The 124,348-nt window shown below is 37.2% G+C and overlaps 6 protein-coding genes across 6 annotated transcripts in view; 1 reads left to right on the top strand and 5 right to left on the bottom strand.

Moving 5' to 3' along the window:
* The window catches only part of ubtd1b (ubiquitin domain containing 1b), an 11,160-nt gene extending 7,987 nt beyond the window's left edge, over window positions 1-3,173 (top strand). Inside the window, exons 2-3 of the mRNA XM_079851500.1 lie at window positions 41-268; window positions 2,472-3,173. Of these exons, the coding sequence (XP_079707626.1) occupies window positions 41-268; window positions 2,472-2,854 (611 nt within the window). The 3' untranslated portion in view covers window positions 2,855-3,173. The remainder of the gene's footprint in view (window positions 1-40; window positions 269-2,471) is intronic.
* A 26,856-nt stretch (window positions 3,174-30,029) lies between these two features.
* antxr1c (ANTXR cell adhesion molecule 1c) lies at window positions 30,030-66,035 on the bottom strand. The gene is made up of 18 exons (XM_079851999.1): window positions 65,376-66,035; window positions 54,292-54,363; window positions 54,061-54,132; window positions 53,897-53,978; window positions 53,771-53,801; window positions 53,595-53,668; window positions 53,446-53,514; window positions 52,276-52,356; window positions 50,887-50,947; window positions 49,253-49,351; window positions 49,069-49,138; window positions 45,471-45,549; window positions 42,316-42,411; window positions 42,010-42,048; window positions 40,085-40,183; window positions 36,565-36,732; window positions 36,391-36,471; window positions 30,030-31,841 (listed from the first exon to the last, which is right to left on the bottom strand). The coding sequence occupies exons 1-18, from the start codon at window positions 65,519-65,521 to the stop codon at window positions 31,566-31,568; spliced, it is 1,695 nt and encodes a 564-aa protein (XP_079708125.1). The 5' UTR covers window positions 65,522-66,035; the 3' UTR covers window positions 30,030-31,565.
* A 3,901-nt stretch (window positions 66,036-69,936) lies between these two features.
* rbp3 (retinol binding protein 3) lies at window positions 69,937-74,469 on the bottom strand. Its single transcript, XM_079851994.1, has 4 exons — window positions 72,082-74,469; window positions 71,799-71,989; window positions 71,495-71,637; window positions 69,937-71,245 (listed from the first exon to the last, which is right to left on the bottom strand). Exons 1-4 carry the CDS (start codon window positions 73,267-73,269, stop codon window positions 70,920-70,922), a joined length of 1,848 nt encoding a protein of 615 aa, XP_079708120.1. The 5' UTR covers window positions 73,270-74,469; the 3' UTR covers window positions 69,937-70,919.
* irbpl (interphotoreceptor retinoid-binding protein like) lies at window positions 73,504-77,196 on the bottom strand. The gene has a single exon (XM_079851982.1). The coding sequence runs from the start codon at window positions 77,126-77,128 to the stop codon at window positions 74,372-74,374; it is 2,757 nt and encodes a 918-aa protein (XP_079708108.1). The 5' UTR covers window positions 77,129-77,196; the 3' UTR covers window positions 73,504-74,371.
* A 3,053-nt stretch (window positions 77,197-80,249) lies between these two features.
* gdf2 (growth differentiation factor 2) lies at window positions 80,250-82,449 on the bottom strand. Its single transcript, XM_079851648.1, has 2 exons — window positions 82,037-82,449; window positions 80,250-81,951 (listed from the first exon to the last, which is right to left on the bottom strand). The coding sequence occupies exons 1-2, from the start codon at window positions 82,359-82,361 to the stop codon at window positions 81,104-81,106; spliced, it is 1,173 nt and encodes a 390-aa protein (XP_079707774.1). The 5' UTR covers window positions 82,362-82,449; the 3' UTR covers window positions 80,250-81,103.
* An 888-nt stretch (window positions 82,450-83,337) lies between these two features.
* On the bottom strand, window positions 83,338-88,544 carry gdf10b (growth differentiation factor 10b). The gene is made up of 3 exons (XM_079851647.1): window positions 88,128-88,544; window positions 86,208-87,079; window positions 83,338-84,368 (listed from the first exon to the last, which is right to left on the bottom strand). Exons 1-3 carry the CDS (start codon window positions 88,498-88,500, stop codon window positions 84,177-84,179), a joined length of 1,437 nt encoding a protein of 478 aa, XP_079707773.1. The 5' UTR covers window positions 88,501-88,544; the 3' UTR covers window positions 83,338-84,176.
* Between the last annotated feature and the right edge of the window lie 35,804 nt (window positions 88,545-124,348).

Below are 124,348 nucleotides of genomic sequence, written 5' to 3'. Positions count from 1 at the left end.
CTCACATTAGTGTTAATTCACACATCATCTGTGTCTCCAGGTCGTAACGAGCCGCTGAAGAAAGACAAGCTGAAGTGGAAGAGCGATTACCCAATGACGGAGGGGCAGCTGCGCAGCAAGAGAGATGAGTTCTGGGACACGGCTCCGGCGTTTGAGGGCCGCAAGGAGATCTGGGACGCCCTGAAAGCTGCCGCTGTGGCTCTGGAGTGTAGCGATCACGAGCTGGCTCAGGCTATAGTGGACGGAGCCAACATCACGTTACCACACGGTGAGAGTCCTCACACTGATTGGCTGTGATGAAACCAGCCTTGTGTGTGACTTGCTGTCTTTTTTGGAACAGAAATGGGAGAAATTTGGATGAATGTTCATGCTGCTCTTTTCCATAAATCAAAAAGCAGTGATGTGGTTCTGCCAAGCTTGAAGTACAAAAAAAGCATCATAAATGTAGTACATACTGTGTGATAACCAAAATTTAAGTTGCCAAAAAAGTAGCACAGAAGTCACACCAGATCAAAATTTTGAGAGAGAGAGAGAGAGAGAGAGAGAAAGAAAGAAACACGGTGTTTGTTGCATTTTATGACATTCAGAAATAATGGCAAAATACAGGTAAATAAAAAAAACATTACATAACATGTATTTTAGTTCCCCTCACACCACAAAAAGTGCTTCAAATTTAAAGTTATATAGAACAAGAATGAAAATATAATTACAAATTTAAAGTTATATAGAACAAGAATGATTATATAATATAATTATAAAATAAATGATAGTTGCATTCATTAGAACCATCATTTATTATAACTAATTGGGTTTGAGTATGAATATGTTTGCCTTATTGTTATCTATAAGCGAGTGTGCTCCAAAACAATGACAAAATTCACATTTAGAAGATGTAAGCAATCAAATCTTACAGTCTGCCGATATGGATCAGTGATTTTGATGACATTAGATTTTCTGTCCAATCAAATGCTCTCTTGAGAGCTCCGCCTCATGGCTTAATCCACGTACCTCTCGTTTGGCACAAATCCAAATGTTTAATGTAACGTTTGGTTGCTATACTATTATTTATGTTAACAAAGCTTTGTACTTAACTCGTGTCCCGATATGGAAAACACCAACTTGCACGTGCACAAGTTGCCTTGGAATGTAAATTGCACGTTTCGGATGATTAAAAAAGTGGAAAAAACTTGCTATGTTGCGACTGGTCAAATGACACAAGATCCAATTCTGTTTGGCATAAGGGTTTTCACAAGTTTGATTATTTTCTAAAAAAAAAAATCATTTATTAATATTCATATTTTTAATCAAATAATTTAATTGTTTCTATCAAATAACTATATTTATCTGTTTAAATAGCTTATTATCTTCACACCCTGACCCTTATTTTCTTTACTGGCCCAGAAGGGAAGTTTTCACCATAATGAAGAAGCATTTAATAACATAATGTGTGGTTACACTTTATTTTAAGGTGTCATTGTTACAGTGTAATTATATATTTAAAGGAACAAGCCGACTTTTTGGGACTTTATCTTATTCACCGTAGAGTTAGATTAGTCCATACATACCCTTCTCATCTCCGTGCGTGCCGTAACTCTGTCTGACGCACCCACCGCTAGCCTAGCTTAGCACAAAGACTGGAGGTAAATGGCTCCAGCTAGCATAATGCTCCCAATAAGTGACAAAATAAGTTATCGTGTGCGAATAACAAGGTCACATGAGACACAGCCATCTTCTAACCGTATACATACTGGGAACTATATTCTCAGAAGGCGAAGCACTGCTACTTGGGCGGAGTGATTTGCTCGCAGCGCCTGAGAAGCCCCGTGGTGAGGAGCAGATAGTTCACTCAGAGATGGAGTAAATCACTCCGCAGAAGTAGCAGTGCTTCGCCCTCTGAGAATATAGTTCCCAGTATGTGTACGGTTAGAAGACGGCTGTGTCTCATGTGACCTTGTTATTTGTACACGCTGTGACTATACAAATCACACCATATAAATAGGAAAATGTAGGCGTTATTTTGTCACTTATTGGGAGCAGTATGCTAGCTGGAGCCATTTACCTCCAGTCTTTGTGCTAAGCTAGGCTAGCGGTGGGTGCGTCAGACAGAGTTACACGGATATGAAAAGGGTATGTATGGACTTAACTAACTCTGGGGGATACGGTGAATAAGCTTAATTCCCAAAAAGTCGTGTTCCTTTAAGCACTGAGTAATATTAAGCAACTACATGTACTTACTATAGGGTTAGGATAGGATTAGGGTTTGGTTGAGGGTTAGTTGCATGTAATTATGCATAACTTGTTGTTATTACTATGGTAAGTACATGTAACATATGTAACAATGACACTGTAAAATAAAGTGTTACCTAAAGTGTTTGTGCAAATGATGACACGCATCAACCCTCATTGTTAGATCTGTAGCACGCTTCACCCCTCATCACTGACGGTTGTTTATATTCTTTCAATCCCTCTAGGATCCCTGACCGAGTGTTACGATGAACTCGGAAACCGTTACCAGCTCCCGGTTTATTGCCTGGCCCCGCCTGTCAATCTGATATCAGAAAGAGGTGAGGAAGACGTGTCGGATAACCCTGAGCCCCAGACGGCACAGAAGAAAGAGTTCCAGCTGAAGGTTCGGCTCTCCACCGGCAAAGACCTGCGCCTGAACGCCAGCATGACCGACTCCATCGGCCTGCTAAAGAAGCAACTGCAGGCTCAGGAGGACATTGACCTGGCCCACCAGCGCTGGTTCTTCTCTGGGAAACTCCTGACAGACAAGACCCGCCTGCAGGACACCAAGATCCAGAAGGACTTTGTTATCCAGGTCATCGTGAACCAACTGACACCAAACCAGTGAAGCGCAACTGCAAAGAGATTAAGGACCAAAAACCCCGGCAGCTAAAAGAACGTCAAATGTTGAATCGAGCAACTTGATCTTGCCGGAGTTTCGTCTTCAAATCGAGCATCTGGAGAAACAAATAAACTATTATAAACGGATTATGAGTTATGATTTGGAAATAAACCAACCTAACGGATTGCATCTCTGCTAACTTCAGCAGAAGTGCCAAAATGAATTTAACAGCGAGTCCCTTGACTATGCAGTACCAACATGATCCTCTGAAAGTGATCTCCCTTTGTAAGATAATCGAACTTGAGCTTCATTTTGCACACTTTGAGTATCTTAGAATAGTTGTGCCTTGAAAGAAGAGTAGATGAAGAGTTATTTTGCTTACGAGGCATGTTTCAGTGCGGCCACACACACACACACACACATGCTTTGTATTTTCTGACTTGACGTCTTTGAGCACAACCCAGAACTTTCTATGCAATCTTAAAACAGTTCCAGACTGATATCATTATATAGCTAATCCACATTTCGGACACGTTCGCTAGAGGCCAGTGACGCTCCGCTGCGCTCAAAAGGCTCACTGTGTAAATCTAGTGCACAGAGACACATTAAACTGACAGTGATGCTCTACATCTTCATCTCCTGGCACTGCACAGTCTCCGTGCCCTGTAGATTACAGATCGTCTTGTAGAGGAATACGATACGGGAAGATTGGACACACTATCACTTTAATGGCTGACTGACTTCTTCTTTTATAGAGATGTTATGCTGTAAGCGCTCAGGCTTCAATCAGAGAATATTGCTACTATTTTGAGAGATTATATTATATACTATTTCAATCTTTAACCTGCTTTTTTTTTTTATTTGCTTATCGTAAGACTTTTTACTGATTCTTAACCCTTTATCAGTGGCATTACAAGCATTGCTTTAAGATTTCAAGTAACAAAGGTTATCTGCATTAGGCCTGCACGAACATTCATCCATTTTAGGTTTCAAAACGTTTCTTTTAGTAAAGGTCTTCTGCTCCTGGTTATAACACCATGTGACACTGCGTGCCGCACACCGGTTAGAAACAGCTCATTACCTCAGCGGCAACTGTTCCTCATTAGCACTGGCGTGTTCGTTATACGTCTCTCTTCTAGCACGCCATTCCTTCTGCTCTGGGTTACTTTGTCTTCTGTTGTTGTTGTTGTTGTTTTAAAGATACACACTGGTGTACTTTAGCCTTCAATCATGAGTTAAATCTCATTAAGTTATCATTGGAAATAGCAGTTTCTTTCCCCCTCCAAATTGCCTCATTTTGCATTTGAGGAATATTCCAGGTTAACAAGTTAAGCTTTTCCAGCTTTTACTGTACAGTAAACTATCACTTGCAATGCAAGTCTATGTGGCGTTTTCTTTGGTAATTGACAATATGCAGTAGCTTAAAGGGTATGTATGTGTGTGTATTCCGTCATTTACTCACTCTTATGTTCTACACCTGTATGACTGACTGACTTCTGTGACACAAAAGAAGATCTTTTGCTGAATGTTGGTCACATAAGCCATAATTTTATTTTTTATTTTTTTGAGAATTCAGGCAAAAAGTTTGGTTTATGTCATCTCAATTTTGACTTAATATGCTATCATTTTTATTATCTCATATTTGTCAAAATTGAGTCATAAGTTGACATTTTTGTTAGAATTTAAAATTTTGACTGATAATCTAGCTTTTTATCTCAATTGTGACATGTGAAACATAACTCAATTATTTGAATTATGACATCTAAATTTTGACTTAGTATGCGATGATTTTTACTATCTCATAATTGTCAAAATCGAATCGTAAGTTGACATTTGTCAGAATTCTCAATTTGGATTAATAATTTAGCTTTTTATCTCAGTTATGACATGTGAATCAAAACTCAATTATTTGACTTATGACATCTAAATTTCGACTTAGTATGCCATAATTTTTACTATCTCATATTTGTCCAAATAGAGTCTTAAGTTGACATTTTTTGTCAGATCTCTTAATTTTGACTGATAACTTAGCTTTTTATCTCAAGTATGACGTGAAAGACATAACATCTAAATTATTTGACTTGACATCTCCAATTTGACTTAATATGCTATATTTTGTACTATCTTGTCCAAATCGAATCGTAAGTTGACATTTTTTCAGAATTCTCAATTTGGATTGATAATTTAGATTATATCAATTATCACATGTGGAACAACTCAATTATTTGACTTATGACATCTAAATTGTGACTTAGTATGCCATCATTATTACTATCTCATAATTGTCCAAATTAAGTCATAAGTTGACATTTTTGTCAGATCTCTTAATTTTGACTGATAACTTAGCTTTTTATCTCAACTATGACGTGAAAAACATAACATCTAAATTATTTGACTTGACATCTCCAATTTGACTTAATATGATATCATTCTTACTATCTCATAATTGTCCAAATTGAGTCATAAGTTGACATTTTTGTCAGAATTCTCAATTTTGACTGATAATTTAGATTAGATCAATTATCACACGTGAAACAACTCAATTAATTGACTTGTGACATCGTAATTTTGACTTTTTTGTCATAATTGACTTCATGTCATCATAAATTATATTTAGAATTTTTTTTTTTTTTTTTTGTTCCATAAAATGAAAGTCAGTGGATTCCCATGTTGTTTTGGACCCTATTGACTGTCATTATATGAATAAAACACATGATGTATATATCTTTTGTGTTTTGCCGGACACAGTAAGTCGCAGGTTTGGAACACGAGGGTGAGTAAAAGATGAAACTTTTCATTATTTTGGGTAAACCAAGCTGGAATATACCCAGAAGTCCTTCGCAGCGTAAAGCACATACTCCTTTGGGAACAACGGGGCATCGTTCAGGACGAAGAGTCACTCAGTACCTCAGTCATAATTTATGTGCGTCATTGATTTACATGCTCTGATAAGAAAGAAACTGTACTCAGTGATGTTGTGTACAACTCCAATCCCGCATACTTTGCTAGTTTTCCCCAGGTTGGGAGCTGTGTGACCTCTGGCAGTCAGAAGGAAAGTTCATTCCTCCTGGCCTTCGTCAGCACAATCTGAAACCCTTATGCTGTGACAACATGTGCTGATGCTGCTAATGATAGAGACCTTGATATTTATTCTCTCATTGGCATTCGTTTCGGAATAAAAACAGTGCTCTATTTTTGCTAGTAATATTCAAAACATTTAATGGAAATAGGCAAAGTAAGAATATAATTAAAATGTTTATGGTGTAGCCTAAGTCTGTATGTTGTGTTCATCAATATGTTTTACATATGTGTGCTGATTATGATCATAATGGTTCATTTATGATCATTTTTATTGAAGAGGGACATTGCTATTATTTTTTTTCTAGGCGACACAATTCTCCTGCGTTCATACGGGCAATATTTCAGTAGGTGTTTTCTTCATGTATTGTTTCTTATCTTTGTTTGAATGGATGTGTAATGTGTCTCATGACGTGAAGTTTCCAGATTTGACTGAGGAAGCCATACTGTACATGTGGATCTTTTTCGCCCCACTGCGTTGGGACGGTTTCAGGAGACTCACTTTGGACGTTTGTCTTTCAAATCGCAGATTGCAAGAAGCCATTTCACTTTATTCAAGCCTGCTGTGAGTATGGAAGACCATTTCTGCCACATAAAAAATGCTTTGGTTAATAATAATTATATGAAAACATAAGTCAACTTTGTGAATATGAAATCATAATTCTGAGATGAGTCAAAATTGAGATTAGAACATAATTCGGAGATTTGTCATTTAAGAAAAGTGGTAATTGTTATGAGGAGCTCATAATTTAAACTTTTTCATAATTTTGCTTTTTATCTCATAATTACGACTTTTGTCAGATTTGACCATTTTGATTTCATAATTATGTCTTTTTATTATTTTGATTCTCATAATTTGTACGGTTTTCAAAGGTTTTGACAATTTACTTTTTATCTCATAATTATGATGAAGTATCTCATAATTGGGAGATTTTAATGTCATTATTATGACTATCTCATATGATCTTTGTCAATTTGGACTTTTCCTCATAATTATGAAGAAGTATCTCACAATTGTGACGAATGATCTCATAATTGGGAGATTTTAATGTTATTCTTATGACTATCTAATATTTATGATCTTTGTCAATTTTGACTTTCTCATAATTGTGACGAATTATCTCATAATTAGGAGATTTTAATGTCATTACTATGACTTTATCTCATAATTATTTTTATTCTTATGTGGCAGAAACATGCTTACATGTGTGCGTGTCCCAATTGCAAAATACAAGAACTTTCATAAACCTTTAAAAGGAATTCATGTGAATTTCTTCATAGATTAATATCTGTATAATAAAATGTGTGAAATTCTTATACTTAAATGTGCTTATGGCCTGTTTCACAAAAGTTATGTATAATTTACATGGTAATCTGTTTTTCAGATGTTTTAATTGTCAATTAAAATGACAGCTGTGAAAGCAAACAGATGTTTGTCCATAAACTGCTAATCATTTTATCGTGTTTTCAGATCAGTTTCAAGTGTTTTTATGAGCTTGGGACTAATTAGTCTGACCTTAACTGTAATAAAGCAAGTGTTGTTATCATTTTTAAGTCAGCAGAAAAGCTGAACTGTGTGCGGGCGGGAATGTTGATGTGTTTAAAGCGCCATGTTTTATACCTCTCACTGGTTTAAATTTCAAGAATGTATAGGTTATGATTTTTAATACCATCTCATGTGCCGATACATGTTCAGCATCTGTTTTAAAGTAGATTCTGATTGGCTGTCAATGTTGTTCATCAGCTGGAAAAAAAAAAATGTCTGATTGTGATTCCACTGATATTGCCATTATCGTTATTGCTGTTGTGTGATCTTTGCTACTCATAGAATTAGAACGATTATTAAAACTTTATCATTATAGTTGCTTATCTCTGGACCTCCTCGAATTTATTAACAACTATAATATACTGTAGTAAGAAAAAAGTTTTGAAAAACTTATACTACTTTCAAAAACACTTTATTTTGAAAAACTTTTCAAGAAAACTTTAATACTTTTTAAACATTTTACAAATATCAAGTTATTCAATCCAATTTTAAGTTAAATATGAAATAATAATGATCAAATATTATATTATAGCTGTGGTGTGGATTTCTGTGTTCTCATCAACAATTCGTCGCCTCAAAGTAGCTTGAATGTAACTACACCCTTGCTTCATACGCGGTTCTATGAATATGCAAATGAGCCCCGCCTCCACTCACTCACTCAGCTCAGAGATCCACTGTTGATCTGATTGGTTACAAGGTAGTTTGTGTAGAGTATTAAATCTTTGTTATAGTTATCTCTGGACCTCCCAGCATTTATTAATAAATGTATTATACTAAATAATATAATTTACTATAATATATATAGTTCTTATAAATATCCTTTTTAATTCATGTTTCATACAATTTTGACAAATGTTTATACTATTTTCAAAAAATATCAAGATATTACAATATATTAAAGCCCCCCTGTGGTGAAAATCCAGCTTTTAATGTTGTTTATATGTCTATGTGGTGTTTTTAATATGCTTTGAAACAAACCATGTGTAAATTCATAAGTCGACACCATTGCTGAGTATTTTCTCCTTAAAACTGCAGTGAACCAAAGACAGTCTCAAAAACACGCTTTGAAATCGCTGGTGTTTCTGACCTCACAAACTACCTTGTAACCAATCAGATCAACGAGTGGATCTCTGAGCTGAGTGAGTGAGTGAGTGGAGGCGGGGCTCATTTGCATATTCATAGAACCGCGTATGAAGCAAGGGTGTAGAGTTACATTCAAGCTATTTTGAGGCATGACGAATTGTTTTTCAAGGAAAAAACGTTTACATGTCATTTTGGTGATCAAAGGTGATTTCTAAGGGATAAAATGATTGTCTACAGGGAAATTTTAAGTTAAATATTAAATAAGTATCATTAAATTAAATATTATATACATATAAGGACTAATACAAGTAAATTAATGTCCAACATATCCATAACTAGCCAGACTGAAACTAGAATAAACAATTATAGTTGCCGCTCGGTGAGTTTAGTTGTACACAGAATGTTGTGGTGTAAATGACTCCTGTAATGCTGGAAGTCACTCACCCGCCAGTAAAAAAAACTGCTGATTCGCCTTTTATTCTTGTTTTGTTTCTGCATCTTGCTTGAGAAACGGTCACGCGCTCTGACCTTTGACCTGCTGCGCTTTGGCTTTGAACCGCCAATGTTTCATCCACACGGTGGCAGTATTCAACAAGAAATACTCATACACGTGTGTTTTGATTTTGTTCTGGCTTTAATAAAGTGGAATGATATATTGTGATAAAAAAAGAAAAAGAAAAAAAGAAGCAGGCTAGAAGTAATGTTACATTTGATCCTTGTTTTGGTACCACACACCCGGAGAAAAATCAGAGAAAACATGCAGGCCAGTTTCTTCTGTCCCACTGGACATCGAAAGCACTTCCTCTCTCCTGTTGATCTTACCAGAACTTTTTGTAACAGGTAGATTATTGATATTTCCAGATGTTTTTATTATGATAATGTGAGGATATGACCTTAGCTGACTGTTAGTGTTAGGAAATCTGGTTAGGAAAAGATGTGGAGGCTTTAATGTGTAGATCATTAAATCAACAGAAAAGGCTCAGGGATCATTCTTGATATGGTCAATTTGAGTCTGAACTTATTATTTGTTTATGTCAAATATGAGTGTCTATGATGTAAAAAAAAAAAAAAAAATTTTAAACATGCCAAGTTTTCATGTTAGTTTCTAAAACCCTAACTTAAAAAAAAAACCTAATTTTCAACAAAAAGTTTAATTTGAATGACTCTAACAATGTTGTGTGGTGTAACTATTAGTTAAAAAAGGAATATGTTTTCCTTGCATCTTGAATTTATGTGAGCTAAATATGATTTAATTAGTTGAAAAGTTAATATTTTTTGGTAAAACTTCACAATAAGGACCCGATCTAATGTTAGTTAATCATATTCACAGATACAACTTTTGATTACATTTTTTCTTTGTTAGTTCACTACATGTTAACATCTGAAACCTTACTGTAAAGTGCTACTTTTTTATTATTTTATTAAATTTTATTATTATTAATTCACAAATATTACTGTGTTTAGGGAGTTGCACCGTATGGCAGTCTGAACTAACCTAATATCAAATGATCTGATATTTAAAAAAAAAAAAAATAATTATTGACCATGACACTTTTATTTGGCAGACATTTTTCAAATAATAATTTACAAATGAGTAAAACTTCCTCACTGCTTTTTTTCTCCTTGAGAAATAAAGATTATGCCAACGTAGGCCTACTTTTGAATGCATTTTCTTTGAGCATCATTGACCCATGCACATATTTGGGTGTTCCTTTATGCGATTAAAAAATTTAATAAAAATTAAATTAAAGTCTCTGGCTCAGGCTCACTGAAAATAAGCCTTTCACCATGGTGTGGTTCCTTACATAACATCAGGCCTTGTTCGCTGTGAGGTGGTAATGATTCAGGCCAGGTGAGGATTATAATCTGCAGTTAAACACAACAGGAGCAGCTGCGGCACAAAAAAGCCCCTAAAATGGTGGGAATGATGACTAATGAGATAAATGTCTCAGTCAGAAGCAAAAAGCCTCTAGCTAGAGGAGATGAGGAAGTGTAGTGTGTGTAACAGTGACACATTCATAGACTCCACAAGAGCAAATACGCATTCATCGCACTGCAAGCCTGGGAAAAAGCCTCCATTGATGTGAACTCACAAGGAGCCGTGTGTTCTTCGGATTCCCGCTCAATAGAGAGTCTAAATCACCAGATTTGTGTTTTATATAAAGTCGTATATATGTGTCAGGATGGTGAGTTCTGTCAGCTGAAGGTTTGGAAATCCAGCTTTTTGATTCAGACTGCATGCCCAAATGTGTCCCAAATCAGGGGGATTTTTGTTTTGTTTTTGGCTCACATGTGACTCAGATCTGTTTTTGTCAGGACAGTGTGAACAGCTCAAACCACTTGGATATGTGCCTCGAAAAATAGATCAGATGTTTGCAATCTGACCTCAGTCTGAACAGTCAAGTCAGAATTAATGCGACTTTTACGTCACTAGATCGACATTCGTCATAATTCTGGGCTCATGGGAGTAACTTCAAAGTTTTACCAGAGAATGTCTAATAGGAAGAGAATTGGCACTCTCTGGTTACTTCCGGTTTCTGGACTGGCTGCAGTAACACGTCTCTGTCCATGCGGGGGCGCTCGCAGGCGAGTGTGAATGAATGAAGGTCTATGGCGCTATACGCCTCAAAATCCACTTTTCTCAGGATATAATTTTTTGTCTAGTAATTTGAATGTTGAATTCGAAAGGAGATGCAAAGAAATGACACATTGCTGGGTGTTAGATTTTTTAGAGTCACTTATTTGCTGTAAAAAGTCTTTTAAAATGTCAATGACGTCATACACATCGTACGACCAGAGATACTGCTTTACGGCAATCCTTCAGTCACTCTGGTGCTTTCAGCTCTGCACTTTCTTTTCTCTCGAGGCATTGACAACACAGCTGACACAGGGAAATACACGTGCTAGAAGAGTTTTTGTTTTGTTTGTTTCTGGTCCCGCTTCGGATGCCACGATGCCATCAAGCGGTATCTCTGGTCGTAATCAGTCCTTCACTGACCAATCAGCGCTCATTAGCAGAATGCTAGCGTGTTATGGGCAACAACAACTCAACCTGTAAGAAATGGAAAGGACATAAGTACTCGTTCATTCAACTTTCGACCTATAACCCATGTTGAACTTGCAAAACCTACAATCAAATCTGAGATTTCTCAACGGCACTCGGGTGAAAGAGACAAATTTAGCCGTCTAGCTCCATAGACTCCCATTCAGTCTGCGCTCGCCCGCGATCACCTCCAGTGGAATTCTAATGGAACTGCAACCAAGATCGATACAATGGGGCTAATAGGAAGTGCCAAGGCTCTCCGTAGACGGGCTCTGGTTTTACATACCCGAGGTTATCAAGACGGTTGTGAGAGGTCAGTGAAGTAGGTGGACAGGTTTTCATGACATGCACTTGGAAACTAAGAACGAAATATTTCAAGGTAACAGAAACTACAACACTGGCTGCATTAAAGTCACTTCACTTGCAATGAAAACAACAACGAACAGGATCTGTGCTGATCACAGTGTGTTTTGTGTAGTGATTTACTGGCTGCTAAGAGTACTAAATGAAATGAGTTATTTTTTTCTAGGTAGTCTATTGTGCTGTAAACTATGGAAGCTTTTTTCTGCCACAGAATAAAAAATAAAAACGGTAATTGCGACTTTTTATCTCACAATTCTGACTTTTTTTCTCATAATTGCGAGTTTACATCTTTTTATCTCACAATTGCGTAATATAAAGTCGCAATTGCGAGTTATAAAGTCAGAATTGCGTGACATAAAGTCACAATTGTGTGCTATAAAGATATATACTTGCAATTGCGAGAAATAATTCTGACTTTTTTTCTCTATCAATTCTGACTTTATAACACGCAATTGGGAGATATAAAGTCAGAATTGTGTGATGTAAAGTCGCAATTCTGAGGGAATAAGTCAGTCTTTTTTTCTTTATAATTGGACTTTATAGATCGCAATTGCGAGTTAATATCTCACAGTTCTGGGAAAATATGTTAGAATTGCGAGATATAAACTCGAAATTGTGAGAAAAAGTCAGAATTGCGAGTTTATTTCTCGTAATTCTGGCTTTATATCATGAAATTGCGACTTTATATCACGCAATTCTAACTTTATATCTCGCAATTCTAACTTTATGTCTCGCAATTCTAACTTTATATCTCGCAATTCTAACTTTATATCGCACAATTCTAACTTTATATCTCACAATTCTAACTTTATATCTCGCAATTCTAACTTTATGTCTCGCAATTCTAACTTTATATCGCACAATTCTAACTTTATATCACGCAATTCTAACTTTATATCTCGCAATTCTAACTTTATATCGCACAATTATAACTTTATATCACGCAATTATAACTATATCTCGCAATTCTAACTTTATATCTCGCAATTCTAACTTTGTCTCGCAATTCTAACTTTATATCTCGCAATTCTAACTTTATATCTCGCAATTCTAACTTTGTCTCGCAATTCTAACTTTATATCGCACAATTCTAACTTTATATCACGCAATTCTAACTTTATATCGCACAATTATAACTTTATATCACGCAATTATAACTTTATATCTCGCAATTCTAACTTTATATCGCACAATTCTAACTTTATATCTCGCAATTCTAACTTTATATCTCGCAATTCTAACTTTGTCTCGCAATTCTAACTTTATGTCTCACAATTCTAACTTTATGTCTCGCAATTCTAACTTTATATCGCACAATTCTAACTTTATATCTCGCAATTCTAACTTTATATCACGCAATTCTAACTTTATATCTCGCAATTCTAACTTTATATCTCGCAATTCTAACTTTATATCACGCAATTATAACTTTATATCACGCAATTATAACTTTATATCGCACAATTATAACTTTATATCACGCAATTATAACTTTATATCGCTCAATTCTAACTTTATATCACGCAATTCTAACTTTATATCGCACAATTCTAACTTTATATCTCGCAATTCTAACTTTATATCACGCAATTCTAACTTTATATCTCGCAATTCTAACTTTATGTCTCGCAATTCTAACTTTATATCGCACAATTCTAACTTTATATCACGCAATTCTAACTTTATGTCTCGCAATTCTAACTTTATATCGCACAATTCTAACTTTATATCTCGCAATTCTAACTTTATATCACGCAATTCTAACTTTATATCTCGCAATTCTAACTTTATATCTCGCAATTCTAACTTTATATCGCACAATTCTAACTTTATATCACGCAATTCTAACTTTATATCTCGCAATTCTAACTTTATATCGCACAATTCTAACTTTATATCACGCAATTCTAACTTTATATCTCGCAATTCTAACTTTATGTCTCGCAATTCTAACTTTATATCGCACAATTCTAACTTTATATCACGCAATTCTAACTTTATATCGCACAATTCTAACTTTATATCACGCAATTCTAACTTTATATCTCGCAATTCTAACTTTATATCGCACAATTCTAACTTTATATCTTGCAATTCTAACTTTATATCTCGCAATTCTAACTTTATATCTTGCAATTCTAACTTTATGTCTCGCAATTCTAACTTTATGTCTCGCAATTCTAACTTTATAATTTTAGAATTAACTTTAGAATTGCATAATATAAAGTCGCCATTGTGAGTTACAAAGTCAGAATTGCGTGATATAAAGTCACAATTGTGAGATTAAAACTCGCATTTGCGAGAAACTCAGAATATAGTTGCAATTATCTTTTAAAATGTTTTATTCTGTGGCAGAAACAAGCTTCCATAGTAGCCTAAACAGTTCTGCTAATGCTTACATAAATTCTCGGGTCCTGAAGAAAACAAGTTGAGATCCACTAACATAAAGCACTTAGAGAAATCGCGTAAAATGCAGCCAGAAGCAAGCTGAGATTTAAGTTGCCATAAAATGAAAATGTTTCTCAGTTGTCAGTACTTCTTTTTCATCCCATAAATACAGTAAGTACAGGAATTTATCTTTGGCAAGTGCAGAAAGTGTGTATGGTGTGAAGAGAATGGACGACAGCCGCACTGAAACTCCCTGGGTTTGCTGTAACTGAGCTATTCTGTTTCCTCTTTGGAAATTATGACCATCTTCCCACCCACACTCTCTAAACGCTCTACATGTGCCTGAAACACAAGCCAAACACAGGCCGAATACAGCTGGAAGGGCACATCTGTGTGGCTGGCAGAGAAAGTTTGCAGCCTCGATTTCATGGTTTTCATGCCATTTCCAGAGAGCGACCAAAAACACTCTTTCTTTCAGAGTCTTCTAGAAGAATGGCAAACGCATGAACATTTCTTTACAGCCTGGGATCAGACATGACCAGGGTTTCATGCACTTCCCCTGAAATCGATCATATTTTATTTCAACTCCAGTATCAGATTGTTTTTTTCCCTGTTTTCCCATCTGGACAGAGTAATGAGGTCATCGCACAGGCGATGAGTGTCGTGTTATTCTCGTCTGTATCTGGGGAGACTGGTAGATGCCTCCTGAATTTAGCACAGAAAAAGGGAAGGTTTGAGATGAAACCACCGGCACGTCTCACAGGTGAACTTAACGCTCCTCTCTAGAAAGATCCAACCAGAATAGCCGGAGAAAAGCGGCTCAGAGCTCAGAAATTTGCTGAAAGCACTTGGCGTGTGTGTGTGTCAGTGGAGGAGAGAATGGGGCAATCGCTTGTTTTCTTGGTTTGCATGTCACTAACAATGACACCTGACTCACCCGCAACTCATTCAGATCTGAAAACTCAGACTAGCAGCTTTTAACTCTTGTTTTTGTTATATAACGGTCACATTAAAACTTTTTAGCATGCATTTACTATTTCTTTTTGCTGTGTTTCAAAATGCGTTTATGTAGATTTTGTTTTACCAAACCCGCAGACACTGAAAATACAGTGAAATAACACACAATACATTTTGAAATGTTATTTATATATCTATATAAATTAGTGCTGTCAAAACGATTAATTGCGCATCTAACATGCATTAAAGTTTGTTAATATATATATATATATATATATATATATATATACACACACACCACACACATAAATTATATATTTACAAACTTTTATGTTAGATGCAATTAAACATGATTCAACAATTTGACACCACTAAAATACACGCACACACACACACACACACACACACACATATATATAGTGCTGTCAAATCGATTAATCATGATTAATGGCATCTAGCATAAAAGTTTGTAAATATATAGTATACAGTATGTGTGGAGTATATATATATATATATATATATATATATATATAAATATACAAAGTTTTATGTATGTAAGATGCGATTCATTTCATTTAATCGATTTGACAGCACTAATATATGTGTGTGTGTGTGTGTGTGTGTCTAATATTTTCCATTGCAATTGCATTTCTCCATAATAATGTGACTGAGAACAAGAAGAAAAATGAAGATAAATATCACTTGTGAACCATATTTTTATTGTGCATCATTTCCAGTCAAGGTATAATTGAGTGTATTACATTAAATACTATGTTTTTTTTGTTTTGTTTTTTAAATATCAGTTCCATCATTGCCAAAAATAATGACTGCTTTCAAACAGGTTTCCTCAACACACCCCTGTCTTCCATTGGTCAGACAAACAGAATCACACTATTGGTTCAGCAAGTGTTGTTGCGTTTGGCTGGTTGGGTGTCGTAAACAAACAAACAGAGAGAGAGAGAGAGAGAGAGACTCACGCTTTTCATGGGAAATGAACCAACAAATGGTTTACGTGTTTTTGTCTGTGCATTTTAAGATGGGGTAGGGGAAATCATTTTAGCATTTTAAAAATGACACACTTCAACTTTAAATTAGAAAAAAGCTTATAAATGTGGCTTATGTGACTGTGACACATTTTGTCCCAGTCAGATCAGGCTAGGGACACAAGCCAGTACATTAGATGCATTTAATCTGGCTTAGTGAGGTTTGTAAACCAGACAGAAATCTCAGTCAGGCACAGAGGCAGAACAGCCCAATATCAACACACACACACACACACACACACAATAATCTCTCTGTCTTTCAGCTGTAAACATCAACTTACTTAAGGAAGTAAACAATTAGGTAGAACACCCTAGCAACCAAAAATGTAACACCAACCAAAAGTGCGAAGAGCTCATGCGCCAGAGAAACTAGTGCACAGAATGATCTTCTGTTTTTGCGGTAGCTCTGTATATTTCTAAGGCATCGCTGTCGAAGAGTAATTAGCTGGTAAAGTGGATTTATTTTTTGCAGAGTTAACGAAAGTTATCATGAGCATTGAAGCGGATGACATAACTAATGTCAGTAGACCGGGAAGATTTTAAAACGAGCGGTTCATTCATAAATCCGTAAGATCTTAACTTCATGCTGCGGAAATACAAACCGAACAGAACACAACGGGCGCGGCGCTGGAAAGGGGCGGGGCTACAGAAGATACAGCCACCAATCAGGGGCTAGTCTTACAAGTTAGTCATGAATTTTTTTTTTTTTTTTTTCATAACTAGTTCTTAAAGGAATAGTTCACCCAAAAATAAAAATTGTGTCATCGTTACAGGTTTACTGTTCTAAACCTGTATGAATTTCTTTCTTCTGTTGAACAGAAAAGGAGATATTTTGAAGAGTGTCGGTAACCAAACAGTTGACGGTAGCCACTGACTTCCATAGTATTTGCTACTATGGAAGTCAATGGCTACCATCAATTATTTGATTACCAACGTTATTCAAAACATCTTTATTTGTGATCTTTATATTTTTGTGTGAACTATCCCTTTAAGACACAGTCTAAACATAATGGCGATGTTATGCAACTGACCTTAACAACATCTCATTTTCTTCAGAACTAGTTTACACATAAAGCGGACCAGTGAGCACCTCTGAAACACACGAAGTGCAGTGTAGACACAATGAGAATGTTTACCGTAATGCTTCCTGGCTTTAATTATTTTAAGTGAGCACCCCATGCTGCTTCAGGAGGCCAAATCTGCCAGTAATTGTATGTTTTAAAGCACCGTAATCCCAGAATCCTCTCTGTCCTGTCTGTGCATGTCACCCCACTGGAATAATATGATTAGAGATAAACTCTAAACTGACAACCACACAATCTTTCAGAAATGCGGCAACACTGCATCTGAATGTGATTGACTCTTCCGGGATAGTTTTATTAAAGGCCATCATGTTCTTCATTAAGGGCTATTTTCATGCTCTCAAATCAGCTGACATTAAAACGCACATGCTTGCGTAACATGAACATTTACTCATCCTCGTGTTGTTTGTTATAAAATCGTGTGATTTGTGTGGAATACAAAAGAAGACGTTTAGCAGAATGTCCAGGCTGCCCTGTTGCATGATGAACGCGAATGGTTTTACGATAGTTCTGATGTCAAACATGATTCGTTCTTGTGACTGATTGTGACACAACTTTATTATGGAAGTAAAATAATGACAAATGTTTTTGAAAAGCTTGTTGAATTGCACTACTTGAAAAAAATATGCATTGCATTAACCCTGCTTGCATTTTTATGGGCTGAATTTCAACATGGTTGTATATTTAGGCTGTGAATATTTCAATTCAAAACATTTCACACACATTTTCATTAATAAAAATTCAATATTCTTACAGATCATTAACTAAAAAAAAGTTGGTTCAGGGTTTAGTTACCCTTTGATAAAAATTCAATAATTCGCTTCCACAAATTCAGTGGTTCAAATTCGACAGAAAATTCAACATTTGACATCCGGGAACGGCATGTTACTAACAGCTATGGAGATCATCAATCTGCAATCTACTGCTATTCCTGCCGTTCCCGGATGTCAAACGTTGAATTTTCTGTCGAATTTGAACCACTGAATTTGTGGAAGCGAATTTGTAAAGCGAAATAAAATGGACTGAAAATTGCCTGTCGAATATTATAGGTTGTATTTTTAAACAGAATTAATATTTTGGAAGTGAAATCTGAAAGGTGTAATGGATTATTGAATTTTTATTAATTAAAAGAAATATTGGCCCCAAAATTTAAAAATGCTATACCCCCCCCCCCCCTGAATTCAATTGTAAAAGTAGATACTTTTTTTTGCAAAGCCTAACAATTTTATAGAAACCTAATAAAACCTTTAAAAAAAGTAAATAATAAATTATCATAATATTATTTTTTACAAATATGAATATAAAAGCAATCAAGCCACAAAAACTTCTAATCCCAGACATAAATAAACAAACAAAGAAATAAATATTAAATGATAAAAATCAATATAAAAACTTCTAATTTAGTATTAATAAAGAAAGAGACATCCAGTTCTGATGACTGTGATTAACTCATCGCCCAGTTCTTTTGCTTCTTAACTCAGTTTTCACATGCACATTCACACAGCAGATCTGGGATCAGATTTCTCTGCTGCCTGTTTCGAGCATTCTTCCTCAGCGAGCTCAGACTGGTGTTGAGGTCGACATCTGGAGCGTCCTCTGACCAGCAGGAGTCAGCGTAATCTCTCCAAGCCCAGTGACACGAGAGCGGGGCCGCCACAGATCTCGCCCCCGGGCCCCGGCGGTCTGGCGCTGCCAGGAAAGAGGAGGAGGAGGAGGAGGAGGAGGAGGAGGAGGAGGAGGAGAGGAGAGGAGAGGAGAGGGGAGGAGGGGGCAGAGGACGGTGCCACGTTTGCATGACGGCCCGGCACATGCAGTTCACACCGGCCCGTGAAAACCCTTTACTCAGCATGGCTTAGCAGTTTCAGTATTACACTCACCGTATTATTCATCAAGCATCTGAGGGAGTTTATTTGTCTTAGTATCAGACATACAATGACTTGAATATGGCTCTTCTGTGATGTGATGCGATCATTTCTAAATTAAAATTCATTTCGATATTTTTATTATATAAAAATTTATATTTTAAATTTTTTTAATTTAGGCTCATAAAATAAAAATAAATTTCACAGTGATACAACTGTTCTGACATCATAATGAAGAAAAATGGCACATTAAAATAATTAAATTCTTGAAAAGCAAACATTATTGAGTAGTATAGTATAGCATATTTCATTATTAATTCTTATAAAAAATTAAAATGATTACTATTTCTCAGCTTTGTTCAAATATGTATACTGAAACGTAATGTTATATATAAAAATATATAATATTTATTTATATCAAAGTCATGTGGTCCAACCAACATGGAGATACATGCGAAACAAATAATTCCATATATATATTTGTTTACATATTTGTGATTATTAGGAACACCTGTTCAATTTCTCATTAATGCAATTATCTAATCAACCAATCACATGGCAGTTGCTTCAATGCATTTAGGGGTGTGGTCCTGGTCAAGACAATCTCCTGAACTCCAAACTGAATGTCAGAATGGGAAAGAAAGGTGATTTAAGCAATTTTGAGCGTGGCATGGTTGTTGGTGCCAGACGGGCCAGTCTGAGTATTTCACAATCTGCTCAGTTACTGGGATTTTCACGTACAACCATTTCTAGGGTTTACAAAGAATGGTGTGAAAAGGGAAAAACATCCAGTATGCGGCAGTCCTGTGGGCGAAAATGCCTTGTTGATGCTAGAGGTCAGAGGAGAATGGGCCGACTGATTCAAGCTGATAGAAGAGCAACTTTGACTGAAATAACCACTCGTTACAACCGAGGTATGCAGCAAAGCATTTGTGAAGCCACAACACGCACAACCTTGAGGCGGATGGGCTACAACAGCAGAAGACCCCACCGGGTACCACTCATCTCCACTACAAATAGGAAAAAGAGGCTACAATTTGCATGAGCTCACCAAAATTGGACAGTTGAAGACTGGAAAAATGTTGCCTGGTCTGATGAGTCTCGATTTCTGTTGAGACATTCAGATGGTAGAGTCAGAATTTGGCGTAAACAGAATGAGAACATGGATCCATCATGCCTTGTTACCACTGTGCAGGCTGGTGGTGGTGGTGTAATGGTGTGGGGGATATTTTCTTGGCACACTTTAGGCCCCTTAGTGCCAATTGGGCATCGTTTAAATGCCACGGCCTACCTGAGCATTGTTTCTGACCATGTCCATCTCTTTATGACCACCATGTACCCATCCTCTGATGGCTACTTCCAGCAGGATAATGCACCATGTCACAAAGCTCGAATCATTTCAAATTGGTTTCTTGAACATGACAATGAGTTCACTGTACTAAAATGGCCCCCACAGTCACCAGATCTCAACCCAATAGAGCATCTTTGGGATGTGGTGGAACGGGAGCTTCATGCCCTGGATGTGCATCCCACAAATCTCCATCAACTGCAATATGCTATCCTATCAATATGGGCCAACATTTCTAAAGAATGCTTTCAGCACCTTGTTGAATCAATGCCACGTAGAATTAAGGCAGTTCTGAAGGCAAAAGGGGGTCAAACACAGTATTAGTATGGAGTTCCTAATAATCCTTTAGGTGTGTATATATATATATATATATACACACAAAACTTTAAAACCTGGAAATATGAATATGTTTACATATTTGTGTTTCATTTTTTAAACTTTCATAAAAAATTGCTTCAAAAGTAAAAAAAAAAAAAAAAAATCAATTAATCAGGAAATTAAATAATTAAGGCAAGGAAAGGCAAAAGGCAAGGCAAGATTAGTTGAAAAAAAATGCCATGTGATGCCATTTTTATTATTATTAACTTTTAAACATATAAACATATAATTTTCAAAAACATAGATTTACTAAGTATTTGGCACACTTCTTAACCCAGTTTATCCATTTATTTATCTCAGACACTTTTTGTGTTATCTACATTAAAAAAAATCATGAGTTTTAATGCCATTAAATAACTCATTAAATAAATGAAATGAGTCTTTTTGAATTATTAAAGAAGATATACCTTTTGGGCCAAGATCACAGACATTTCCAGTGTTGCTTTTATTGAGCAATTTACAGGAAAATGTATCTAGCTTATCTAAATATTTTCACATAGATCAGAAAACAGCGCAGACATTATGCAAATGTGTTGATGTCTTGGTTTCCTGCAGGGTTCATGTCACGTCTTGATTACAGTGTGTGTTCAGTGCAGAACGTCTGGTCAGACTACACTCATGTCGAAGGCCTATACTTGTCTTCTGCGCTCAGTCTGTCCTCACAAATTGCTTTGGCTAACCAAGAAACATCTGTGTGTGTGTGTGTTACCTTGGAGACAAGGGCATCCAAATAGTAGGAATAAGGAGCGCAGGAGAAGCTTCGGCGAGGGAAGTTCAGATGGGGTTGCAATGTGAGAACGGCTCCAAAAAGCCTGACAATCAGCACATTCCACTGGCCCGGGGTTTTTGAGCAGAAAATATCACTGAGTGTCGGTGGACGCGGTCAGGCTGTGCATAAACAAAGACAGGGGGGATTTACAGTTCGGGCTGTTGTGTGTGACCACAGATGCAGGAGGAGAGAGGGAGAGACAAAGAGAGAGACCCTTATATATGGCGTCTAAGGGTACACGACAACGATATGCTTAAAACTGAGACGTTTTTACTTTGAGTTTTCCGCGTACACTCGACACCATTGTCAAGACGATCACCATTCACATGGATCCGCGAAAACGACTAAAGTAAAAACGCTGTATTCTGCTGCCAGACCATTTGTGAGATGAAACACTGTAGATTTAAGTCGTAATAGAGCTGGTAAGTCCCGCCCCCTCCGCTAACCCCACTGGACCTCTAGGTTGAAAAATCGTCAATGCAAGTGAATGGGAGAAAATAATTATTTTCTGGTCCCGTTTAAATTTTGCCATGAATGTGAACATATGTTGTCTGTGAATTTTTAATATAATGTTTTGTGTAAAGAATGCTACAATTTAGCTGGTAGAAGTTTGATACGGTTAGACTTTGTGTGAGAGCACTTTGTGGACTACAACTCTTCGCTGCTTTCGACGCGTTTGATACGGGAATCTGAAGAAAGAACAGCCCATTTGGTTTGAATGGTGACATTTGGGTACAAAACACACAGGCATCTCGATCTGTCTCCATAGATTATCGCAGCATTAGCACCGTGATTTGACAAGTGGAGGGAAATGTGTTATGGGGTGACGTCACATAGGCGACATGTAGTCTTTCTCGTTATGTCTTTTCCACAACTGCTAGCCAAAGAATCGTACAATATACGGTCAAACTCGTAACATGAAACATTATATAAAAAATTCACATACAACATATGTTCACATTCATGGCACAATTTAAACGGGATCAGAAAATAATTATTTTCTCCCATTCACTTGCATTGACGATTTTTCAACCTAGAGGTCCAGTTGGGGTTTTACGGATGGGCGGGACTTACCAGCTCTATACGCATGTGTGTGACGTCATCGTCTTCAGAGAGTCGCGTTTTTGCTGTTTACATGGAGACCCTGTTTTTAAAGCTACACTGTGTAGGATTTTCTCCCATCTAGCGTGTAATAGGTGGGTTTCAGTCACGTGATGCGCGAAGGCGGGGCGATTTCAGATGGAGGGCAGGAAGTAAACACGGAGAATACGTCTATGTAGGAAACCGTTGCGGAGTGTATGGAAGTAAAATAATGTCAAATGTTTTTGAAATAAAAAAGCCTGTTGAATTGCACTACTTGAAAAAACTACTTGTTCTAACTGTTGCTGGTCTTCGTCAACAACACACGCTTTTGCACCCCCTGCTGGTGAGGTCCACTAACAGCAGATGGAGAGTATGCTCGGCAATCTACTGCTTTTCCTGCAGTTCCTGGATGTCAATGTTGAATTTACTGTCGAATTTGAACCACTGAATTTGTGGAAGCGAATTTGCAAAGCGAAATAAAATGGACCGCAGATTGCCTGTTGAATATTATAGGTTGTATTTTTAAACAGTTTGAATATTTTGGAAGTGAAATATGAAAGGTTAATATGGATTATTGAATTTTTAATAATGAAAATGTGTTTGAAATGTTGAACCATGTTGAATTTCAGCCCATAAAAATGCAAGCCCTAAAAATACAATGCATTAAAATGCAAGCATGGTTAACGTTTAGAAGATGTCAGTTTAACATACATTCTAAATCATTACATCTTAAAGACATCTTCTAAACGTCTATTTGACATCTGACAGGAAACGTCCTATAGACGTATTGCAGATGAGCAAACACTCTTAAAAATACGTCTTCCAGATGTAAAATGCACATCAAATAGTCGGTGCTATCTGGGATATGAATGAGGCCTGAAACTGATCTCAAAATATCCGAATGCATGCGTTTTTTTCCTGTTTACACTGTCATAGAACACATCGGATCTGGAATTGGGTCACATTTCACTGACAGTGTAAACGAGACCTAAGTAAATGAGCATTTAACGACAACCTAATGCTATATAAACACAGACACAAAAAACACGTTGGCTAGCTAACATACCTCCGACGAAGTGGTCGCTGCAGACACGGGCAATAACAGACTCTGCTCCTCCCGACCGCAGACGTAACTTACGTTAAAAATCCACTTTTTACGGCGTTGTTCTGTGAGCTTTTTACATTTCTCACCTTTATGAGTGACAATCTTCGGTACTCTATAAAAACCCTTTCCCCTTTCTCGATTAGAACGATTGGAGCAGCCGTAAACTACACAAAACATTGGCATTTTTTCAGACGGCAGATCCTCAGCTATTTCACTTCCTGCCCTCCATCTGAATTTCGCGCTCTCGCGATGCAGCAGCGTGACGTCGCGTGAAACCAACCTATTGTTTATGACTACCAACTGAATATTACTTTCTAGCCCCTCCCATTCCGAGGGCGTTTTAACTCCTACGCTGGCCGTATTATTTCAAATCTACCGGCAGTCGCGAGTAATCTCCCCCTCGCATTCGTCACGGCGCCACTGAGTGTAAAAATGCGAAAGGCGAAGCTTGAATTTCCAGGTATGTCCCTCTTTGACTAATGTATTTTCAAGATGGAGGCGCAACATGGCTGCCGCCATTCGAGCGACTCGCTCGTATGTATTCTAAATGGCAGATTCTACGCTTACGAGAATACTTGATTAGTTGGTAGAAGTAATTACACATTAATGAGTACATATCATTTTGAAAGAACAAAGTGTTTTTTTGCAAAGAATCAACTTAAAAAATTACACAGTGTAGCTTTAAAAACTTGCACTTTGAAACCCGTTTTCAAAAGTTTGCGTTTTCAGGCACCCAAAAAACGCCGTTGTTGTGTAAATAAACGGACAAAACGCATAAAAAGTTTTTACGTTTTTAGTTGAAAACGGTGTTGTGTAAACAGCCAACTGGCCTCAGATTCGGCAACCGGAAAAAATAATGGCTTCCCATTGTGTGTGTGTTATTTAAAGCTCCGATTATCTGTGGTCCTGTTTGAAATGGCTGTGCTATCCTTCAGTTTTCCTTTTCTAATAACGAGTATTTAATTGTTTCCAGTTTTGCATCAAGGGCAAAGCTTCAGTGTAACACACAGAGCTCATAAATCACTGGACTTTAGAATGAATGACGCACCATTATAGGATTTCAAGAAATGTGTGGGAATGGCTTGATGTTTGTTGCAATGCCAAAACCTCAAAGCCTTTATCAGACACGCTAAAGACATGCAGAAATAACAAACTTTCACACATATTATCTTATTCAGCAAATGAGAAGTGAAAAAGGATTGGCACAGCTGTTCCTGTAATGGGGCTTTTTATCAACATCAAGGTTATGGTCACAAAATTTACTTAGTCTGTCAAATCAAAGTCATGTCGTCCAGCCAATATATATATATATATATATATATATATATATATATATATATATATATATATATATAATAGCAGTCCTCTGTTTTCCTCTTTCACAGTCAGTAAGTGCCTGTTTTCTGTAGTCATTCCTTGTTCTCTCATTCTTCATCCTTAAATCCGGCTGTTCTCCCACCTGTGCCGTCTGAGATCCCGTCTGCCTACACAGCACATGTGATCTGCTCCACCTCATTCCTTGTGTTCCCATAATTCCACAGCAGAAAATACCTCCCATTGTTCACCCTCTTCCTACAGTGGGTTGACTTCCCTCAGTCCTTCATGTGTCGCAGATTGATTCCTCCACCATTTGCCCTTATGATATATCTGTTTTATTTAGTTTAAGTTGAAGTACTAAAATAATTAAAACAAAATAAACCTAATTTAAAACTAGTGGCCAAAAGTTATGTCTGGTCAAGGAGAATTGTCATTTTCACCCTTTATTCAAATAGGCCATTATTAAAACTTTTTGTTAAAGATTTTGTAAGTATTGCGTAGTTGTGTAACGCAATGAAACATGACAAATTGTGTGGACAATTTTTGGCTGTCAAACAAAGAAATTATGAACACATGCAAAAACGAGAGAACCAACTAAATATTAATAAGTGATTATGGTGTCGTCAGTGTATGCTTTTTCCTGTCAGCTTTTTGTTTTTTTCTATGCGTTATTGTTTTGCATTGTAAAATAAAACCTGTAATTGTCTGCCTTTTTTGCCAAATAATTGTTTCCAGATAAATACCTTAACCACGTTTAGTCTTTTGTTCCTCATATTTAAAATATATAAAAATATATCAAATAAATGAAAATATTTAAAACTACCAAAAAATAAAAAACACACAACAAAATTACTTTAAAATGTAAAATGAAAATATAAAAATAAAATCTAATTCAAAATATTAACAAAAACTATAATAGTAATAATGAAATAACACTGGTCAAATGTTTTATTTTTCCACATTTCTTTTGTTTTAAAGTTTTTAAAAAGTTACAATACTGTTTATAATATTCACATTTTATTATTTATTTTGTTTTTAAAAAACAAAAATTCATTAAAATTCACATTTTGGAATGTATTAATGAGAATCAAGTTTATACTTAATCTCAATTACATGAGATTTGCTGTTGTTTTTACCGACTTTTTTTGTATGAATTGAATGATTGAACATTTTATAAATAAATGTTCAGGCAGATAAAACAGGCAGATTTTAAACATGATAAAAGACAGACACCTTCAATATATCCAAAAAAATGTGTTCAGGTTACTTCATGTTACTCCTGATTCTCCCATTATATTAGGTTTCCATCAGGGAAAAACCTGATTTGATTAACATTCACCCTTAGCTCACTTTTCATTTCCCATGGATTATTATCTAAAAGCCACAAGAACAAGATTTGTACAGACCTTGCTGGGAGACCCAAAGTAAATCCTCTGTACCTACAGGGGTCATGTATTTTATATTATACTGTAGGTACACTTGCTAGTACCAGGATGAAGCTGTTTTACATTCAGAACTGCCTTAATTCTTCATGGCACAGATTCAACAAAGATGCTGGAATCAGAGATTTTGCTCCATATTGTCATGAAAGCTTCACGTAGTCGCTACAGATTTGTCGGTATGTTTTTTTTTTTTTTTGGCACACTTTGGGCCTCTTAGTGCCAATTGAGCATAATTTAAATACCACAGCCATCCTTAGTATTGTTGCTGACCATGTCCATCCCTTTATGATCACAATCTTCTGATGGATACGTCCAGCAGGATAACACACCAGGTCACAAAGCTCGGATCATCTCAAACTGATTCCTTGATCATGACGGCCTCCACAGGCTCCAGATTTTTGAATCTCTCCTCATTCTTTGTTCTGGTTCCCTCACAGTCCCACCTGATAGGGCCATTATGGGAGGGTCTTTGTCTTTCTCAGGTGTGAAACGCAAATATATTTATGATGATTCACTCTTTCTTACACTTTTCATGATACAATTTTCAAAAGTCTTGTTAACAAATAGTCAGTATGGGTTTTATGGCCTTATTTCAGTGATTAAAATTTTTTTTTTTTTCACAAACCATGCATAAACGCAATTTTCTTTAAAAACTTTTACATACATGCTGCTCACATATTATTGTAGCAGAGTTTGTGCTGGATACAGTGTAATCAGACTTTAGCCATGAAAATGTCACAAGTAACAGGCTTCTCCATTTTGGCTTTATTTTTGACACAGTGTGATATGGCATGTGTGGTTGCTCATCTGAGGTTGTATTTACATCATTTTAAGACCTGCTAACGACCAGATGATTTTTTTATAATGTTCTGATCCGTAAAACCTTACAATTCTAAAGGATGTCTTTTCTTTTTCACATGACTATATAAACACACACTTGATCTTCGTACAACTTCATCAAAGTCACCGAACTGAGCAGCTTGCATTACAAAAGCAAACTATTTCCAAAGGCCACAAAAGCAGCTTTAGGTGCTTAATTCAATCCTAAGGAGGGTCTTGTGAGCCGTCACACGTCACTTTTTACACGTAGACCAACCAATAACCAGACAAATGCAGTAAAAGCTTGAAAGTCGACCTTTATTAATACTGTGAGAAAAGTAAACTTTATGAGCCTTTCAATAGATGCATCAGTATTGTTGTTAATACACTTATTACATCATAACACAATATAATTGTGATTTATAATTCTGGTATCAACTTTTTTTTGTGTGGAATAGTACAGATCACAATGTTTCAAATGATTGCCACAAGCAAATAAAACAAAACAAATCCAAACAAAAGCACAAACCTATAGCATCAAACTGCAGTTGTCGGCATCAATAGCTTCGGTTTGGACCGCATTATACCTAATATGAAGAACCAATGAGGGTGAGGTGAAAGATTTAGCTTGTTCACAGCTGAACAATGTTTCACTTTTAATCACAAAAGGGGGAAAACAAAATTCATGCACCAATCTTTTCATTAAAACAAAAGTAGAAACAGTGCTACTGTATCATACTTGAATGACGTAAAAAAAGAAAGGTAATTAAAAAACAATGAAACACACAGAAGGCACTGGCTGTTATCTGAGGCAAAGTGATTTTTTTTCCGTTTTAATATTTTTTGGTTTCATGCACAGTGTCCTGCTTGTAACAGAGGACACCTTGTCATATTCAAGTACCTTCCTTCAGGCATGGGGATAATAAATTAAATGCTGTGAACTGCCCTGCAGTTGCAATATGTTTGACGATGAAATGCAAAGAAAACATGATGAATATCAACATACGTACAGTACAGCTGCGGAATACAGAAAACATGACAAGAACTGACCTGACTTTGCATTCGCTTAGAGCTTCGACCTTTACAATGAACAAACTTGAAACCTGCCAAGAACACGCCTGATCATTAGAAAACACAGGAAAATAAGAAAATGTATTAGTTTGCTTAGAGAAAATGAAGCCTGTCTTTAGGACCATTTAGGATGCCGCCCTTTTCTCATTACTGTAATGAAAACAAATAATAATAAAATAAATAAAACTACTCTACTGTATGTTATAATGATAAATTATTTTAAGTCTATTTAGTATTTATACATAATGGTAATATTTGTTGTGCTTCCTTTAATTTATGCTGATATAAATAAAAAGCAAATATTACTTATTTCTTAAATTTATTACATAGAAAATATAGTGCCTCGCACACCTGAATCATTAGGTGTGTCTAATATAAACTTAATATAAACTGAAACTTGCATCGTTGCTAATAAAATTTACTAATGATGCAAGTTTTTTGTGGGATTCATACTTTTTTTACTACGCAACATTACATAACCGTATTCTATATTGTAGCCTACTATGATGCTGATAATCTAATGAAGATCACCACTGGAAATAATGTAAAAAATATATTTTTTTTATTATTAATTTACAAAAAACTAATCTTGATGCATTATGCTAATGAGAATTGAGGGGTGATTTGTGCTTAATTGTGATGAAAATAATGTTACAATGCAAAACAAATGTTAATGGTAGAGCTGCACGATTCTGGATAAAGAGATCACGATTCTGAACAGACAATTAAACAAAATACATACTTTACTAGAGGTTCTGACTAATGCTATTTGCTGCAGTCTATTTAAAATGTTTGATAAAAAAAATGGTTGAAAGAATGATTCAATGACTCGCTCATAAATACTTCACTTGTTTCATTACTGGATGAATCAGCGTGTTTTTTGTTTTTGTTTTTTTGTTTTTACAAATCTCTTGAATGAACTATTCAATGACAAATGCATTTTTTAATGTCATTTGTCGCCACCTACTGGTGTAAAAATGTAATCTATACAATCGTTATTTGAAGCGTCAAGTTACTTTTAAAAGGTGATTTGCTTTATTTTAATCGCAGTCATAAACTTTTATCCCAGTTCTTCTGTGATAATTTGAATTACTATAACACAGAAATAATGATACAGTGTGTTTGAAAAGACTGTTAATAAAGCTGTTTCATCCCTATACATGACAGCTGCTCTCTCAGCGGACACAGATTTGAATCTTCCAGTGTGATTTTGTCAAAGGTTTAATATTTGTTACGTTGTGATTTAGGAATGAGATCGTGTGGGTGTTTGAATCAAGATCACAATCTTGTACATTAATCATGCAGCTCTGCTTAATGGTCCTTAAAATAGGTTTCATTTTCTTTATGCAAAAAATGAAAAAACATTTTTTTTTCATTTTGTGTTGAAATGTGACCTGTGGCCAGTTGCATAAACGTAGCCACTATAAGACTGTGTCTTAAGAACTAGTCTGACCAACTAGCAGTTTTCCAAGGAGTAATCTTCAAATTAGTCTTAAAGAAAAAAATGAGATGACTAACATGCAAGAAGACGTCTAACAAGTAGCATTTGATGCAACCGGCCACAGGACATGTTTTCATGAGATTCACCCAGACTAAGATCTGGAATAGAGTTGAAAACATACTTTTGCACCTTCAAGAATCAGTCAAAATTCCAGCAACCGAGTGATTTGAGACAAATCCTGCACACCAGTTTTACCTAAACCAAAGATCTCGTGACATACTAATGCCGGGTTCAGACTACACAATATTTTTTGTCTGTTATGATAGTCACTGATAGGCAATGACTTTGCAGGCAGTGACGGGAAGCACACGTTCAATTATGGTTTGCCGTCTTTAACGATTGAGTGAAGTCATCAAGAAGACTAGTGATTTACGTAAACAAACAAGGACTTTGGTGGAGGACCAAACAAATTTAAACGTTAAGTCTTTCTGTCGGGACGTTGCGGACTCGGCATCAGTTCTCGTCCACTATTACTCACTATTGGAGATGAAACGATTCACTGAAAAAAATTATTTGTTGAATTTAATCAATTTTTTTATCGTAAGTGGTTGCACACAATTGATTTTAGCTACATTTAAACAAATGCATTAAGTTGAACTAAAATTAAGTTCAACTTAATGCATTTGTTTAAATGTAGCTAAAATCAATTATGTGCAACCACTTACGATCATTTTTTTTATTAAATTCAACGAATCCTTTTTTTCAGTGTTGATTCTCACGTTCCGGCACCCATTTCTGTTTACGAATCACCACGACACCCGTTCATCAAATGGACTGTGCCAAAATCGGGCTGATATTGTGTAGTCTGAACCCGGAATAAGACATTAATTGCGACACTACAGTAAAAGAAATGCCTTTCCACATTCATCACTTGCATTCATCTTACATTTTGACAGGCTATGATATTTCCCTTTGGCCACATTGACTCAGACCTTCGCACAGGGTCAGAGACTCACCTGAGAGAACCTGCAACTCAACAACTGTAAAATCCGTGACTCAACATAAAAAAATAAAATAAAAACTAATTAAATGGAGAGGCACAGGATGCTGTACAATATAACATAGCATCTAATACTGGTTATTCTGGACATTTTTTGGCATGATATGGAAAGCTCATAGGATTCATATGTGCTTTAAACCACTTTTGGTTTAATGGGAATAATTACGACGGTTCGTCCAGCCTCAATAAAAAGGTGCACTTCAGTCATTCGAAAGCTAAAAACGGTCCCTCTTAATCTGCGTATGGAAAACTCAGTAGTTGAATTTTTTGTCACGACTTTTTGCTTTTCTTACTTTTTTTTTTTTTTTTGCTGTCCAGCAACAAACTACACACCACATCCTAATCGAACCTGACTGATAAATACCACGTGCGTTTTTTGGCGAGAGGAGCATTTAGTTTGGCTGTAGGGATGAATTGCACTGGAGGCTGGATCTTTCTCTCATGGTCTGCCGTCGAGGTTGGGCGGGGCCCGTGACGGCGGGGGACAGGGGGGTCCGGGTGGGACTCGGGCGGGTGGGGGACCCGGTGGACCCGGTGGAGGTTGGGTCAGGGGTGGTCCTCTCGGAGGAGGGCTGTTCGGAGGAGAGGACACTGGACTGGGAACCGGCTGATAGTCCGGTGGAGGTGGAGGTGGGCTTTGAGCTCGTGGACGAGCTTTAGCTGCCGCTGCCGCTGCCGCCTCCTCCTTCACTCGTGTAAAGTTGATACATCGACCCTGAGGAGAGAACAACAAGAGAAACAACGTGAGGTAATCCGCTCTGTTGAAGGTGGCCACTTTCCAATACGCAAGCATTGCTTCGTCCTATTTTCCAGAATGACACCCAGATCTGAGGCGTTCTTGCTTTGGCTCTAAACTGCACACATACAAGATCTCGCAAGCTGGCTGAAGCGCTGTGAAAACCACAGATGAAATCACCCCACAGTTGTAAATTATGCATCATGGAAAGTCCTCCATAACCCCCAAAAAAGGCCTCTTTAGCCTCTCTAAAAAAAAAAAAATCTGGACTTCACAACAAAAAACATATGAAAACCTTTTTTTTTAAAAACAGAAAAGTCATCTAAATATATATTTAATATGCTTTACATAGATTATATAATTAAATTCAACATGAAATCAGGATTATTATCATTTACAAAAAACAGAAAAACAAAACTTAAATTAATTTCCGGTTTAATCCAAAATTACTAACCGTAAATAAATAAAAACTAATATGGACTAAAACAGAAAAATAATTCAACTTAAATAGCTATATATATATATATAATGAAAGAAAAAAACATAACAAAATTGCTATAAATTCAACTAAAATTAACATTTGAAAACTAAAAGTATAAAACTAAATATACATTTTTCTTATATACCTTTTCACCATGCAATCAATTCCTGATGGACAAACTAAACTGTTCTGTTTCATTATACGTCACATTATGAAAGTAAAATGAGTTGACCTTAACGTCAAATCTTCTTTAGGGCTGCATAATGACAGGTGAAGTAGGTGTTTTGAAGGACGTTTGTTGTAATAGTCCTTCCCTCATGGCAAAGCAACAAATATGCCAGAGGAAAATGACCTCCTGACACAACTGCAATTATAGCTGGGTCATAAATCAGTCTGAAGTCAGTCTCAAGACCGTCGTAGATGTTTGATGTGGCCGTTTTATACATGACCTCATCCTCAAACCTCCACCAGAGCGAGGGTGTAAAGTGAGTGCTGTGCAAAACCGAAAGGCAAACTTCAAGGTTTCACGTCAGAGCTTCTGGGACAGCCAGTGGAAAGCTGATCCCTGTGCATTATGGGATTGAAGACAGAGGCATGAGGAAGAGAGCTTAACCAGGGCACAAATGAGAAAAACAGACCGAGGAGAGATAATGATACACTATAGACGTCAGACAAACATATGCACACACACACACACACACACTCCGAAACGAACCAGAAGAATTCAATCGAAACAACATTAAACCTTGTTTCCACACTAGGTAAAGCCAAAACCTGTGAGGGAAGCACAGAAAGATGAAAAGTGACAGGAATCTGTTTGTTTAAGAAAGAGAAAGATTGCATTAGGCGAGGGGGCGAAACTTGTAAAAGCATTGCCGTGACCTTGTTTTCAACTTATGGCGATGGTGTGAGTTCTTCATGCACAGTAGAGGCACTGCTGGATTCATTTTATGTCCTCTTAATGCAATTGTAGACAGGAAATGATGCCCGTTTCATTTGTTTTCCATACTCCCAAAGAACGAGAGAGAGAAAAGAGTCAGTCTGGGCATTTTTCAGCCCTCTCGTCACAAACCGCAGAGACCCATGCCATTACAGGACGAGGAGGTGAAAACCATTCCTCTGCATCATGCAACCGTTCGCTCGAGGCTATTAAGACCAGTTGGGTCAAAAACTTGACGAGAACCAGTGTATGCACAGAATATTAATCGGTCAACTGGTCTCAGTTACTGTACAGCTTGTAAACGACGTCATGTAACTTTACATTTACCTCAGAAAAGCCAGTCACGCTGGAAACATTTACCGACCCATAATGTAAAACAAAAAAACTCATGTGACTTAGCCTGAGGATGTGATTGGATAACTGGACTATCCAGCGGACCAACTGCATCGTACAGCATCTCAAATGTCGGCTGAGCCAAAGTCTGTCATCAGAATTATTTGGTTTAACATGATTGTGTTCCCAAACACCAGCATCCGAACACAATTTTTATTGCGTTTTACATCTACTTCCATTTGTATTAAAGATATTTTGTGCCAATTTCCTACCCTGGTAATCCAGAGTTCTCGCGAGAGCACAAGTTGCTCAGCGAGTTACTCTGGCGTCGAGTAATGATGCTCATTAAATATGCCCCTCTATCTGAGCTGCACCAATCACATCGGGTTATCTGATATAGGCGGGCCAGAGGCGAGATGAGGACAGCGCTGTGACGTCGAAGTCATTAGTAAACATTGCACGATGGCTATGGATGAACACCAGCTGTCTGAAATGGATTTGGCCGCTACAATGAACGAGTTAGACTTGGCTTTTTATCTAAAAGAGGAATTTAAGACGGCGCTCGAATCCTTCCTTTGCAAGAAGGACGTTTTTGCTGTTTTGCCGACCGGATAGGGCAAGAGTCTAATCTACCAGTTAGCTCCGCTGGTAGCTAAGCGTATGGGGCTTGTTGTGATTGGTCGTAGTGTTATCCAATTGCGTGCAGTGAGATTTTCAAACGCATGCTTGGTGCCGCCCCTCGAGCTGGCCGATTTTCATTAGTCGACGCCAGACCGTTAATCTTTCAGATTTAGGTCTGGATTTCCAGGCTACCAATTTCCCAGGAAGTGACGATTTTGTTCTCTTGAACACTCGGGATGGAAACGGTGCTTTATTAGCAAATGTTTTATTCGATATTCCAATTTTACACACAAGTTAAACTCGCAACTTTGGATGGAAACACGGCCCGTGTATCTTCGGATAATTTGTTTTCTCGTTTTTGTCTTCAAACATGGGAAAACAATGAAACTATTCTTTTAACTCTTTTTCCCCGTTAACACATAAAGAAAGAAAGTTGCCAGTCATCGCCAGGGTTTTTGATCATTTTCACAAAGATTTCATGGCCCCCAGAATATTTAGTTATATGAATATCTGAACATGCATGAACATCAAAAGAAAGAACAGAGCCTCTGCTTTTAAACAAAGACCCGTTTTATTCTAGCTTCATGCATTACCTTTTTTATCAATACTTGAATGTAAAGTAAGTTTCATTAAAAAAAAAACACATTTTGAGCAAAAAGCTGATAAAATTGTGTTTTTCTCCAAGACAACGTCTGGATGGGATTCAGGACGATGATCAGAACACAGATGGAGTAGATCGAGTCCATCAACACACTCAAAGCTTCACAGTCCTGTCGCTCGTCCTGGGTCGACAGTTCATTCAGTAACATGCAGTTTTGATTTATATGCTGTTAAATGTTGATGAGCGGGTTATTTTACATATGCATATGATTACATATGATATCGCTTGTTTCTGCTTTTCTTCTACTGTGTTTTGATCAGGAGATTACGTACTCTTTCAGAAGATGTGTAATAGCGCCCCCTACCTTAAAACAGTGAAAACACAGAAAGCCAGAAATTTCAATCAATAATGGGGAAGCGTCTCTTAAATGATGGAAATTTCCGTCAATGGCGGGGAAAGAGTTAATAATAAACAGTCCATTTAAGTTTTTCCGTTTTGAAGACAAAAATGAGAAAACAAACTATACAAAAGTACACAGACAAAATGCAACCAATGACCATCTTGATAGCTAGCTTGAAAAAATAATTCTAGAGAGGTGTATTTTGATAAATATATGCACAATATTACATATTCATTATATTTTTACTTAACCTGTTCTTGTATGTTTGAATAAATCCATCATGAAAACAAGATATGACAGCCACCACAAACGAATTGGCGTAGAAACACATTTATATAATTAAAAAAGTTATAATTACATTTTTATTTAATTAAATTATTAAATAAAATTTGATATATTTTAACATTATTTTCTCATGTGTAATTTTTTTGTAATTTGCAATTTTTGTTAAATTTAACCTTTAATATTATAGTAATGTACCAACTTACAGGGTTAAGTTGTATAAATGAAAACATTTTTTTTACTGTATACATCCAAATGAATCGATATCGAAGTGAATTGAATCAAGATTGGAATTGAATCGAATCACAAGCTTGTGAATCATGAAATGTGTGTCAATACCCAGCTCAAGTTTTTTCCACATGGTTTCACTAGCACCTGAAGATAGTTAATCTCAGCGGGATGAAAACGTCTGTGTGAAAGATGCATTAAGTCTAAATCACGGCGATCCAACAGAGCCGATAACCTGCAATTTGACATTAAAAAGTCAAACCATGTGGCCGCTCTGCATATGTGAGCGTCGGGCCTTTAAAAGTGCAGACTATCTGTCTGGAAAGTGCCAACATTTGTGTTTCATTTCATTTTTATGGCTACTGATTGGATGCAGGAGGCAAGCTGGGCCTATGATGTGTCTTGGCACCCATCAGGCCTCTGTGTTGGGGTGTTGCTAGTCTAGGTCGACAAATGAAAGGTAAGGAAACGTCTGGCCGAGGCGAAGAGGAATGAGTCAAAAAACCCACAGGACAAGGATTTATGAGGTCCAAACGCCTTGAAAGCTTTTGCTTGAGACTGTTTGTTGTTGAAGGAGTGTGTGTTGACATCATCGTTAATGCTAAGCCAAGAATCTTTGATCATCTAGACCTGGTTACTCACATGATCTCCTGGTTGTGGCCTCATAAGTGACACTTGATCATATCCACGGCGGAAAAGAGCCAGGATCGCATCAAGTTTACCCTGGACAGGAGAAACGTGCTGTTAAAACACTGGACCTAATTAAGCTTACAGACACAAAAATAAACAATGAAGAGGATGACAAAGCATCGTTACCCTAATGGGAGAATACCACTTCCTGTCTTGAGCTTGCTTCCTGCTGTCTGATTTCCTGGGCTTGGGTTCAAAGGGTTCAAACTCCTGCTCAGGCATCTTTATAACAGCGTTTTTGGGTTTTTCCAGCTTCGCTCCCTCCTCAGTGGAGCCCTTCCCTCCCCAGCGAACCTGGACCAGCACACACACATTACATCATTCCTTCTGAAACTTGTTACAGATCTTCAGCAAATGCAAAAATCGTGTCTTTCAGTTTCCGTTTTATTTTTGCAACTTTCTTTTGAGATGCTTTGATGTTTCATTTCTAGGTCATTTTTAGCAACTTGTATTATTATATAATTATATATTATTTTATTTATAATTAGTATTATGAATTAATGAATGAGGCACTTATAAAGCGCTTTCGTATGTACTACTGTTAGGGTTGCCTTTGATTTGTGAAAAACCGGGACAGTCAGATGATTTTTTTGGGGGGGGGGGGTTCAAGTTCAATTCTTGTGATTTGATTTAATTGACTAATTTGGATAAATATTAGGTACACAAGATAGGCATTAATTTTTCTCACCTAATCTCAGCTAATGCTGTAAACATACAGAGAGCCCTATCAGCTGGCAGTATTATTTAAGGTTAAAAATAACTCAAATTAAATATAATGCGTTTTTTATTATAATAACAACTTTATTTAAAATAAAATAAATATGTAATATAGTAGCCTACACATGTTTAGCAAAATACTCTCTATAGCTCTTTTTTTCTTGCCAACAAACATGCCATAGCCTATATTAAATGGCTTTCCTGAGATAAATGTTATGTGATAATAGTTCTCCAGCTGTTTTATTGACCCTTTCCGCGGTTTAAAAACACTGATTGATCGATATTTATGATGAATACACATTTCGGTAAGTTGTAGGCTACTGTTTCTTTTAACATTGTTCATTCGTGTTTATTTACTATTAGCTAGTAGAGATGATCGGTTCACGTGCCGCTAGGGATCTTTCACGTCACATTTACAAACGCCAACACGTATTTATTGTTTGAATTTCGTAATAAAATTGACAGAATCTGAGAGCTGAGATTTTTTTATATATCATAAGTAACCTGCTCTATAGTCTGTCGGTCTCCGTGTCCTCTTTGCTTCGCGATTTTTCTGTGCGTGAGAAAATGGATGTGTGGCGTGAGAGCGTGTGGAAAGTGTCAATTGCGTGTGGCAGCTCTGCAGTAACAGTAGAAGGAAACGGTTTAATTTGAAACCAGGAAATTCTACTTTAGAAGTACATTTTCACAAAAAAACTATATATATTTATAGAATATAAATTTTCCGGGACTGTCGCTCAAAAAAGAGAACAATCCCTGGAAAACCGGGACGGGTGGCAACGCTAGCTACTGTACACCCAAAGCGCTTTACAATAATATCAGGGAATCTCTCCTCAACCACCACCAGTGGTTATTAGTATAATTAGTATTATCTTCTTAATTATATAGACTGGTCAAAGCTTGTAATAATTCAAATTTTCTAATGTTTTTGAAAGAACTCACCAAGGCTGCATTTATTTGATCAAAAATACAATAAAAACTGTAATATTGTCAAATATTATTATTATTTAAAAGGACTGTTTTCTACGTGAATATATTGTAAAATGTAATTTATTCCTGTGATCAAAGCTGAATTTTCAGCATCATTACTCCAGTCTTCAGTGTCACATGATCCTTCAGAAATCATTCTTGTGAAAGAATTCTCATTCTCAGAAATGCAATGTTATGAGAACATGAGCGTGAACAAACATGAACGCTGCTCGGGACAGTTGACGGACCACAGCTGCATCGGCACGAAAGTTTAAGTCTTGCCAATTTTACTTTTCAAACTCAAGAAGGCACGAAAGGGAGCTCGTTACTCGCACTACTAAGCACACGTCCAGAAATCCATGCGAATACTGGACTGAGCTCTCTTTCACGTCTTCTTGCGATAGAGCAGACATGGTCAAACAAAACTGTCAAAAGGCCGGTCTTGGCAAGTACCCTTGTAAACATGGTCAGTTATGTCTTAACTGAACGAAACCAGTTGAGAAATAAAATGCATGCGTAACATTATATTCAATGGATCCATGCATTATCTCTTAAAGTGACAGCAGCCTAATATTCCTGCTGCTGTCTGTGTTTTTAATGCTAATCAAACAACAAAAGATAAAGACTCACTCACTTCTGTAGACTGAACAACTTTTGTAACTTTATTAAGGATTAAAGGGATTGTTCGGCCATAAATGATATTAAACCCATGATTTACTCGCCCTCAAGCCGTTCGAGATGCATATGTCAATCATTTTTCAGACGAACACATTTTCAGTTATTTTAGAAAATGTCTTCGATCTTTCAGTGGTTATAATGTGAAGCTATGGGGTCCACCTCCTTCAAGTCCCAAAATGTGCATGCATCCTTCACAAAAGTAATCCATCCGGCTCCAGGGGGATAAACGAAGGCCTTCTGAGGGTAATCCGTGCGGTTTTGTCGTAAAAATATACATATTTAAAACTTTATAAATGAAAAGAACTTGCTTCCGGCAACGGTCGACGCGCGTTCACGGGAGATGGATGGAACACTACATCCTATGTCATACGCCGGCATCCATCTCCGTGAACGCGCGTCGACCGTTGCCGGAAGCAAGATATTTTCATTTATAAAGTTTTAAATATGTATATTTTTACTACAAAACTGCACGGATTACCCTCAAGAGGCCTTCGTTTATCCCCCTGGAGCCGGATGGATTACTTTTGTGAAGGATGCATGCACATTTTTGGGACTTGAAGGAGGTGGACCCCATAACTTCACATTATAACCACTGAAAGATCTAAGACATTTTCTAAAATAACTGAAAATGTGTTCGTCTGAAAAATAATTGACATATGCATCTCGAATGGCTTGAGGTTGAGTAAATCATGGGTTTAATATAATTTTTGGCCGAACTATCCCTTTAAGGCCCGTTCACACCAAGAATGATAACTATAAAGATAACTATAAAGTTATCTAAACTATATATTAGCGTCCACACCAGCGGACGATATTGTTCTGTTTACTATAAAGCGCGTGCTCGTCTGTCACTTTAAACGCTCGAGCTCATTACAGCAGGATTGATTCTGATTGGCTGTCATTGTTTTTATCTCTGGATAAAATCGTTCTACAAATGATTCCAACAATATTGTTCCTCTGTGCCATTATCATTATATCTGTGGTGTGAACTCTGTTATTCTTTAATATTGAGAACGATTTTAAGAACTATATATTTATTGTTATCTTTATAGTTTTTGTCCTTGGTTGTGAATGGGCCTTTAATCTTTAAACATTCATCTTTATGTAAAAAATGTATGGCCGGTAAATGTGGCAAAAAATTAGCTTTATGCCCATCTGATATAATCTGACTGATTAAAAACAATTCCAAAAACTACACTTTCTTTAGTAAAGTTTACAGCTTCCTATGAATGTTGTTCACACATTTTTCTCAGATTACATATCCTCTTTTGAGGAAGCCCACCTCCATTCGTTTAATTCCTCCAACCCCTCGTCCGCCATAATATGAAGCGTCTACCGTGGGCCATTTCTTCTTTGGCATGCCGTCCTCATCATCTGACTCCTGAAGAGGAAAAACACGTTACGTACTCGAGCACGAGAGGTACGAAACATCTGCTCGCAGGAATAAACTGCCAGTGCTTTTTTCACATGTTGATGTTGTTATACTCACAGTCATCTGATGTTTTTCATTAAAGCCTCTTCATGAATCTCACACTAAGAAAATTCAGTTCCTTGTTCTAACCCTGCTGTGGCTTAGATGTTGACATGGGATTTGCTACCGAATACAGATTATGAGACAAGGCCAATTTACATCCATTTGAAACTGTAGCTTTCCAGGAGACAAGCTACTCATTATTTATAACAGTTAAACCACAGTGACGTATTTGAAAACATAGTTATACTATGTTGCTAGCTATATGAAGATACTAACAAGAAGCTTTTTATAAGTGTTTTATATAAAGACTCATTACTTTTAAAAATAAATATATTAGAAATCAAATTTGTGTAAAGTAGTTACAAAGTACTTTCTATGAAGTACTAACTATGGCTGTCAACAGAATAAATCAGTTTTGATTAATGTCATGTATTAGAGCAGAATAATGCCGCTGGCAGGCTGTTGACCGGTAGTCGAAACTTCGATCACATTACTCCTATCTTAACTTCGCTACACTGGATACCGGTCAAACTGAGAATTGAGTTCAAAATTGTAGTTTTAGTTTTTAAATCGTTACACAGCCTAGCACCAGGGTACTTATCTGATTGAATACATTCTCAACCCTTCCAGGTCACTAAGGTCTAGCAACCTTGGATTGCTTTATGTGCGTAGATCTAGTTAAAACATCGAGGAGACCGAGCTTTTGCGATTGCCAAACTCGGGAATAGCCTACCAGAATAGATCCGAATGGTGTCATCACTTGCCACTTTTAAATCGAAGCTTAAAGGACATTTTCTTAATGTGGATCTTTAATGTATTATTCAATTTTGAATCGTAATGTATTTAATGTGTTATTTAACTTTGTGTCTGTAATCGTATATATACTGTAACTTCTGTCTTTGACTATATTGTTTTGTTCAGCACTTTGGTCAACCATGGGTTGTTTTTAAATGTGCTCTATAAATATGAAATGAAATGAAATGAAATAAAACACTAGGGGCTTTTGGGAACTTAGTTATAGGAACTATCCACAAGGGTGGTTCCCCGAGGAACGTTTTCCTGGTTGCATTCGCACTGCCAGTAGGAACTCTGAAGTGGCGTAAGCACTGGTGTTTCGCGTGCGTATTGAACTTCCTCCAATAGTTCTAGGAACTATGAAAAGGTTCCTCCGGTGCGAAAGCCCCTTATAAAAAGTCAAATTGGGATTTTTGTTATTTTTTTGTAATTATTCATTTTAATTTGACATACCGCTACTACTACTACTAATAATAATAATAATAGTAATAACAATTGATAATTAATAATAATAATGAAATTAATTACAAATGTTATTATTTGATACACTGTATATTTTCTATATAGTATATATGGTAACACTTTATTTTACAGTGTCGTTGTTACATGTTACATGTACTTACCATAGTAATAACAGTAAATTATGCATAATTACATGCAACTAACCCTCAACCAAACCCTAACCCATGTAGTTGCTTAATATTACTTAGTACTTAAATATATAATAATTACACTGTAACAATGACACCTTAAAACAAAGTGTGACCGTATATATTTATAATATTTATAAGATTGTAAATATAATATTTATACTGTTTTTCTCTGAACTGTTACACCCTTGAGATCTCTGGTATGGCCTACTAGAGGACCCATAGATATTCAGCAAAGTGACATTTAATCCTGTGTATCAGATAAACTGAGGTGTAAGTATAACTCACTGGCTCTGGCGGTGGAGGAGGTGGAGGCTCTTTGATCACCTGTGGAAAGACACACAGATGTTGTGTGAAATACTCAAGTCACATATGCATAATATAGAATATCATGTTAAATCATGACCTCTGGTTATACAGTGTGTGCTCACTTGGGATGAATTGACCAATTTTCCACCTTAAATCACTCAACTTCAGTATTTACCGCAAATCCATAGGCCTTGGCTCCCAGATTTAAAAATATTGGAAGATGTGTCGTGAGAACGTAGTGTATGAAGGCTGATATTTAAGATGGTAAATGAGGCGATGACTTACTACGGTGCAGCAAAGCGGCCAGAACCACCACATGAACAACAGAGCCAATAATAGAAACAACACCAGCAGGGTGATCAGCAGGATCGTCCCATCAAACTGCAAAGGAAAACACAGAGAACGTGGGAGAGGTTGAGAAAGAGAAGGATAAGCAGCCATTTTTATACTTCACTAACAAAAAAATATTGCCATATTGTTATTTGGGATTTATACTTTGTTACTTCAAGAAGAACCAATGTTTTAATTTTGTCAATGAATTTCACTAATGATACGTTGTTGACAAAATAAAATAATTTGCTTATGTTGATAAGCCTGTTATTTGTTTGCATTACATTAATACATTAATAAATATCACATTACATTAATAAATTAATAATATGAAATAAATAAATACATTTACAAAAAGGTTTAAATTAGGGCTGTCAAACGATTAATCGCGATTAATCGCATCCAAAATAAAAGTTTGTGTTTACATAATATATGTGTGTGTATGGTGTATAATTATTTTCTATATATAAATACACACACATGCATGTATATATTTAAGAAAAATGTGTTATTTATATATAAAATATTTATATATAATAGAAATTATATATAATATAAATATATATGCACAGTATATACATGCAAATATTTCTTAAATATATACATGCATGTGTGTGTATTTATATATAGAAAAGAATTATACACCATACACACACATATATTATGTAAAAACAAACTTTTATTTTGGATGCGATTAATCGCGATTAATCGTTTGACAGCCCTAGTTTAAATATTATTAAAAATGAAAAAAAATGTCAGTAAAATGGTTAATGAATGAATATAACATGAAGAAATGTTTAAATATTATTTAGTCATTTTTGACAGTAAAATGGTGTAAAATTAATGAATATTCCATGACAAAATAATGTTTAAATATTATTTAAAAATTACATGTCATTTTTGTCAGTAAAATGTAAAATGTTATCAAATACATGATCATGACGAAATACTAACTATATCTACAGAATATTTTCATCAAAAGACAAGCTGAGAGTAATCTCACTGTTAAAAAGTATGTCATGGGAAAATAATGGGAAGAGCACACTGCTGCTTTTTTCTTTTTTTAAGCATTTACAGAAGAAATGCTTCATGAAAAGTTATTTTTGTGGTTGTGGGCAAGAAGCCCGCTCAGTGAGAGTCAGAGACAGGATCTTTTTGGGGCTCTTGTCTGGGGACGTGCTGAACCCCTGCGGTTTGGCGCTTGATCTGTGTGTTTTTGGGGGGATGGTGTGTGTTGTGAAGAGAAAATGATGATGGGGGACGACCTGAACGTGAGGAGGGGAGAATACAATAAAAATAAGGGGTTACGACGTAAAAGACCACCCATTAATTGTAGTACATAAACTTTCCAATGATTACAATGCAACATAATTACGATCATATATGATAGCTATATTTAGTTTTAATTAAAGGGGACCTATTATACACTTTTACAAAGTCTTGATTTAGTTTTTTGGCTCTACTAGAATGCTTAAAAAACATTTTTTCCTAAATAATCCATTGTTACAACTCCTCTCTTCCCAGTCTGTCAGTAACGCTCTGTTTAGTTCCCGTCTCTATGAAGCCCCTCCTTCTGAAAAGCACACTGTGCTCTGATTGGTCGGCTGGAGCAGTGTGTTGTGATTGGTCGAGCGCTTTGAATGTGTTTGGGAATGTCCCACCCCTTACCATAACCGCCAGTTTAACACACTACTAACTAACTCAACCAGGCCCCGCCCCTTTATTCTGCGTTTTAATTATTTAAATGAGGAATATTGTGACGTGTTCATTCCCAGAAGAAAACTCAAGACTACAATGGAGGCGTTTCAGGGAGTTCAGAAAACACCCAAAAACATTCACTAATGCCATAATTGTATGAGGTAGTTTGGGTTTGGGACAGTTCACAACATTTAAACATGATCATTTATTATGTGAAGAGCTAAAGGGATCATGAGAGTATAAAGGGACCTATTAGAACAAAAAAGGTAATAAATTCTGATTAGATGAGAGGTTTGGAAGAATTGTTATTAATACAGTGCTATGCATAAGTTTAGACACCCATACTAAAGTTGACTAAAAAGAGGAATAAAAAATCATCTTTTGGAAACTGAACTTAATGCCTTAATTTAAAATATTAGGAAAAATCCAACCTTTAAGGACACCAATTTTCTTTGTGAATGAATAATGTATCGTAAATGAATAAATGTTCTTCCTTAAAATACAGGGAGCATAAGTTTGGACACCCCTATGTTAAATTCCCATAGAGGCAGGAAGATTTTTATTTTTAAAGGCCAGTTACTTCATGGATCCAGGATACTATGCATCCTGATAAAGTTCCCTTGGCCTCTGGAATTAAAATAGCCCCACATCATCACATAGCCTTCACCATACCTAGAGATTGGCATGGGGTACTTTCCATAAGATCATCTCTCAATGCAAATCAAAGCAGCTATTAGGCTAACTGAAATAAAACCATGCCAATCTCTAGGTATGGTGAAGGCTATGTGATGATGTGGGGCTATTTTAATTCCAAAGGCCAAGGGAACTTTATCAGGATGCATAGTATCCTGGATCCATGAAGTAACTGGCCTTTAAAAATAAAAATCTGCCTGCCTCTATGGGAATTTAACATAGGGGTGTCCAAATTTATGCACCCTGTATTTTAAGGAAGAACATTTATTTATTTACGATACATTATTCATTCACAAAGAAAATTGGTGTCCTTAAAGGTTGGATTTTTCCTAATTTTTTAAATTAAGGCATTAAGTTCAATTTCCAAAAGATGATTTTTTATTCCTCTTTTTAGTCAACTTTAGCATGGGTGTCTAAACTTATGCATAGCACTGTAAATTAAACTAAGGATGCACAACATACAGATATCAGCCAATACAAAGAAAATCTATAAGTATCAATCAACATTGACGCCTATTTAATTGTGTACTTATTTCTTTTACATAAAAAATACGGTTTAGCCACCATTTAATACTAATTTAAAGGTAATATTTTATAACGAATCATTTATTAGCACTTTTATTTGTAATCATAAGCAAATCTCAAAATGAATTTCCATTTTGTAGATTGTAGTTTGTCTGGACGTGATGTTGTGTTGGTGTGTTTGCAGTCAGACTTACACACTCTGTTGTGGTTATGTGCACGGAGCTGGTGATAAACGACAGACCCTCGTTCATGCTGACTTGCAGGTACACCACCCTGGAGCGCAAAGACCAAAACATACATTTTCATACCCATATTTGTCACTTCGAAAGCTGGCAAACCCTTTAACATTGCACAGAAGTGTCCATAAAAGTAGAAAGAAAACACACACAAGACCAACAGGATTTAGAGAGACATCAGACATGTGTGCCAAAGACAACATTTTTGTGACATTTTTGAGATGTATTTGCAGATCTTTAGTTTTGTGTGAAATGCCTTCCAGACCATAATTGGCACCCTTACAGCGCTTTGGAGGGTGTGCTGGTTAACTTTTGTTGTAGTCAGCTGTCTAGTGTCTCAAACATTTGATAAAAACAGCATTCCAAATGTTCAGCATTCCCGCCGAGGTTTGTGTCTGAACAGACAGAGGTTAAGTCTGCTCTTCTGACAGATAAAGTCATTTCTCCCTGATGAAGAGCATCTACTTTAGCTTAGGTTCACATTCCTCCGTGCAAAAACACTGATAAACAGCCGGATTTTTGCCAGACAATTATGACTAAAATTCTCTTCGTAAAAAGTTTGAAAAAAGCGACGTTTAGATGAATGTATAAATATGTGCTGCACGCTTTCCTCTCAATAACAGAATGACAACGGTGATAAAACAGCAGATAAAGGAATAGTTCACTAAAAAATTCAAATTCTTTCAAGTTGTTTCAAACCTGTATGAATTTCTTTCTTCTGCTGAACACAAAGAAAGATATTTTGAAGAATATGGGTAACCAGCCAGTTGATGGACCCCATTGACTTCCATAGTAGGAAAAAAATTTCAATGAATGTCAATGGGGTCCATCAACTCTCTGGTTAGCCACATTCTTCAAAATATCTTCTTTTGTGTTCAGCAGAAGAAAGAAATTCATTCAGGTTTGAAACAACTTGAGGGTGAGTAAATGATGAACTATTTCTTTAAGAAAGCATCTGATGAGCTCTGAAATTCGGCTCTCCAGTCAAGTCACGTTTATTTAAATACCACTTTATTCAGTGTATTGCTTTAAAGCAAGCTGTTTTATAATATCAAACATGAAAAAACAGTGTCACTTTCAATTAGAATTACAACTTCAATTTCTACTATAAAGCGGCTCTCCCGTGTGTTCATGTTTTTACTGGCGTCCGACCTCGACGGACTGAACAGGAGAAATGAACCGGGGAGGATTTCCACATCAAAGAAGGCGGAGCCTCAGAGCCACACCCACCTATTAGGTCAGCACCACGAACCAGTGGTAGTTTGAAGGCGTTTACCAGCAAGAGCAAACTTTTCTGGAAACTCCAAACGCATCAATTTTGGCCTGATTTTGTTCGAAACAACGTTGCACCAGTTTGTTCTTCGATTCCACTTAGAGTATATCGGGGCCTTGAGAGGCAAAGTAAAGTTTAGGTGTGTTTTTCACACTTTTCAAGCAAACCTGAATACTTTCACACCGAACTTTGATGTCAAATGGACCCAGTCCACACCAAAAGCTCTAGTGTGAAAGTGTCACTCTTTAAAGATGTCGTGGGACGGTCCGGCATGTATGCGAGGAAGGTTGGATGACGGTTCGAGGTAGGATGGGAAAGAAGACAAGATGAGTGCGAGAAGAGAAAAGAAATGGACTGGCGATTTGGGATTAGGACAGTTCACTACATTCAAAGTATTTAGAGCTAAAGGGAACATGACAGTATGAGACTTCGGGCCCTCTCTTACACCCGGCGCAATGCAGCGCTAAGCGCGACACAAGTGTTTTTTGCTAGTTTCAGTCCGACGCAGTTTTCATTTTCACGTTCTGTGCCACGTTGTTTAAATAGCAAATGCATTTGCACCCATGGGCTGCTGGTCTGAGAACGAGGTGTGTTCAGGCGCATTGTTGGTGTGTTGCTATTTTGAGGAACAGAAATAGACTGAGCCATTGACCAACTGAAACCGGGTCTAAAGTCAATGCGCAATATTTTTTTGGTTATTTAAAGAGCGTGTTAGTAATGTGCGGGTGAGTCCACAACGCGCATACACTCTGCTTATTACACACACAGGGACGCACAGCGGCACACAAACATGCCAAATATTTAAAATAAAAGGATTACATGTAAAATATTATTATTGTGTGCATAAAGATATGGTGAAATCCGTCTTGTCCTGTAGATGATCTGCTTGCGCACTTTAACCTCACGCACGAGCAGATCCGTTTGCGCTCTGGAGACGGCTTCTGTATTCCCACTATCAAATTCCGTCATGTAAATAGCGAATCTGCCATGGCGCGGGCGCAACTGGCATTTAAAGGGAATGGGAGATGAGACTCTGATTGGTTTAACACACGTAAATCCCAAAACACACCCATTACTCATTAAGAGAATAGGGACAACCCTTTTAGACCATGTGCCGGGAGCGCCGACCATTTTTCCCGTCGTTAAACTAGCAAAAGTGGATTCGGACACGCCCTAAGTGAACTTGCGCCGTGCACTTTAAACCATGCGCTTAGATCGTTAAAATAGGGCCCATAGTCTTAAAAATACAGGTTTCTATGAGAACAAAAAATAAAGGGACATTATGATGAAAAAAATTATGAGAAATTTATGCTTTTGTATTCTCTCGCAAATGTTTGCTGTTCCCCCGAAAAAACTTTGCGTTCACTCACAAAACATCATCATTAATATTGTTTATATTTTGGTTTTACATTAACATTATTTCTGCCACCATATAATACTAATTTAAATGTAATATTTAATAGCATTAATAATTAGCAATTATCATTTATTTATGTATTATTCATTTATATTAATAATTTATTATTAATAATGAATTATAACACTTTTAATTGTAATCTTTAGCAAATCTCAAAATGAATTTCCACTTTGTATATTGTAGATTATAATATTATGATGGCTAAATTCACTAAGCAATTCGCTAGATTTTAATATTTAGTGTTTTTTCTTTTTAGACAATTTTTTTTTTTAATTCTGCATATCAGCTATAAAATTGAAATATTTATCAATTTATCAATATCAACCAGAATTTTAATTTTAGTGCAGCCATACATCAAACATTGACCACAAACTCAGAGAACTAGAGAAGAACTAGATAACTATATTTTATTGTATTATTATGTCCTTGTATAACTATATTTCCTACAAGAAAACCTTGTCTATGAAGAATAGAAATATTTATAACATCAAGACTCTAAAAACTCAAGAACACTGTCGTTCTTGACAACAAGAGGGTTCTGAACATAATATGCTGTCTCAGAAGCGGGAGAGAAGATCTGGAGGTTTATGGGAGCAGTAAGGAAATAATGGAGATGAAGAGGAACAAAGAAAAGCAGAGAGTGGGAGTGATTTCTGAAAACTATCTGCTTTAACAGCTCCTCAGAGCCTCTGACATCATCTGAAGCTCAGGCTTTGATTCTGAGGCTATGAACTCATGAAATCAGGCAGTTCTGGAAAAAACAGGATAAAACAGCGAGCTGTGTAAGGAAGAGGAATGTGACCTCTGACTGGGATCATAAACACGAGCTAATGCATGGCAGACCTGTCCATCAGCCTCTCACTTACTTTCCCACTTCATCTATAACAGGCGCAGGGCACAGCAAGAACGTGTCTTCAACAATCGCAGGCTTCTCATCTGTCACAGGAAGAGGAAAAGCTTAGTAAAGCAGATTAAATGCAACTATACATGTTCATGAGAAATGAGAAAGTACTCCGACTCTGTGGGAATATTCGCAGGGGAAACACTCACTGAGCGTGACCGTGTCGTTTATTTTGAAGCTGCACAGGACCTGGTCTATGTTTCTGGCGTGCCGAAAGCCATTACCTCTCACCACCACTTGAAAAGACTCTGAAACACAGATTCCCACAGTTGCTGCTCAAAAAATAGTGATAAATCCTCACAAAAGACATTTCATTACACCATTTCCCAACAAAAATGTGTGTGTTTCCAGCATGGGTCAAGTAGCTCAAGTAATGCTGGGTAATATAAAACCACAATGATATAATTGTCCTCTCGGGTAAATGCATCTCACAGACTGTCAAGTTCAACGCTGGAATTTCTTTATGATTATTTTATGATAATGTGCTTATTTTTATTTGCAACAATTCCAGTAATTTTTTTATTTGATGATACATACAGTAAATGTGTGCAACTTTAATGTTTAAATGGAAATTTAGTCCAAAATAGTGATATGCTGTATGCAAGTATGGAAATTAAATGAATCATGCAGTCTTACAGATTTAAAGACAGTTCATAGCAAGAAAGATAAGATCTGCCGCTTTAAATGCTCAGGCTCGTTACAGCAGGATTGATTCTGATTGGCTGTCAATGTTTTTATCACTCAATTGCTGGAAAAAATAGTTCTGAAAGTGATTCCAGTTGTTTCTCTGTGCCGTTATCGTGATAGTTGTGGTGTGAACTATGCTATTCTTTTACATCTGGAATGATTTTTAAAACAATATCTTTAGTTTTACCATTACAGTTTTAGTCCTTGGTGTGAACAGGCCTTTACGGAGTTAAATTCTCTTTGACTTGCAATATAACAAAGATTTATGGCACTTACATAATCCACTGACAGACATGTACAGTGAGTAAACAAGAATCCATATCTCCTACAGCTAAAATCCATGATGAGATCTTATTAATTGAATGTGGAAGGAACATAGCTATTAGCAAATTAAATCAAGGGCATTATTATTATTTTATGTAAATGGGTCAATGACGTGACGGGTCATTTTTTTTGTCCAAAGGCCTTAATAATAATAAAAAAACAAATATACAACATCCAAAGTATGTAAGGTAGTACAACTTGATCTCTTTTACTGAATCCTACATATAAAGGTATTTTAAAGATTTTGAAGTGTCAAAAGGTCATTCGGAAAAACCGATATAGTAAATATTTAAATGGAATAATATTGTTTTTAATAACTAAAGGAACTACAATAATACAAATATAAAGCAGATAAGGCTCTTTTTTTTACATTTCCCCTTTTCTCCTTTCCCTGTGCAATGTTTTACTTGAATATGTTGGAGTGTTTAGAGTAGTCCAATAAATGATTACATTTATGAGATCAGTGATCATTTTTTTAAATATTTCTTCTGTGGTACACACTATATACTATCTCAACATTAATGTCAAATCAGTTTTTAACTTTCAAATCAGTGGTTAAACCGAATGACTTTTTTGGTGACATTTTTTCCATCTTGTAAAAAATGACAAAAAACAGTGTTAATTGATTGTACAAACCACAAAATCTTATTGTTAACACCTAGGTAAACTAAAAAAATGGTTTCAAATATAGTTATATCTCCATTCTATTTTTTTACACTTTTAAAAACCTTATTCGTCAATGACCCAAATATATATAGAATTTTTTTCATACCTCCTGCACATACGCTGGATGGATCCGCTGCCAAGATCTCGATACAAGATTTTTTGATGATCTAAAAAAAGAAAATATTTCATTCATATCAATTTTCATTTAAATAAAAAATGATAAAACAATTTAATAATTAGTTCAAAATGCATTTATCAATTATTATTAAAGCTAAAGTGTGTCATTTCTGCATTGGTGCCAATGGTTTCTGTGATAAGCTTTATCTTTCGATGGTCTTGGGAAACGCAGACTTGATTGATGTTTTGAAAATACCACAGTGTTACAGTGTAAAACTTTCAGGTGAATCAGTTTACAAATGGATACAAATGTTGTTATGTTGCAAACAAACGATTTCTTACCATATTATTTAAATCATGTCTTGTTGTAATTATAAACACACTGGGGGTTTGTCGTGCAAATAGTTTTACCATTTACTGCACTTTGTTATTCTTCTAGTTATTTGCCCATAGTAGCTAATGATTGGAAGTCTCGCACATTCACAGGAAATATTAATTGAAAAATAAGGTGGATATTAAGCTTGGATAAAAAAATTAAAAAAATACCATTGAAAAAATTCCACACTTTAGCTTTAAAGGGAAAGTTCACCCAAAAAATGAAAATATCATCATCATTTATTCACCCTCATTACTTTCCAAATCCATAAGACTTTCATTCATCTTCGGAACACAAATTAAGATTTCTGTCCTTCCATTAAAAGTCTGTTCACCAAAAACTCATTTGAATCAAGCCGTTTAATCCAACTCTTCTGAAGAGACACGATGGCTTTATATTAGGGCTGTCAAACGATTAATCGCGATTAATCGCATCCAAAATAAAAGTTTGTGTTTACATAATATATGTGTGTGTATGGAGTATAATTATTTTCTATATATAAATACACACACATGCATATATATTTAAGAAAAATGTGTTATTTATATATAAAATATTTATATATAATATAAATTATATATAATATAAATATATATACACAGTATATACATGCAAATGTTTCTTAAATATATACATGCATGTGTGTGTATTTATATATAGAAAATAATTATACACCGTACACACACATATATTATGTAAAAACAAACTTTTATTTTGGATGCGATTAATCGCGATTAATCGTTTGACAGCCCTACTTTATATGATTAACATATTTAATTGATGCTTTTATTCAAATTTAAACATTGTTCAGCAAACATAAACAAAAGCAATGGATGGACAGAAATAATTTGCGCTATAAAAGTCTTATAGGTTTGGAACGACATGAATAATTAAATGCAGAATTTTCATTTTTGGATGAACTAACCCTTTGAGTAAGGAAAATGCATCTTAGAAGATTCACAAAATGCATTCTTAATGAATCTTCCACAAGCTTCAGTTTACCGAGTCAATCATTCCTCTCAGTGCCTGGAATCCTCCCAAGACCGGAAACACATGCTTACTGGTGTCCGCTATGGTAGCCAGCTAGAACAGGAAAAACAGATGTTTATTTAGTTTCGATTGGTTGATTTCAACTGGTTTCCACCATATAAAGTGCATGGTTTATATTGAATTACATTCTCTGGTAAGTATACTTGAGGGTTTAGGAAGAGTCTCCAACATTGTTTGCTAGATGGAAGAACGTATTGATGCTTTGATGCTAGTTTAATCTGTTAACTGTCACCCCCCTTTTTGAGTATAGACTTTAATATTTGTAATTTATAAATGATTTGGTAAGATTTATCTCTATTTAAAGAAGACGCTCGGATTATTGCAGCACCTTCAAATAATGAAAGTGTAAAAAAAGTTATAGAAGTTTACTGTAAAGCAAACATTTGTTTATCCAATTATCCAAATAATCTGGACTCTAAAATATATGTCTAACCAAGTTTGAAGTTAATATCACAAAAATCGAGCCCGCTAAAAGGTTTCCATGATAGCACAATGTTTAATTTCGAAACAGTTTTCATTTTAATTTATACTTTTTAAATTGTAAACTTTCCAATGATTTAGTAATTTATGATGATTTCTAAAATATGAGATAGGGATTAAAGGCAATAAAAAAGCACTCCAATAACTGACTGTTAGCAGGCTAAGTCCAGATTCACTTGCAACTTGCACCAGCGTTAAAAAAACTACTGTCAGGATTTACTAAAGACACGCAGTGATAAATTAGCACTGAAAAGGTGTGGACCTTTTTGCATATGCATATGTAGGAGTTTCCCTTTCAGACGCAACATTTATGGTAGGAGAGTATTTAAATGAATCATGCAAGGTTATTTATTAAGGTTTGTGCTCGTCAATTTACTGGTATTTACTATTTGCGCCATTATTTTACCGCCCCAAAAAAGCACGTCTTAAACCAGACGCTAACTGGTAGATTGTGTTGGTCATTATGGAAATGATCCGGCTGAGTCTGTTCTTTAATTTGCACGTCGTCAGTAGATCAAGCGCAGAAATTTCCACTTCCATCGCCGCTTTTATGGAATTACGTTCTCACGCTAATTTGCCCTGTTTTGGTAAATCTGGCCCCATGTGTACAAGTTTAGGAAACCATCAACAAAAGATCATCACCTGTGTTTCATTGAAGTCCTTAACTCCAACACAATACACGATCGCACCCAATCCCCGAGCTCGTGCTGCCTGGTTAAATATCAAGCATTCTCAATTAGAAACCATGAGCCTTTAGATTCATAAATATCTGCAGACTGAACGCTTGTTACCTCCTGTTGAGCCGCTATCAGCTGATGTTCTTGAAGTTCACCGTCCGTCAATGCAATTATGACACTCGCAGTTCCTACAAAGTGGAGTGAAGATCGTCATTGTTGGTAAGAACAAACTTTAATTATAGCAATACTCTATTCAGTGGTGACATCGGGCGTCTTTAATGGAAGCCTACCAAAGTTTTCCTGGTGTATTTGCTCGTTTGCCTGTGAATGAAGATTCGATAATATTGTTAAAAAGAAGCGAAGCATATTTAAATAGCTAATTTGAATGAAAAACAGCTTTAATTTGAACATTTTACCCTTTCTAGACCAAGATGCATAAACGTATCTCCACCTGGGATCTCTCGTCTTAGAACATTAAGGCCTTTTCTTATGGTCTCCCTTTGAAAAATGCAAATAAAAATGAGAAGAATAAACTCAAATTCTACAAATGTGAAGCACTCGAGAACGTGTCTTTCTGCACCTGTTTTCGGTGAGTTTCATGATTGTGGTCCCTCTGGTTGAGAAGACGATGAAGGACATTCGCAGCATAGGGCTGTAAAATGATGAAAAGCAGACCAGAAATGGTTACAAATTAGTGAAATCATCTATAGCACACATAAGAAATCGTATGCAACTGGAACATGCCATTCTTTCAGTTGGGTCTTATACAGTTTGATTCATTTGTTTTTCTCAGGAGACGTCGGTTTAGTACCTGGTGAATTTCACAGCCAAATGTTCAACAAAAGCGTAGATTTCGTCCCAGTGGTGTTTGACACTTCCTGACCTGAGGAGAAAGAGGTGGAAAAAAAAAAATCAATAAATGGGATGCTCCTGCTTTGACCCTTTAAATGCATTAGATCAATACAACTGAGAATCCTTCAAATTAATTATCAATGCTTTTAACTGCGGAAAGGATGATGCCGTCAAATGTTGACCCCTTCAGTTTTCCCCTTGAGGCACGGCTGTAAACGCTCAATGACAGCTGGTCATTTCCTGTCCCAGTCCCGCTAATTCATTAGTGCTGGATGACAAATGGGAAATGAACTAATTGAGTCTACTGATCTGAGCTTGAGTCAGTTTGACTTAATTAAATGAAACATGCAGCAGGAATTGGCTCTGTGTCGTGTAAATATCTTTCCCTGGCCTGTGCAACACGTTTAGTCTGAGAGCCAGACATAACAGTAACTGGGTCACTTGATGAAACCGGTGCCTGTGCTAGTCTGACAAGGTGATTTTAAAGGCACACTATGCAAGATTTGTACCTTAATATAACAGCTTTGAAATCATTTTGATGGTAAACGAACTCGTAGTAGGGCGAATCATCCCGATAGCAATGCGCCGCTGGCAAAACCAGCAATGCAGGTTTGAGAGGTGTCACCCCGACAAATCTCGCGAGAATCACGACTTGCTTTACGGCACGATGTCACATACATCAACAACATATGAAGCAGCCTCTATGGAAGACACTAGCACGCATTTCAGACGTGAATCACGGCAGAGTCGACGAAGAAAGCGCGGTCAGAAGAGTGCAGAGACGGCTCTGCGTGAGTGGTATTTACGACAGTAACGTTAAATACAAGTACTCCACAGCGACTCTAGAGGTCGCTGTTTGAGAAAAACGGAAAATGCAGAGTGTGCCTTTAACCCAACATAAACTAGCCTGGTAATACCAGACTCTGCTACTTCACTTTGCTTCGTAGAGAGAGTCTGGAATAGCATAATAGAGAAGTGTTTTCTCTCTCGCGGGGGGGCGCTTGTCTGAAGTTTAAAATCATTGGTTACCCGTAAGCCAATCACATAACGTTTGGTTATGGCGTGTGTTATGCGCATGCTCAGCCGCATCTAACTTCCACTGTAAACACATGTATGATGCAAAAACTAAACCACTGAGCGAAATACCGGAGTGAACATGGCTGTGAACGACTTTTGCAGATTATGTGAAGTAAATCTACGCAAGTACGCATCCACCACGGTACAATCAGCGTCTACGTCACGGCTCTCTCAGCCCGCCCTCTGTTCGTTGATTGGCCCGGCTGTTTTCAGGCCGGTGGAAAACTGAAAGATACGCTGCTATCTCAGACTGACTACAGGAGCGAAATGAAATTAGCGGAAGTAGGAAGTCTGACGTAGTCAGGCTAAACATAAACAATTTGCTAAAATTCTTATTAAGTTTAGAAAACGTTATTTCTGAATGTTCTCTGAACGTTCTAAACGACCATGTTAAAGGGATAGTTCGGCCAAAAATTATATTTAACCCATGATTTACTCGCCCTCAAGCCGTTCGAGATGCATATGTCAATCTTTTTTCAGACAAACACATTTTCAGTTATTTTAGAAAGTGTCTTAGATCTTTCAGTGGTTATAATGTGAAGCTATGGGGTCCACCTCCTTCAAGTCCCAAAAATGTGCATGCATCCTTCACAAAAGTAATCCATCCGGCTCCAGGGGGATAAACGAAGGCCTCCTGAGGGTAATCCGTGCGGTTTTGTCGTAAATACATACATATTTAAAACTTTATAAATGAAAATATCTCGCTTCCGGCAACGGTCGACACGCGTTCACGGAGATGGATGCCGGCGTATGACGTAGGACGTAGCGTTTGATTTAGCTATACTTCGTTCAACGTCACGACGCTTCCTTCGCATCCATCTCCCGTGAACGCACGTCGACCGTTGCCAGAAGCGAGATATTTTCATTTATAAAGTTTTAAATATGTATGTATTTACGACAAAACCGCACGGATTACCCTCAGAAGGCCTTCGTTTATCCCCCTGGAGCCGGATGGATTACTTTTGTGAAGGATGCATGCACATTTTTGGGACTTGAAGGAGGTGGACCCCATAGCTTCACATTATAACCACTGAAAGATCTAAGACACTTTCTAAAATAACTGAAAATGTGTTTGTCTGAAAAAAGATTGACATATGCATCTCGAACGGCTTGAGGGTGAGTAAATCATGTGTTAAATATCATTTTTGGCCGAACTATCCCTTTAAGGGAAGAGTGAAAGGTTATCATTTGCATGTGTTTTGTCTTGCTAGTTTACACATTCAATAGATTTTAAAACCATTCGGTTTTCACCCGCTATTATCTTGCACACACAGAGAGAGGCGCGTTTCAGATACTCCGAATTGATTTCTCTTTCGAGTCCCTGTGCACTTGGATGGACACATACACACAAATTATGTAGTCAAAATACCCGTCTCGGCAAGTATTCACGCAAGCACATTTGGTTATGTCTTAAAGGGATACTCCACCGTTTTTTCATATTAAACTGTTATTCCCTTAACTAAGACGAGTTGATACATACCTCTCTCGTCTCAGTGCGTGCACTAAATCGCTCTGTCTTGCGGCGAAACTTTGTTAGCCCAGTTCATTCAATATGGGCCAAGCAGAGAAGCTACCAAACACCTCCACGTTTTCCCTATTTAAATACAGTTACTCGCGTAGTGTAACTCGACCTAGGACGGTGACACAAAACAAAACGTTGCGCTTTTCTAAGCGTGTAAAATGGATAACTATATTGTATGGCGGAATACCATAGCAAGTGCTTGGAAGCACTTCGACTTCGGCGCAGTAATATCTTCACTCGTGAAAAATCCTCTCACCGGCCCCCGCTCCCTCCAGTGAAGATATTACTGCGCCGAAGTCGAAGTGCTTCCAAGCACTTGCTATGGTATTCCGCCATACAATATAGTTATCCATTTTACACGCTTAGAAAAGCGCAACGTTTTGTTTTGTGTCACCGTCCTAGGTCGAGTTACACTACGCGAGTAACTGTATTTAAATAGGGAAAACGTGGAGGTGGTTGGTAGCTTCTCTGCTTGGCCCATATTGAATGAACTGGGCTAAGCTAAGTGCTAACAAAGTTTCGCCGCAAGACAGAGCGATTTAGTGCACGCACTGAGACGAGAGAGGTATGTATCAACTCGTCTTAGTTAAGGGAATAACATAGTTTAATATGAAAAAACGGTGGAGTATCCCTTTAAGTGAACGAGAAATCGGATATGTATCATTATTGGATCTGTCCATGCATGGGGTCTTAAAGTGACAGCAACCTATAAATATACCTATACCTGCTGTTTGTCATGTTAATCAAACACAGCTTTAACAAAGATCAATCTATATTAAATTTATACAGTGAACAGTGTTTTTTATTTATTTAATTATTACATTTCTGTACCTGAAATTAATACTACAGTTAGACCTTACTTTATTTGTAACTTTGTTATGTTGTATTTATGTAATTGGTGTACATTACTTGTTCTTTTTACTGTCTGTTCACTTGCCTTTAATAATGTTTTAATTTTATAAGTTAGGCTAGTAGTTTATGCTGTGGTATCGGAGTACTTAAAGTGAGCTTTCAGTAATAAATGGAAAGCAAAGTTACCTCCCATTTGTAAAATGATATGATGATAACTTTGAACAAACATTCTATTAATGTTACTGGAAGAATGTTTGTTCATAACTTTGAGAAAACCTTGCCAGAATGCCCAAAAAGTACATTTCTGTAGATTTTAAATATTCTATCAGATAAATAAAGTGATTATGGTGTTAATAAATTGCAGCATGCTAAATGAATCAATTTGCATACATGTTGAGTCATATTTCACTCAACATGTATGAATATATAATACATATGTTGCCTTAAGAATTGAATTTAAATTAATTTCAAAACAGAATTCAATTTCATTTCTAAGCCTTGCGCTCAAGATTGTGAAACTAAGGGAGCTTCTTAGAAAGAGATTTTGATTTATAACAATTATGATCATCCCCTACTGAAAAACATAACAAAACATGATATAAATTAGTGCACTTTAACCTTTCCATTGAGAGTTCAATTCCTGAAACTATAATGAAATCATGTTACGTTTTTTTTAATAATAAATTATATCAACTAAAATCTAAAAGTGCATAGAGAATATAGTTTGTGTCTATCAAATGTGCATATTTTCTAATAATTTAAAGAAGTGACAGACGAAATCTTCATTAAGAAATCTAAAAACATCCAAATAAAGTTTTTAACTACATTTTTGCTGATGTGTTTAGAAAAACTACTACTGTATATTAAGATATAGTACAAGTCGGTAATCATTTTTAAACATATTCATGAGGGACACAAATCTTTTTATTATGACCCAACTCAACTGAATTGATTTTATAGTTGTTGGTGTTCCTCTAGAGAAATGCTAATCTAATGGCTTTATCCTGAAGTAGAGTGATGAATGCTCCCGAAAACCTCTTTCTGGACCGGCGTGGGAGGAAGATGTTTTTATAACACAGTCAACAAAAGACGGGCCAGCACAAAGCCAGCAAGCTCTGAAACGGCAAAACAGACCGGGAGGTGAATGTTGGCAAGAATATGCAGGTCATGCTAAGGCCTTGCCACAGTTTTCAACTTCACATTTTCGAACATCACAATGGCCAATGTTTGTGTTGGACGCATGACTTTCTTGAGGTAACGGCAATCATGGGATTGGTGCCTAGCTTGCAGTTTTCTCACCTGTGCAAACAGCATTAGGAAAGGAAGCGGTCTATTCTCAAGTGAGATCCTTGATGAAATATGTTGCGGTGCCCCTCTTTGATCTAATTTGAATGGGTTATACTGAACCATATAAAGCCAGAAATGTCATCCAGCAAGATTTCAACTGAACAAATCCACTCTGAAGATGATCCTAATCCACAGAGAAAGGAATTACCAGCGATCAGCAAAAGCAAACGTCATCTTTTAAATTACCCTCAAAACTCGTGTTTTCTACGGTTACACAACTCTTCGTATACATGGATTATTGCACATATGTTAAGACATGTGAAAGTCATTGTGGTTTGATCCAACAAGAGCCAAGACAGGAAGACTTACTGGAGCAATATTTGGGAGAGGGATAATTAGAAAAGTGTGTTGCTCTTACAGGTCTCATCTGTTCGGAGATCAGTCTTCCAATCTCTTCCCTCGAGATCGAATCCTAAACTGACTTTTCAGATCTGCATTTCTGCCAGAACCAGAAACCAAAACATGGTTTCTCCATGCTGTCCAGTGTAGTTACCTGTTGGCACGTCAGATTAAAGGGCTTTTGTAAAATGCTAATAATTGAGAGGACCGGGAAACGTGACTGTGTCGGTTTAGGTTTATGTGAAGTCAGCGTTACCTCCCTTTCCTCCTGCTTTGTGAGACATGGTAAGAATATTATGGTGACATTTCCCTGACACTGCTGTTTTAACTGCTCCTCTGGGTCCTCAAACATCTTCTAGGCCTAGAGCAGTTTAACAGAACAAGTCTGGATGACCTCCTCCATGTTTATAAACAGCCTTAAAGGGGCCGTAAGTATTTTTTGGGATAGCAGACAAAGGGCCAGATTTATTAAACAGGGCAAATTAGCATCAGAGCGCAGTTCCAAACGAGTGCAGATGGGAGAGGAAAGTTCTGCGCGTGATCTACTGACGACATGCAAATTAAAAAACACAGACGCAACTGGATCATTTCCATATTGACCAACACAATCTACCAGTTAGCGTCTGGTTTAACGCGTTTTAATGAATAATGGTGCAAACACCAGTAAATTGACGAGCACAAACCTTCATTTAAATACTCTCCTCCCATAAATATTGCGTCTGAAAGGGAAACTCCTACATATGCATGTGCAATAAGATCAGTCGCAAAAATAACCCTGTCCTCGCCTTTTCAGCGAAAATTTTTCACTGCGTGTCTTTAGTAAATCCTGACAGTAGTTTTTTAACACCAAAAGGGGGTTTGCACTGGAACAAGCTGTTAGTAAATCTGGCCCATAACATTTTTAAATAAATAGGTGTTGTGAGGTATCCCAACTGTCTCTCTGACAATCCTAGACTCTGTAACACTCCAAAAACTTACCTATACATGCGATTCACTGCTATTTCCAGCTGAAATCAACACTAATGCAGTGAATCACAGACAACTTTCATTCCTTTTCAGGTCATTTATGATTACAAGGGCAGATTATTGATTTATTTTTGAGTGTTTTTTTGTTTTGTTGTTGCACTATACTATTTTATGACCTCAATACACTTTTACCACATGCATGATTTGTAAACTAATACATTTAGGCATTTGCATCACATAATCAGCTCCATATGTGTGTCTTTTCTGATGTACAGTAGTACATCAGCTGGTACAGCACTGCACTCGAGTCCCGTGAAACACAAGTCGTGATAAAAGAGCTCAAAGACTTGAAGAAGCAGATAAAATGGCATGGTTGCTTCAGCAAATGCCTTTTTACCTCACTTTTGCTTTTGTTAACACTATCGGTTATGTCTAGAGATGGTACGTTATTTTCAAAAGCAATAGAGCGTTAACCTTTTAGCACCACTTGCCAGACATTTTATTTCAGAACTGCTTCAATACATACAACAACCAACGTAAAACGCAGCCAGATTCACATTCATCTGTTTTGGATGAAACTGAACCCTCTTTTAGTGCAACTCGCATTTTCATTGAAAGTGCCGCGAAACAATATTTTGCAGAAATGTCGCTACAAGCTCTTTTTCCAATGGAAAATCAAAAATGGCATCACCCTGAAAGAAGAAAGAAAAATGTATTAAAAAAAAGTTACTGGAGATACTGAACTGAAGATTCATTAACCCATACTTTGCTATGCATTAATTTACAGAGGCACTCTCTGCCCGTCAATAATTTTATACTCATTCATGTTTGCAGACATTGGATTGGCTGACATGACTTTGGAAAGCGGGGTTTTGGAAAGGGGGCATGTAGTTGAAAGAATGGGGGTGGGTCTAATTCACTGGCCAAATATCATCAGCCAAATAGTTTTTAAAAGTTTTTTTCAAGAGGAAAAACCCATCGAAAGATTAAAATTGTCATATTTGAGTAGTGCACCCCATCCTATAGGTAGATGAATGACTGCACTCCAGTTCAACTGACTGGGCTTTGAAAACCACTAACCTACACTTAGCCTCGGATCTGCGCTGGGCATGTGAGCCTACGCTTCTCCTACGATTTTAGTCTTTCAGTTTTCTGTGTTCTGGTCTGAAAACACAAGCCCTTTGCATATCCCAATACTTTTTACGCCCTGTGTAAACTTCACAGCAGTTTCTGGTCTGCATCCAGAAAGCATATTTGTGGTGTGTGATAACATTTAACTAAGAATGCATGTCTCTTAAAACTGTTCCAGGACCTTTACCGGTAGGTAAAGCTGAATTTGAGTGTATTGGGAAAACTCGACATGGCTCTCAGAGAAGACTGACATTAATGAATCATTGTCATCCTATACAGCTGTTATCCTGGCTGTTTCAAAACAGATGACTCAATGCCTGGGTTATCTTAAGCTAAACAGCAGTTACTGAGACCCAAAACTATGATTAACACAGTGTTGTTTCAAAAAAAGTAAATCAGACCAGGATGTGTGTTCAGACATTGGTGATGGACGATTGGGACAATACAATAAATAATCTCAATCTCAAGGGTCATATAGCAACGGCTTAAAACCTATATGACTTATTTTCCTCTGTGGAACACAACAAACATATTTTGAAAAATGTCTCAGTATTTTTTTGTGAACACAATGAAAGCCAATGTTATGTTGTTAAGCACTTTATTGGCTTTCTTTCATTCATGCATTTGGCAGACGCTTTTGTCCAAAGCAACTTACATTACATTCAAAGGATACATTTTATTAGTTCAAGCATTTTCCTCGGAATCAAAACCATAACCCTGTTTATGCATTATATGGACAAGAAGTTTTGTCCATTATAAAGATTTTCGAAATATCTTTTGTGTTTCACAGAAGAAAGTAAGTCAGGTTTGGATAGACAAGAGGGTGAGCATGATGACGGAACTATCTCTTTAAGAAACCTCTAAAGTTGCACCAGCAAAAATCTCCAGAGTTCAGTTCCTCTAAGGACGTCTGGCTTGAGGGCTGCAGTGCAAATATCATGCTAAGCATTCCCACGGACAACTTCTTTGTTTTATTCCACTTGTTAAACAGCAGGCCACGGGCTGGTAGACTGATTCTGAATCACTACCCAAGGCTGCCACTTCCAAGAAAGCCTTTGGGCCACATGAAAGCAGAAGTGGAAGCAAAGATGCCAGACTTAAAGGACAATCCGGGGTGCGATTTCTGTATCTGGTCCTTTTTTAGCCCCACATATGCTATTTGTGTAACCAATATTCCATTGATATATATAGCGGGACTTTCCACAATGATTCACATTATACATAGGAAAGAGGAATGGAGCAATCTTTTAGTCAGTTTACCATATCAGTCATTAAGTTTTGCCAAATAGTCATAGTTTTTAGTAAAAAAAAAAGTTTAAGATTACAAAATATTTTAGTGTCAATGACCATAAAGTTTTAGATTGTGACTTTTGAGGTAAGATGTCAAAATATTCCTTTTTTAATCAGATAAACATGCCGATTCCTCAAAAACCGATCCAGGAAGCCCAATAATGGTGCACCTGAAGCCAAAAACTCTTGTGCAATACAGATGTTGTTTGTGATGCTTTGATACTTCAACTTCCCCTCATTCGGTGATGAAGCACATACAGAAAAATGACCTTTATGCACGCAATGGCAGAGTGATTAAAAATACTGAATAATGCATGCAAATAAAATTGCTTAAATTGTTGAAGGCTTGTAATGTTCTCAGAGGGCTGCAGATGTTCATGTGCATGTGATTTTACTAAATGTCAGTTTTTCCGAAGTCTGTAAAGAGGAAAAGCGGGGTGTTGGGGTTGGCTATGTCTTCTGCCATCACATCATGGGAAAAACTGGGACGTCGTATGAGATGTTTTTGCTCGCTCTCAGCTGAACACTTCCAGAGCATGTTGCATGACACATGAAAAAGGATTTATGATGCATTCACTGGTTTCTAATGTGTAAATCTAACATATTTGATAGCAGTATATTCATTTAATATACCCTAAATGCTTCCTGACACATAGTCAAAGAATACCACTATCCTTTCATTACAGTGCCGTCAACTCTATGTTCATAGGTTAAGCAATAAAGGAATATTAAAACGAACTAAAACATCCTAAAAACCAACTAAACAAATAAATGTGAGATCAATGCTGTTTAGACAACCCACACATTACAATGGGAATCTCGTGAGACTCATATTTGGCAGCATAACTTACATTTGCATTCTAAGTCACACGTACAAAAAAATCAGGAGGACAAATTACACAACTTCCTTACTTGAGTTATTATTGTTGCATTGTTGTTTGTAATACTTACAGTACCTTATGCCTCTGAAGCAACCTAGTAAATACACCCATCAGTTAGTAAGAGCTTTTAGAATGTTATAAAACCTACAGAAATGAAACAACTGAATTTACAATTTACAAAAAAAATCTTTATTTAACACCCTACCACCCCAACAAAAGAAGTACACATCTATGTGTATCCATTCATGCACATTTGAATAAAGTGGTCTATAAAAATCCAACCTGCATTAAAAGCCAGCTTCACAACCAAAGCTGTATGACTGCCCAACAGCAACACTGCTTTAACAAACAGCAAAACAGAAAGACCTATTTGCCATGGATGCGCGCACCTCGCCGAGGATCTGTTTTCGTCCATTTTGCCACCAGTTGATTAGTGTTCAAAGAAAATGATGGGAAATCGCTGAACTTCACGACACGTGACCCTACAAGAGTGATTACTGATAGGCTGTCTGTCACCTGCGAAAGCTCAATCACGAACTTTGAAAAAAAATCATCCCCTGACTGACGTTACTACTTTCTACGAAAAAAGTATGATATTTATCTTTCAAATGTAGTGAAGTTAATGTAAAAAGTTTCCAGAATAAATAATAGTCAAGTTAAGTACAGATACTCAAAAGGTGTACTCTTAAGTACAGTACTCAAGTAAATGTACTTTGTTATTATCCACCTCTGAAAAAAAGGTGTTTATTATAAATAAATGTGCAATTGGATTAAACATCCTGTAAAGAATCTTCCCAGACCGACACAGATCATGGGAAAGGATGTTGTCTGTTAAACAATGGTGAAGGACAAGAGACAGGAAAAGAGAACCACAGAGGAATGAAGTTGTGACCGACTGAAGTGCTTATTCAGCAAACTTCACATGTACCACCCCTTTGCTCATCATTACACACACACAAAACAACAAGTTGGCACAATACAAAAATAAACCGGATGACTTCTGCAAACTGTCACTCTCTACACTCATTAATGCCATAGAAGATCCATTTTAGGTTCCACTTTATTAATCTGAAAAATCTTTTTCCACTATACAGAATCTTTTGTGGAATGAAAAGGTTCCATGGATTTTAAATGATACCATACAATATTTATTTATTTATTTTTGTAATACTGCCCAGCACAGCATTTTCTCCCTGAACTTTAATTGAACCCAGCCAAGTGATACCAAACAATGGACATCTGGTGAATATCTATTTTGGTGATGCGGAATGTGAGAAATTTGGGGAAAATACAGAGGATGTGAGTGGAAATGTACTGGCCTACTTTATCCAGGCAGTATGTGGAAAACATCAGGCCAACAGACCGCAAAAGCATCCCTAACATCTACACTTCATATAGATCATGTTGCCTTTAAATGTGATTGACTGACGGGTTTATGTTGGAGAGCAGACAGTTTACCAGCTGCAAGACCATAGAGATTAAAGATATAACTTACAGATATCTTTCCTTTGAGTTTGAGAGAGAGAGAGAGAGAGAGAGAGAGAGAGAGAGAGAGAGAGAGAGAGAGAGAGAGAGAGAGAGAGAGATTCTTTGTTTCAAAACAATGTGCAAAACGATTAAATTATAACTGTTACTTACTTGTCAAGGACAAAATACAAGTCGAATGCGCCTTGACATGATCTCTCCTCCTCCACATCTTCTTCGGCTCCCGCAGATGGAAGCGTGAACAACAAAAGTCCAAAGAAAAGCACGCCGAGACACATTTTTACTACAGAACGTGCCATCGTTTCTTATTGCAAAAACATCAATCCTCAGTCAAACAAATGGCCATTCACATTATCTTTAATATCGAGCTTGAAATGAGCCTCTGCTGAGATCCTGGGGGAAGGATGCACACAAAGAAGAGGAGTTTTTGCGGATGTTGACGCAGTCCTTACTCACATCAGTCTGAAAACTCTCAAAACTTGAGATAACACACGCTATTCCCAATATGCACTGCACAGAAAGCCGATGTCCAGGGAAAAACACCACAGAGAAAAAAAAAAGAAAAAAAAAACTGTTTCCAAATTTGTGTTTAGTGTTTTTGATATAAAACACGGGCCACTTTGCTGTTTTTGGGGAACTTTGAAGAACTGTTGCCGCACGAAATCCACGTGTAAAAAAAAGGCTAGATGTATTTTCCCCCAAGCGCTTGAAAGCTATTTAATGTAAATGTGCAAAGCAAAGACTGAGTCGTTTGAGAAAAGAGCCCAGGCTCAGAGTTGGCAGAAGAGGATCTGGTGTCAAATTTCTACTCTTGAAGGAAAAAATTGGGGCAGTTTCTTCTTCTGCTCCTTGAAGGTTTCCTCCCTTCTTTTGGATATGCAAAACACGTGTTTTTGCGATGTCTTTTCGCTGTTTTGTCTTGTCTGCTTTTGACGATAATAAAATAAAACAAAAAATTAAAACTAGAGTAGAAAAATATTGTATTATTTTCCAAAAGGGTTTACCAGTATAAATGACTTTATTTCTTATTCTAGTCTAAACCACAATGATCTAAGTGCAATTTCCAGGTGTTGGGTCAAGATTAATTAATTAATTAACAAATTAATGTTTCTTATTTTATTTACTTTCCCTTTTCTGCCCTGTCAGCAGTTTACATCGATACACCAGTAGGTGGCGTTAAGCATGAGTGCCTTTTAACCCTCGTGTTATGTTGGAATTCTGTGCACTCCCCTTATGGTTCGGGTCAAATTGACCCGCATTGGATTCAATACAATTCCTCAAAAATCACACTATGAAAAACAACAAAGATTCAGGTTCAAACTGTAAACTTTTAATATCAACATTTGTCAAATATTCCAAAAATTATATATCTGAAGATATGATTTAATGAAAATGTTTTTTAACCATTTTTTAAAACTGTTTTGTTTTGACAAAATTTGAATATACATTATATTTATATATATTTTTGCTTAGAACATAACTGAACAATTAATCAATTAATCTGAGCTCATTTTTCCTGCTGTCTATGTCGAAGTCAGATATCTTGATATTTCAGATATCTTGAATATATAAATGAGAGCTTATTTTACTATCTGTGTCTGTCAAAGATTTTCATTTGTAATTTGCAATTAATTCTGAACACCATGATTTAGCTTTTTCAAGTGTGTTTGGTTTGCGTTAGAGCACTTTTAGATACACTTACACTTTAGAACTGGAATTGATGCCCTGACATACATAAAATAAATGTTTTTATTTTGTGTCTGTACAGTTGCTTTTGAATAGCTGCCTATGATGGTCAAATTGACCTGCGAACATCACAAATGTAATAGTAATTTTGTTTGTATATGTAAAAAAAAAAAAAAAAACACCAGCATGTTGAAACTTTGCATGCATGTTCATGATGATAAATGTGAAAAAGTCACAAAATATCAAGAAAAAAAAAAAGGTTTAATATTATTTCAGGTAGCTTGAAAAAATAAATGATAGGCAATTTTTACCATCTGTGGCTGACAAAATATTTTTCTGTATTGAAATAAGTGTGGAAAACCAAATTTTTTAGCTTCATAAGGTTGTAAAAAAATAAAATAACAAAATATAATCAAGAAATGTTATTATTTTGGGTCCGTACAGTTGCCTTAGAGCGTTAAAAAATGCGGGTCAAATTGACCCGCGAACATCACGAAAGTAACAGTAATTTTGTTTGTATATGTCAAAAAACACCAGCATGTTGAAACTTTGCATGCATGTTCATGATGATAAATGAGAAAAAGTCACAAAATATCAAGAAAAAAAACATAGGTTAACCAGTATTTCCAACACCTAGAAAATCCAAACGGGTCAAATTGACCCGCAACATAACTTAATGCCAAATCTCCAAGGCTGCATCTGAAATCGCACATATACTAGTAGGCGAAAAAAAAGTATGTGACCAAAGAAGTATGTCTGAATTCACAGTACTCATCAAAGTGTAAGACAAAAAGTCCCCAAATTACCTACTTCTTCCGATGACATCTTGTTATTGAACAATATTGATCACATAACGAACTAAACGAACGTATTTCTAATATAGTGTGTGTCATATCCCCTACATGAGGAAGGAGTGAACAAAAATGAGTGAACAAATTCGGACAATCTGGATATATATAAATATTGTGCTTCGTAGGGGGCTGTGGATTTCTCGCATAAACATCTTCATCTTATAGGCCAATATTATATCAATTTACAAGGCAGTATCAGTGCAATATGGTTATCTATAGCAAATAAGGGTCATGCACTTCTAATTGTGGTGCATTATAGAATTTAATGAAGGCAGTTTTCTACATCATAGTTTCAAGCATACATCAGTACATTACATTACCATACAGCAGTAAGTAAAAGAGCAGAGTGATCGGGTCATTCAGTGAAAGGGGCTGTATTTCTTCTGAATATCAACCAATTAAGTGATCTTTTCAAAGCCTGCCCTCGAATGTCATTTGCTTGTGCTGCAGTCAGTCTTTAAACGCTGGAGACACGCTCTCAGAGAAAGCGATTAGTTAGTTCACTTAAAAGATTTGTTAAAGGTCCACTGGAGTGCCTTGAAACACGCCGCATTCTTCAATGTGTTTACATCATTTCCACTGAAACAGGAAAACAGGGCGGGGCATATCAAACCTCCTCCCCCTTTTTAAAATAGCCAATAGTGTTTCGTTTATATCACAGCTGGCCAGAGCTGTTGATCTTGGTAAAGTCGCATTTGACAGCTTATGAAAGCCACAGTCCAACAGAATCCCCTTTTAGATTGAATATGAAACTGTTATTAAAGATGTTGTTACTAAACAGTGATCATAATCATGCTGAGGATGTGTAGATTGAAAAGTGTGTAATTTATGTTGGTGCATGGCACCGGTGTTGCATCAGTGCAGTTTCTACCGAGTCTGTCTAACTGTTTCTCCTCCTAATCTCCTCAATCGCTTTAAAATATGTCATTCTGTGTAGAATTCAAATGAGTCCAATACGTTTTGTGGTCAGCACCGACTCGATTATATGATACGCTGTGTGTATCGTATCTCTGAACCGGAGCTGCAGTGGTTCACGTGACACTAACATGAAGCCAGACTTCATTCGCCCCAATGGAAAGCATATTTACATCGTCTGAATCGTTCCCTATCCCCTATATAGTGCACTATGTGCCATTCACCATATTGAAATTAGTAAATGTGTGAACAAGTGACCGATTTCAGCCGCAGCTTCAGCTTCTATTTATAATGTAGGGGGTGGAGCTTCAGATTCTAGAGAGCATTTGATTGGACAGAAAATCGGATGAGAATCTGAAGTGCAGAGTGATGTCATCAAAATCACTGATCCATATCGGCAGACTGTAAGTTTTGATGATCGCTTATATCTTCTAAATGCGAATTTTGTCATTGTTTTGGAGCACACTAGCTTATAGATAACAATAAGGCTATATTCATTCTAAAAGCAAAAAAACGTAAAGTTTGATTTCATGGGGACTTTAATAAAACACCAAACACACTCCGCAACATGTGACCTGCTGAAGCTAATATAAAACTGAAGTGCAAGGTAATACTGAACGTAATAGCAGACTGAATGACGAACTCATGTGAACTCATTCGAATTCCTCAGATGAACTTGATGTCGTAATTGTTGAGCTGCTTAGACCAGTCCCAGTAAACAATTACCGTAATTCATCGTTGAAATATGGTTGAAAATAAGTCCGTCCACCTTGGACTGGTTTACGACGTGATTTCAGCTAAGTAGTTTCGGCCGGACTGTTTGACTATGTGATTTCAACTGATCATTTTAGACAGGATAAGTCTGTTATACATGCTAAAATAGTTATATTTATAGAGTTAATAGTTACAAACTACCAAAACACGTTCATTATTATCTCAAATAAATTTAAATAGTTTTACATATTCCACCAAGACGTTGAAGACCGACCTGTTTTCAACGTTGAAAAGATTTACGTCTATTCAACGTCTAATAGACGACACACCCCTAGCTGGGGTGGATCAGGTTAAATTGTGAAATATTTTTGTTTTATTTATCTGGTTTTAGATGCTTGTATATTACTGCCATTGGTTCTGCTGGGTGTTGTAGCAGGTAAACCACCATGACCAGTGTAGTCATGTATAACTAACCGGCCAAAACCAGCATGACCGTGCCCAAAACATACATAACTGATAACAAGCAATAAGTTAACACAACACTTCATACAGAAATCAGTTTTTATTGTTGACCTCTAACTTTGACACGCACCATTACACTAGAGTGTATTGAATGTAATTTATTCCTGTTAAAGTCCTGTTGACAAAAGGTGCTGCATAATTGAAACTTTAGTATGGCAGTGGATGTATTTGACAGCATGCTTTGGCCTAATGCTGGATGAAGAAGATATGCTGCCATCTTCTGGTTCTTGATGATAATTTCTAAAAGAAAAGGTGCAGTGAATACATGTATATATCATATATAGTTTTATAATGACGGTCAGTACAGCAAAAAGTGCATTGTGGACTTGAAATATGAACAGTGTTTTTGCTTATATTCTGTGTGGTTAAGTGTGTTTGTGTTATAACTGTGATTTAAAAAGATTGTTGAGATTGCAAGTAGTTATTTTAAGTAGAGGTAAACTTGACACGTATGTCTGGAATTGGTTTATGTTTGCTAAACTAATTTTAGCTCAGCTATAAGGAATTTTCTATTTATTATTTAAAACACATTACAACTTGAACAGTTTCCATGTGGTACAGTATTTATTAAGTTTTATCATTTGGTTTCAATCGCGATTTCCCCCAAATAGATTTAAGTTGCATTTCACACAAGACAATTTTCATCTTTTTTTTTTTTTTGTAATATGCATGAGTAGATGTTTACAATACAAACATATACAAGCATAAACACATTTTAATGTGTACAAAGTAAACTAGTACACAAAGTACCCAACACTTACATTCAAGTTCAGACCAGGCCTAATCTGAATATCACTTGGAGAATATTACTTTTACAGATCGCAAGCTTTAGATTGGATGGGTTAGAAATAATACAGAAAAATAGAAAAAGATTTGAACTAGCAACAGAAGGCTTAACTTTGTACTTTCTAAACATTACCTTAATGATCTACACAAAAAAAAAAGTCTTCCTTCTAAATAACTAATTTGCTATATAATTTGGCTTCCATAACAGGCCCAGATGAACAACTTATTTTTGGCCGGAAAAATGCTTATAGAGCATGCCCTTGGCTGTGTCGAGGGCAGCGTCAGCGGGCACTGGAATGTGTGGGGCAATGCCAGCACCCTCCCAGGCCGGACCCTGAGCAGCGTCCGAGTGCTTGATGGGAATAGACAGGAACATATCGCTTTCGCCCACACGGAAGGCCTCTGGGGGGTGACAACCTCCACGGGTTGTCTCACCGATAATCATTGCACGTCCCAGCCTTTTCATGATAAAAACAAACTCCTCAGCAGCTCCAGCAGTCACACCACTGGTGAGGATTATCAAACTCTTTTTGCTGCCATATCTCTTGCCTATATAGAGAAGAATTGCACACTTAATGAAATATGCATATAACAATAGGCAACCCAGACAGCAACAAAGTGTCTGCCCAGATCTGGTACATGTGGATTCAACGCATACCGGATGTGGGCCGGATCTGGGCCGAAACTATGTTGCTGTCTGGGAACACATAATCTAATTCAGGACTCTGCATTTTTTATGTTTAGATAAAAAAAGCTATAGTAAAATAATAAATGAAACATGTCAGTTTATTAATGTACCTGTAAGTTGTGTAAGGGTCAGAAGATCACTTGTGGTATTGGAGGGTCTGTCATAAACGTGGTCCAGCACAATCTGCTTGTCACCATCAAAGAAGTATGAGCAAAAGCCAGCGATAGAAGAGGTAGCTCCACCAACATTGTTCCTTGAAAGAAAATTATAATAACAAAATTGATCGTAATATCAAATTATGTTCAAAGCCGGTAGATAAAAAAAAATGTGTACATTATTGAATTTCATTCAGAACTGGCTATTTATTTAGCTGGATTTATAGCCCAAGAAACAATTATGCAATACAATAATCACCTCAGATCAATGATCAGCGCATCAGTGTCAATCACTTTTTTCCAGACATGTTCCACAATGATCTGAGCAATGGCAGCAACATGTTCAAAATCTCCAAACATGTCAAAGCGAAGGTAACCAATGTTGTTTTCAAATACATCAGTCTGGAATGAAACTTTGATGAGCTCAATGAACATCTCGGGTGTGGGATTCTGGAAATTAAAGGAAAATTGTCATTCATAATTTTGCCTCAACAACCAACACATCTACGAATTGTTCTTTCTATCTATCTATAATGATTTACCATTGGAGGAAGTGCAGGAATATTGCTGGTGGTCTTCAGGCATTTGTCCCCTGACAGTTTTAGGAGGTCCGCTGAGAGCTTTACTTCCAGTTCTTCTTTTGTGGAGATCAGTTTGTATTCCCCACTGGATGCAACAGCTCCCAGCTTCTCAGCGACATCTTCCCCAACACTTGGAAATGCATAGTTGTCTGCAACCAGTGTGGCTGCCGCCTGAACCAACCCTGGGATTTCAGTACGAAGTTTAATGATTGCAATGGCAGCGTCAAGGGCATCTTCTGCTGCAACTTCAACATCTGGTGACACTCCAGTGATTTCCCAGCTCTTGCCAGTGATGGGGTTAATAGACTTAGCAACTGGCACAGACACATAGAAGTCGGTGTCACCCACCTTGATTTTGGCCATTTTCATAGTTCCCCCAGCTGTTTTCTCCCCAACGATTGTGGCCCTTTTAAGGTGTTTAAGGCAATAAGCAACATCCTCTGCAACCCCAAGAGTATCCTTGCTTGTCAGAATGATCAAGGGTTTGGAGGTTCCATATCTTTTTCCCAACAGGGTCGGCATGGACCACAACTCTATGGTGAGGTCGGACGTGCGATCGTACACCGAATCAATGTGGATTAATGGCTCAGGATCAGTGTAGTAAGACACAATATATGGGATTCCGGATGTCTCACCACTGACAGCATTGCGGAAGTCAAGAATCATGCCAGATGTTGGGAGCACTTTGTCCCAGATGTACTCCAGCAAAAGAGGCCCAACTTTCTGAGCCATCTCCTCACCAATGATGTGCTGAATCTTCAGGTAGCCAATGTCGCCATCCAGGATCTCAACTTTGACCGTGTCTTTGATCATTGCGGCCAGATGCTCCGGTGGGATGTTAGGCATGGCTGGTGGTGCCGCAGGAACGAAGCCTGGCTCGTATGTGACGTCCACTCTGGAATCACTAACTGTTTTTTTAACCCCATCAGCCAGAACACTGGCAAGGGTGGTAGGATCTGAAATGCCGAGGATCTCCGTGTTACTACTCGCAGCGTCAATTGCCTCTTCCAAGCCGGCGAGTTTTTCTGGTGAGCAGTAGTTGTCTATGAGTATTTTTGCCATATCCACAATAAGTGTTGGGGAGAAAGCACAGTGAGCCACATTACTGAAGATCAACAACGACGCTAGTAGAACTACAGCTTGAGCCATTTTGGCAGGTTTCGGATTCCTGCTAATGCGGCGCAACTGAACTCTCCTTCTGCAGAGAGGTTTGTCAACTGAGTCTGCTTCGACAGTCAGGTTTCTGTTAACACATGCATAAGAAGCTTTTCCTCACAATAAAACCTTAATCTCATTAGCCAAAGTTCCCCAGTTAGAAAATAGCAAGCTGATGTTGGAAGGGTGATGAAGGGAATGAACCCAATCGCAGCCAGTAGTCACAGCACACGGTTTATTATATACAAATAATAGGGAAAACAAAGCCCACGAGGGGGCAAAACAAGACAGGACAATGGTGACTAACTAGACTATGACTTTGACCGATAACTAGAAGAAAACAAACAGTTGATACAAGAAATAGCTCAACAAGACGACAACTCTTGACAGGATACTCACAAATGTGCTTGACAAAGTTTGACAATGAACCGACACAGGACAGCAAACACGAGGGGATTAAATAGAGAGAAACTAATGAAGGAAACAGGTGATAATGGGGAAGCAATAATGACTAAACGAGGACAACTAAGGCCATGTGTTTGCACATAAAACATGGGTCTGTCATGATCCTGCCCCAAGACTAATAAAAACACAAGGACTATATGGCAGGATCATGACAAAGCTAAAATGTACGTTACATATATGTTACAATAATATGAAGCACTTGTAGTTAAATTAATGGTATTTATTTATATTTACTTTAGTAAGAGTGTTTCTTAAATACAGTATTGTAGTAAGGAAATGAAATTCATGTGTATCAAATAACATTTTGTTGTAATTTCAGTGGCTAAAAGGTATACAAAGGAAACATTTACTGATGTCTTCTTTTTTATTTTATTCTATAGCATGTATATTTTTTTTACATTAGTATGAGTATACAAAAGCACACCATCAAAAGCATTCTGGTGAAAGTTATGCTAAACAATTTCAGAAATATGTCAGAAATAGCTTTAAAAAAAGGTAAATTAATTTCTATTACACACACATAAAACATTTAAATAACTTAAAGTTAAAATCCTTTCGACAATGTTTCAACAGTTTTACTGTAAAATAAAAAAGAAGAAGAAGAAGAAAAAGAATAATGAAGCCCCTAGTTCTATTTCCCTGAATTTTTCTTTTGTTGTTTTTTGCCAATTATTTTCAGGGCAACATTAAGTGCATCATTTGCTTGAACTGCAACATGTGGTTCAACCCCTGACACACTCCATGTTTTTCCAGTAACTGCACTCAAAATCGCCTGGTTGGGAATAGAAGCATATAGGAGGCTATTCCCAATTTGGTATGTTCCACTTGAGAGGGCGCCTCCGATAGTGGGCTCTCCAATTACAGTGGCCCTTTTCAGGTCTTTCATTGTTCTAGCGAATGCCTCAGCGGCTGATCCAGTTATGTGACTTGTCAGGATATAAATGTCTTTCTGAGAGCCGTACCTCTGTCCTAGCACTTCTGGAAGGGTCATAACCTTTGTCGCAGTTGTTGTGGAGCGATCAAAAACAGTGTAAAGGTGTTTCAAGGGTTGTGCATCAAAGAAATAGGTGCAAATTAGTGGAATCGCTGTGGAATAGCCACCCGTGTTATACCTCATGTCAATTATGAGCGTGTCTGTGTTCACCAGCTTGCTCCATACAGCTTTGATGAGCTGGGGACCAATTGCTCGCACAACCTTTATGTCTTCCATCATGTCGAATCTCAAATAGCCAATATTTCCAGACATTACCTCTACTTTGAATAGGGCATCAATGATGAACCCTACCTCTTCAAGGGAAGGGATTTTGGGGATGTCATGAAAGGATTCCGGTTCAATTTCACAGTAGAAAATGTGCAGTCTGTGGTCACCCGAGGTCTCTTGGAGATCTGCAGTGAGTTGAGATGCAAGAAATTCATAGTCAACAACTGACCGGTACAGTCCCTCGGTTAGTTTGGACTGTAACAGTCTACTCACTTTAGCTTCAACCTCAGGTACAGTGTAATATTTTTCCAAGAGATCTCCAACTTCTTGCACCAAATCCTGAATGTCCTTGTGAAACGCAATGATTTCATGAGCTCGCTCAACTGCATCTTCAGCAAGTACGATGGCATCGGGAACCACACCGCCTCCAAGCCAACATTCCCCATTTATATCAATGAAATTTATGACGGGGACAGTAATGGCAAGGCTTGTTTCTTCAACTTGAAAAGTCTTGGAGTGAAGGAGTGTTCCAGAGGTGATTTCCCCAATAACAGTGCCTCGGTGCAGGGACTGCATCAGGTAAGCGAACTCTTCTCCAGCTTCTGCTGTGTAATAGCTTGTTAAAATATAAATACCCTTTCTGGAACCATAGGACGGTCCGCTGATGTTACGGAGAGTGTGGAAATCAGCAGTCAGGTTTCGGATGCTGTCGTAGATTGAAAAGAGGTGAGTGTTTGATGAGATGTCGAACATGTAGGAAAGCAGAATTGGCAAGGCCTCGGTGGATCCGCCAGTGTTATATCGCAGATCGATAATCAGATTCTCAGTGTCTTTGACAGGTTGCCAAACCTTCTCTTTGATTCGATCCTCTAGTCCTATCAAAATGGTGGGTGTTGGGAACCTGTCAAAACGCAGATATCCATTGTTTCCTGAGAGAATTTCCAACTTGAATAACGGATCAATAGGATTATCAAAAGATGAATGGTCTTCTGGTGTTGCATCCAGGCCATTGTCAGGCAATTCTTGCATTGTCTTGATATTTAAACGAGGGTCTTCAAAGACCGACTGCAGCTCATAATTAAGTTTCGCCGCTAAGTCCTCCTCAGAAACCACTGTGAAAAAGTCTGTTTTAGCGAGCTGATTTAGCAAAGCAGGGATTTTATCTTTAAACGAATAAAATCGTTTAATGATGTCTGACACTCTTTTAACTGTTTTCGGTAGTGATTTCCTGACGGCAATGAGGGACTTGGCTTTGGCAACTCCTTCCTTCGGGTTGACTGTGACGGATGGCGAAACCCCGTTCACTTCCCAGCTCTGTCCTGTTACAGGATTCACAGATCTAGCAACCGGGACCGTGATATAAAACCCAGAGTCCCCAACGCTTAACTTTTCAACCTTAACAGAGCCTCCGGCCGACCTTTCTCCAACAATGACAGCTCTTTTGAGATGTTTTAAGATGTAGGCAACCGCTTCAGCCGCGCCCATGGTGCGCTTGCTGATTAAAACAATCACTTCTTTTCTTTTCCCATATCGTTCCCCCAGGAGGGCCGGCATCGTCCACAGCTCCTTTGTTGTGTTAGTGGGTCGCTCATAGATTGTGTCGATGTGCAAAAGTGGTTCAGAGTCAGAAAAATAGGAAACAATGTATGGCACACCGGAGAGCTCTCCCGCTGTGCTGAAACGAAGATCAAAGATCATCGCTGACGTATGCGCAACCTTCTTCCAGATGTTGTCGTGAAGGAGGCGTCCCAGTTTTGACACAGTCTCCTGACCTATAATACGGTCAATCCTCAGGTAGCCAACATTGTTATCCATCACCTCCAGTTTAACCGTGTTCCTGATTAGCCGTATCAGCTGCTCAGTAGGCAGCGACTGAAGTGCAGGTGGCGTGATCGGAGTATAATTAGGCTCATAAGACACACTCAGTCTGGGATCATTGAGTGCACCCTGAACGCCCGCAGTCAGGACTGATGCCAGTGTTTTCCGATCGGAGATGTGTAGGATCTCTCCGCTGCTTATGGCTTGTTGGATTGCCTCCTGCATACCGACTAGATTCTCTGGGAAGCAATAGTTGTCAAGCAGAATTTTAGCCATATCCAAGACAAGCGCAGACTGAAATGATGCGCCGACGAACAGAACCCGACAAGCGACCATGATCAGGGCAAAAACTCTTACAGTCCCTGCCATCTTTTGCCGTTGGTTGTTGAATTTTGTCTAAGCCAGAGGTTTTCGTCCATTCATTTGGTGGTCCTTTGGTAGATAGAACAGGTTTTTGACAACAGCAACCACATAAGAGGCTTTTGCTCTGAATAAACCTTTAATCGCATTATCTGCAGTGCATCAGCAAGACAATGACAGATCAAAATCAATAAATATGGAAAAAATACTCTCTAAATATATATAGATATCGCTCTCTAAATACACAGGTTCATCAAGACTTAAAGGGACAGCTAACCAAAAAATGAACTTACATCTAACACATTTGTTTTAATGTCTAGGGATTTTTTTTTTTTTTTACAAACAGATTTTTTTTTTTCTCTTAAAATATTTGTTGTTTCACGGAAGAAATAAAGTCATCCAGGTTGGGAAAGAAAAGTAAATCATATTATGGAAGGCTAAATGTTTAAGTACTGTGTATTTATTGGTTCATCTGTCTTTTTTGTATTTGGTCTCAATGGTAGCACTTTATTTTACAGTCCTGTTCCCCATGTACATACTATGTACTTATTATAGTAATTACAATAACTGGGTTATAACTAGATACTAACCCTAAACCTAACCTTTACCCATGTATTTCCCTTATAATACCCAGTACTATAAGTACACATAAGTGCATGTAATATAAAATAAAGTGCAATCATCTCAATGTTAATTAATCTCAATGTTTTTGACCATGACAGGGGTCCTGGAAACATTTTAAGCATTAGATCATTAAAAATATTGAAAATTATTTTCCAGTAAATGTGTCTCTTTACACATTTGCTTTTGGATTATAGTCCAGTCAGCCCTGTCGTCATGAGGAAAATAAGGTCAAGCTTTCAAAGGTGAGGTCTGGGTCAGGCTAATGATGTGATTACACTGCTGAACAGGTGACTGTTAAATAAACACCAAGAAAGAAATGCATTTGTATATGCAACACCATAAACCATAACATATATTTCTCACCATGCAATTTAGACAATGGCTTTGATTGTATAACATCGGAGCATTACTCTTTTTCTAAAAGAGGCTCATTTATTAACTCTTTGGCAACAACTTTAAGTTATTCACATACCGAATAGTTATTGTTTTTTTTAATCTTCTTATAGATTTCACCGCTTCATTCTTTTCTATTATTTGTCTAAATATCAGAGCATTATTGTGAATTTAGAGGCCCTTGCCACTTTTACAGGATGAAATTATGTAACCCCACATTCACTCAACACTAATTGGTGCTGCACTGTTAATCTTGCTTTATCTTTTAATGCTCAGAGTCTTATGCAATTCTATCTGATGATTTCATGTGGCCAATCAGAGATTGGGAATCTCATTTTAAGATGACTGGAGTTTTGTCCAGTGTATCTGATGGGAGAAAATGTTTCTCAGCTGGAGATAGAAACAGGTTCGCATGAATATCTGTCTCTGAAACCCTGAAAAGTATTGCCTTTTGACCTTTTAAAAAAAATTTAAAATATATATATTTATATATATATATATATAATTCCACAAACACGTCCTCCTCACTATGTCTGATTTTTACCAGAACCATGCAAATCCTATGAAGTTTGTGCCTTTATAAATTCCATTTTATCATTTGATGATCATGCAACTACAGTATTTGTTAAGATCTAATGAATTTTAAGCTATTACAAAACTGTGTACCAGTTCTAACCAACAATTGCTTACCTGACTGAAAAGCTCCACCAGCAGCAGAAAGAAAGCACTCACCACACACACCACAATGAGCTTGGCTTGCTAAAAATGTATTAGGAAAGCCCAAACTGGAATTACTTTGATGCATGATTTCTTGCAATCAAATAATTTTTGGACTTTATTGATAAAATGTAAATCAAATTACATCATTGTAAAACAAAATATTTTGTATGTAAATATATATGCTGGACATACAATGGATTATATACAAATCTTTTTGTGGGGGGAGAAAAATAATAAAATTAATGAAAAAAAAGAAAAATAATTAGAGAGCCGGTTGTACAACAGGAAGAAAGAATACAATTGTAAGTTATATCCACGAGCGTCAATAGTGCTCAAGCCCTGAATGTTTCGTTCTGGAACTCTAGTGGGAGGTATTGCGTAACTTTTGTTTATTGTATATGAGCATTTCCCTGATTATTTTTGTCTGGAACAACCCAGAATAGGTCAATCTTGAAGCCAAGCGGGACCACAGGGGCATTGGCCCTAGCTAAATTCTCATTATGCCCCATCCATATATATTTTTTTTAATTCATTCCTAAAGAACTAGATATAGGTTTAAAATGCTTTGAAACTTTGCAGATGTAGACCTGAAACAAACACAAAGTACATGAGAGCACTGTCAGTGCACTATTACACTTACTTTTTTGAGCAGGGTAGATCTCACAAACATGTTTACAGCTTTATACATCATTTGGGGGTGTTACTCTATCGCCACCTTGAGGTTTCTTACTAGTGTGTAGAGCTGGACCGCATGCTTGCAGTGCACTGGGCAAGCATTGACATCTGTTTTTGCATACTTGTGTAGAGTGTGTTGCTGTATTAAAATGTAAAACAAAAATCTCTAAGGGGGAATATCGCCCCTGATGTTTTGGTCTATGCTGCCAAATCCTAGAAACGCCCCTGGGTATGTCCTCAGCTTGTCGGCATAAGTGAAATGAAAACAGAATTATGGAGTCAATATAATGACACAGTTGTTTGTAAAAGAATAAAGCATTGCAAAAGAGAATAAAGTTTTGCAAAAGAAAATTAAAGTATTGAGCAATATATATATATATATATATATATATATTGCAAACAAAAATAAAGAAAAAGAAAGTATTGAGAGAAAAAAGTTGTATTGCATTCAAAAATAAAGAATTGCAAAAGAAAAATGAAGTATTGAGAGAAAAAAGTTGTATTGCATTCAAAAATACAGAATTGCAAAAGAAAAATAAAGTATTGAGAGAAAAAAGTTGTATTGCATTCAAAAATAAAGAATTGCAAAAGAAAAATAAAGTATTGAGAGAAAAAAAGTTTTTTTGCATAAAAAAATAAAGAATTGCAAAAGAAAAATAAAGTATTGAGAAAAAAAAAAGTTTTGCAAACAAAAATAAAGAATTGTGAGAAATAAAGTGTAAAAATAATGTGGTGTTTTTAATATGCTTTAAGACAAACCATGTGCAAATTCATAAGTCAACATAAAATGTGATTTGAAATCGCTGGTGTTTCTGACGTCACAAACTACCTTGTAACCAATCAGATCAACGTGTGATTGTCAACAAGTGATCTCTGAGCTGAGTGAGTGAGTGGAGGCGGGGCTCATTTGCATATTCATAGAACCACATATACTAAATGAGGCAAGGGTGTCGAGTTACATTCAAGATATTTTAAGGCATGAAGAAATGTGTTTCAAGGAAAAAACTTTTAAATACATCATTTTGAGTTTTAAGGGATACAATAATTGACACTATAAGCTTCTTTTACAGCTGTCATTGATTTTTGCAATTAATTATATCTTTATTTTTGCACAACTAGTGTTTGCAAAACTTATTTTTTCTCTCTTAACACTTTATTTTTCTTTTGCAATTCTTCATTTTTGTTTGCAAAACAACTTTTTTTTGCTCAATTCTTTTATTTTTTATTTTGCAATAGGCTACTTTATTCTTTTGCAAATGTATGTGGCATTATACTGACTTTATAATGGAAGCTGACTTTAACCTCAAGAATCTCTTTTATATTAAAAGTAATTTTTAATTATGCTACACTCTTAAAAAAGGTTCTTTATTGACATGTATGTTTCCATGAGGAACTTTATATAAAAAAGTTCTTTATATAAAAAAGGTTCTTCTGATTATTAAAATGTTCTTCACTTTTAAGAACTGTTCATTGCAAGGTTCTTTGGGGAGCCCAAAATGGCAGCGCTGTGACAAATGGGAATGATAAAACGAATGCTGTCATTTTCCAGATGAATGGGTAAGCAGCCAAACACTACCTACATCCACACTTTGCTACTTTCATCTCCTCGTACAGGTTTCGGACCGTGAGGACGCCCCTTTCCTGGTACATGATGGCGATTGGGTCCAGCTTGGTCGGGACGCAACATGCCTTGTTTGCCTTTTTGGGATTGCTCAGGTTAACCAGTGTTTGGATGATTGCATGTTTGGAGGGGCTTACGTCATCTGTCAGGGGGAAGTAACACACCCCTTTGCACTCATAAGCGTCATATTCAGCTGGAGCCACGATCCATTTATCCCATCCTATGTCTTTGAAGTTCACCTTCAGCGAAGTTCTCCGACAGTAATTGTTCTTCGCTTTCCTCTTCTTCCTGGGGTGCTTGTCCACAGGAACATGATTTTCCACAAATATCGGCTCCTTCTCATGAAGAAGCATCTCTTTGACCTCATTCATCGACTCTCCCTTTCTGTTCCCAAGATCATCCGAAAAAACTATTAAGACCGCCGAGCCGTTGTCCTCTAAACCCACGTTTATGTCAAGAGATTGACAGTTTTGTTGGATTTCCACCTGGAGTTCACCCGCCCCGCGTCCAGAATCCTGCCAAATCCTGACGGCGCTGGTCACGTCGAAAGCCTCCCATGTGTTTCTGGCCTCAGTGACGTCTCTCCCATCCAGAAGCTGTAAAATGTTTGTATCCTGCTTGTATTCTACGCCGTAAACATGAATGGATGTGAATTGGTCAGCGCAGGTGCTTTTACTTCTTTCCCAGAGAGTGAACAGCCTTAGCTGGACTGATGTGATCTCTTCATGATTTGGGATGGAAACGTTGAATAGGAGCCTGTGTTGAGTTTCGTTGCCGTGTCTGATGGAATAAATAACATCTGTAAAGAACAGAAAATAGAGATTAATACACCTTTTCACTCATATACAAATCATCAGAATTGCATCTACCTTAGAGATACTTACCCTGAATGATGAAGCTTCGGATGACATCCGACCGAGGGATGGAAGTCTTATCAGACGCATATTTATTATAGAGATCCATCATGAACTGAGGAGGTTGAACCTTTCTGTGTTCTTGCGGCACGCCTGATAAATTCAGCTTCCTCAAAAAGTCTTCCTTCCTGAAGCCCAAAAAGCTCTTGAAGACATCTTCTTCCTCAAGGTTTTGCTCTTCTCCCTGAATGAACATTGTGTCTTCCAGACTCCCTAGAGATTTCCCCTCGCAAAGCCCAACTGAAGTAGCAAAATGGATGGACATCAGAAGAAGCAGATATCGTAAACCCCGCATCGTTCGTTTGGTTCCCAAAGCGGATAGGTGACCGTCTGCGGCAAGTTTTACATCTGACTTTGGTTTGTGGAAGATCCTTTGAAATCGGGGTTCCTCAAGTGAACCTCAGGTTCACTCCCACGTCCCACGCTAAGCAGCACTCTCTCCGGAAACCAAAATAGTAGCACAGCTATTCTTATCTTTGACACCAAAGTCGTGGTTTGAGCGTTGTTATCTTGAGGAAGCTTGTAGTTAATGAGGGCTCTGTAAACACTTCGGGAACAGACTTTGAAAACTAATGAGAGTGATTTTGACGAACCCTTATTTACAGGGTCAGACTTCTGCCTATTTTTACTGAAGCAACTCCATCACTTCTGAATGTGTTTGTGTCTGCACATGTAAGATGCTTCAACTAATCAGCTTCAGCTATGATAAATATTAACATTACAGATTCCTTTCATTTTCATTTGGATTCATTTTCATTCAGCTGGAATCTGGCTGTGTAAGAGTTAATGGGTCTGAGTTAACCTTTGCCCCTTTGTTGCAAACAATCTATGTCCCTAATACAACTCATTAGGTCTTTATTCACAAAAATTCCTCCAGGATTTCAGTAAAAAAAAAAAAACATACCAGTTTATATACCAGAAGAGCACTGAAGAATCTGGTTTAAGAAATGTTTGCATAAAAAGTCAATACAGTACAGTTTTGAAAAAAATAAATAATTATAAATGACATGAAATTGCTATAAAAATACAAAACTCTCCTTTTGATAAAGTTTCACAAAACCTCTGAGATGTTATTATTTTATTTTAAAATCCATAATCTATTGACTTTTCTATAGCTATGGCTGATCAATCCATCTGTTCTAACTTATGGGGTCCGTCCTCGTAGCGGAAAAACAATATTATGCCAAATCACACAGCACTAGATGGCAGCATTATGCTGCATTTTCTTCATTTCGTCTGTCTCCTCACAAATGACCAAAAATGATCTGCTGTTTTCTTTTCATGCAAGATTCCAGGTGTTTAAATCCTATAGGTTACACTTTATCTAACAAGCTTACAAATCAAATCAAATGCTTATAATGATTTATGGCAACACTTTACAATAACGTTTCATTTGTTAACATTAGTTAACTCGAACTAAAAATGAACAATACTTCTACAGCATCTCTTAATCAATTATTAAATGTATTAATATCTTTTTTTAAATAAAACATTAATTAATGAACTACATGAACAATTTTATTTTAATTAATGCTGTAAAAATATATTGCTCATAGTTATGCATTAAAACTAATGTTAAAAAATTAGACCTCATGTAAAGTGTTACCAGATTTGGTTACACTTTATTTTAAGGTGATGTCGTTACATTGTACTTACTCAAATAAGTACTGAGTGATATTAATGAACTACATGTACTTACTATAGAGTTACGGTTTAGTTTAGGGTTAGTTACTTTTAATTATGCATAATTTACTGTTATTGCTATAGTAAGTACATGTTTTAACGTGTAACTACATCACCTTAAAATAAAGTGTTACCCTGGATTTATTTACAGAAATCCATTTCAATCGCTATGTTCTTTTAAATTTGTTATGTACTTGTTTCAAAACAAAAACAGTTTGGCTTACTATATGTTAAGGATTATATACAATTCATTAAAAAAGAGAGAGTGGAAAGAGGATACAATGTTTGTGTGCAAAGATCCAATATTATTTGAGGTGTCGAGGTTTATTTGCAGAGATAAAAAGTTGATTTTCGGCAGTCCCTTGAGCTGAGTTCATTGTTTTGCAGGTTGTATTTATCTATATGTCCATTATTGACCTTGCTCTCCTTACCGACAGGCACAGGTCTCCACAGACATGCTGGGATAGACCTTCACTAGCATGTTCCTGCTGGAGTCGAGGAACAGCACAGCCAGAGAGCTCATCGTGTCGGGAACGCAGCACGGCTCTGGGACGCCAGGCACGATCCCCACGGCTCTCACTATACTCTGGATGGTCGCATGATTGGATGGATGAACAACCTGCATTAAGAGAAGTAAAGGTTGGAGAAAAACTACTGTCTTTTAATAAGGTTAACGTGACAATGCCCAAATGCATTTCTTAGTCCTATCCACCCACCTTATTTAAGTCACCATAACATCAAAATGGATGTTAAAAACAAAACTGGAATTTTTTTTTTTTTTTGGAATATTGCAGTATTTATTATAAATGATTTATCAGTGCACATCATTATTTCTTGCATCAGAATAACTTCCCCTCTTTCTTACAGCATCTCTTCTCTGATGACGAGGGCGGGGCAACCTGTCACTCACATGAGATCTGCCAATAGCAAACCACAACCATCCAATCAATTCCCCACGGACAAAATTCAATCAATTCCCCCGTCCACATTTTTTCTTGTTCAAGAAGTGATTCTATTCGGATATATCACAACCTTCATTTCATGCCGACTTTAAGTATTTTTTTGTCAGAATTAGACCAATTGTTTTGCACGTTGTAATGGACTATTTTTAACTGTAAGATAGGGCTTATTAAACTGGTAAAATGATAAAACAATTTCAGCTAAATATTCAAATGAATCCTTCATGTCCACATATTAATTTTATTTTGTTGAGCTGCCGTGCAATAATGAGATTATGTACACTGCCCAGCCAAAAAAAAAAGTTGTTGTTTGGATTTAAATAGGCCTATGATTGGATCATTATTGCTGGGATTATTATGTGTCTTGCATGTTATATGTTTGGCAACAGTTCTTCTAACTCTAACTGATGGAGTGTGCAGCTTTTCATTTCTTAAACACCCATGTAGGAAGACACATATTGTCCATATATCAGGATGACAATGTCAAGATTCATCAGGCTCAAACTGTGAAAGAATGGTTGTGAGGAGCATGAAGAATCATTTCCACACATGAATCGGCTCCTCTGAGTCCAGACCTTAAATTCACTGAAAGTCTTTGGGATGTGCTCGAGGAGACTTTACAGAGTGCTGGACTCTTGCATTGACAGTACAAGATCTTGAGCAAACATTGATGGAAAAACATCACAACATTTATTGCCAATTCATGTGTGAAAATGATTCTTCATTGTCCCTCCCAACCATTCCTTCACAGTCTTGAATCTTGACATTGTCATTCTGGAATATGGCCATGATGTGTCTTCCTACATGGGTGTTTAAGAAATGAAAAGTTACACACTCCATCAATTAGGGTCAGAAGAACTGTTGCCAAACATATAACATGCTAGAAACATAATAATCACTGTAATCAGGGACGCACCGATATGAAAATTTTGGCAGATACAATAATCGTTAATTCTTTATATTTGAATGCCGATAACTGATATTTTGGCCGATAAATCTAAATCCAATTTTTTATATAGTTTTTGAGAGCCTGATTAGAAAAACAAAAGTCTCACCATTAAAATACATGTCCCAAGCATACAATAATAATGATTTTCTCATTATAAATATGTCAGACTTGTGTTGCACTTAACTAGCCTGTATTTTCCTTTTTTGAAGTGATTCCAATCATATTTCAAGCAATTCAAAACCATCATGTTGACCAGTGCACATCTGAAGTGTCTCAGCTGAAGGAAATAATCCATTATTAATCGGATTTAATATATCGACCACATTTTTTTTATTGGACCGATAACCATAACATTAAAAATGAACATTTATCGGCCGATACCGATATGGTGGCCGATATATCGTGCATCACTAACTGTATTAATGATCCAATCATAGGCCTATTTAAATCCAAACAGCGACTTTTTTTTTAAGGCCGGGCAGTGTACATTCAGACGGTCATCATAAACAAAACTAACTAAAATATACAACATAAACTTGTATTCCCTTACCTTTGGAATCGGGAATCCACAGGTTCCTGCACAATAGTAGGCATCAAATGCTTTCGGCGCTAATATCCATTCGCTCCAACCGATGTCGGCGAAGTCCACCCTCAGGTAACGGCGCGCACACACTCGCGGTTCACTCCACTGCTTGCGTCTCGCTTTTTTCATGGTCTTCTCGTCAAAGGTGAGCTCCTGCGACCCTCTCAATCCCTCGTGATAGTCCTGGCCTTTTGACAACGGTTTGGGCTTTTTCGCAAAAAAGCCGCTGTCCCATAACTCCCTGCTCTTCAGGTCGTTGTACTGGACTTCAGGAAGGTAGTTATTCTCCAAGTGATCCAGTTCCCTTCTGATTCTAGAGCTTAAAGAAGCTGTGGGCGCTTTGGTCCTGGTCTCCTCAACCACAGGAGACGGACTGTATCTCTGTAAACTCATAGCAATGCTGTTTGGTTCAGTTATGGCAACGTCATCAGCGTATACAAGAATGAACGGCAGACTGTGAGGAGACAAACGATCATGACGTCTGTGGTGACCACTGTCAAACTCAATGGTAATCGATAGTTCGCCAGTCACATGGGCTTGTTTGATGGCTGATGATACGTCTGTAATCTGCCAAAGCCCCTTTCTGTTTGTGGACAGTGTGATGTTGCACAGCTGAGAGGGAATGGCAGCGTTTGGTGATGTTCCTTTAATGATGAGATGTGTTGTGGTGAGTGACTGAAGGTTCTGGAGACGGCATGCGGATCCGCGGGAACGACGGCAGGCCCAAGGACGCTGACGAACTTGCTGGTCAAGAAAGTGTAGAGTTGACGTCAGTATCGCCTCTGAATCGGGGATGGAGGTCAGGTTGAAGCGGAAAACAACTTTGTGATGGGAGAGCTCTGAAATAAGGCGTGAAAACGTCACAGGTCATTAATTGCTGCTTGACGATTTGGCGTGGGTTTTACGCTCATGCATGCATGTGATTGACCAGTAAAGTTTCCAGACAACATCCTCATAAACAACACATTTTTCACATTTTAGATTTAACATCCGACCACATTCTACGGTTTACGAGGTAGTTTAATAAAAAGATAAACACGGCTCCTGAATCGGTCTCTGGCCATATGGTAGTGTTTAGTGAGCCGCTCTCAAGGTTTCTTTCTTTCTTTTTTTCTGTTTCCACTAATACCCTCTCTGTGTTTTAATAGCACACCTCCAGTGGAAACTTAGCAGCTCTGAAAAACTGAAATAATGGGAAAAATGCTATCTGTGCATGATTTCACATATGCTTATCATATATAGAGTAATTCATTTTAATCCAAGTGTGTGTGGATTTTTAAAGTACTGAATATTCAAAAGATGGATCATTTTTCCCTTTGTATTTCCTCAAGGGTTTCCAACAAATAAAATACTATTATTAACAGTGGTCACACTTTAGTTTAGGGGTCTAATTCTCACTATTAATTATTAACTACGACTTTTGCCTCAATAAACTCCTAATTACGGTTTATTAATAGTTAGTAAGGTAGTTGTTAAGTTTAGGTATTGGGTGATTAAGGGATGTAGAATATGGTCATGCAGAATAACACATTAATATGTGCTTTATAAGTAATAAACATCCAATAGCCTAGTAATATGCATACTAATAAGCTACACGTTAATAGTGAGAACTGGTACCTAAACTAAAGCATAAGCACTTAATGAATGCATAAAACAAAATTATATTGTATTTTATGAATTATTTAAATGTAATGTCTTGTATTTTTATAGGCATATTATTAGTATTTTTGAAAGTTTAGTTTATTAAATATAATTTAAAAAATCATGAAAGTTAAAATACAACCTAGATAACATTTTGGAAGGGCAAACACAGCGTGATATGAAATATGAACTATAAACTTGCATTGCTGTATTTTAAATCGTTTTTTAGTTGTTAGTTTCACTCACCTTGGACTCCTCTAAAGCTTCGGATTGTATTGACGTTCTGTCGATGTTGATGATGATGCCTCTTGCTGTATTTATCATAAACTCTGTACATATTAACAGTCATCATGTCTCGAGCAGGATTGTGGAATGACGGTTCTGTTGCAGGAATATCTCCGTTCAGCTCTGACGAGTTTACTAAGCAAACTTTGACGATGTTTAGACAGAGAAAAATGTGAGCCACCACCGCACAAATTGATGCCATATTCACAACTGATCCCTTTATAATCGAGTAAACTAGACGAAAGTGGAAGACTGATGGAAAGCTCGGCGAGAGAAGGACTGATAGAGTCGGTGGTGGAGGATGATGATGATGATGATGATGTCTCGCGCTCATACACTTGTTTCTCACTGCTGAAGCGATGATGACAGATGATGACGTGCAGCCTACGAGAAGCTTAAAGCATCTTTCTGAAGCGATGCAGTTCACACACACACACACACACACACACCTCTGCAGCTCATACTGTTTCATAACACGATCCTCTCTCACTGTATTGCACTTTTTGCAATTTGTGGGACTTTTAATTTAGTTATTTTTTAAATGAAGCGTTATAAGTTAAAGATAAATTGTAGCTATACCTTTAAAATGTAAAACGTAGCCTATTTTATATTTCGTAGTAACGGACAAGCAGCCAACAAAGAATTAGACAGTTTTGCTTTCTAAGAGGTTTTATTGTTTTGTCTTTCCCTTATAATTCCCATACCTGTAGCCTACAGTAGGCTATTTCAAAGTTTTGATTGTTTTTATTAAAAAATGTTGAAAATGGTCATAACAAAGACTTTTTACTGGTATGCACTATATTTCGCAAGTTTTTAGAGCATATGGTGACAAAAACAAATAATCTATTATTTATTCATTTATTTTACCGTAAAGTACATCAAGAAGTCATGTAAAAGAAAATCATATTCTGCTTTGAAAGTTCGCTGATGTTAATTGTACAAACTTTTGTATGAGGAACAAACAAAAAACTTTTGTACAAACTTTTTTATGAGGAAAAGAAAAACAATTAATAACTGTAAAAAAAAAAAAAAAAAAAAAAAAAAAAAATATATATATATATATATATATATATATATATATATATATATATATATATTGTTCCCAATTCCATTTATTGTTTTAATGAAGATGTTGATGACTTTTGCAAATGCCAGAAATCTCAGAAAGAGCCCAGGATGTGGCATGTATGAACAAATTCACCAAAAAATAAATGTTCTCTTGAGAAGATAAAATTAATTTGCATCACAGGGAATTAAAGGTAGGATAGGCAATTATTTTTGGGGAGGCTAGCAACAGCAAGTTAGCTTTGAAAGCTATATCCCACCCTCCCTTCAGAGCGTCTCCAAAGCCACACCTCCTCCAAAACACATGAACGCATAAAGCAGATTCTGCAAAGCGTCACAAGACGAGAGACGGTGTTAAACTACCTCATGTAGTCAAAGCACATAAAATTACAATAATAATGAACATAAACTGCTTAAAGAGCTCTGACTGCTGCAGATTCATTTCAGTGTTGATAGTGTTGCCATTGAAATGCATAAATTCGATCGCTCCGAGTATAATGTCATGGGATTCCATCTCTTCCAAATTACAGTAGTTATGACGTGAATGTAGCATAAGCTTACTGTTTTGGTTTAGGAGGAACTGTAAAAGGCAGCTGCTGTTTCGTTTGTGGTGCTCAGTGACTGACGTCTGTCTAACTCTGAATAGCATGAAACACGCTGATGACGTGTGATGTCTACGCGAGCAGCTGTGCGGAGGAATGGAAATACATATGTTGACAGGCAGGTTTGGACATCGTATTTGATGAACATTATATGGTCCTATGCCTCACACAGACTATGGGCCCTATTTTAACGATCTGAAACACAAGTATCAAGCGCAAAACGCAAGTAACTTTGTGGGCGGGTCTTGGGCGCTGTTGCTATTATACCGGCGGGATAAATGACTCCTGCGCCCGACGCAAATCTAAAATGGGTTGGTCTGAAGTAGCTTCATTATTCATAGGTGTGGTTTGGGCGTAACGTGAAATAAACCAATCAGAGCGTCATCTCACATTCCCTTTAAGAGCAGGCGCGCTTGTTCTATGGCGGATTCCTATTATAACGGCGGATTTGCCAGGCGCACGCGAGGAGCGGTTCACAGCCGAGGAGACCGACGTTCTCGTCAGGGACGTTGGGGATGGAGAAACACACCCAAATTAACTTCAGTTAAATCGGTTTCTATCTATCGTAATAATGTAGGCTATGATTTGCAAAAATGAAAACTGCTGCGTCTGTGTGTAGATGAGAGAATCAAAGTGTATGCGCGTTGTGCACACGCTACATTGATTATGGCCAAGCATGCGCCCTTAAAAAAGCATGAATAACATGCACAACGCGCCACTTTAAACTAGTTTTTCTCGGTCAGTGGCGGAATTGTTTTCTAAACCTGCAAAATAGCATGAGGGAACGTTTGCGCCGGAACACGCCTCCTCTTTTCGCTGCACCGCCCCCGGGGAGCTCAAGTGTATTTCTTAGTTAACCAACGTGCGTCTGTGGAGGGAAAAGTCTGCTGTGCGCGGGTGCAAAATAGGAATGATACATGCGTCGGTGTGCAAAGTCAATTGCGCTGGGTGCAAGATAGGGCCCTATATATATATATATATATATATATATATATATAGACCACTTAACTTAGTGATTGCTATCAGGTTGTGAAGAGACTTTCAACCAGCGTAACAAAAAAAGAATTCTGAAACCAAATCACCTACCCCTAGTCACAAAGTTAGTAAAGTACATCATAAATGCTTATAAAATGCACTGCATTTCTTTGATTTTGTGAGGAAAACAGATAACGTGGGACATTCACTCATTCTGGAATGTAATTGTAAATGTAACCTCTTCAGCAGAGGTGTAAAGTCCAGGTTCAGAAAGTAAAAGTCCTCCTCAGTATTTTGTTCCAATCACCTGGATTTGCTAATTCAGCCAGGAGATAGAACCAGTTAGTGAAATCAGATGGCTGAGTTCATGGGTGGAATAAAAATATGGCAGGACTTCTACTTTCTAACCCCTGGACTATACACCCCTGCTCTTCAGTCTGTTTCTTTGGATTCGAACAGTTTGGTTGCTCACAGTGCTATAGGCCTGTGAAAGAGGTGGTGACAAGCCATTAAAATACTTCCAGCTGAACTGTTCAGCACAGTTAGGGATTTCTTTTCACACTGGGCTTTACATGAACCTCAGTTTGTTCTCAACTTTGCCCTATAATGAATGATGAAGCAAAAAGGTTTGTGATTATATGCAACATCTTACAACGCCACATTAATTTCTGTCTGCACGCCTTCACTCAAGATAAAACAGGACTTTAGATGCAGAGTTTGACCCTTAATTCACCTGAACAGAGCAAATAATCATAAAGTCTTTATAATGATAAAGCTGTGTGATTCTAAACATTGTACAGCCATACTAATCCATCTTACAGGGGCAGAAAATTGTTTGCAAACTCAACTGAAAGGTTGAATAATATTGTGGAATATATAATAATTTGCCATTCGTTAACTTTTCATGGTTGTTTAAATTATGTACAATGGGAAAAAAAAGAAAGAAAAAAGAAAAACTCCCAGAAGCAAGAATGTCCAGGTGTCAGGCATTTACAGTAGAGTTTCAGAGTTATAAATGGCTGCTAAAATAAGGTAAACCAATCAAATCTTTCCAGTGTTTTAGTCTGAAAAGGACAAATATGTCTGGTGCCCTATAATAAATCTCAACAAACCCTTTGCAGCCTCTCTAAAACCGAAAGCCCTCTCTCATTCTCAAGCTTTAGTGCTCATCTAAACCAAAAGACAGTGTAAGCAATGTTGTTTTTGGACCCTCACCAACCTCCTACTTTTTTTTTCAGATTGCTGGCTCCAGCTAAATAACCATTTTGACTGATTCGGTCATGGATGTCCGTGGGCCATGAAAACCTCTGTCAACCGCCTCATCTGTGCCAAGATTCATCAGTGGCTTGCCTTTTGACAGCTCCAGTCTCTCAGAAATATCCGGCATATAGAGACCGGTCGTGCAAAACGGGTTATGAACAGAGCTAAATGAACTATATTTGCATTTCCTGAAGGAAAGAGTAATCTGTAATTCAGAGCTGCCTGAAAATTTACCATTGCACTTGCACGCTTTTGTTTTCTGCATAGTAGTTCAACACATCATCGAGAATCAACTCATAATTCGGCAAATTATATGCAAATATATGAAAGAAATGCATTTATTTCAATGACATAACTGTAATGAGTCATTTTATGAATGGAGAACATTCTCTTTTTTTTTTTTTTTTTTAGAAAATTACATTAAATGAATTGAAAATGTCTCATTTGTTGGCTGGAGCATGACTTCCAGAAGCGGTTGTGACTTTGACTGTATTCTACACAACATCCGGAGACATAAAATAGATCATCAATCATTAGGAATATGTTAATGAGCGACAGAGACCACTGGAACGTCGACCACAAGGAGGAACAACCAGGAACGTTGTCTTTTTTTGAGTGACAGCCCTTCACCAGAGGCACGTTCTGTCTACAAAAATCCACCACAATTATCCAGCGTTTATCTTCAGGAACCATCTTCTAACCCATACACTTCTAAAATCACGTTTCCGTGCAATTCTCCCCACCAAAGCAAAGCAAACGGCATAATTTATTGCAATTTTCCTGTCAGAATCACAGTTTATTCACCATCAGTACAATGAAAAGCAGGTTTACTGTGTCAAAGGACAAGTCTGATCATGGTTTGAAGTTATGAAGTTTGATCTATATGCTGTACAGATGGCAGTTTAACTAGGGTTGCTTTGCAAAAGGTATTTTTTTAAGTGATATCTATGAACAGTAATCCTTTAAGATAAGAGTTGAAGTGCACAAAAATATGAATAGACAAATAAATCAAACCTTGTGCAAATTAAATTCAAATGAATGTGTATTTTCTTTTAATATAGATAATATAAAATGTGCCAGACCATTTTTTCAGGAAGGTGTCTCTGTATTTTAATAAAGCAAGGTAAGACTCTTCTACCTTGGTGTCTGTTGGGGTCAATGTCAGTTTAAAATTACAAACCACATTTTTGTAAAAGTAAAGGTTCCAAAAGGGTTTTATTTTCGCAGCGACGCCATAGAAGAACCATTTTTGGAACTTTTAAGTGATCAGTACCTTAAAGAACAACTTTTTTCCTAGTGAAGAACATTTTAAAAAATCTAAATGAACCTTTTTCCACTATACAGAACCATTTGTTGAATGGAAAAGTAAAGGTTCTTTTTGGAACCAGAGTGTGTGATGAAATAAAACAATGCCCTTTTGAGGGGAAAAAGAGAAATAGGCTACTTGAGTGCAAACCCTTTTTGGCTAATGGATCAGCCACTCTGTTCAATAACAGATAGTTTTGATATGTTTTCTGCTGAAAGTCAACATAAAGTTCTGTGAATGATCATTATCACTTATCACCATTTGTGGTCTGTGGATGTGGTGATATAACAGCTGTTCCAATGTCTTGTGGGACAGCTAGTCAAAGAAGAGGCCAAGACGTTCCTCCCTCCTCGTTTGTGTATACATACGCTGACTAAAGGAGAGTGTGACTGGTCATAGGCCGTTGTTTTCTCTCCTCACCGTTATCAATCACTTCAAGGGCTCCTGAACAGGAAGGCCATTTTCCCATCATCACTCCGTCGGCAAGACCATTACACTCCACATTAATGCAGCGCATGGTCTGACCATTGGCACTGTTCTCTGCACCTCACTATATCTGCTTGTTTCATTCTCCATAAATCACCCTCACTCACTGCCTGGGCTGGATTTCGCAGAACTGTGAAATGATTTTCCATTTTTTGTTCCCAGCATGTTTTTGTTAGCACAGTATGGTGCGTGAGCTGTATAACTTCACAGGTCAGATGAAACCATTTGGTAATGTAAAAAAGATGCTGCTTTTTTTTATTTTTTCCCTGCCTTTTTCCTTTGCATGAAATTACTCTTACAGGTGAGACATAGGATAGATCTATCTATCTATATTGATTGTACTTGATATCTTAATTCTGCTTTTCTTTTTCTATTATTTTATGAATTTTAGCAAAACTTTTTTGAGCTTTTTTAAATTTGGCTGGAACAATTCTTACATGTGATACAACATAACATGCTTATGGGTTAACTTGCATTAAACTTGTTAAAAGTTCATCAACAGTGTTTTAACAGTTAAATGACTTTAAAGTTCATTATCAATTATTGAAGGACTAGAATTGTCAGAAAATATGATCACATGGCTGCATCAAATGGTAGTTTTTCTCTCTCCGAAGTGACTTCATCCCACAGAAGCACAGTCTGCTCGCAGCATCAGGACTTTGAACTCTGCACTGCTGTCAGTCATGATTAGTTCTGCTTTAATATGGCTGCCCTGAACCTTATGCTTCTGTGGCTGCATGTGTAGATCACTCAACCCATAATATAGCCTATAAAATAAACTTCAGTGGTGTGGTGTGCAACTATTTGAGCTTATTTTTTTATTCATTTAAATTAAAGGGTTAGTTCACCCAAAAGTGAAAATTCTGTCAGTAATTACTCACCTTCATGTTGTTCCAACGCCTTAAGACTTTCGTTCATCTTCGGCGCAGCGCTTCTGGGTTGTACGTCAGAACGTAGGCTTACTATTGGCCAGCATCACACACATGACCAGCGTCGGCCAATAGTGAGCCTACGTTCTGACATAGAAGCGCTGCGCTGTTACACTACGTGAACTCACTCAGAGGCCCACACAGAAGGAAATGAATAGTTGAACAAAGTCGTTATTTTTGTGCACAATAACTATTCACGTCACTTGATAAACTTAAGGTTGAGCCACTGTAGTCATTGGACTATTTTAAACATTGTCTACTTTCTGGGCCGGCAAGTTTCAATAAGCCTATGGAGGAGTGAGACAGCTCTCAGATTAAATAATAAATATCTTAATTTGTGTTCCGAAGATGAACGGAAGTCTTACAGGGCTGGAACAACATGAGGGAGAGTAATTACTGATATAATTTTCATTTTTGGGTGAACTAACCCTTTAAATGCAGCTACCCTATGTTATGTAGCCTAACTTTTTTATTCAAAATTAATGAAATTTAAATAATGAGTATACATCATCAATCCTTCTTCCAAAACTTGTTAATAGGCTTGTTCGACTTCATGCAGCTCTGCGCAGACCGATCGGCGGCTGACTTAAAGCAGTGCATGCCGGTTAGAAATTTTGTCCGACTTGATACAGCGCCGACACCACGTGACTGTGACGTATGCCATCAAAGTACCACGAGAGCTATTCGAGAGTAGCCGGAGAACTCAGCCAGTGCAGCTTCTCAAGAGCGGCTGCACGAGGGCTGATGACGACACAGCTGTTCCATGATTCACCGCATGACAACGATCACGTGTGTTTCGTGTTTATTCGAACACCTTTAGTTCCTCTAAAGCTCTCAAATCAGTTTTTTTATAACAGTAAACACTCTTTTCATGTTGTTGCGATGTTATATTGTGTCATGTTTATCAAATTAAAACTGATTAAAAAAGGTAGACTCCACTTCATTGATAGTAGCTTATGTTGAACTTTATTCTTGTTCAAACAGTCGCTGTATGAAGCAGTACATAAAGTATTGAATGAAAATGTCTCTGAAACATCTATTATTTGGCAAATATTGTATTTATTTCACTTCAGCTGTGGTAAAGTATGCAAACACCACGTGAGCGGTCACCACGGGAACCAGAAAGTGTCCGACTTCACGTCTCCGTTTGCAGCTCCTCCCCGCCTGCACGCGGCTACTCTCGCCGATCGGTTACATCCAGCCGCAGCCGATGTCGAACACACCTTTTGTCTTACCCTGATTGGCTGATTCACTATGGTAAGCCTATTGTCCGGTCGGAATGGTTATCGCGGGAAATTGCGCATCTGCATGTCACTCACAGAAAGTGCATGTCTCGTCTCTGTAAATAGATGAGTAGTGTGGGAGTAGGTTCGTTGTCACAACGAGCGATTGACATTGGGCAGCAAAATCTCAAACTTCCAAGGAATCACCCTTTTTAAAAAACGAGGAGAGTCTGCAAGAGAACGCGACAGAGATCGCAATAAAGCTAGAATCAACATTGGCTCTGGCTTATCAGAGATGGCTAGAAATGAGGGATTTGAAATGTTGTAAAAGCGACGAGGAGATGCCGTTTTTATTAAGCTATACTCAACAGGTGAGTAAGGTATTTTTATTTTAAAGCATTATCTGTTATGGAGGGTCGTTTTGTGCTGGAATTTATTTTCAAGGAAGTAACGTTAGGCCTACCGGTTAGCGTTACTGTGCGTTCACACCGCCGCCGACTTGAGCTGCAAAGAAGCTCTGGCCGCCCAGTCAAAAACGCTTGTCAAAAAGTACGAGGAAGCTTGTTGACGCTTTGGCCGCTCTGACGTACAGCATTCTGTGTTCGATCATGGGAGAAGAGAAGTGTCACACCATGAAATGTAAACAGAAAAAACAAGCAATGCATTCGGCAATTTAGGATATCGCGCAAGATTTGTCAGCACAGAAAACATTTCATCCCTGGAGAGTTTTTTTTCGACACCATCGTATCAATTGATTTTGATTAATATGCGCGAGGGAGAGAGAGAGCTGCATTCAAGACAGCGCTCGGGTGAGTAAGCGCGCGCGCGGCCGGGACTCTCTCTCTCTCTGCTCGTTCTTATGCCCTGTCAAGCTGACAGGACTTTAAAACACATGCAAATGATACACTTTCACTCTATGATGGTTAAACTCTGCAATTAATAATTTTTTCTCGGAACTAATGTTTTGGTAGGAACGAAAGTTTACATCGTATGTTTCTCCGGAATCAGCCAGCGCGAAGGACGTCTATTCCGATTGGTTGCTGGCGTTTTGCCGCTGCTTGCCGCTGAACCGCGTCATAGCTCATTACCATAAAGTTGAGCTTCTCTCAACTTTCAGATTGACGCTCAAAACGCCCAAAACGCGACGCCGAGGAATTTGACGCTCCTTGCAGCTGAGAGAAGCCAGCTTCCATTGAAAATGAATGACTTCCGGTAACTTTGGAAGCTCAAGTCGGCGGCGGTGTGAACGCACAGTTAGGCCTTCAGTCAGCTTAAAGGAGAACTCCGGTCAATTTTAACATTGAGCTCATTTTTTTTTGTAAATTTGGAGTGCTGTCAGTACAGAGAACAACGACAAAAATCGGTGTTGCCTACATCGTGTTATCCTCTTTTTAAAATTTGCACCCTGTTGACTTCAATGGGGCAAGTTTTAAACCTGCTTTTAGCCTCTTAACATCCTTGATGTGTCATTACAAGTGCACAGGTCATGTGAGTGAATCCTTCGGAGTGAACGCGGGTGAATCTGACTGCAGTAGATGTGCAAGATATGAATAAAAATGATGTTATTTCAGCCAGCGCACATATCGACAATCGACTACTGTGGACTTCAACCGAAAACAGGAAATAAATACAGGTATGTGCGCTGGCTGAATAAACATCATTTTTATTCATATCTTTCACATCTACTGCATGGATCAAGGATGTTAAGAGGCTAAAAGCAGGTTTAAAACTTGCCCCATTGAAGTCAACAGGGTGCAAATTTTAAAAAGAGGATAACACAATGTAGGCAACACCGATTTTTGTCGTTGTTCTCTGTACTGACAGCACTCCAAATTTACAAAAAAATGAGCTCAATGTTAAAATTGACCGGAGTTCTCCTTTAAGATCCTTTCCATCTCAACTGGTTATTTCTCTTAAAGGGATAGTTTTTCCCAAAAATGACAATTCTGTCAGTATTACTCACCCTCATGTTGTTCCAAACCCGTAGGCTAAGACTTTCGTTCATCTTTGGAACACAAATGAAGATCTTTTTGATGAAATCTGAGAGATTTCTGTCCCTCAATTGATATGGCCAACTGAAACTTTTGATGCTTCAAAATGTTGACAAAGAGATTGTAATAATAAATATGAATTCAGCGGTTTAGTCCAAAATTTTCTGAAGAGACTTGATCGCTTTATATGATGAACAGATTGAATTTAGGCTTTTATTCACATATAAACATTTATCAAGTCACATATCAGTTGTGGTTAACAGAAGCTTGCAAGAACCAATGATGTTCATTCTCGTGTGCTTCCTCAAAAGGTTGCTGATCAATGTTTATATGTGAATAAAAGCCTAAATAAATTCATATGGATTAGTTTTACGAACTCTTTATGAACTTTTTGAAGTGTCAAAGACAAAGTGTCATTTAGCAAAGTGTGCGTAGCTGTCAATAGAGGGACCGACAGCTCTCAGATTTCATCAAAAAGATCCTCATTTGTGTTTCAAAGATGAACCAATGTCTTTTGGGTTTGTAAAGACATGAGAGTGAGTAATTTTCATTTTTGGTGAACTATCCCTTTAAACCTAGAAGTAAAAGTTTTATGCACAGTCACGCAGAGCCTTAGCCCAACCAAAACATTTTCTCCTTAAAAATACAGGCAGTTTTGTTTTTTTAAACCATGCCAAAAGTTAAATAGTGTACCTTTAAGACACAAATGAATTACTCAGTCAAGAGTAAATGTAAAAGTCATGTAAAACTAGAACCAAAAGGACTATGTAAAATACATGTATTAGGCTATGCTTTTTAAAAGATAAATTTAAAATAAAAATGTCTCAGAATTGACTTCAAAGTGTTTTTTAAAATGTTATTTAAAAAAATTTTTTTTTTTAAATACTAGTTTATGGTGTTTATGGTCCAAAAAAGCATCTGCTTATTTTTATTAGCCTTACCTCTCATTAGCCTTACCTCTCATCAACTTGGTTAGGCATTTCCAAATGGAAATATAAATAATTTGCATTTTACATTTTACATTTTTATCTTTGACCTCAGATTTTAAAAGGAAGTTGCTGTGTGCTGAATTTTCAAGGTCTGGTGAGTAATTTGATTTAAATTAAGATATTATTATGAGACTGTTTTTGATAAGTTTTCTTTGGTAACTCATTGTAAAACATCATGGGAGAAAACCAAATCTTCAATTAAATTTGTCTAAGCACTCCAGTTATGATATACAGAGCTCTCTTTTCTCAGGGCTCAACAATCGCCGCGATATCTTGTTTTACCTGAATTATTTCCCTATTATCCTTTATGGTATGTGATATTGCTGTGGGCCTTTGCTGATTTCCAAGAATTATTGTCCGACCCTTGGATGAACTCTCAGCATCGAATCATTGAAAAATACGAGCGCGCTGTGGCCACTGCTGCATTTGTCATTAAGCTGAAAGGTGCCTCGTAGATTTAGTGCGGTCGTACTGCATGCATGTTCCTGTTCCCTTGTGTCAAGTATACATTCAAGGTTTAATCTCCAGATAAAGTCACAATTCTCGGTAGCTGATCTCTTAATTAAAGAGAAACTATAGAATGTCAGAAAGGGATTTTCACAATTGATTTTTCAATTAATCCAGCCACAATCTACTCTGCTTCACCTCCACACTGATATTAAAGTTTATTTTTTTTCTATTAAAAAAGGTTTTATTATTAAAGAATAGTACTTTCAATAATGTTTTTAAATAAGCAGGCAGACAGACAAAATGATAGCTAGATAAATAGACAGAGAGATAGACAAGACAAAATGATAGATAGATAGATAGATAGATAGATAGATAGATAGATAGATAGATAGATAGATAGATAGATAGATAGATAGATAAATTGGATAGATAGATAGATAGAAAGATAGATAGATAGACAAGACAAAATGATAGATAGATAGATAGATAGATAGAAAGATAGATAGATAGACAAGACAAAATGATAGATAGATAGATAGATAGATAGATAGATAGATAGATAGATAGATAGATAGATAGATAGATAGATAGATAGATAGATAAATTGGATAGATAGATAGATAGAAAGATAGATAGATAGACAAGACAAAATGATAGATAGATAGATAGATAGATAGACAAGACAAAATGATAGATAGATAGATAGATAGATAGATAGATAGATAGATAGATAGATAGATAGATAGATAAGTTGGATAGATAGATAGATAAGTTGGATAGATAGATAGATAGATAGATAGATAGATAGATAGATAGATAGATAGACAAGACAAAATGATAGATAGATAGATAGATAGATAGATAGATAGATAGATAGATAGATAGATAGATGGATAAGTTGGATAGATAGATAGATAGATAGATAAGTTGGATAGATAGATAGATAGATAGATAAGTTGGATAGATAGATAGATAGATAGATAGATAGATAGATAGATAGATAGATAGATAGATGGATAAGATGGATAGATAGATAGGCAGAAAGGCAGATGGATGGATGGATGGATGGATAGGCAGAAAGGCAGATAGATAGATAGACAGATAGATAGATAGACAGATAGATAGATAGACAGACAGATAGACAGACAGATAGATAGATAGATAGATAGATAGATAGATAGATAGATAGATAGATAGGCAGACAGATAGACAGACAGATAGATAGACAGACAGATAGATAGACAGACAGATATAGATAGATAGATAGATAGGCAGACAGAGAGATTTTTACGTCCAGCATCTCGACCCGATCTCATGAAATGCGTCTCTATAGCACGCATTGTATTTATCGTTCAATTTATACATGAAAATAATTTTTTACGTGCGTGTGATACGCACTGTAAACCCCTTGAGTAGGATTAGTGGTGTGGGGTATGTGCGTATTATACGTCATAAAGTGCGTATCATATGCATGCGAAAATCTGAGTATCATATGCACGAAAAAACTAATTTTTGCATATAAATTGCACAATAAATACAATGCGTGCTATAGAGACGCATTTCATGAGATCAGGCATGTAGACATTCATCACTGCTCCTCCACCTCATTCTCTCTTTCTCCACCTGCTCTTTCTCGCTTTCCTCAATGAAGTATTTGAATCGGAGGCCATCAAAAGCAAAGGTCCAGCCAGCATATGTGAAGCTGATCAGACATTTGGGCAGAGATGATGTGGCCTGTTGCTATTCCCATCCAGCAGCTCTGTGAAATACAGCCCGCAGCAGGATGAATAGAAACACAGCAGTTGATATATTTGATTATCGTTACTTTTTGAGATTCCCCAGACATCAGGGTCGGGTTCCCAAAGACTGAGTCAGTAATTTATTTGTCTGGGGATGGATAACATTCCAGTTCTTCATTTCCATATGGACGTCTCTTTCACTTTTCTTTTCCTTTCTGGTTCCTTCTCGATAAACATCTAATGTTCAAACATTTCTGTGAGGACGTTTCCTTTCCTTCACATCTCTTGTTCTCCGCGAATGCCTATATGGCTGCGTGGGTTGTGTGTGTGTGAAACAGTGGACTACTTCAGTAAGATAAGTGATTGTTTAAACAGCGCTCCCGCTCCATCAGAGCGATGACATTGTTTGTGTAACGGCCATCAGTCAAGTGCACTGACCAATTGAGTAAACCAGTAAGTCGTCCATCTCCCCACCTTATGCACGAACTGCTTTATTTCATCATGAAATTTTTATGTGCAAAAAAAAAACAAGATGGAAACTTGAGCACGTTTTTTTTTTTTCTTTTTTTTTTTTTTTCGGGAGAGGTATTTAAACAAAAGGCTTCTGTTGTTACTAAATCAATGTTAATTTGCGACTTGGCAAACATTCGTTCAGAGGAAGCTTGTGGTTAAAGGATATTTTTTCACATAGATATCTTGTGTCTTTTTGTAGCGCAAATTCTATACTTACACTCAAAGTGACCTTGTAGATATGAGAGGAAACCAAAAAGACTTGCTTGAAACGTACGTCATGGCATCTCAAGAGCTAGGTTTTATTAGATCGTGTTTCAAAGCAAACAATGAAGCACAGCTACACCTTTGTCCAGACATCATAACATCCGACGGTCTCTTCTGAACCTTGAGGAACTGCTAAAGATTACATGAGTCCTGCTGCCAAAGAAGGGTAGACAATACTGTGAAACTCCAGAACACTGTTTCCAAAATAATAATAATAAAATGAAATAATGAACTACAAAATCCTGACCACAGGCAGTCATAAATACGTTGTTGTTCCAAGACTTACACCACATGGGCAGCTTTTGGTGCGGTGGAGACTTGCCCAGTTTATCAAAGGGAGATATTTGAACCAGATGAGGAATCTGAGCCTCAAGTTAACAGCTGAGACTGGGGTTAACATGCTTTCATCAGCTGGTACAGTTGAGAATATATTTGGGTGGCTGAAAAGATTTAGTTTCAAACCTCTAAATAAGGGATGTTGAAAGAAGTATCACAATTAAATCCTTGGACCTTTAGCTTCGTACGTAAACTGAAGTTGATCGAGGGGAACTGGCTGCAATACTTTTTTTTTCTCTCTTTAAATCGCACGCATAAAAGTATGAAAGCTTGTTTCTGCCACAGAATTAAACCTCATTCAATCCCACAATGCACCGCAATAACGAGTGTACAACCGATGTATGCTCAACGGCTAGCTAGAGAATACCCATAATGCACTGTGAGAGTCGCACGCACGTGAAATGATTTCCTGCGTGTCGCCAGAAGATGGCGCCCGCAGCTGAATCATCCATCCATCTATTTTCCAAACACAGCGTAATATCATACAGGTATAAATTCCATTTAATTATTAAATTGTTTAGTTAAGGTTCATACATGCTAGTTTCCATGACAGAGTTCAAGATAAATCTTTTAATTACTGCTGGAGCTGCCAGTTTCTTAAAGGTGATCTAAGTAACTTTTTTTACCTTAACTGAACAGCTTCGTAGTCAGTGGAATGGTTATATTACTTATTTCCGGTTTAATGGTGGTGGTTTCGCACCCCCCTGGTGCCCGAGAGCGGAAAAAACTCACTTGCAACTTTGGGCCGGCGGGAAGTATCAGGAAGTATCGTGTGATATCAGATATTGCGATGTAACGAATTGCTTGACGGCACTGCACATGTACACGCCCCCATTCAAGCACCGGCTAGCTATAAGCAAAGGGCAACGATAGATTGAGTTCTTCACATTTTCGTCATGGCTGAGCCTGTAAAAAAGAAAGCTAGGAAATCTTTGTCGGAGGAACAAAGAAAGAGGAAACGGGAGACTGACCGAGCAAGAAGTCAGACTCGAGTAAATATCGGACCGGCTTTTTCAGAATGGCGAGAACTGAGAGAAACAGAAGCCTGCAAAATGGATGCTGACCTTTACAAGCAAAGGTAAACCGTCATTCTACCAGATGAACTTATAGACCTTGCTAATATAACTTTAGACAAATATAGCCTCTGATATATATTTTTTTATGCTCATGCCCACTCTCCAAAAAAAAAACAAAAAAACACGAAAGCAGTAGATCGCCTCGTTCATATCGTTCGTTCCCGGTAAAAATACTAGTATGCATGACAACACAATAAAAAAATTAAAAAAACTCGCCATCAGTTGGAAAGAAAATATTGCTTTACTTACCTCGGTAGACATAACTGGTTTTGAAATAGCCGGTTCCTCTGCTCAGCTGGGTTGCTCGTGGCGAGGGGGGAGGAACAACAGTTCGTTTTTACGACAGTGTGTTTGAAAGCATTTACTACCAGACACTAGGGGGAGCTTCGTAGAGAAAAAACACTCAGGCTTGCCTGGTGTCCCTTTAAGTTTCATGATTATTAAACAGCAAGCTTAAATTTAGTATAGTGGGTGATTTTGAACACAGCCATATAGTATTCATAAAAAAGGGGGCGAAAAGCACCCAGGATCTACTATTTCCGGTGAGATTCTGAAGTGGATGGACACTTTACCCGGTCACAGTGATTTTGCAGAGTAAGACATGCTCCTGGAACAATATATTTTGTTGACCCTGGACCAACATTCCTGTCTGAAAATTTAGGCCTAACCATATCCTTACCCCTAAATAGGTGAATAACACTGATGTAGAAGCACCTAGCCCTGGTTGTAAGCCTAAACTTGACATTAACTGTAAATATGTCCCTCATATCTGATTGGTTGATTGGAATGTTGTTTCAGAATAATAATAATAATAATAATAATACATTTTATTTAAAAGCGCCTTATCAGGACACCCAAGGACACTGTACAAAGCAGATAAAAACATTAAAACAGTAAACAATAAAATTGGCAAGACAACATTGAGGTGATATGGGTCAGGTGGAATATGACTGTCTGAACAAAAGAGATAGATAGACTTCGGTTTTTGAACTGTTCAGTTTGAGAAAGTTGGATGAGAACCAAGAGTGGATTTCTTGGAGACAGAGGGTGAGGGAGGTTGGTGGGAGTAAAGAAGATGGTTTAGTAGAGAGGTAGAGCTGGGTGTCGTCCGCGAAGCAATGAAATTTAATGTTGTGTTTACGGAGGATGTGACCAAGAGTGAGGATGTAGATGATAAAAAGGAGAGGCCCCAATACAGAGCCTTGGGGCACTCCAGCGGGGACGGGGAAGGTAACGGATTTCTGGGATTTGAGTGTATGAACTGTGTGCGATCAGAAATGTATGAAGTAAACCAGGCTATGGGAATGTGGGTGATACCAATGGATGATAGTCGACTAAGGAGGATAGGATGAGAAATGGTATCAAAAGCTGCTGTGAGATCCAGAAGAATGAGAATTGAAAGTAGCCCAGAATCAGAAGCCATGAGAAGGTCATCTGAAATTTTAAGGAGTGCGGTTTCAGTGCTATGAAGGGGACGGAAGACAGATTGAAACTGCTTGTAGATGCTGTTGGACATGAGGTGATTATGAAGTTGAGAAGCGACTGTTTTTTCCAGAATTTTGGATATGAAGGGTAAGTTGGATATGGGACGAAGATTGCTGAAATTAGTGGGAGACAGGCCAAGGTTTTTTCAGAATGGGTGTGACCGAGGCAGTTTTGAGTGAAGGGGGGACTGAACCGGAGCTTAGGGAGGAGTGGATAATCTCAGTGATGAGAGGGGCAAGTGAAGAGCAACAGGATTTAACCAGGGTGGAGGGAAGTGGGTCGAGCTGGCATGTGTAGGGTTTAGATTTATGAATAATGTCCGAAATGGCTTGAACGGAGGGCAGGTCGAAACTGGAAAAAGTAGTAGTTGGGGATGGATAAGGGGTGTTGAAGTTGCCTCCAGAAGCTGCAGCTCCAGATGAAGTCAGGTGTTTATGGATATCTGTGATTTTGGAAACAAAGAAGGACACAAATCTGTTGATCCAGGAACATGAATTGGTAAAATCACGATCACCTGTGAAGCACAGGTGAACACAGGTGAAGCGACGCAACTGATGGTCACTTGATAATAACAACATGGCGGATGTATTATGTCACATTCATGCTATACAGAACATACTTTTATACTGGCCGCAAAGTAAGTTTCAAACCAAATGTAGTGCCTATACAGTATGCAATTTTGGATGCTGCGTACAAATACGAAATAAATAATTCTTAGTTAATGAGACCCGATGTTCTGACACCAGCTAATCTCCCAATTTGGCTTGCTGACAAGTCTGCAAACCCAATGTAAAACCAGCAACGCAGACTAGCCCAAACAGTCTGAACCAGAACACGTTTTTAGTAGGGTGGCTAAATTGTTGCCTTGGAAATTTTATTTTAAATATCATGACTGAGTTCTTTTATTCTTGAAGCAGGATCATATTAGGTGAGTGCAGTGAATCTGTTTTTTAAATAACCTGCATTTATTTTCAAAACCATCAATACTTATATTTCCTCTCATGGTCATGCATTCCATAGACCTGCATTCAGTCAGCTTCTCTGTAAAGAAGAGAGTCCAAAACCCTTTTGTTTCCCAGATTTTGATTTTTGTGCTTTGACACAAAATGATAGAGTCACAGTTCACTTTCCCAGTGATCACGATCCATTTGGAATCGGGGCATTGGCACATCTTTTCCCTCGGCTGTCTCACATCTGTCTCTGTCTTTATCCAACCGATTTACTGCGGCAGAATGTTAACATCTGTAGATCCCATACAAATGAATCTACCGTTTCATCACAGAAACAAAAATCAATCATTCTCAAAACTCATTGAAATGAGATTCTTCAAAGCTCTAGACTGTGTATTGTGAGAAAGAATTCTGCTGTAAATGAATGACTTCACTTATAGGTGATTGATGGAGGGAGTTGTGTTATACAGTGGTCTGTATTTTGAGTTTTAGAAATGGTTTAGAAGTGGTCAACCAATCTGCACACATCTGGCGAGACACAAGTTTTTCAATAGCTCTGCAACAATTACTGGCAGTAAATAACAGTGTGAGTTTTTATGATGTGTCTCAGGCTGATATCCATGCTTAAGACATAAAACAGCTCCTTAAAGTAAAATTCAGTCAGAAAAGTTGATGGGCAAGCTTGTAATCAAATCAGCCTAATTACAACCATTCTTTGCCATTTTAAATCCATAACTGTCATATGATTTCTATAAAAAAAAGCTCTTTCCTTTTCCTTTGCAATAGAGTTTTATGAGTTACCAGTACTTGAACAAATGTTTCTTTGTTTGCAGGAAATGTCAACCATACAGGCTATTTTCTGGCATTGTAAAACCGAAATGAATTTTGGCAAACCGTGCAACAAAATTATTTCTGTAGGTGTTTAGCCCAGTATGATTGCAGGCGTCTAATGAGGGAAAGGTCACAGCAGTGTTGGATGTGAATGAACTCAACATGAGGCTGTGGTTTTCAGAGAGATTTACTATGCCTAGTACTCAACATGAGGCTGTGTCAGTATAACATTACTTCGAGGCAGTTGCATTACATGCAATTTTGCGAGGAAACAATGTTCAAACATGTATCAGCACCTAAATACAATGCCTTTGTGAGACTTTTACTTTGAGTTTTTGAAAAACTGTGGTATTATGCAGCGTTTGCAGTATTGTGATAATGTGGAAATGTGCTATCCTAGATAAAATGGGCCAAGCCCAAAAAAGGCTAAACACTAAGCTTTTAATTGTCTTAACCACAAATTATTGGTCAGGAAATTAGCAAAATGTAAGCAAATGCACTGCTTAAAAATCCATTGGTGTCTCAGAAAGTTTTGTGGCAGAATATGGGAAGTTGTGTGTGTGTGGAGTGATGAATCACAATGAAAGTTTTAATGACAAGATTTATAATATCAAGTCAGCTTTATTTATATAGCGCTTTTTACAATACAGATCGTTTCAAAGCAGCTTTACAGTGATACATGGAAAATAATGCTACAAAGTTTGTTTTGGCTGTACAGCAGATCTAGAAAAAAATGTCATATTCCATCTTAAGTAAGTTCAGTGATGGTTAATTTTTGTTGTAAAAAACGTATTAATTTAGTTCATTTATATGGAGAAAACAGTGATGTCATCGTCCAGCTCTGTTCAGTTTTCATTTAATGGTGTCAATTCAGGCAGATCAATAATATTGTTTAAAATGAAGTGTTCCCAACTAAGCAAGCCAAAAAAACAAAGGCGACAAGAGCAGTATCATATGATATGGTCAAATATTATAATGAATGCATGTCTACCACAGTGAAGCATGGAGGAAGAACTGTCATTGTGTGGGGAGCCTTTTTAGCTGTTACTACACTGAGAAAAGTAATTTAATGCTTCGGAGTACAGGAGAATATTGCAGAATGGCTTGCTTCCCACAAATGAAAAGTTTCTATCTATATTTTTTCATCAAGACAATACTCCTGCCCACATTGCAAAGACAACCAAGAAATGGCTTAAGAACAAGTCCATTAGGCTCATGTTTGGACAGAGTCCAGATTTGAACCCTATAGTGAATATTTGGTCTTGTATTAAACTCAAACTAACTGGGAGATATTTTTCAACTACTCATGAACTGTTTGAAGCCATTAACATTGAGTGGAAGAACACTGACTCTTCTTCCTGTAAAAAGTTGCCTGCAAGTTGGGGAAGACTAATTCCCCTATTTAATTTACTTTATCTACAGTATTTGTGCAATTCTTGCCAACTTCCTGGCCAGTGATTTGTGATTAAAATGTTTTTTACCATTATTAGACCACTAAATATTGTGCTATTTTTGGCTTGGCCCATTTTTTTTCAAAAATTCCCCAAACAATTAAAAAGAAATGTCAAGAAAATTAACACATTAAATTAGGGCTGCCCTGACTAAAGATTTTTCCAGGCAACTAGTAGTCGTTCAATGAAGCCATTAGTCTACTAATTGCACGTTTATATTAATTTAATTACTTAAACATATACACCTTTCAGACGGAATACATAAACAGAGTATTTGTTTTCCATTTGTATTGGTTTGTTTAAAAGTAGACATTTCAAGCTTTCTATAGATATATTTCTCATGTCTGTGAGGCAAGTAGCCTAAATGCTGAGTTTCGATTTATTTTTAGTGACGCGCCCCAAAAAGAAGTTCACAGAGACCAAGACAGCAGAAAGCACATCCTGTTTGTGTTCTTTATTTGACCAAAGCACAATGTTTCGTTGTTATAGTGAATTTCCACAAATAAAAGTAGATCCTTTACAGTTTCGAATGATGTATTACTCTGACCAAAAATTCTGTATTTTAAGTTGTTTTTGCTGTTATCAGGAAAAAAATGCAAGTGATCTCCCTTGCGCCTCCGTGTCGTCCAGTAAAGTACTCTATACTTCAGTTTCCACACTCCACACAAACACTTGGATATTGGATATGGCTAGGTTAACGTTAGAGCGAGTGGCCATGTGAAGGTTCTACCAAAAGGAAGTTATAGTTTCAAATGATAAGCCATATTTGAGGTCGCTGCATTATAGGTGAACGTTTGGATTTCCTGCTCGAAAAAAGTTTTTTTTTTCTTTGACTAACCGACTAATAAAATGTTGGTCGACTAAGCCTCTTCTCGTTGACTAAGGTTTAGTTGACTATTCGGGGGGCAGCCCTAGCCTACATTAAATCATTATGAACATTAAATTTTGAAGTAAAAAAACTGAAATAGTATTTTCTTTTAAAGGGGTGGTTGATTATGATTTGACTTTTCTAACTTTAGTTAGTGTGTAATGTTGCTGTTTGAGCATAAACAACATCTGCAAAGTTACAACGCTCAAAGTTCAAAGCAAAGGGAGATATTTGCTTTTAAAGAAATCGCTTTTTAAGGACTACAACAAACGGCTGATAGAGACTACACCACATTCCTCCCGGGTTGGTGACATCACCAACCCCGATATTTACATAAACCCCGCCCCCTGAACACGATTTATAGATTATCAAGACAGAATATGCTAATCAATAACTAGAAGACAGCTACACATAAGCTACATAAATTCATCAACTAACCATTCAGAAATGTCCTGTTGCTTCTACATGTTGTCACTTCTTCTTGAGTCTCTCCATCTTTCTGACTCTGGTTTGCACATAAAAGCTCTTGTAGCTCCGCCCCCTGTGCTGGGAGCAGCAGCTCATTTGCATTTAAAGGGACACACACAAATAGGTGCGTTTTTGCTCACCCTCAAAAAGTGACAACTTTAACATGCTATATAAAAATATCTGTGGGGTATTTTGAGCTAAAACTTCACACACACACTCTGGGGACATCAAAGACATATTTTACATCATGTGAAAAGGACATTATATCACCCCTTTAACATGTACTTCAGTCATTTTTAATTTATTTACAACTTTTTTTTTAAATATTTTTTTTTACAATGTATGTTAAGTAATTATCAGTGGTATGAATGGGTGTGTTTGGTTGACTGAGGTGTATTTCTGATATCTATAGTTGTGATGAAACACTGGGTCATTGTTTCGCACACAGAATGGAGGGCAGTAGGGGGTCCCATCAGGAAGCCAGTTACACAGACAGAGGGACATTCCTGTCCTCCTATGAATGTTTTATTAGTGTGTGTGTGTGTGTGTGTGTGTGTGTGTAGGTTAGAATATTCACCCCTTAACACATTGCACAAAACCACACCAACTTATACGTGCTAGGATTGAAGCAGACAGGACGGTCTAACTGACTATATGAGCTTGATGGGAGTTCTCATGTCAAGTTCTCAAGCAATGCTGGTGATATCAAGCTTTTTAAGCTTTGAAGACCCTCGGATCATGCGGCCCAAGGCGAAATCATGAAAATGGACCCCACTTGTATAAAAGAATTTTATGTGGGGAAAAGAATCAGTTCAACAGTGCATCATGATTCTTTCTTTAACAATTTTAAATCACTTCACAAAATATAGGAATGAAAATTTTGGTTTTAAACTTTCACTGGCTCTATACCACATTCAGTCAATTTTTATTTTTAAGCAAAGCATTTTTTATATAGTATTTGCTATAAATATTTATTTTGCCATTAAACGTTAAGGTTACTTTGCAAAAAAAAATTTGTTCACTTTTTATTTTTTTATTTTTTTATAAAACTATGTAATGAGCCAAAAATTATATAGCTAAATCCATAAAATCTTAAACGCACTCTTGTTGTAAAGTCATGCAAAACATTACTGATTGGTTTGTAATTTTTAACACATTCTTACTTTCAAGTCATTCTTTCAAATGTATCAAAACCGCCTCTATATTAAGATAACTTTATCTAGGTGAAAAATCCATAGAATTTGAAATACATCACAGAAAAGGGCATTTAAACATTTTAAGTTTTCAGATTTTCAACCAGCTTTGTATTGTTACAATGTTGGTAGTGTATGTAAATGAACATTGTTTTCTCTTTCTCCATGTTAACTGAACCCAGAGCTCCCTGTTTTTTATTTATCTTTTGGTTTTAGTATTGGTTATTTTAGTACAAGTTAAACTAAATGACTATATATAACTTAAGTTTTTTTTATACATTTAATTTTATTTCCATTTTATTGTTGAGTACTTTTGTTGGTGCATTATATTATTTTTAAGTTTTAAACCACTACTTTTTTTTCCCGGTTTCCTGACAAAATTTGTGCCGTGCATAACTATGTTGACAGTATAAATGTTTATTTAATGCAACAAAAATGCAAAGTCAACTAACAACAATTTATGCAGAACTACATGCAAAAGTGAATGTACTGTAAGGTAAATCTGAAATTGCTTACAGTGATTGCACACTTTAGTGTTTTACTTAATTGGTTGTTTTGATAGTCCTGTTTACTGTGTTTTAACGTGACATATGACCGATTGCTACCAGTGTAAAATGAAATGAAATGACTTGAAATGGAAATCTTCTCATTTAGTATGAACCATCTCATGGGGCCCCAATTAAGGCCCTCAGTGACTCTCTGGCCCTGCTTTGGTCTGAATGTTGATGTGTTTGCTTCAATCAAAGTTTTAATAACTCAGAAGCAACGAGTGGATCGTGTCTGTCATCATCCCCCTCCTCCTTTAAAGTCCTGAACAATACGGCAAAGTCGATCCCCCTGAAAATTCCACAAAGATCCATTTTCTGGTCATTCTCGAGGACTGAAGGCATGCATTGGGAGAACGACTGCAGCTCCTGTCATGATGCTTACAGTTTTAGCCTTCGATGTGAATACCATGTGTTTGCTCTGACGTCAGAGAGAAGAAGGTGTCTTAAAGTTCAGTCCTCTGTATATTGAGTTGGCTGAAGAAAGGATGCCTCATCTGGTGTAGCGCAAGTCAGGAGATTGAATCGGCCTCTCAATAAGCTCACACTCCCGCTACGCTGGAAAAACAAGGAGCTTATTTCTCAGCTTTTGAGAACCATAAAATGTGCTGTTAATAATGGCACACTGATGTGGTTTGGCTCCTTCACACTAATGTGTCACTGTCTGGACGGGGTTTAACGGGTATTTTGGGGCGACATGCGAATCTCTGAGTGGTGAAAACTAAGATCACTACTGAATCTCTTGGTGCGGATTCACTTACATGCCCAGATTTATCCTCTCTGAACTAGAGCTTTCTGAGCTTAGACCACCAGGCGAAGAAACCATAACGAGAGGCAACTGTGAGATATTACGACAGGAAAGCTTCCAGAAAATCCTGTCCCTCACTCCCAGTTCACACCTAATTTTCACGCAAACGCATGTGTCTTGTTTTTCCCATCCACATTTTAGCTGTCCCTTTCTCGTACTGTGATCTTTCTTTATGCCTCGACTCAAAACTCATTACTTTTTTTAGTGTCAACGGCCTCTTTGTTTCAGCTATCAACCCTGTAAAGCCAGACATTTGAAACAATAATCAGAAAAATCCAACTTCTTTAAGTGGAACAGCTGTAAACCTTTAAACAAAATCTAAAAAAAAAAACACAAGTTTGTCAAAAAAGCTATCAACAAATTCTGATAGCTTGTAATATAAATCAATGAGATCTTTATGACAGGATATCAGACTACTTACATAAAATGAATATAAATATCAGTCGTCATTCTATATCTACCAAAAATATTTAGTGAGATGATATTTAAATGCTTAGTTTAATGATCAAAGCTCTGTAAACATAATGCAATACAATGAGGATTGAGAGATTAATATAATGAGGATTGAGAGATGAACAAAAATTATTAGTTTCAATCAAGTAAGTAATTTTGAAATATTATTAACAATATGAAAGTTAATCTTAAGTCTACTTTATAAAAATCTGTAAGATGTCACAGCAAAAAGACATGAACCACGAGCTGAAGGTGGATTTCTTTTTACAATTATGCTAAAATTACTTTTACTTGCTTAAAAAGTCTAAACTATCAATCAGGCAACAGAAGGACTGTAGTAGATTGTGTGCAACAGGTTTTTCAGGAATAATTTAGAGGCATTCAAATTTTACATATCAAATATACAGTAGGCTTTATAGGGTTAATGGATAGCATTTATTATGCCAGAATAAAAATATTTACAAATTTATAGGTCATATACCATCACATATACTCTTTGTCTGTTAAATGATATGACACCTGTATTTCTTTGCTTTTCCTGCCATTGCATGTAAATGTCATGCATTATTTTAATGTTTGATTGAATAAAATTTCAACAGACAGGGTAAATAAACAGGTGAGGGGCTAGAAATGGACATGCTGATGATTATCCACCAGTTTTCAGAAAACGTACACTAAGTCATCTGAAGTCATATGTGAGGGACCGGCTGAAATTTTAGCCCTTGTTGACATTTGAAAATATTCAAAATCTCATTTGCATTTGCTTTCAGCATTGGTTCTCGCATATGTTGTATCCATGCAATTTTAGTAGAGCCCGACCGATATGGATTTTTGGGCGCCGATGCCGATACCGATAAAAAAAAGCCAGATACCGATATATCGGCCGATATTATTTATGTGTATATTATAATACAGTAGCAATATTATTTATGTGTATTATAGTACAGTAAGTTTGGACACACTTTCCAATTGGTGTGTGCAAACTTTTGATGGGTACTGTATATAGAATACACAGTATAAACAGAATAAATATATAAACTAGGGCTGTCAATCGATTAATCGCATGATGGTCATGAGTTAACTCTTTTAGTTAATTTTTTATTTGTTCTAAATGTACCTTAAATTAATACTTTTCAAGTTTGTAATACTCTAATCAATGTGGGCATGGATAAATATGGATGCTTTATGTAAATATATGTTTATTATTGAAACCATAGTCAACATGGAGCATGAAGACAGACATGTTTCAAAGGTCATAGATGTTTTTCAAAGAACTTGTTCATGTCTCTCTCTGTGCCCATTTTGATGAAGCTAAATTCTCAATAAAACTGTCTTCATTGGTATATTTTACTGTTTCTGTTGTCAAACAACGGAATGAATATGAAATGGTGACTGAAACGCGACCCATTAAGACATAACCAGCTCTCCCTTCCAAGATGTTAATCTGCACAAAAATCCTGATAATCGAGCCGTCGTCTGATGAAATCAAATACACATAAGATAAACACAATATCTGTTTTGCGATTTCGGCTATACTTGCATGTAAAATTAGAGAAGCAACATCATATCTGTGTTTAACTGAATTAAAGCGCTGCTCCTCTCTCCAGCGCGAGACGCAGAGAGAGAGCGAGAGAGAGAGAGGCGCGCGCGCGTGCTGGAAGAGCAGTAGGCCTACCGGCGGTACCGGTAGATTCTCAGAAAATAAGGTTTGGGGCGGGCGCTTTGTTGAAGGGAAAAAATCGCTAAATGGGTCTGCAATGTCGCTAAGTTGGCAACACTGTGTATCTCCATTTCTCCAACTAGGTTTTGGGCCACGGGTCAAACAGAAAATACGCGCTGCGTTAATCGAGCGTTAAAAAAATAGTGCCGTTAATATGATTTTGCGTTAACGCGTTATTAACGCGCTATCTTTGACAGCCCTAAAATAAACGTTTTGCAATGATAACTCAAATGTGGTGATTAAACACTTGTGTGACAAAGATATGTAATGGAGGCAGGGTGAATGATAGAATGAGAATTTGAGCTGTAACCAAACTAGTTTGCATTGCATTTTATATTATATTATGTTCTAAATACTCTTCTATTTTTAATCTTAATTTCTCTAATATCTACCAGTGGAGGAATAACTCAGATCTTTTTAGTAAAGTAAAATTAATAATATCATAATGAAAACGTTTATAATTACATATGTAGGCTACTACAGTAGTTTTATACTATTTTTAATAAGTAGTAGCCTAAGCAAAATGTACAACACGTGAAACTAGGCTATAGGGCTGGACCCGAATATTCGAATATTCATTCGGTGGGTTGGTATTTGATTTGAAAATTTGACATTCGAATATTTGTTGTTGTTGTTTTTTTCACATCTGACTGCGTGGCATGGCCGTTTTTATTTCGGCTCCCATGTTAACAGGCTGCCTGCTTGAGACAGGCCTCTCTCAGGCGCGGCTCGAGCCACGCGGAAAACGCATGCATGCTAGAAATAGAACCGACGCGCAAGTGTTCCAGCAATGGGAGTCTTCTCTGGTAAGAGCGCAGAACAGCGGAGTTTGTATGGAGGAAGTGCATGTCTGAGCTTGTGTTTTGGATTAAGCTGTGTTGCTTTGACATTGTGGAAAATAGTATAATAGAAACAAAATGTATTAGCCTTTTTACCTGTTATTATCAATCTAAATTAATCTTGTTTTTTAATTTAACTTAATTTCGTTTTTCTTTATTTAAATTTCGTTTAATTTCTTTATTTAAATTTCGTTTAATTTCTTTATTTAAATTTCGTTTTTCTTTATTTAAATTTCATTTAATTTCTTTATTTAAATTTCGTTTTTCTTTATTTAAATTTCGTTTTATTTATTTATATTTCGTTTTTATTTATTTAAATCTACCCTTTACTGTGTCAGTAATTTTGTTAGTCAGAAAAATATTAGACTACCTTAAACATATTGCTTAATTTAACAGACCTGTGTGTGTGTGTTTTACTAACAGTGTCCGTTCTCGGACGCATTCTCTGCCTGCATGAGGTGCGCCGCTTCCCGCTCGCGCTGTTCTGTAGTTTACTAAAAGTGTATTAATTCTGAAGGTGTGGGTCTCCATCTGGCTACTTTTAATGCAAAATGGCCCTATATAAAGTGTTATAATTACATCAATTATTGGAATATTGCTTGATGTTGTAACGTAGCAGAATGAGCTTTAACACTGTGTCAACACCGGACGCGGCTGTTATTTTTTTGCCACTTTTGCCAGTTCTTTGTAACAGCTTTTAGGTGCTTTATTGGCAGCGCCATCCTTACATAAATCACTGCACCCTGCATTTTTTTAAATATTAATTTATCGGCCGTTATAAATGCCGATACCGATAGTTAGGAAAATGCCTAATATCGGCCGATAATATCGGCCCGCCGATATATCGGTCGGGCTCTAAATTTTAGTATGTGTGTTTTAATATTTAACTTGACTTAAATGTTGGTGTTTTCCTCATGCAAAGCAATTGCATGACTTTAAAAGACTTTAAAAGGAAAAATGTGATAGTGTTGAGTTGACTACTATTATGGTGGTTTCCTGCAGCATACAGGTTTGAAATGGTGAGTAAATAATTTTTGGGTGAAACGTTCTAATGTTCTCAATGCATGAGGAAGTTGAAGGTTCTTGAGGCTCTTCTCGGATGGTCCAGAAAGAGCCTGGCCATCATCATCATCATCATCACAGTAAGATTTCTGTTGCGAAGACAAAGCAGACGTTGCCCTGCTGGGAAGTTGTCAAGGCAGGAGCAGGAATTTGTCCCCAATCACTCTGTCATGTTGTCACTTCACTCTCTGGGAATCAGAAGAGAGACAATATAGTAACTGTACTGAGTTTCAGCAAGTACTACATTATCCAATATCATGCAGACCGCCATCTCTAAACAGACAGTTGACCCCACAAAAATAAAAACTGTCATTATGTTCTCATGTCATTCCAAAACGGTATGACTTTCTTTCTTCTGTGGGAGCAAAAGAATTTTAATTTGTGTTTTGGAACGACAGAATAATGACAGAATTTTATTTTCGGGAGAACCGACCTTTGTGGAAAAGTTCACTTTAGCATACTTTTAAAAAGAGGACTCAGTATGCAAAGAATATGCTTTAAAAGAATATACTTAAGTATGAACTGAATGTATTGTTGTCAGACTCTTAATTGCAAGTACATGGTCGTTGATGTGACTTGAGTCTGGATGGACACAGAGGAACAGCACAGAAGCATAAAACGCAATAAGACCAAGACGGTCTTAAACAAGCTCTTAATAATAGTCGTGTTTGCTGTAGGAGCAGTGCTTATGAAGCTCTTTCAATGTATTGAACATGTCACTGCACACAGAGATAAACAGACAAAAGAAAGTCTTGTTAACAGGAATCATTAGGATTCTGTGGCAGACATGTAAAAGTTGCTTTCTTCCTCTGACTGTCAGAATAACGAGACAAAGCAAAGTCATAAAGTTTTCTGGGTTTTTTTTTCTTTGCAAGCTTCTTTTCCCTCTTCCATTAAACCCATCTCTCGTCTCCAGATCGTTCTGCTTGATTGGACTCGAGCACAAAAGAGCCACAGTTGCAATCTGCCCGTTTTCTTGCCTGTTGAAAGGTAGAGATGGTTTTGTTAATGCCTTGCAAAAGTTATAATTTACAGACACTGTCGTTCAGCTGCTAAGAGTAGATTTAGAAACTTGCCTTGATATTTTCCAGACTGGCTGTTGTATAGCACATATTTTATATGTAGGTGTAAATGCGTTTTGGATGATAAAATATACGTGTGGTTCAGTTTTATCTACAACTCAACACATGCACTGATTTAATTGAATGAAATCACCCTTGTAGTATGTGTTTTCAAGTTCAAAACCCTTTAAGTTCAAGCATAAGCTTTTGAAATGTCAGTATTTCAATATATTGAACTGGAAAACATAAAAATCTGAAGTAAATTTATAACATATCATATTTCACAAAGCTTGTGCTGTAGCAGTAACATATTGTAAAACAAAATTCAATTGCTTCCAGCTTAGCTTAGAAAATAGCCAATGCCATAACATCAATGGGAATTTTTGGAATAAACAAGGAAAATAAAAAATATTTCTTGAAGGGCGAAAAAAAAATCAAAGCTTTACTACTTTATCTGTTTATGGAAAATCCTGTAATGAATAACAGCTATCATGCGAGACGGCGATTCAGTGTTGCTGGGTAGTTGATTTTGCATGCGAAAACATTGCATGAGTTTTTAGAAAGAGTTGATTCAGAGCCACAAGCTTTTTGACGTTAGGCCAGAAGTCGCCGCAGGCTGTTTTTTCTTCAATGGGAACTTGCATTCCCCATTAACTTGCAAAATTACACCCCAAATTCAGCATAATTGTTGAAATGGGCGATGACGAGCACATATTTTGCATGCACCTCCGCAAAAGATGCGACATGTTTACAGTTTTCCTCACTGGTATGATGTTTTGTTACTAAGCCACCAGAGCTCAGCTTGAGGAATGGAAGTGTGTAATGAAAAGACAAAGGGTGTTTTAGAGCTGTTTGTTTTCGGGGAGCAGCAGGGGTGTGTTGCGGGTTGGGAGTTTTGCCAGAGTGAAAGCCTGTGGTCGTCCTCTTGACCACCCATACCGGGTGCCTGGACGCCACAAAAATGCTCCCCTGATAACACAGGCCCACCACAGAGTCTCGGTCCAAATCACGGCCCGTGCATGAGAGAAACACATCGCTATACTGTATGTGAATAAAGGTTCTATAGGGAACCCTAGGGTTTTTGACTATTTGAAAGAACCCTTTATCCCAAAAAGGTACTATATAAAGAGAAATGTCTTAAAGGGGTCATGGATTTTTAAAAATTATTTTAATATGTTTAATACATTTTAATAGTTTTTTTTGCACAAAAATTATTTTCAACCCTCTGTCTGAAATTATCCGTTTTAATGCGCAGCTCCTTTAAGCCTCGCCACTGTTATGATTGGCTAACGTCATTGCATAGGAAACAGTTTCAAGGTCCACTCGCCTATGCATGTAAAGCCCTATTCGGACGGGATTAACTTTACAAGGGTAGATGGAGTAATGTAATTTCATCACAGGATGTCTGTAATATTAATGGCCAATTCGCACGGGATAAGATATCTCAGTAAAACTAGCAGAAGTGGGAGGAGTAACGTTAAGTCGATTTGCGCATCGCTGTCACCCTCCTGTCGTCATGTGTGTATTACGTTGCATCCTGATATCACGTGCGCAAACGCATATAACATATATATATATATATATATATATATATATATATATATAAAACAGTTATGTCCGGTCGAACGATGTATTGATTAACGTCAGATTGGATTGTGTTGGTAATAGGCTCTTACCTAACGCTAAAAGATGTTTCGTGCCTCTAACAAGTGCTTTTGATCTTCTTTCTTTTCTACTACTACTTTTACTACTTTTAAACACAAAATGATTAAATATTTACGTACATATTTACAGCGGGTCTATTCACACAGGATTAGTATTACCTGAGGTCATTTTTCCAGACCTTTTTACTGAAGGTAAAAGTCGCCGTAATCTTTACTGACATTGCCCGGGACATTCGGACGGGACTAAAATCACAGAGAAGCTCTGGTAATATTTACTTTACCCCACCTCTCCATGTTAAACTAGTCCGGTCCGAATAGGGCTTAAGTGTTTCTAAAACATCCATATAAACCATCATTTACTGACAAAGCGTTATGAAATCATTTACTGATGTGATGCAGCTGCTGTCAGATCTAATACAGTCGACTGCTTCATATTTCTTCAAAATGTTTCTTTGCGAACTCTCCATTACACCATGCATTAATTAAAAAACTAAATGCCCCGAACAAACATATAATCCTCCAGTGTGATCCGGGATGGCATTAAAATAAACCATCCACTTGTTTCTGATGCTGTGATTTTCAGAAGTCTCTACAGAAATAAGCTGTTTAAACTGGATGTGTCAAAGCGAGCGTTCTTTCACCCTTCCGTTCATCCTGTTGTCGACAGATCAAGCGTGTGAAGTATGTCATAAACTGAACATGCATCTGTAAACTGTATCCAGTGTAGACAGCGTCAGGGATTATAATGGCTTCTATGTGCTTTTGACGCGACGCAACGCTATTGTGTGTGATGTAAAACTAATCATCGATGTCTTGCTCTGGAGGCAGTCATATGCAAATTAATTTGTGATGTCACAGATCCCATAATATCCAAACGAGCCATTCTTGGAGCTTAATTCAATGCTTTGTTTATAATGAGGACAATTTAAGCTATGAAACTTTCAGGATGTTTTAAAGGAGAACTCGGCAACTCTAGCGAACTCTAGTCACTTCTTCGCTGATTTTCCCTTTTGTTGTCGCATGTTTTCCCCACGAGCTCCCCCTACAGCTGTGGGGGGGCGTATATTTCACAACACGGTCGTAAAAAACTCACTTGCGGCGGCCTCCTCCCCGTCTCTACAGCTGCTCATGTGCGTTTGTTTTGATCGGAGCAAGCCAACTGTATCGTGTGTGGCTATGTCTACCGAGGTGGGTAATCTGGTAATACATCATACATGCGTGGGTGTTTATGTCGAATTGCCGTAAAGCAGTTTGTGTTTCGCGCTCGTTCTCGTTCTAGTTCTCGCTTCTCACGAGACTTCCAATTTCTATCTTGCCGGGACGGTAGTCCCCAAGTTGCAAGGTTGGTTTTCCGCCTGGGAACGCTGGGGGGAGCGGGGAAAGTCACCAATATCACCAGAACAGGTTGTTTAACCATCCAAATGATTTCTAGACAGTTTTATTAAGTTAAAAAAGTTACCAAGTTCTCCTTTAATTGTACAAAGTCCTCTTATATGTCCAAAGATCAAGGCAAATTTTTATCTCTCATATAATGAATCCTTTAAATGCTTCCATAATACTTTCATATTTAAAGCTGCATTCCATAACTTTTGGCGCTCTAGGGGTTTATAAACAGAAACATATCTGAAACATCTCTGTTTATGTCTATGACGAATCACACAGGTACTGTACTAGAGTGCCGACCTGAACCAGTCTAATATAGTCCCAATATAAACACTTATTATAGTACCTTAGAGATTCAGGATAAGACAAAAATACGGTTTGGAAAATGGATTCATGATGTACTCTCTTATTATATAGATTTTGTCAATTTTGAACACCAAAAAGGTTACGGACAGAAGCTTTCATTTTTGCTAGTGATAAAGTATGTTTATGAGCTGTTTAATTCATAAAATTGAATGAAAATGAAAAATAAATTAAAACTAAATAAATTAAAAAAGTTTAACTTAAAGTTAATGTTTTGTGCTGCCTTAAAATGTTATGTCTAGTCAGCTTGAAATGCGAAGTTGTATTTGGTGACAACTTGGATATTTTAGTTATCTCAAGTTAAATCTGGGGAAGTTATTTTGACACTAAATTTTAAGTTGAGATAGTTGATCATTTTTACAGTAATAATGATTTAAGAGCATAGAACAAGGCTCCATTTAAACAAATAATATAGCATACATCTAACATGCATTTGTTTCTCAGAGTTTGTTGATCATGGGGCTTAACTGAAGTTTCTTTAGTATCAACTTTTTCGCAGAGGCAATCATCATTTTCTATAGGGCACAGCTGATTGGTTCCTGCTGTATCAATAGCCAATGAGCTTTCGGCTCAACCTTCAAATATGTGGTCAGCATTTTCCTCAGCAGTGCAGCACACTTTCAGAAACCCTCTAGCTCCACCTGTACATCTGCATGTGGCAAGTCAAGTCCCGTACTTGCTCTGCAGAAGCAATATTCAACAGCAGCAGTGTTATCTATTCCACCAAGACATATCAGCATTGTCAGTCATACCCATTACCATGCCAAACACTCATTATTAGAGTTATCATGACAGATATGTGACCCTGGATCACAAAACCAGTCACATGTCGCATGGGTATATTTGTGGCAATAGCCAACAATACATTGTATGGGATTATCGATTTTTCTTTTATGCCAAAAAATCATTAGGATATTAAGTAAAGATCATGTTCCATTAAGATATGTTGTAAATTTCCTACCATAAATATATAAAACATTTATTTTTGTGAGTGAATGCAGCACAATCGCCGACATAAATGGACAACTTTAAAGGAGATTTTCTCAATGTTTCGATTTTTTTACACCCTCATATTCTAGATTTTCAAATAGTTGTATCTCGGGCCATATATTGCCATATCATTACAAACCATACATCAATGGAAAGTTTATTTATTCAGCTTTTTAAATTTTTTTTTTTTTTTTTAATGACCCATGTGACTGGTTTTGTGGTCCAGGGCCACAAATAGTTAAACAGTCAATGCACAGTTCAGATACTTTAATCTCAGTAAGGTTGATTTGAGTTCATTACGAAATAGAAATCTTTTGTGACATTATAAATGTCTTTACTGATTAATTGAATGCATCCTTGCTGAATTAAAAAATGATAAATCTGACTGATCCAGACTCTCAGACTAAAGGCATAACATGATCCAGGAGACATTTGTGTCACACAGGCGTCACTCAAACGGTTCCTGTCGAGATGAGTGAATCTTGTGCTCGTGTTCGATAACAGCGGTTGTTTTTCCAGTGAGGTAATGGCAGACGGAGCCCTTGCCAGCAGTAGTGTTGGTCATATCATCACCCGACAAGTGATGGAAATATGAGGTTTCATCACACCATGACAGAACTGAAGAAAGTTCTGAGAAGAGAGATAATTGAGTTGAATGAATACGAAGCCAGACAATGTTTGACATATTTTTGGAATAGTTAGTTGGAAATCTCTTGGATAACAAAATGACTGAGAAATAAACGATCAGCGTTTGTTTGATTTGATTGCTTGATTATTGTTGTTTTTGGAGCTCTGGAAATCATAACGCTGGAGAGAAAATATTGCATTTATCATTAAGATAAAACTTTCATTGTGATCATTTGTTATGTTTGCTTCAGCATAAATAATAGTTGAACTGACTGTTATCTTTAAAGAGTCCTATACATCTTTATTATGTGAGTACAGCAATATGAGCTCAGCAATCTGCATTATGTTCTGCCTGGAAATCATAATACATCGAGTTTCCTTCAACAACTTTTTCAATGTGGCCAATCAAAAGGTTTGGTTGAAAGAAAAGTTCAACTTTTCTCGTCATGCTTTATTTTAAGGTGTCAGTATTACAGTGTCTAATTATACATTTAAGTACTGCATAATATTAATCAACAACATGTACTTTTAGGATTAGTTGCATGTAATTATGCCGAATTTACTGGTAAGTACATGTAACATACTGTAAAATAAATTGCTAGCCTTTTTTCTTCTGTGGAAACCAAAATAATTTTAGAATAATTACGAATATTATGAATACAACCTGGTCACTGTTTTACATTTAATGAAAGTAAATGAGTCTTCAAGCGTAGAAATGACCAAACAGGGTTGTGTTTCCCGTACAACGCCGTAACTCGCTACGATGCATCGTTGGTGAAATCAACTAGCTAGTCACGACTGTTTCCCGAAACCGTATTGTCGCAAATTGGTCGTTCAACCACCTTGGTTTATGAAGTCTCGCACATGGTGGAGTAACAACCTATTTTAATGAAACTGATCGAATTCACACTAGATGTTTTGATATAAATTACAGACATGACATCTGAGGACTATTTCTAATTTTCTCAGTTATTTTGCTTTATTTCCAGATTCAATCATAGGCTCGTTCGAGGGCTTAGTGCTTGTGCTCTACAGGGGCTCGTGCTGCGAGCTGGGCCGACCATTTTTCACACCATACGTAATGTCGAGGGACCGACTCGATAAGGGAACGTCTCTGTCAGGCTTCAGGCTTCAGCATTTCGAGGAAAATGGATTTTCCCATACGTAATGTCTCGTTCCCTCCTCTCAGGAAACTACGGTTACGCGAGTATCCAGAGACGTTTCTTCCGTTTTGTTGTTGTTTATTTTGTTGCAGGTGGTCTGACAAAGACACCGATTGTACCCGCTGTGTTGATTGTAAAATGGTTTACATCGTTCGAATCACAAGTATCTCAGCTTTCCAAAGATAAGTAACATGTTTAAAAAATGTTTTTTTGAGTTTTGTCTTTCAAGAGGTTAACTCTGTTAAACATCCAATGGCCCGCGGGCGGGACGTCGGAACTTTATCTGCCCACATAGGCGTAATTTGCGGGTGGGACATGTCCCCACCACGAATGTACCAATACAAATTAATATAAAACATCTCCAGTTAACTAGCAGAGCATTCATTTAGTTTGTTTGTTAAATAAGAGGCGATCTAGCGCTGAAATGTGTTGTTTTTTAAATCAAGTGATCAAAGTGCTGGATACTGTGTTCTCTTGTGGCTCGCGCACAGTCTTCACTCGGATGCGCGCTTCAATCCATTGTGGAGACTCTCTATTCATTCCGGTGAAATTACAAAACAAAATGCACACAAACGTGTCCCTGCCTGATATACAACCACTGATAAACATAATCGTTTTTGATGAAAAAAAACAACAACAAAAAAAACCTATACGAGTGCGCCAGTGCGGGTTAGAACCCAGAACCTCTGACACGCTTGGCAAAAGTTCTGCCACTGGACCATTCACGCTTAAAATTGTCGGATCTATTTATTTATTCAGGTGAAAATTCTCAGCACTAACAACATATATTAGACCTCATTAAATGACAAATTAAACCCAATGTACTACTTCAATCAATTGCTGGACATCGTAGGCTAATGTTATTGTACATACATCTGATTTATGATTTAGCATTGTGTTAGCAATGCTTTTTTATTAAACATTTTTATCTATTTACATTAGTAAGCTACAGGACATCGTCTTTCAAAACATGACCTGCACATAAGAGGAAAAAAAATGAATGCGTCTCTGTTCCCAGCACATTTCAAACCAAACTGACGCCCATGTCTGCCCA

The sequence above is a fragment of the Squalius cephalus genome, assembly GCF_949319135.1.
Source record: "Squalius cephalus genome assembly, chromosome: 19".
Lineage (NCBI taxonomy): Eukaryota > Metazoa > Chordata > Actinopteri > Cypriniformes > Leuciscidae > Squalius > Squalius cephalus.
Note: the sequence above shows the minus strand (reverse complement) of the source record. Positions and strands in the feature narration are given on the sequence as shown.

Bases quoted from the DNA above. Each gene is read 5' to 3' on its own strand.
- antxr1c (XM_079851999.1), bottom strand. From the start codon at position 65,521: ATGGCACGTTCTGTAGTAAAAATGTGTCTCGGCGTGCTTTTCTTTGGA. The intron at 45,550-49,068 runs GTAAGTGAGAGG...TTTGCGCTCCAG, and splicing joins GTTATAGATGAAGTGGGAAA to GGTGGTGTACCTGCAAGTCA. The intron at 36,733-40,084 runs GTGGGCTTCCTC...GTGCTGGTCCAG, and splicing joins GAGGAATTAAACGAATGGAG to GTTCGCTGGGGAGGGAAGGG.
- rbp3 (XM_079851994.1), bottom strand. From the start codon at position 73,269: ATGGCTCAAGCTGTAGTTCTACTAGCGTCGTTGTTGATCTTCAGTAAT. The intron at 71,638-71,798 runs GTGATTATTGTA...TTTTCTTTCAAG, and splicing joins GCGCTGATCATTGATCTGAG to GAACAATGTTGGTGGAGCTA. The intron at 71,246-71,494 runs GTACATTAATAA...TTCTCTATATAG, and splicing joins GACCCTTACACAACTTACAG to GCAAGAGATATGGCAGCAAA.
- irbpl (XM_079851982.1), bottom strand. From the start codon at position 77,128: ATGGCAGGGACTGTAAGAGTTTTTGCCCTGATCATGGTCGCTTGTCGG.
- gdf2 (XM_079851648.1), bottom strand. From the start codon at position 82,361: ATGCGGGGTTTACGATATCTGCTTCTTCTGATGTCCATCCATTTTGCT. The intron at 81,952-82,036 runs GTAAGTATCTCT...TGTTCTTTACAG, and splicing joins CCGAAGCTTCATCATTCAGG to ATGTTATTTATTCCATCAGA.
- gdf10b (XM_079851647.1), bottom strand. From the start codon at position 88,500: ATGAGCGCGAGACATCATCATCATCATCATCATCCTCCACCACCGACT. The intron at 87,080-88,127 runs GTGAGTGAAACT...GCCTTATTTCAG, and splicing joins AAGCTTTAGAGGAGTCCAAG to AGCTCTCCCATCACAAAGTT. The intron at 84,369-86,207 runs GTAAGGGAATAC...CTCTTAATGCAG, and splicing joins GTGGATTCCCGATTCCAAAG to GTTGTTCATCCATCCAATCA.